Below are 144,179 nucleotides of genomic sequence, written 5' to 3' on the forward strand. Positions count from 1 at the left end.
TAACCCACAGAGCACAATCACATGAATAGAGTGACAACCAACCCTGGTGCTTATTTGTTTTGGGAGACTGTTTAATATTAAATAAGGCTGGGCTGATAAAACTCCCTGTGGTGTACCCTTTTAAATATTGTATATAGTCACCATAACTTTCCCAACTCTGACATTGCATGGTCCTTTACTCAAAAATTCCCTAATCCAGTCAGACAGTCATCCCCTTATCCCTAGTGCACCTGCTTTGTACAACAAGCCTTCCCTTGATAGCATGTCTTACACCTTTTCAATATCTAGAAAGCCAGCTGTCATGAAACCCTTGTGCCTCATATTTTTTGTATTTGTTTCTAATTTAACAATGTGACCAATGGTGCAACTTCTTCTCCTAGAACCACTCTGCACCTTATCTATAATTTCATTGTTTTCCAAGGAGGCAACCAATCTTTCATTTACCATTCTCTCCATAATTTTACCCAGACAGGACATCTATTGGTCTATAGGCATCCACTTTTGTGGATAATTTTCCTGGTTTTGGTATTGGAATTACTACTTCATGTTTCTATTGTACCGGTAATGCACCTCCTACCTATAGGAAGGAAGATGATCATTCTTCATTCCTTTAATGCACCTTTAAAGGTGATCATTCTTCATTCCTTCTTTATATATTTCCCAGTTGTATTTATTTACAATATCTGCTGTTATAATTCCCAGGTCTAAACCAGAAAAACTACCATTTACTGCATTAAAGCTAGTTGGGGTGCCATGGTTTAAAACCACTAGATTGTTTGTTTGTTTGTTTTCATAGCCTGTGGCATTTTTCTCAGTTATCTTACTTCCCCACAATTTATGACTATTTAGGTCACTGCATATAATATATGTTTTTAGCATTCTTCGCTATTTCTTGTAGCTCTGAACTTTTTAATTCCCCATGCAGGTTATAGATATAAATCCTTTCAAGAAATATTTCTCTTCTGCATTGGGATTTCAACAGCATTATACTCTAGGCTTACTTCTTCATTCTCTACTGCTTTGTAGTTTAATCTTTCCCTTTTGAAAGTAAAAATGACTCCTTCTCTTCCTAGTTTTTAAACTTTCCTAAAGGACACAAACCCTGGAATTTTAAAGACAGGCTTTTCAACCAGTGATGTTTCCTGAATATATATGATATCTGGTTTAGTTTTCATTTCCTGAATATTTTCTTTTAGTTCTTGTCTATGTGCCATCAAACTCTGAGCATTCCAACAAAAGATTGTGTTTCACATACTAGTCATATTTCAACGTTAACCTCATTCAAAATTGCATGAATGCAGTCTATTGACAAATTGCTAACAGACAAGTGTTTTCCACTGTGAATTTTAATTTCCTGATTTTTCCATTGGTTCTGTACAATTTGTCACTTCTGTAATAAATGCATTAAAATTTTTTCATTACTTTTTTCATTTTATCATCACCTATTCCTCCCACTGTTTATCATAGTTTGTATAGAATGAGGCTGTGTCCACTGTTCCCCTTTTCCTGTGCTGACTGTCTCTTCCTTCTCCACCTGATGCCTTGAGTCTCCTTACAGCTTCCACATAAGATACATTAACAGTATTTGTCTTTTGTATCTCTTTAGCTTGTCTTGCCACAACACATCCTCCCTGTGCCAGACTGAAATTACCACCGCAGTTAGTACATTTGACCTTTGTCTCTTCAATACAATTTTTCATAGGAATCCTCTCCCCAACATTTACCACGTCTTGTTTTCCCTTTATAAACAGTTGCTATGTGCCCATAGTGTTGGCACTTTACACCTTAGTGGAGGAGGATATATGGCTTGGTTTTGAAACTCTAGTGTTACTTTATCAGGTAGAGTCCCTCCCTTAACTGTAATTAGCAGTGCTGCTGAATGCTTGCTTTCTCTCCTCGTTTACTAACTAATAGCTTACTTGCTAACACTTTACCTTCTCCTATGCTTTTGATTATCTCATCATTGGTCAATTCTAAGAGCACTCCATATATTAACCCCTTCAGTTCAGTCAAATCCTTTGGTAGCTGGCAACTTATTTTATCTTTCTCCAGCATTTTAGTTTTTAGCACTTTATCAGCTTATTCTTAATTTTTACATTCAACTAAAAGATCCCCAGCTTGCAGCCTCTTGGCTCTTACAATACCTCTATGCTTGTTTTAATCCAGTCAGCTACTTTTCACAGGGTTAATGTTGCCTAATCTTATTTCTGTGGCTTACAATTATAACATTTTGGTTTATTTTCTTTCTCAGCTTTGCTTTTCTGCTGATTGTGCTTCTACTCTTTTCTTTTCCTACTTTGTATCCATTCTCCCACTCTAAGGGTATGTCTACGCTATGAAATTACTCCGATTTTACAGAAGTCAATTTTTGGGAACAGATTGTATAAAGTTGAGTGCATGCATCCACACGAAGCACATTAATTCGGCGGTGTGCATCCATAGTACCGTGGCAAGCGTCGACATTCCGAGCGGTGCACTGTGGTAACTATCCCACAGTTCCTGCAGTCCCCGCTGCCCATTGGAATTCTGGGCTGAACTCCCAATGCCTGATGGAGCCAAAAATTTGTCATGGGTGGTTATGGGTAAATGTTGTCAGTCACCCCTCCCGCCGTGAAAGCAACGGCAGACAATCATTTCGTGCCCTTATCCCTGGACTGCCCGAGCAGACACCATAGCATGGCAAGCATGGAGCCCATTCAGCTCACTGCAGCAGTTATGAGCATTGTAAACACCTCGCGCATTATCGGGCAGTTTATGCAGACCAGAAGCTGAAAAAAGAGGTGAGGAGGTGACGGCAGTGCGGTGATGAGGACATGGACACAGACTTCTCTCAAAGCGCGGGCCCCGGCAATGTGGACATCATGGTGTTAATGGGGCAGGTTCATGCCATGGAACGCCGATTCTGGGCCCGGGAAACAAGCACAGACTGGTGGGACCGCATAGTGTTGCAGGTCTGGGATGATTCCCAGTGGCTGCGGAACTTTCGCATGCGTAAGGCCACTTTCGTGGAACTTTGTGACTTGCTTTCCCCTGCCCTGAAGTGCAAGAATACCAAGATGAGAGCAGCCCTCACAGTTCACAAGGAAGTGGCAATAGCCCTCTGGAAGCTTGCAATGCCAGACAGCTACCAGTCAGTCGGGAATCAATTTGGAGTGGGCAAATCTACTGTGGGGGTTGCTGTCATGCAAGTAGCCAACGCAATCACTGAGCTGCTGCTATCAAAGGTAGTAACTCTGGGAAATGTGCAAGTCAGAGTAGATGGCTTTGCTGCAATGGGATTCCCTAACTGTGGTGGGGAGATAGACGGAACACATATCCCTATCTTGGGACTGGACTACCTTGGCAGCTAGTACATAAACCGCAAGGGGTACTTTTCAATGGTGCTGCAAGCACTGGTGGATCGCAAGGGATGTTTCACCAACATCAATGTGGGATGGCCGGGAAAGGTTCATGATGCTCGTGTCTTCAGGAACTCTGATCTGTTTAAAGGGATTTACTTCCCAGACCAGAAAATAATCATTGGGGGATGTTGAAATGCCTATAGTTATCCTTGGGGACCCAGCCTACCCCTTAATGCCCTGGCTCATGAAGCCGTACACAGGCACTCTGGACAGTAGAAGGAGCTGTTCAACTATAGGTTGAGCAAGTGCAGAATGGTGGTAGAGTGTGCAGTTGGACGTTTGAAGGGTCACTGGCGCAGTTTATTGACTTGCTCAGACCTCAGCGAAACCAATATCCCCATTGTTATTGCTGCTTGCTGTGTGCTCCACAATCTCTGTGAGAGTAAGGGGGAGACCTTTATGGCTGGGTGGGAGGTTGAGGCAAATTGCCTGGCCGCTGATTACCCGCAGCCAGACACCAGGGCGATTAGAAGAGAACATCAGGAAGTGCTGTGCATCAGAGAAGCTTTGAAAACCAGTTTCATGACTGGCCAGGGTACCATGTGACAGTTCTATTTGTTTCTCCTTGATGAAAACCCGCCCCCTTGGTTGACTCTAATTCCCTGTAAGCCAACTGCCCTCCCCCCTTCGATCACAGCTTGGAAATAAAGTCACTATCATTTAAAAACCATGTATTCTTTATTAATTGATTATAAAAATAGGGAAATAACTCACAAGGTAGCCCAGGTGCGCTGTGGGAGGAGGGAAGGAAAAGGCCACTTCAATACTTGTTGAATGACAGCCTTCTGTCCACTGGGGTGGAGTGTTTGGGTGCCTGGAGCCTCCCCGCCCTGCGTTCTTGGGCATTTGGGTGAGGAGACGGCTATGGAACTTGTGGAGGAGGGAGGGCGGTTAAACAGGGGCTGCAGTGGCAGTCTCTCCAGCTGACGTTCCTGAACCTCCACCAGACGCCGGATCATGTCCGTTTGCTCCCGCAGTAGCTCCAGCGTTGCATCCTGCCTCCTCTGATCTTCCTGCCGCCACCTCTCCTCATGTTCACTGGCCACTTTCCTGTCCTGTGCTATTGTGTCCCTTCACACTTTCTGCTGAGCTCTTTCAGTGCAGGATGCCTGCATGAGCTCAGAGAACATTTCATTGCGCATGTGGTTTTTTTTGCCACCTTATCTGAGATAGCCTTTAGGACGGAGAAGGGAGGCTTGAAACATTTGCAGCTGCGGGAGGGAAAAAAGGGAGAGAAGTATTTAAAAAGATACATTTTACAGAACAATGGGTATACTCTTTCACAGTGAACAACACTATTCACATTACATAGCACATGTGATTTTGGTACAAGGTCATTTTTTGCATCTTATATTGAGTGCCTGCGGCTTTGGTGTTAGAGATCAAACACGCTGGGCAACAGAATTTGGCTTGCAGGCAGCCATGGTAAGCCATAGTCTTTCAGCTTCTGCAACCTTCATAACAGCAGTGCCCTCCTTTCCCATACCAAGCAAAGCCCGTTGAGTTGTCCATTTAGGGCTGCGGTTTTCATGTTAACGTGCAGCAGCAGAAACCAAACTATCCCCCCGCCCTATCTTTTTCTCTGGGATGACTGCTTTAACCCTCCCCCCACCTTACTGCGTGGCTGATATCAGGGAAGATCCCTGCTAGCCAAACGCGAACAGCTCAGCGTGAAGCCCCCCCATCCTTTTCTCTGTGATGATCATTTTAACCCTTCCCCAGCCGTGTGGCTCGTATCAGGGAAGATCCCTCCTAGCCAAATGCAAACAGCTCAGCGTCAATGCCCCCCCTCGCCCCCACCACTTGGCTAACTGTGGGGAGGATTTCTTTTCAGCCACAGGCAAACAGCCCAGTAGGAACGGCCACCTATGAATGTCGTGGTAAAATGTCCTACCATGGAGGACGGAATAAGGCTGCTCTCCCTAGAAACCTTCTGCAAAGGTTTTTGAGTACTTCCAGGAGAGCTTCAGGAGATATCCCTGGAGGATTTCTGCTCCATCCCCAGACACGTTAACAGACTTTTCCAGTAGCTGTACTGGCCACAAATGCATCCCAAGTCCTCAGGGCAAGTGAATCATTAAAAAATGCTTGCTTTTAAACCATGTTTTATATTTACAAAAAGGTAGACTCACCAGAGGTCCCTTCTATGGCTTCATGGTCCAGGATACCGCCTTGGGAGGGTTGGGAGGGTATTTCAGTCAGGGTGAGAAAAAGATCCTGGCTGTCAGGAAGAATGGTGTGCTGTGTGCTCTCCTCAACCACCTCCTCCTCCTCATCTTCCCTGTCAGCAAAATCCTCAGGCATGGCAACTGAGAGTACCCCATCATCGGAGTCCACGGACAGGGGCGGGGTAGTGGTGGCAGCCGCCCCTAGAATTGCCTGCAGCTCAGTGTAGAAGCGGCATGTCTGCGGCTCTGTCCCGGAGCACCCGTTTGATTCTTTGGCTTTCTGGTATGCTTGTCTCAGCTCCTTAAGTTTCACACGGCACTGTGTTGAGTCCCTGTTGTGGCCTCTGTCCATCATGGCCTTGGAGATTTTTTCAAATGTTTTGGCATTCCGTCTTTTGGAACAGAGTTCTGATAGCACGGATTCATCTCCCCATACAGCAATCAGATCCAGTACCTCCCGTACGGTCCATGCTGGAGCTCTTTTGTGATTCTGGGACTGCATGGTCACCTGTACTGATGAGCTCTACATGGTCACCTGTGCTGATCAGCTCTCCACACTGGGCAAACAGGAAATGAAATTCAAAAGTTCGTGGGGCTTTTCCTATCTACCTGGCCAGTGCATCCAAGTTCAGATTGCTGTCCAGAACGGTCACAATGGTGCACTGTGGGATAGCTCCCGGAGGCCAATACCATCAAATTGCATCTACACTAACCCTAATTCGAACTGGAAATGTCGATTTCAGTGCTACTCCCCTCATCGGGGAGGAGTACAGAAATTGATTTTAAGAGCCCTTTATGTCGACAAAAATGGCTTCGTTGTGTGGACGGGTGCAGGGTTAATTCGATTTAACGCTGCTAAATTTGACCTAAACTCATAGTGTAGACCAGGCCTAATAGACTCATCTTCTTCCAGAATTATTTTACTTGGGATCAAAAAAATCTTCCATCTACCCCAGCTCTGCCAGCCCCAAGCATCTGGGTCCCTCTAATCTTGCCTTCTCCTTTTTAAATCTCTTCTTCCAAGATTGGCATGCCTCACAGGTGTGGCAGCATGGGGATACTTGAGTTCAAAGTTGCTCCTTTCCCCCTTTTTCACTGTTGCGGGGTTTGTACATCCTGTCACAACTTGCTTCCTTACTGACGCTTTGTCAGTCACTAATTATGGATTTTTAGCATCCACATCAATGTTGAAGGGGCTGATCCTGCCCAGGTTTTTGACCTGTATAAACTCATGAAGTTAAAACTGCTGAAAGAGTCACCATTCTGATCCAAGGTCAGAAGGGACCATTGTGATCATTTTGTGCGACCTTTAGTATAACAGCCATAGAACTTCCCCAAAACTATTCCTAGGACATATCTTTTAGGAAAATGTCCAAGCTTGATTTAAAAATGGCTAGTGATGGAAAATCCACCATAACGCTTGGTTAATTGTTCCAATGGTTAATTATTCACTGTTAAAAATGTATGCCTTATTTCCAGTCTGAATTTGTCTAGCTTGAATGTCCAACCACTGGATTGTTATACCTTTTCTCTATTAGATTGAAGAGCCTATTACTAAATATTTGTTCCTCATGTAGATATTTAGACTGTAATCAAGTCACCCCTTAATCTTCTCTTTGTTAAGATACACTCAAGGAGCTCAATCTATTCAACATAAAGCATGTTTTCTAATAGTTTAATCATTCTTGTGGTTCTTCTCTGAAACCTCTCCAATTTATCAATATCCTTCTATGAACAATCAATACCTCTCAAACACCCCAAGCCTATACTGCCCAAAATCTCTCTGGGTATTCAACTAAGTGCATGACTGTTTACTGCAACGGAAGCAGGAGTGGCTAGCATTTCCATTAGCTCTGAAGAGCCAACACAGCTAACTTTCTACTTATGTGTATTCAGAGGTCTGAGTCAGAAGACCACTTTCCAAGATAAAATGCTACAGAACTTTGTTTGGTTTGTTTTTTTTCTGTTTGATTTTTTTCTGCAAATAATTAAAATGTAAGAATTTCCCCCCATACTGTAGATATCGCAACCATTTAAAATTCCTGATGGTGGCGCCCTATCCCACAAATTGAACAAGAGACTTTACAAGTACTTCCAAGTTTATTTCTCAGTTTTACTGTCCTTTCTAGTGTAACTTTGGATGCCAAACAAACACCATAAAAATGGAACATAATATTTAAAAAAATATCCAGCTGGTGTCCACAATGATATTAAGTAATTTCAGCGGGTACCAACTTGCATTTCTGTAATAGATTAAGTTCTATCTATTGTACAAAACAGTTTAGATTGGCTTTTGCAAGACCAAAAGGGTTTTTTTAAGTGATAAGAAGCCATAAAAGGTAAAATCTCCACTGATTTTAATGAGGTTTTTCTTGAGCTAAGAGTGCAGAATTGTATACTGTAAAGTACAAATTTATTTTCTGCTTTAGGGAAAGGAAAAACATTCTTTGTCCAAGACAGTGCTTACTTCACTGGAAAATACTATATGCATCAAGAACTATTTCAGATGGTCTGTGCAGAATTTTAAGATGTCAGCTTGGAGAAATTATAACTGCAGATTTTTTAAGCAAATTTTGGACAATTTTTGAGAGCCCCTAGAAACAAAAATATATCTACAGATAGTATAGATTTTTATTTTATTAAGCAATCTTATGTCAAGAATCCACAAATCAAAAATTACGGGCCTTTCAGAGTTCCAGATACCAAAAAAAAAATAGTAGTTTTTGGCAGATTTCACCTTTCTTAGGGATCAAAGCATTTTAACCCAAAACACTATACATCAAGCAGCTTTTATAAGCCACACAAGTGTGTCAATTGTATGACATATGGTACGATTAGGAAGTTCTGTCTGTAACACTTCCAAAATGGTGGATGATGTGATTAAATTGAATCATGAAATTACTGTCACGGAAAGCATATGTGTATGTAGATCCACCGTGCATTCGCAGGGTTGTGTCATGTCTCTGCCAGGCCATAGACAAGGATGAGTGAACAGCACTTATTGTTCCTCTCTCCATTCAAAGTAAACACCTGGGGACAATGGGTTCACTCTAGATGGGAGAAGACACTTTCTCCTCTTGTCTGAAGGTGGGGGGAGGAGTAATGGAAAGTTACCTAGAGCAGAAGAAACGAAGCAGGTGACCCCAGCAGACTCTACAAAGGGACTCATAGGGAGGAACTGGGGAAGAGAGGCTTTTGCACCAGATTATGATGAGAGAGACTGCTGCAGTAGCAGGGTAGGAAAGGGGGGGGGAGGACTCTGCCTGCCTGGCTGATGGAACACAGAGGGTTCCCCCAAGGACTCCCAAGTGAAGGGTGAGCTGGTGAGGAACTTTATACTTAGGATGTTTTGTATAGCTTTGTGTGATCTTTAATTTCCTGTGCTTTACATGATTAAATACAACAGAGCATTAAGATGTTAGATGGGAAAAGTGCATGGGTGTTGATTGCTTCAGAACTACTGCATGCTTCAGGGAGCTAAACTGTAAGCCAGAAGTCTTACACTTTTGGGATAGTGTTCTGGTAGAGGGGTGTGTTTGTGTACTGGGGAATCTGAAGGGTTAGCACTGCGCCCAGTGGGGATATGCAGTTTGACAGCAGGCTCCAACACTCGGAGGATGGGGTTGCCAGAAAAAAGATCTGTGCAATGAGTATGTGCTGAGGGTCCCTGAGATTAGAGCAGTGCCTGGACTCTGTTCAGGCACCAGGAGCTTGAAACACCCAGAGCACAGAGGTTTGCATTTCCTTCATAGCAATCCTAGTGGGTTACCAGGAGGGGATGCTTACTAACATCTGTGATGTGTTAAAATTGAAATTTCATGTTCAATTAATCTAAAATGTATATTAGGTGACTTGTAGCACAGATAGCAAGACACAGGGTAATCCAAAGAGTTTACAATCTACATTTAGATACCACACATAAAATCATAGTGGAAAAAATGGGGAAAGGGTAGATGGGAGTTACAGCAAGACATAAAAGAATGAATCAGCTCAAACAATGGATCATCCCTCCCTCACAAAAACACACAGAAAAGGTCTTAGCAGGAAAGCATCACTGATTTGGAGTGCTAACTTTAGTCACTTCGAGAAGTGTGGAGCTGTAACTATGTAAGTGGGTCAGTGTAAAGTTACCTAGAACTGGCCAGGAAAGCCAAGATCAAAGAGAAAAGCACAGCTAAACCCAGGGGATCTCATGGAGTTTGGGTCTCCATGCTACTTCAGGCACTACTGCAGAACTGGAGGACTGCTGCTCATTTTGTCCTCTGTAGTGCATGTGCACTGCCTCTGGTTGATCACATGATGTACTGGGAACTTATTGCAACTTATGATGACATATTCAACAAGCTATACAGCTTTGAGAGTAAAGAGTCTTTGTGCATCTGCAGTACAACTCCTTCCTTCTCCGCCTGGGGAACTCATCCCAATGGCAACTGAAGGTGCAGGCAGCTCCCTCAGAAGGGGAACATAAGGTACAATTCACTTTCTCCTCTATGCCTCATAGAATCATAGAAATGTAGAACTGGAAGGGACCTTGATAAGTTATCTAGTCCAGCCACCTGCGCTTTTGTCCTTTAGTTATTGTTAATTCCTTGAATTGCCATGCCCCCAATTGCGCTAAGCAGTATGCACATCCATAGTAAGAATCAGTTCATGCCCCCAAAGAGCTCACAGCTTAAATAAACAGGACATACAGGAAGGAGAGAGGTAGCATTATCCCTATTTTACTGATGGCACAGAGAAATTCAGTGACTTGCCCAAAGTCACTCAGGCAGTCCATAGCAGAGTTGGGAATTGAACTTGAGACCCAGTCCAATGCCTTAACCACAAGCATATCCCTTCCTCTCCCTTTTCTATTCAGAATTAGTTTTGTTCCTTCACACATTATGTGCAAGGGAACACAGGGACCATATGTGATCACACTGATAATTATGCACATCAAAAAGTTATGTAAACATTATCCTATGGGCAAGTATTAGACCAAAAACACTCTCTCATCACCCAATGAAGACATTGGACACTTGTGGCCTATAAATGGGGTGGAGGGTATCTTCGCCACATCCTGGTTGCTGTGTTTATTTTATGTTAACAGAATAGTCTAACAAAAAACAGAAGATCCACCATGAGACCCTCTATCTTAGATTCCAGACTCTGTTTCTACGTCTTTTAGAGCTGCAGTTAGAAGGAAGAGATAGTCCAAAGCAGAGAATTATGCTTTCCAGCCATCTGAGCTACAGTCCTTAGTTGTGGATGCCTGGCTAGTCCCAGGTTACATGGTTACTCAGTGGCAGGTTAATAGGATCCATCTGCCAAACAAACCCTCTTGTTTACCGACTAGTAGTGGTCCTTGATAAAGGCCTATAAGAAAGGGTAAGTGGGTTTCTTTCCCCAGGATCCAGCACAGGGTGGCAGGAGCTGTTGACACAAAAGGGTTCCTCCTCTGAATCCCAAAGGCTCAGTCAGTGTACCCATCATAGTACCAGGACACAGAACGCACACAGACACACATGGGTTAGGTAGAAGGTGAAGATGTAATTCATTATTGGTACTTCAAAGTGAAGCAGAAGCTTTGAAGCCAACCCACACAGCAAATAACATCTCATATGCATTAAAAACAAAACAGCATTATATACCAGATTTAAAAATAGATTTATTTCACCGTAGTTAAACAATATTTAAATCGAATAGATTTGCATGTATTAAAATGTTTAACTCTAAAAAATTATTGTTTACTAAGACATGTACACCTTATTTTAAGTTTTCTACAGATACACACCCTATTATTTTAAAGGTTTACTCAAGGTTGCAAGACCCCAACTGGATGTACTTTTTTCTATCAATGTGTTTGCATAGTCTTTCATTGTGCATTTGTATTCAGCAAAAATAATTAAACCCCTTTTTTAGAAAATAATTAGTGCAGAGCACTTAGGAGTAACCTCAAAATAATGAGCTAGCACACATCTAACAAGTAAAACATTTTAGGAAAACAGATTTTATTTTCAAAATTTCCAGAGTGTATATCATGAGAAATGAAGCTTTCTAAAAAAAATATAACAAGAATATTTGACATCATCCTGTTGGATATTGTCTGAATTCAAATACTAAGGCACCCAGTTGAACAAACATTTATTAATTACAAGTTTGTTAGTTTTCCTATAATGAAAACTACTCTTTGCTTTTTTTCCCTACAAATATATTTAAGATTACAAAAAGTTATCACAATTTAAACTTTTAACCTAACTTGTTCAAAATAGATTGAGAAAACAGAAGTGCTTGGTTTTTTCTATTTGTTCCTACTCAAGAAACTATAGTATAAATAAATTTACATCAATCAAATCTTAAATGTTGTTTAGTAGCCCAAAACATTGATACATGTTATTCCTGCCAGTTTAAAGTAAACATTGACAGCTCCCTTTAATACACCCATTTACTATTTTGTTGTCCTAAAGTCTGTCTTCTTAAGGTGTACGGTTGCCTTTATAGGCAGTAACAATTATTCATGTTTTTTTGGTATTCCAGTTCGGCTTTTATGTCATCTTTCTTGTGTTCTACTGATAATATTGCAATTTGCTTAACTCAATGAATTACAAGACATTTCCTATATTTACAGTATTTTTGATTGGATATATAGAAAATTAAAAATAAAAGCGTTAATAACCCAATTTCTTTCCTATGATATCTAAAGGTACATTGTTGAAATATAAAATTTCCTGAGTTTGAATTAATGTTACACAAAATATCCACAAATATTTAAGATCATTTAAAGCTGTTTAAGAACTAAATCATGCTCAGATAATGCTGCACTTGCAACATGAAGCTGTCACACAGCTTATCTTTCAGTAGCTGTGTATATTCTTCTTGGTTTCTTTTAAAGTTCCTGGTTTTCTCATAACAGTTTTACATGTGAACAGCAGACACCATTTCAGCATCCTTTTGCAAAGTTGCAGAATTGTCCGGTGGGGGTTTATATAAGCAGAATGCAGTGATAATAAAAAGGATAGTGATGACTTTACAAGCTGCACCTTTATATGAAGAAAAGTGAACTTGTTTATTGTTGAAGATCAACTTTCAATACATATAGTTAATGTTAATTGCCAGAGTTTGTGAAAGCCTTACATTCAACTTGATGGCAACTCTCTGTCTGTCATGCCATAACTTTTAAACATCCCATTTGCTCAATTTCAAAATTATCTAGACATCTATGACTACAAAACTATTGATTTGGGGGGGGGGGGGAAACAGACAACCAAAAGGGGGGAAATGGGGAGACATATGGAGACCCTGTCATCTGTTTAGCACAGCCCCAGCTTCAAACACCTCTGCAACTGTCTACAGATCGAACACCTGGCCCGCAACACCCGTTAATTCCTATAACAATACCTGTCTCATCACGGTTCATCCTCCCAATAGAGTTTAACACTTGGATGACTTATCTCCCAAACAAATAATAATGGGGGATGAGTGGGATATAGAGCCTCTGACACAGAGGAATGTAAGGGGAAATTCAGGGATGTAATGATCTCTTGATGAGTGCAATGAGTTTGGCCTACAGAAACTATAAATGTGTGACCCCATAGTTCGTAAGAGTGCCACAAAGGTATAAAGCAAAGAACTAAAAATATTTACTTCTAAGTTAAAAGTCTTACTGTAAACTTGGCTCAAAACTATAGCTCCATACTATGGTACCCATTAATGGCAGAAAGCATGCTTATTCACAAAGCTAATCAAAAGTCCCCTAAAAACAGCAGGAGTCTTTCCATTGACTTCCAGGAGCCTTGGATCAGGTCCCTCATCTGCCCTTTGGTCCTCGTTTGCTGTGAGAACTTTAATACTCATTAGAATTCTGTTCTTCTCCTCCACTCCAGGCTGTTCAAGACAATAAAATAATCTTCCCTTCTTTCTTTAACTACAGTGCCCCTGATTATGTCCATTCATTGGCTTCCTGTCACCTGCTGCACTGTACTGAAACTCTTCATCCTCACTTAAGGTGTTCTAAATAATCTTCCTGAATACACATCCTTCTCTCAAGTACACTCTTCACAGTTCTTTTGACTTCCTGCTCACCATGTTTTCCAATTCTTAGCTTCATGTCCTCATTCATCAAGTGTCCTCTATATCCTCCCTCAATTCCCTCCTTAAAGGTGATGTGCAAAGGGAAAACTATTGCGTCTGTGCTCTTTTTCTTTCCTCACTCCTCCTGATGTACAATGTAATCCAGATCTCAATCCAAATCGTGAAGCAGAGAGCTTCAAATATTAGGAGAGTTATGGGTCACACAAAGTTGGCCAGCTATTCAGTAGAGAAACTTTTCTAACTTGTTTAGAGATCAAAACTAACTTTAACTGGCCCACTCTCCCCTGGTACCAGTACTGTCAAGTCAGGCTTTATGTTTCTCCACTTTTTAGAAAACCTGTTTTATACATAAAGCTAACTTTAGAAGCAATGGCATCTGATCAATTAGGGGAAAAAAATCTAATTTATATTAATCTTTGCAGACAACTTTTCTAACAAAAAAAAATCCACATATGACACATTGGAAAAAAGCACCTGGATAGGGAAATTATCCCAAAGGAATGAGGTTTGATCTGGAAAAGAGGACCAGCAACCTCAGTTTGTAGCACAAAAAAATAAAATTTCTTTAAAATACTGTTTCATGGTACCTCACACCAGTCAGGTTAAAAAATATAGATAGACTGAATAGGGATAAATGTCTAAGAAATTATGGCGAAAGAGATTTTATGCATCTATAGTGGGCATGTCCATTCATTAGAGAGTCCTGGGATACAATCCATAATCAAATATCAAACGTTGGATATTTATTACCAAATGATCTGTTAGTACTCTTCCTGGGGCTCTCTAGTGGGAATGGTCACACTAGAAGAAATGAAGAATTATTCTGCCATCTGCTAGTAGCTGGTTGGCTATTGGTATCATCTCATTGGAAAAGAAAAACAGTCGAACCATAGAGGAATGGCTTAAAGAAATGGGAGGTGGAAGTCATGGAAACACATACATTAACACACTAGTCATATACCCAGCAAAATAGACAGAGAACTGATAGATACTTAGATATTTGGTTACTTTTTATTCAATACTCAAAGTATATTCACCTGCCCCAAAAAAACCACATACCTTTTTATTTTTTACTTAACATTTGATAGATATGCCTGATCTAAATGTCATAATGATGGTAATACCTTGTTAAATAGAAAGATCTGATGTTTAAAGAGACATTATAAAGACAAGAGCTAGCTGTTGTAATTATTGTTTTGTTTCTGTTATTTATATGGCAAGGATTTGTAAACTTGATAAACTTCCTAAATAAAATCAATAGCTTAAAAAGATAATGCTTGAAAGGTATTTGTTAAAGCTGTTGGGGAGGGCTTGGTTGTTTTTTGGTTGTTTTGGGGGGTTGTTTTTGTTTTTTTGTTTTGTTTAATTTTCAAACATTGGTAGCTAAACTTAAACACCTAAATAGGTTGCCTCATTGCCAAAGGGGATGGTCACCTGCAGCTATCATTGAAGTCAAAAGGTACCTGAGTACCTTTAAAATAATCAGATGAAAAGCTTATTAATTGAGAGGGGAAATTATTTTTAGTCAGAATCTTCGAAGGTCTATTTTTGTTCTTCTTTGGAACTCTCATTCAACTGCAATGCTAAACTAACACTGGGGAGAAAATATGTATTTGTTAAAAGTTTAATTATAACTACAGGGTGAGAAAATGCCAATATTTATCTGAGACCTCTAAAAATCTTCCAGCCAAACTAGGGAAGTCAGCAAGAGGAACTCCCCTCCTGCCTCAAAAAAACAGGGGAAAGGTGGAGGGCAACCACACAAATCCCACTATATTTCAGGCTCTTGTTCATCTATAAGGAAGCTATAAAGGGCACAAGCCACCTAAGAAAAAAAGAAATTTCAGGTTACCTTTAAAAACCTAACTCTTCAAACGATCCCTCCTTGTTTCTTTCAATTGTCAAGAGTCCCCACACACTTCCTACCAAACTGTGGTCCTGTGTCTTGCCTGGTTTTTGACTGTCATGTCTTATTTAAATAGTAGTTCCTTCAGAAGAGGGAACTTATCTTATCTATTTGCAAAGTGCTGAGTACAATGTAAACTTATTAAATAGTCTTATTAGGCTATTTTCTTACTCCTCAATTGTCATCTGGCAGTGAAATTCAAAATAGCTATGCCTTTTGCTATTAAAGATTTTAACACTCATTTGTGTTATGTACATATCAAATATGCAGTCACTTACTTATACCAATCAGCATGTAGGCCATTTTTGAGTTGTCGTAGACCCAGCAGGCTCCTTTAATGTCACATTTATTAACATCCCACAGAGTACAGGTACTGTCTATTGCCACACCAAACAAAATTGGTCCAGGAATAGTGCCTAGAAGAGATACAAGTGTACAAAGATAATTGAAAGAGTCTTAACTGAATCAACAGAATTCATAGAGTGAGAGGCCAGGTGGGTCAGGTTCATGATTGAAGCATCAAGTTTTGTGTAGCTAGATTATAGAACCAGACATTCAAATCTCATCAGCTTGTTTTAGCCCTTTATCCTTCTGAGATACAGAGAGGACCATGCAACTTGCTGTATGTTGTTGCAAAGAACACTTTAAAAACTAAGGTGCCATCTGCTCCATATGAATGCTAAAGATACTATAGTACTTTTTATAGGAACAGGAGTTTGCCCTAGTGTCCTGGATCAATATTTACTCTCTTTCCCATTGCAGTATTGTGTGCTCATTTGTTGTCACCTCCCACCCACGAGGTGGCTATATGTTAGGAATCCAATATGTACAATTTTTAAGCCCTTTCAGGTATTTCAGTCATTATGTAAATTAGTATTTCAATTATACAATCAATCCTGACAGTGCTCATGTAGAAACATAAGCTATCCCCTTACACATGATAGAAAAATCTATTCCAAAACCCCTGTCCACCTCTAAGTGACGACAAACAGTACAATATGTAACTGAACACTGTGTCATCACACATGTACTGTCACTCCAGTTCCAAACGACCTGGTGTACTGATCTTAAGAAATGCAGCTCAGTAAACAGTTACCTGGTGGCCAGGGGGAAAAAAGCTCTCAATTCCTTGGTGCTATTTTTACCAGCCGTCTCAGTTCTACAACATCTTTTCACTCCCCTTTTCTCTGAGAGGCACAGGTTTTTTGGGGGGAAAAAACTTCCTTGGCTAACAGTCTATTAGATGGTATTAAAGATAATAATAATTGTCTTTTGGGGGGATGGGGGGGAAGAAAAGTTAGCTGAGCTGGGCTGGAGCTGTTGTTGTGGCTGTTAAATTCTTATTTTGTCTTATTCTAGGTACCATTTCGCATTTAGCTAGAGCTGGTAGCAGTAGTGATGTTATCTGGGGGGTGTTTTGGAAGGGGCTGGTCTGGTCAGAACATCTCTTGAGCCCAGAATGATGAAGGCCCTGGATCCTAGGAGACATTGGGCACGGCAGCCTGATGATGAAGCTTGCTCGAGTAGTCAGTTTTTCTCCCTAAAATCTCTCTCTCTCTCTTTTTTTAAAAGACTCCTCATTATTTTATCCATCAAATAGAACTAGTTTCCAACACACCAATTTTGGTTCATTAATTCCCAGTCCCACATTGTCTTGTTTACCCGGCATGATTTTAACACAGTCCTTGAATTATATTACTAGGTCTTTTTGTTTGCACTAATTTATTTTTTCCATCTCCCTTTTGAAACTTTTCCCATCAACATTAATTTGAAAGACTGTGACACTTTATGAACTTTCACTTACTTTTTACAGCTGAGCTTATAATTAAAGTAAATTTGTAGGCTCAATTATTACAACAGGCCCTGTGTACAACATCGCATGGTAAGAGGCTATGCCTCCATGTCTTGTGCAGGGTAGGGCTCCCCACATCTTATCTCTCCTACCTCCAGTGTGGATGAGGTAAATGGGTTGGGACATTAGCTTCCTGCCAGGGTCCCCATGCAAGCCTGGAGTGTAGGGGAGTAATGCACTCATACCCACCCTCAGCATTGTAGAACTTGAGGCCATTAGTTAACTTCCATACTGGAATGGCCTTGCTAGTACTTGGAGAGGTTCTTTGCTGTGTAATAGTTTTTAAAAGTTGCATCCTCCACATTTAACCATACTCTGGCATGTGTGTCTCACTGTTTCTGCATCCGCATCAATTACCCCCAAAAATAATTTAATAAAGAAAATAGAAAGTCAGCAAAAACTATTTAAAAGGGGTTTGGAAATGAATGACTAAATTATGCAGATTATCAGTCTGCCAGACTTCTAAAATGTACATTCGTACCCATTAGAAGTAAGGACACAAAACACTGCAGCAGGTTTCATATATTCATTACCATTTTATATGTAACGTCTAAAGTGCTGTCATTTTCATCAGTGTTAAATTATATAATAAAAATGTGGCTAAAGGAACTCAATATCATCAAGTGAAGTTGATGAACCACAGATTTTTGATTGGTGGAGTCTTAAAAGCCGTGACATTTTTCAAAGAATGGAGTTGCATTTTTTTGGGAGGAGGGGGGTTGCTTTTGTTAAGAGGATGCAAGTTTAAATATTCTTCTTCTGCAATTGGGATTTGTTTCCTTTGGCATACCCGTTTAGCCTCTTTGCACAACTATTTATAGAGAAGACAGCATTAATGCTAAAAACAAGTAAAGTACAACATTTGAATTCCTATAATGAATTCTAAGCTTTTTCGAGATTGAGTTTGGCCTAATCTTTCAGACAGAGAGACTGCAGCAAATTCATTCATACACATTTTCTTTAAAATTAATCAGTCTGGGTATTTGAAAAGGAAGTCTTCCAATTAGACATTTTATGCTGGGACAGGTATTTAAGCAAAAGATAATAAATGTCATACCTACTAATCGTAGAAACACTGACTGCACTCCCAGAGCAAATGAACGCTGTTTATCTGGCACACACCTGCAAACAAAATTGCAGTTTAAGGGCTTTATCAAATGTAAATTTAACTTAAACTGATGTTTTTCATCTTGTTTTTTTGGTAAGTTACACTTGGACTTTTGAAAAATGACATTATCTGTTAATACTTTGGTCTGTATATGGAGTCTAAGCAACCTAAAAAACTTTAAATGGAATTTACTTGACAGAAGAGACAAAAATCAACTTCCATAATATATCATTATGCATTATATACTATACTAGTTTTCTGCAATAAAGCACAGACAGCTTTGGCAGGAGAAATCATCATAGTCTTTTTCCCAATGTGTTTACACAAGATAATCAAAGTAAGGGATTCAGTTCAAGATCACGCACATTACTTATGTCTTGGTTAATCATTATGAAGTGGAGATGTGGTAGGGGACTATGCTTAAATACATAGTATAGGGTTTTTTTTTAATACTTTGGACCAAATGTATAATCAGCAGATATTGCACTTATTTGTAGATTTTGTCTTGCATCAGCATATTGCATTACATAAGGTAACACAGCAAGCATAATAAATAAACCATTTTGGTTGAACCTTACTGCTAACAGTCCAGCATCCCAGTAAAATCTATGCCACTGATAATTGAAAGGGATAGGCTTTGAGCAATCTCAAGTAATTTTTGAGAAGCATGATAACACAAACACAAAATATTGCTTTCCCATTATTCTCCCCAATCCAAACACAGCTGCCCTTTCTCTGCCTCCAGACTAACACAATCAAATTGTCAATGCAACTCCCATGTGTGGACTCACGCTGGAGCACCAAGAACAGAAGGTCAGTGCAATGAAGCATGATCATGCAGTACAGTGCAGTGTGTTAACCCACTATCTCAGCTTTACAATAGTACTTTTTCTGGTATATGAAGTTATTCTATAAATTAATGTGCTTTTCAAGTAACTTGTGAGCTTTAAATAGTAAAAATGTTAATGCACTGTTTCTAAATTTGGCCATGAGGCTTTACAAGTTGTAGAACAGGGATGCAATTATCATGCTCTGAATGTTATGACTTTTATTAACATCCATATTGTAGCTCTGCATGGGTGAACAGCTGCTTTAACAAGTTATTAATGAGTCTCATTTCAATGGGAAGGTAAGCCCCACACATTTCTAGGTCTACATATTAATTTGGAATCTAGTGAGTCTCTAGCAGAGTGTGTTCAGGATCAAAGACCATCAGAGTTTCAGAGACTGGCAAGACAACCAAGTTGTGGTTAACATGCACCTACCTTTCTTAGAATTTTATACTGCCACTCATCATCATAGAATCAGAGCAGCTTCCACATAAAAATCAATAGCAACAGCAAAGTCCTCAGAAGATTTCTAGGAATCTTTAGCACCTCTCCCTTTATGGGGTCAGGAGTCTGCTTGGAGTAGGGGAGGAAGAGTGTGTGTATGGCAGGGATTTGGGAACAAGAGGGATATTCAAATTGTGAGTGTCACTTATGGTGGAAGTCTTTCTCAAAAGAGGAAGGCTTTGAAATGTGGGCCCAATTTAGTTCAAAATCATACGCTCCATCACCTTATAGCTGGTGCTCATGAGGGAAATTGGCCTATAACTAGAAGAGTCATCTGCAGATTTTCCAGGCTTTAGGAGTGCTTCTCTCCACAAGCAGCAAATTTCACCAGTCTCCAGGATGTTGGTGAAATGTTGCGTCAGCCAATTCCATGCCACTGAACTCAGGAACTTGTGGTAGATGCCATCTTTTCCCTCTACTTTTCCCAGTTTCATGGCTGAAATGACCAGATCAATCTCCTTACTTGTGAATAGTCCAGACCATTGGGACAATGAAGCACATGTGAACAACACCTGCTAGAGTTGAGGACTTGTCTGCGATACTGTTTATCCACTGGCTGTTTTGATGTCCACAAAAGTTTAGCAGCAATGGCATTGACTTTCAACTGCGACTTAGTGACACGTGTGGGATTTGCAGCCCCCAGGTGTCTCAACAGATTCCAGGCATGTCTGCTTGAGCCACAGTTTCAGTCTTGCTACATCCAGTAATACCAGGAGAGATTTTCCAATTTCTGGGTCGCTACACTCATCATATTTGCAGAAGAGATCTTGGATCTCTGCAGTCCAGCAAGGAGTATATGAAAGTGTTTCTCAAACTTTTTGATATCAGGGACCAGCTTGCTGCCTTCCTAAACTATATCAGGGTAATCTAGGGGACCAGCACTGATCCAGGGACCAGTTGCTGAGAAACATTGGTGTACGATGACCTGTGTCCATGGGAGTTATTCTTCTTTGCAGGGGTGATTAGGTGCATAGTAAAATGGTCAAAAGTCTTCAGCATTGGGGGAATGTATCATCTTTAGAGATGAACATCAGGTCAGGGCAGGATCCTATGCTCCATCTTGCAGAGTGGAAAGTGACATACCATTTCACATCAAAAAGGTGGAGCATATCATTTGCCGATGCCCAATGTGTCAGTTCTTCGCCTGCAGTGTTTGCTGCATAGATCCTGTGCAGTTGGCAGAGCTGATGTATATATGTTAAGGACAGTAAGCTTACCAATGTACATAGAGATTCTAGTTGTTTCTTTGTACTCTGTAGGAGGTAGGACCAAATATTCATTGATCTCCTGCTTTATGTAGATTGCCAACCCATATTTTGGGTGGTAATTGCTGGCTATAAGTTTATACTGTTGATGTTATAGCAATGGGCTTTTTACTTCACTTGCAACATGGGTCTCCTGGAGGGTGAGGATGTTGGTGTTGCTCATCTTCAGCACTTTCTCCAGGAAGCCGCACATGGACCGTAAAAGGCCTTCAACATTCAATGGGCAGATCTCTCCCCCAGGTTCAATCTGCCTAGTACATTGGCCCTGAAGCGGTAGGTGTATTTTGTTCGTCTTTTGACTGGGAGGTTGACAATCAATGTTTGGTCACCAATTTGATGACATTAGTCATGGTTTCTCACTTAAAAGGGTGGACAGCATGAATATCATCATCTTCCACTCCATCTTATCAATGAAGTATTTTGGCAGCTCTTCGAAGTGGTTGATGCTTGGGTCTGGTGTCTGAGTTATGCAATCTGGGTTGATTAGCTGATTCAATATGAGAAATAGTTCTGCTGGCTCCAATTCTGCCCTGCTGATTGAAGAGGAGAAGGCTCATTTTGCCTCCTTTATGTCAGTGGTGAAGTTTGATACAGTTTGTGTGCTAGCAGAGGGCTTCAGAGTGTCTTTTGTACCACTGGTACTCTAACTTTCCACCTATGCACTTCACTGGCAGTAGTTAACCTTTGAAGCAGAGTATTCTTCTTGGTCAGTGTGGGAAGGAGGAGGAGAGGCCAAAGCATTGATGGTAAAGGACAACAGATGATCGTACTGTTGTAAAAACTCATCAGCACCTTGGCTTTGTATTTAGGTTACTTGTTCTAAGGAGATTTGAAAACTTAGGGAGTTCAGGAGTCTTTGGGGGCAAATCAGTTTTGATTGCTCTTTATCCAGATGGGAAGAAAGGAAGGCAGGCAGGCTTTGATCTCTGCCTGGAAGAGGTCATGATCAGCTCAGGAGAGTGGTATGTTGGTGATATCTCCAATTGCAGTCCTAGCTGGAAGACAGGATTCAACATACATACCGCATATGGCAACATATATAGGTCAGAGACTACCTGAAAGAATCTGATGGGTTCTGTATAGGTCATGAGATTAAGGTACTACCATATCATTGAGATTGTCCATGTGAAAGTTGAGATAATTGAAGACAAGTAATCTGGGGATTCCAATACCATCCTGGGCCACGTATCTGAGAGTTCATCAGGAAGTTGTTGAGGTTTTCACCTGGAGGTCTGTAAACCAATATAATTCCCAAATTCCTTTTGTCCTTTTGCCTCACAGACCACATGAATGCACTTTTTGTTTCTGGGTATGGAATGTCTTCAGTATCAGAGGCTGGAGGGTAACTGGATTGTTACTCCACTTTCGCTTATCTGGTGCATTCTGGATACTGTCTTGGCTTGTAACATCATACACATGAGAAGATTAGCTGTGTTAAGATAGGGTTGGGGTGGCACTGAACCATGTCTCAGTGATGCAGGCAAGGCCAGGTGCTTCATCAAAAATGAGATTATGGATGGTGTAAGGATAAACAGACTTTAGCTTTCCGCTCTCTTATTGATAGAGTGTGATCTGCCCCTTTAAAAAGGAATAGTGTGCTACAAGTAGTGCCACCAAGTGGAAAGGAAACTATTTCTATTTTTATAAAGGAAAAAGTGTTGTGAAACAGTAGAGAATCTACAGATGACAGTAATCTCTTCATCTAATGTTCAAAAGGCTTAGCCTGCTTAAAACTGGTTATACACTACACGGTGATTATTAGAGTCTAGGGAGTAGCAGACAGGGGTGCAAAGCACTCCTTACACATTTTGATTATAGAGCGGATCCTGTATAAAAAGAATAAAAACTATTTAAAATCTTTATTTTGCAAGTTGTCAGAATAGTTACTTTCCTTGCCACTGAGAGCAACAACGTAGGTAAGGTAATATCTTTTATTGGATCAACTTCTTTGGTGGAAGGTACAACCTTTTGAGCTACACAGAGCTCTTCTTCAGGTCTGGGGAAGGAAATATTCCATGCTAAGTTTATACTCTGCTGTGGAGCCAGGAATATGTTCTTGAAAAGTATAAAAACCAAATACCTGAAGATGGCCACAGTAGTTGGAGTAACAGCCATAAAAGTGAAAACAACAGCAAAAAAGAAAAAGCCCAGGAATAGAGGCAAGAACGTGCATTGTGTTCGGCATTTCCCAGCCAGAGCCTCAAAAGGGACCTCTTCTGAGTCAGGTAATCTTTTTGGCATCCCAATACAGGAACAGTTTTGGTAAGTCTACAAGTAATGCACACAGCAAACAGTGTTATTTCAAAATATGTAAAATTGTAAATTATAGTAATTGATAGAGATTAAGTAGTAATCAGACATTCACTCATTGACACATACTTACTTATTTCAAGGACAGTGTATGACTTAGTGAACCCTTAATTTATTTTGTGATATTTTCAGCCACACTATCCTGGTTATTCCACCTAATTTTGACAATAACTATACTCACTTACATGCCTCCAACTGTAAAGACTAACTCTCTCCTCCACTTATTACTTTGCTTTCCTCCTGGGCTGGCAAGCTACCAAAAGAGGTCTCCTATTACCCAAACAATAGTTACTCCTGAACGCTGTTTGGGATATTTTGTATTTAGACATTAAACCTTTTTTGCCAGACCAATTATTAGATTAGATTAATTTAAATTTAAATTTCCCCTTTATTATTAATTAGGCATTACTTCATTTTGCACTAAACATAACCTCAGGGAGAAAATAAGTAACTGAGAACATGAAAAGTTGAATATTTTGCTGGTGTCCCCTCAATTCATCGGTGGATAGTTTCAAGCACTTTACAGAAAAAAGTAAAGCTAAGAATAAACAACCCAAAACAGGACAGTCCTGTACTCTCACAAATATACCCTCTTGTTACAAGTTAGCAATATGAAGTTATTCAAAATTCTGAAACTATGAATGCTTTTTTGTCTGGACACCTTTTATGTACTAGTCCTAATTTCTAAATAACCTTTTTCATCACAGGCTAATAAAATTAACAGTTGCCTTAACAAACCCTTATTCCTAAATTGCAATTGTCTGTCTATAACCTGGAAGGTTTCCCACATACACACACTTTATCCAGCAAGATTCTCAAAGAGCCACTTGTTCTGTCAGCATTGGCTGATTTAGTATTAATATTTTCAATAAAATTCCTGGTCAAACCTCTCCTCTTCCACTAATATAATTCCCAAAGGTAAATTAGAGAAGATGGATGGCCTTTTATAGTTAAGGCACTGCAGTGGGACTCAGGATATCTGGGTTCACTTCCCAGCTCTGCCAAAAACTTCCCCCCATTTGTATTTTCTATTTGGACTGTAAATCAAAAACTGTCTCTTATCATCTGTTTATATAGTGGCTAGGGCAATGGGGCACTAATCTCAGTTGGCACCTCCAGGCTGTATTTTAAAGATAATGATATCATCACATATGGCACTTGAAGGATAGCATTATTGCAGTGGCTACCTCTTCTCCAGTGTTGTGCCTGTTCAGCTTTTGTCCTGTTTCAACTTAATCTAAATATCTTGTCTTTGTTCAAGTACAATACTCACTGGATTACTTTCATATTTCTCAGTCTCGACTTCCATATTCTCCACTCATTAGCAACACAAAGGGTTAGAAACTGTAGAATGCTCTTTCTCATATAGCTTCCTATTCTTCAGAAGGATGTTGGTACATTCCAGTGAGGTCAATCATGTATTATACCTTATTTATATTGCACTATTATTGGGCATAGTGCATGACTTAAATGAAGGAAGGCAAAGCCTCTGAAAAACTTGCAATCTAAATACACGAAGTGTCTGTGTGTTGGGGGTTAGGGGGGATAGTGAGGAAAAGGTAAGATACAGAAGCAAACATACTGGGCATGTGTGTTTGGCACACACTATTTTAAGGCATTTCCCCTTCTTCCCTTTTCTATTTTGTGGGGAGAGGAGGGTGGGGTGAGTGGTGTTTGTTTTAAATATGTTTATATTGCAAATAGAAGCTAAATTGAAGGATCTGAGGGAAGCAGGGGAATTTAGTGATGCCCTTGGCACAGAAATGGATGGAGCTACTAGGAGATACAGTTATGGCTTCCTGGCTCACAAGCTGTATTTGCTCCAGCATAAGTTACAGCAGCCTAGAGATGGAAGAAGTAGTTGACAGAATGTGAAAATTATAATAAAACACACTGTGGTAACTGCAAAGTATCAGAGGGGTAGCCATGTTAGTCTGGATCTGTAAAAAGCAACAGAGGGTCATGTGGCACCTTTAAGACTAAAGGTCTGACGAAGTGGGCATTCACCCACGAAAGCCTATGCTCTAATACATCTGTTAGTCTTAAAGGTGCCACAGGACCCTCTGTTGCTTGCGGTAACTGCATAACTCTAAAACACAGAAAACATATAATCTACAAAGAATTGTACACTCTTCTTTTGGAACAAAATGGAGAACAGATATAGAAAAGAAAAGAGAATTTGTACTTTATGAAGATGAGATTAGATCCAGCCTTGTCATCACCATGGTCTTCCAGCCTCAAGGCTTGTCACTTACTCTGGCCCAAAGAGCAGTTTGAATTAACCTTTCCAGCCAAACAAGTGCTTCATCTGTCATATAAACTTTAATCGAAACATAATGCTCTTTTCCCTCATGACAGTTCTTGTCTACTTGCTTTATACAAGAGTAAAAAATAATAACTTGAAGGCATACCTCCAGTAAAAACACTCACACAGCTTTCCAATATTAGCGAGAATGAGTATATCACTACTACAATATCAAATAAAAAGCTGGAAGGCTGCCCTACTACAAAAGATATCACTACATTAGCCAACCTTTCCACTACCACTAGAGCAGCTTTATCATTGCTAGCCCTACTGTAAGTAGGGTACTGGTGATCAGGGCTAGAGGACTGGCAGTATCACAATAGCATCCTTTGCCTATGCTAGCACACACCATTGTTATCTCCAGTGGAGTAGCACCATTTGCAGGAAGAGGTACAAGATTTCAACCTTCCTTCCTACACCCCTGCAAAAAACAAAACAATAAAAACAGATAAAGACAATGTGTCCCGGCACTGCCTAACTAAGAAGAATTAGATATATCCCACACCGCTACTTTAGTGATGCTATGACAAACTGGTTTGTTCATGTCTGACAGCACTCCAACTCAGGCATAATACCCTGAAAAGAGAATCAAATAACCTTGAACTGGTATCAAAGAGGTAATATGATTAACTTTCATGTGGGCTCAATTAACTCATTCACTTTGAAGTCAGCTAACTATACACATCAACCTTCCTGCTTTGGTAAGCACATTCTAATGTTTAATGAAGTAATGGGAGAATGAGATGTCATTAACAGTAAACTATCAGAGGTTTTTAGAATCAAGTGAACACATGGAGTGGTTTTTAGTTGTATTTTAGTTTAATAGAGCCTCCAGATTTTTTTCCAAAGCCTTTCTACAAAAAAAAAAAAAAAAAAGGAGAGAGATTAATATTCCTTCAACAAGGAATAGCCACAACCTCACACAGATGCCTGTGTATAATGAGGTTATATGGCTGTGCAAATTCCTGTCTAATTTACCTTTTTACTCAGATTCTACATGGTCTCTGTGTGGTACCTAAAGCCATGAAAGAGGCCATTTTCTTGCCATCTTCTAGCTTACCTTGACTGGCTGCTATTCTGCCTGCCTTCTCCCACTGTGCACTTTTCAGAATTTTTCACAGCAGGGGAATCTAAGAGTTTACTGTGCCTGAGGACATGGCAAGATGATGATACTTCTCAATTCAGGACAGCATGGACAAGAATGATCAGCTTCAGATTTAGGTGCAGGAGGGTCTGAAGCACTGGTTTGGGGAGATCAGGAGGAAGCAACTGCCAACCAGAGTTTATAAACCAAACATGAGCAGGTCTCCATATGTATTGGTCTTAAAAGTTCCACACAGCAGCTTCCTTCCTTCTCTTGTGGTCAGGGCCGGCTCTAACTTTTTTGCTGCCCCAAGCAGGAAAAAAAAGCACCACCCCCCGAACCCCTCCCCCGCTGAGCGCCACGCCGCTGGAACCTCCCCCAAGCGCCGCGCCCCGCGCCGCCGGAGCCCGCCCTCCCCCACCGAGCGCCGCCGGACCCCCCCCCCGAGCGCCGCGCCCCCCGCTGCCCCCCCGCCGAGCGCCGCACCGCCAGAGCCTGCCCCACCCCCGCCGAGCACCGTGCCGCCGGAGCGCCCCCCCCCGCGGAATGCCACGCCGCGCTCCCCCCGCCGCCCCTTACCAGGTGCCGCCCCAAGCATGTGCTTGGTTGCCTGGAGCTGGCCCTGCTTGTGGTTCAGTTCTTATACTTGTACATGGCTAAGTGTAGTTGCCATCTTCTGCAGGCATCCTTTTGGTACAGAAGGAACTGAAGCACTGTATTCTCCCTGTTCCCCAAGCTGCACCCACCTACAGAACTAAGTCCTGCATGAATTTAGTGAAAGAAATTCAGCATTGCAGGACTTAACTCTCAGAACCAGAACTGCTTTGGAGCAAGAGCAGCATGCGCTAGCACAACTCCCTCTCCCCTAAAATTCACCTTTTCTGGCTGTAACCATAGCATTATCCTTGACTCCGAATTCTCCTCTACTTGCATGTCTGTAAACCTGCTCACTAGCACTTCTGCAACACTGCCTATTAAAGGAAACAACTTTAATGCCACCTCTGCTGAAATCCCAAGTTCCTTCCTCTCATCTCATCTTGACATTTGAAAGGCTATTCTCTAGGGGGTCCCAAAATAATTACTCTTAAGACTCCAGCACAAGCAAAATGTTTTTGTCCCAACCTTCCCAGACTGCTCTGGCACCCTTGCACAGAAAGCCAGCAGCTTTTGGAATTATTTTGATCTTAACAAACCTGTATAAACTGATAATGCATCTGGGGCCTTATTGTATAATAATGGATACAGATCCATTTATCAATTTAACACTGACTGGAGGCACATGATTTTTTTAGCCAAGCATCTGAGTCCTATCATCATCTGAGCCCCAAATAAAGGAGTTTAGATAATTTCAGATAAATTAATCCATCCTGTTCAAAGTTCACAATTTTATTTTATTGGACTATATTACAGGGATGAAGTTTGTTAAAACAGCAGTAATTTATATTAAGGTATATGGGTCAATATCAAGTAATCCTGAGCTGGAATTCATCTCTCAGTGATGGCATTTAGAGCCTGATTCAGAGACCAAAAAAAAAGAAAAAAAATTCTGACATAATGTCAGCAAAGAAAACTCAAAATAATTTCTAGATACATAAGTAAATCCCCAAATCCAGGAGTTCATTTAAAGCCACTGGCTGTTTTGGACACTAATAATTACCAATAGTAGCATCTTCTGTTTAGTCCATTTATCGTTTTACAGAATGAGTACAATGCTGGAATTGTCACAGAGAACTACATTTGCAACAAAACACTGCAGACATGTAACAACTATGAGACACTAGATCGCTCATTCATTTATAGGTTCAGAGAGGGGGTTTTGTTTGGGTTTTCTTTTCTTTTTCTTATTTTAGTTAACAATTATGTATTATAAAGCTAATGTTGATTCACTGTTTTGTTGTAATGGAAACAATTCTCTTACTTTTAATAATAATTGAAAATGGCATACAAATTTTGCTAAGAAACAAGATACAGGATAAACTGTGCATTTTTTTTCCTGTTAAAGACAGCATAAAAAATACCTTTTTCCTTTTTTGAACAGTAAAAGATGTACATCCTGCAAAACAGGGAGAAAAATACTGGACTTCATCTCTGCCACAAACTGGGTAATAAAAGGAGCGTAAGCAGTTGCAGTTAGCATTACATGGTGCAGTCAAGTTCTGTAATTTGCCTGTTCTGTAAGGTAAAGATTAAACATGCAATGAGTAAACAATATATTTCATTAACTCAGTTTAAGAATAATTTACAATAGAGAATAGAGAGACATGAGTCAGTAATAGAACGCTCATATGCTCACTAATCTACAGTTCTACACAAACATACATTACTACCATAATAAAGTTCAAACTAATTACAAACGTAAAGATCACACTTCTCTTTGAAAATTTTATACTTATTGTAATACCTAAAATTATTATACCTAAATATTAAGGGGAAAATTCTAGTTTGTATACTCAGTGCATCTGACAGCACTTTGTCTAGTGATTTTTATTATATACTCTGTATATTCAGCTTCCCTAGCTGTTTTTGTGGATCATTAACACAGCTACAGACAAGAGAAAAAACACATTTGAAAGATAATGTGGAAAATGATATTGTAAAATATAAGCCATTTTTACTGCTTTTATTGATCAAGTATTATGTTGATTTTATTCCTTTAACTCAGTCTGACTCATGATCCATCTCTCAGATATCTGCTGCTTTATTAGTCCCTTAGCCAGATGACATCTCGATTGTTCAAACACCAAGAAGGCTACATGTGCTAACTGCATAGTGGCAAGACAACACCTAAGCTCTGTCCCAGAGCTGCACAGCTGCTCTGGGAATTGGTAACATAGATAAAGGAATTCTTTAACTCCTGTGTACTACAGCTGCATATTCTAGGTTTAGTCTTCTCACTTCCAGAGCGGTAAATTTACTATAGATCTATAGCTGAAGTAACCTTCATGCACAGCCTTATAACATTAAACTGTTAATGAGAAGTAAATTAGAAAGATTTTCCCCTAATGCACAAGGATGGGACAGGATGACAATGATTTTGAATTTCCTGATGGTAATAGCGCATTAAACAACTTTGCATTATAAGCTGTTTCACAGCTAGTTCTACTGAAACAGTAGTTTAAAAATCAAGCTATATTCTAAAGTGAGTGGTACTATGTTCATGTCCAAACTATCACTTAAACACCCTCCAATTTCAATTGGGAAAAAATTGGGTCAGTTTATAAACTTCTATTTTTATTATGTGCTTCTAGAAGTAGGCTCTTTAAAGATATAAATGAATCTTTAAAAGGGAAATTCACTTCTCCTGCCAGTGAGAGTTCAGTTAGCTATAAAACGAAGTTATTATGCACAGCATTCAAACTGCATGTGGAATGCTATATCAAAGTTATATGTCTAGAAGCATTCAGTCATTTTACTGAATGGTAACATGTCTTTGTTCTTTATAGTTATACAAAAAGAATTTTCTGCAGACATCTTCAATTTTTCAAAAATATACTGAAAACTGAGTTAGCAATGCTCCTATCAAAGAGAAAATCCAGGCACATAGGGAAAAGACTATTGTGTTTATTTGGTGCACATGGACTCTAATGCAACTGAAGCAAGAGGGGGAAGCTTTTACTCCACCACTTTTCCAGGAAAACTTGACTGGTGGAACCAGCTGATTGACCCTAACAATCCTCATAGGAATGTGTAGTTTTTGCCAAACAGAGACTGGCATTCAGCGTGCCATCAGTACAGCAGTGATTTCACCACATTCATTCTCTTCAAGAGCTCAAGGAGGTGAAGGGGATGTTGGTGGGGCAGGTTTTTCTCCTGAGATATTACCATAATAGAGTTGAGAATGCACAATGCATTATTTCCATCCATGGTCTCAAGTGAACCATTTTGACATTTCAACTGTACAAAAATCACCACGACTGCTAATTAAGTTTTCTTGGTGAGAATCAGAGCACAAAATGATATCAGCACCGTGTCAAGGATTGTTTCTGTGTGTCTTAACTCAAAATTTTTACAATGAATTATTTTCAGCATTAATAGGTGTAGAAAGATTGGTATTACACTGATACAAAGGAAAAGGACATAAAAGTATCTTTATCTTCTACAAAGAGGTAATGTTTGTTATGATTGCTGCCTTCAAAATTTCCAAACAAAACAATAAACACCCACCTACTTCCCAACTTCATGGGACTATATTCAATTTCAACTCAAGCATCAGTCAAAACACTCTTGTAAAGAGAGATTCGCAGAGGAATGAGTCATCAGTTCAGTACCTAGGGATTTAGCCACACCACATTCAAATTGGGTGTCAGTCATGTGATTAAATTCCCACAAGCTCATAGAATCTCTACTAGTTACCATGTCTACAGATTTAGCTGTGTATTGTTCTAAAGTTTCCCGAAGAACCTATGAAGAAGTGCTATTAAATCCCCTTTTCTTTCCCAATCATTTTATATGTCATTTATCAGACCAAGCCCTCTGACAGGTAACATGATTGACAGCATAAAAATTAACTGTTGCCAATAGATGCCAGAAAAGAGTGCAGCTGAAATGGTGCTGATAAGTTTAGCTGTGAGGGTTGAGACAGACAAAAAGTCTTCGACATCATTGCAACAACTATGCAGGATTCAATTACGGTTGCTGAAATGATGCTGAAGAGAGAATGGCTTTTTATAGACCTGCTGCTAATCATCGGCAATGGCTCAGCTGCACCTGTCCACAGCAGTTCACTATTTTAGTACAAAGATACTGTAGAGTTATGGATACAAAAGATTTTGCAGTATAGTTCTGTTTTACACATTCAGAGTTTTCAACAAAATTCTCTTTTCCTTTTGGGCTAGAGTTTTCCATGTATAATCTCTTCCCATAGTTAAATGTGCACTTTCCAAATCCAGGTTTCTTATGTTACATGTTCAAAATTTTAAAACTTCTGTACTAATTTTCCTTGAAGTTGGCTTCACTTTAGATCTTAGCAAGACTAGCAAAATGCCTTATTTGAAGAAAAAGTTTAAAGTTGGCTCACTGAAGTGGTTTTCTTTACTTTAAATCTATGTGAATATAAAAAGATTTAAAAATGAATATTCAAAAGAACTATTAACTTCAAATCTACTGTAAATTGATGCAGCATTAAGATTCTATAATTAGGAATCGAAAAGTCAGAAGATGTGAGTTTTTAGAACAGCCTTGCAGTGGACAGGACACTAGTCTGGGGCTGGGGAGAGCTAGCTTCAATCCCTTGCTCCTTCACAGACGTCCCGTGTGTTCTTGGGCAAGTCTCTCTCTGCCTCAGTTTCCCATCTGTAAAATGGGGATAGTAGTACTTCCCTACCTAACAGGGTGTTGAGGATTAAAGATTGTGGAGTACTCAGATACTCTGGTGATATGTGCAAGGAAGCAGGTTGTGTGAAATTTAAGGTTGTTTAACCTTAAAACCCTAAAAGACACTTCATGACTTTTAAGCCAGTGATTTTCAATGTAGTAAGATGGAGTTGGGTGTCCAACTCTTTTGAATTTCATTAGCAATTGGGCAACTAACTCCCTTCAGCTCCTTTGAAAATCCGGCCTTAAGTGTGTAACCTTAAATTTGCATTATTGTGTTTTTGCATTTAACCATGTAAGACACACGAAAATGTTTTGCTCTTATTCTCACATTTTTCTTTAGTAGTTTGTGGGCAGTCACCATTTCATGATGTGTGTGTCTTATTTCATGTTTTAATAGATTAAAAAAACATAAGAATATTTCACTAGACTACTGTATCCTGAAAGTATCTGATTTATTCAGTTATGAATCTAGTTACTGTTTCTATTATAAGTTGTATAAGCCTACAGGTGGAACTCTGTTTTGTGTCATTTTCCTATTATATGTGTGAGCGAAAGAGTTTTGACTTTAATTCATGAATATTAATACAGACAGATTCATAGATTCCAAGGCCAGAAGGGACCATTGTGATCATTAGGTCTGACTTCATGTATGCCATAGGCCAAAGAACTGCCCCAAAATAATTCACATAAAGTGAACTCCATCTGATAATGCACATAAAGCGAATGAGGCATATTTGTCCTAGGTTAATGTATCTGAGTTTCTCTGTTTCCAACTTATGCTACAATTTTTGATGTTCTTCACTATTCACTTTTTGCAGTTACATGACATTGTTCCTGGGTATTCCTCAGCACATCAGAAGTGGCTAAATCTGATATCTAGGATCCCGGCTCTCCCAGACCATTTAGGACACAAACACCTCTTTCATGCACATTGTAGGGAGCACATGGGTTCACTTGCTTGTACTTGGTTTAGAGCCACTTGGGACCACCAAAGAGTTCAATTTATGGCAGAAAGAGCAAAAGGCAGAAAAGATAGAACAGCACTTTCTTAATTATTAATCAAAATAAAGGTCCTATTTTTGTCACCATATTGTTCTGACAACATATTAAGCCCTTTTCTAAAATTAAAGATGGGAAATGGGAACGAAATATTGAGAAGTAATTTACCCAGTTGCATTGCATATCACTCATGTTTATGCTTATCTTTAAATGGAAGCTAGAATCCCTAGGTACCAGAGCATGGAATTTATTTTCCACAACACCATCTGGCTGTTTGGCAGACCCTCAAACAATTGGAGTTGCCTCTAGCTCTGTCACTCCATGACAGAATAACTGGCTGCTGATGAGTTTGTCTGAGTTTCAGGATAGCTGATATTTTCTTTTTTTATTCTGCTTGATTCACAGCAATGTGTGTCCTTTTATCTGTTTATGAAACAGGAGTAATTTAAATCTCTTCAGAGACTCTGTGTGACAGAAATGAGTGTTTTTACTACCACTTGAGCTTTCTGTGAAAGCCTGCACATTTAAAAGGTCCCTTTGCTGGTACCGTCTTTAATCAAATAGGATTTTTTTGGCTAATCATCAGTACAATATGCAGATTGCCACAAACATTTGTACAAGCTGTTTCTTCCTACATCGGGTCCTCAACTACTCTCTTAAAACATGTATCAATTCCAAATATTTTAAGAACTATCAAAAAAAATTATAAAGAGTATTTATGTTCAAAGCAGCATTTCAAACTGAAAATATGTTTATCATATTTAAACTGTAGTATCGAACATTGAATATCTGAATGTTGACAAGTGCAAAATAATGCACTGGGCAGCACAGTATGGGGAGGAGGTGACCAGCCCTCTGCGGAGAAAGAAGTGGTTCAGGACTATTTAGAAAAGCTGGATAAGCACAAATCCATGAGGCCAGATGCACTGCATCCAAGGGTGCTAAAGGAGTTGGCGGATGTGATTGCAGAGCCATTGGCCATTATCTTTGAAAACTCATGGCGATTGGGCGAGGTCCTGGATGACTGGAAAAAGGCTAATGTAGTCCCCATCTTTAAAGAAGGGAAGAAGGAGGATCCGGGGAACTATAGGCCAATCAGCCTCACCTCAGTCCCTGGAAAAATCATGGAGCAGGTCCTCAAGGAATCAATTTTGAAGCACTTTGAGGACAGGAAAGTGATCAGGAACAGTCAGCATGGATTCACCAAGGGCAAGTCATGCCTGACTAACCTAATTGCCTTCTATGATGAGATAACTGGCTCTGTGGATGAGGGGAAAGCAGTGGACGTGTTATTCCATGACTTTAGCAAAGCTTTTGATATGGTCTCCCACAGTATTCTTGCCAGCAAGTTAAAGTAAGGGCTGGATGAATGGACTATAAGGTGGATAGAAAGCTGGCTAGATCATTGGGCTCAACAGGTATTGATCAATGGCTCCATGTCTAGTTGGCAGCCGATATCAAGCGGAGTGCCCCAAGGGTCAGTCCTGGGGCCAGTTTTGTTCAATATCTTCATTAATGATCTGGAGGATGGCGTGGATTGAACCCTCAGCAAGTTTTCAGAGGACACTAAATTAGGAGGAGTGGTAGATACACTGGAGGGTAGGGATAGGATAGAGAGGGACCTAGACAAATTAGAGGATTGGGCCAAAAGAAAATCTGATGAGATTCAACAAGGACAATTGTCGAGTCCTGCATTTAGGAAGGAAGAATCCCATTCACTGCTACAGACTAGGGACCAAGCGGCTAGGCAGCAGTTCTGCAGAGAAGGACCTAGGGGTTATGGTGGACGAGAAGCTGGATATGAGTCAACAGTGTGCCCTTGTTGCCACGAAGGGTAACAGCATTTTGGGCTGTATAAGTAGGCGCATTGCCAGCAGATTGAGGGATGTGATCATTCCCCTCTACTCGACATTGGTGAGGCCTCATCTGGAGTACTGTGTTCAGTTTTAGGCCTCACACTACAAGAAGGATGTGGCAAAATTGGAAAGAGTCCAACGGAGGGCAACAAAAATTATTAGGGGGCTGGAGCACATGATTTATGAGGAAAGGCTGAGGAAACTGGGATTATTTAATCTGCAGAAGAGAATAATGAGGGGGGATTTGATAGCTGCTTTCAATTACCTGAAAGGGGGTTCCAAAGAGGATGGATCTAGACTATTCTCAGTGGTACCAGATGATAGAACAAGGAGTAATGATCTGAAGTTGGAGTGGGGGAGGTTTAGATTGGATATTAGGAAAAACTTTTTCACTAGGAGGGTGGTGAAGCAATGGAATGGGTTACCTAGGGAGGCAGTGGAATCTCCTTCCTTAGAGGTTTTTAAGGTCAGGCTTGACAAAGCCCTGGCTGGGATGATTTAGTTGGGGATTAGGTCCTGCTTTGAGCAGGGAGTTGGACTAGATGACCTCCTAAGGTCCCTTCCAATCCTGATTTTCTATGATTCTATGAATGCACACTGGAAAACATAATCCCAACTATACATACAAAATGATGGGTTATAAATTAGCTGTTACTCAAGAAAGAGATCTTGGAGTCATCATGGATAGTTCTCTAAAATCATCTGCTCAATGTTCAGTGGCAGTCAAAAAAGCTAATGGAATGTTAGGAATGATTAGGAAAGGGATAGATAATAAGATAGTAAATATCATAATGCCACTATATAAATCCATGATACAGCCACATCTGGAGTACTGTGTGAAGTTCTGGTCATCCCATCCCAAAAAAGATATATTAGAATTGGGAAAAGTACAGAGATGGCCAACAGAAATGAGGAGGGGTATGGAACAGCTTCCATCTGAGGAGAGATTTAAAAGACTGGCACTGTTCAGTTTAAAAAAGAGATGATGAAGTGGGGGAGATATGATAGAGGTCTATACATTCATGAATGGTGTGGTAAAAGTGAATAAGGAAGTGTTATTTACTCCTTCACATAAGAACCAGGGGTCACCCAATGAAAATAATAGGCAACAATTTTAAAACAAAGTATTTATTTGCACAATACACACTCAACATGTAAAACTCATGGCTAGGGAATGTTGTGAAGGCCAAAATTATAACTTGGTTCACAAAATAAAATGGATAAGTTCATGGAGGGCAGATCAATCAATGGCTATTAGCCAAGATGGTCAAGGACATAACTGGTGCTCTCAATGCCAGAAGATGGGACTGGATGACAAGAGATGGATCACTCAATAATTGCCCTGTTCTGTTCATTCCATCTGAAGCATTTGGCACCGGCCACTGTCAGAAGACAGGATACTGGGCTAGATGGACCATTGGTCTGACGCAGTATGGCCATTCTCATGTTCTCATCTCCTATTTGTGCCTTTGAAAATCTCTCATTAAATGGATAGCTTTTTGATCTAATAACTGCATTTTTAAAAGGGCCTTCTGAATAGAAAATTAAAATAATAACAATACTAAAAGTATTCTTCTGAAGCATCATATGTTATACTTTTATAAAGACCAACAGTGTTAGAATATAAAGTTAGAAGGCTATTGAAACACCAAGTAATTTTCAAGTACAACAATGTAAACTGTAACTTTTGCCTCCCTTATCCTATGTTAGAATTTATTAAACTTGTTCACATTCTAATGCATCAATGACAAGATGGATAACGTAGATATCATCAACGATGACCATTTTGAGGTGTTTTGCTTAGCACCGAAGTAGTCCAGCACACTAGGACACACCACTTGCTTTCTCTTCGCTTCATGCAGCCACCTGCACATAATAATGTTTATATATATATATATATATATATATATATATATATATATATATATATATATATATATATATATATATATATATATATACACACACACACACACACACAGGTATTCTGGAATGAAACAAAATTTCTTATACATTAAAGGCAAACTGATTATCCTTATAGAAGGGTAGCGAGACTGGTTGTCAAATGGAAATGCTGAAGTTGCTCAAGAAGTCAAAATCCATTAACAGAAAGAGACCAGAATCCTTATAGATATAAGCATAGAATCAGACTAATTGAAAGTTTCAAATACAGCTAGTGTAGTCCAGTAGATAGGACACTTGAGTGGGACTCTACTTAGACAAGTCACTCCACCTCTATTCCACTCCCCCACCCCAACCCACACATACAGATTCAGTCTGGTCTACTCAGTATAGAAGTTCTTTGGGTCAGGAGCTATCACTTCCTATTGTGTTTGTAATATAATGGGGCCCCATCCCAGCTGCATTATCTAAGCACTATTGTAATAATAAAGAACAAAAATTCTCTACCTATTTGCGAACACACTCCCCAAGCACAATTAAAAAGTGAACTAAAATACTGCTAATCACTATCTACCCGTGTAGATTTACTTACCCACTGGAATTTAAAACAATTCCTATAAGTACACTCTCTGGAACCCGTTGTTCTGAAAATAAGGTTAAAATATAACTTTATGTATTTTTTAGTGTTTAACACTGTTCTGACTGATCCTTTTTCCTCCATATTTTTTTTTCAGAAGAAGCCACATTAAGACTAGAATTCTATCCCATGCAGGTGAGATATTTGCCTAATTTGGATAGGAAAAAGGTAGCTCTCATTTGATTTGAATACAATTTAGCATTCTATTACCTGGAATTTTTATTGACCATACTACAGGACAGTATCCATTAGAGGATATAGAAGACTAAAAGAAGGGAAGAATAAGTCAAGAGGAGCATCTGACCCAAGAGACCATGTTACACTGATGCACCCGTCCCAAACTAAAGAAAAACAGTTGATAAAATTAGAAGCAAAATGTTAAGCTGCACAGGAGGTATGGACACTTCAGAAAAATGAAAGAATTCCTAAATCAGGGCTAAGAAGGCTTAATCAAGCTCTGTCTCCAGAAAGCAGTCCAGACAACTAAGGGAGATGCACAGAGGGAGTGACACCATCTACACAGCTCTTATGAGCAACACTACCTGCCAGGGTTAACAGAGTTGAGCTAGCAGGGCTTGTAAAATAGCTGTGAAGACAGCACTTTTAAGTTGCAGTTCAGGCTGATGCTCAGGCTCTGAAGCTAAGGAAGGGGGGATGGACTTTGGAGCCCAAGCTCCAGCCCAAGCCACAAGTTCAAAGTGCTGTCTACACACATATTTTTATAGCACTAACGTGAGCCATGTTACCCCAAGTCTGTCGACCCAGGTTAGAAGGCTTGCTCCTATGGGCAGTGTAGATATACCCCAAGTGAGCAAAACCACCCTTGTCTAGATTTCAGCAGCTAGGGTTGCCCTGCTGGTCATGTTCTTTATCCAGGAAGGCCAGAGCCCTGGCCCTTTGCATGACTTGGCATAAATGACTGACACAATGGTACCTGGTCTCAAATGAGAAAAAAAGATCAATTTACCAGTTAAATTGCTGCGCTCAAAATGCCTTTCAGCTATGAAGCAGGTGTGCATGGAAAGGTAAAACTACAAAGCTAAGTCTCTCTCTACTCTGAGAGCTGAAGCCTACCAGTCTTTAAGAAACAATGGTACACAACAGAACTGGAGGGCCACTGATTGCTACTTTGACAGCGAATGGTCTACAAAGTTAGGATTTCAACCTCTGTGCCATCCTTCAATGTACTTCAGTGAAAGAGCAGGGGATGGGAATCTCTCTCAAGAAAGAAACCTGCATAAATTAACCAACCTCTGACAGAAATAGAGGAGGGTTGAGGGAAAACATTCTCCAAAGAAACACAGACATCTAACCTAAGCAACCACAACAGCTGCCCACATCTGCAAGAGACAGAGAAATAATAGCTGAGCAGAGTCAGCCTGCCAGACCCTTTTACTGGACATATAACATCACAAGAACTTTGCATTTTTCCTGTTTTCATCTACTGCTAGCAGGACTCAACTATGGAGAGAATTCTTAACTTTCTCAAAGTATGTTTTTCAGACATTAAAAAAAATTAAACAAGACCATTTGAAAAGTGTATTTATGCAATGTAAAACAGTTTACTCATTTTAAACATTGTTACCAAGCCCAAGAGTACATTAAAACATATTTACCCATTATATGTTTCAGAGACACCTGCGAATGGTTCATTCCCACATTTAGAAAACATAAACACTGTGTTCAATAGTAGAGCCACTGAGCAAGTGCCTAATATGAACTTGATTATGTTTTTGCAATCCAGTTTGTACTTGGAAACCAAGATGCCACTTATGACTTGGCCTAGTGCTGCTCCTGGAATTAATATAATCCCTAGAGGAAAATGAGACACCAGCAATTACACAAAAATGCAAGACATAATTAAGCAATTTAGGATAATTTCATATTTGAAAAATCAAAATTTATCAGAGTGTATCCTGAGTTTTTGTCATTTTCAAACTATATTACTGGACTTTCAAAAGACATGATTAAACTTTTATAACAGTTCTCACAAAAATAACGTAAATGATTCTCTTTAGATTTATATGCATGCATCTGTGGCCTCTCATTATTTAGCTGTTGTTTCAAACTTCTTATTGCCAAAGGCACAGCCCAATCTTAGATTTTGTGGTAGATACATCAGATTAATATAGCACTCCCTCACACACTCAAAGTCTGCACCTTTTTAGTGCACCCTTCAGTCATCTGGAACCTTCCTCCATGCAGTTTACTGCTATTTTAAGCACAAGATTTTCCATAATGAGTTCTAAGGATGTGCAGATATTGGGCTTTTTGGTCCTCTAAACCCCTTGTCAAACAATCTCCCTACCCCATTTTCTGAGGAATTTCTGGGGTTAAAAAAAAAACAAGAAGAAATAAAAGGATGAGACCTGCCAGGAAGGCAAGGAAGCAGTAGAAGTAAGTACCTTCAGCAGTGATAGCTAAATGGGATACGTGGAATCACAGCAACAACTGAGATAACAACTCCTGCAGGGTACTCCTTCACTATGGTCAAAGAAGCAACAGATTGAAAGGTTCCAAGGGCAGTAATTGTGGTGTGGGGTAGCTCACTGATAACCAAAAGGGTCCAATTCCCCTCTGCTCAGCCCCTGATGCCAGCCACCATCACACACTTATTAAATTTTCAAACAAGCACCTTTGTGCTTTCTCCCATTCTGCCCCTCATGTTTTATAAGAGCTTCCCATCAACATCTGCAAAACTCTCTTATTAACCTCCTTAAAACTCTGCTTTTCCGTAATGCCCACAAAATCTTAACAATTAGGCAGTGGACTCAGCACACCAGAAGCCTAATTGTCTTTTTTAACCACATTGCTTTTCAGATTGCTCCATGCAATTGAACCATAAATGGTATTCACCAGAGGTAGCAAAGGTGGAAACTGTTATGTCAACAGGACTCAAGACATTTTTATTTATATATTGTCTGTTGAATTAATTTAGATGGAATATATGGAGCCAAAGAATCCAAGGTGTTAATATAGCCACTGTTCAACATTAGTTTTAAACAAGGTTCAGGGTTTGGTATATGGAGACTTCAGCCTACTTAATATGGAGGGGCATGAACCAGCGTTCACGTCGCACTCCCCATCAGTACCCAGCATGGGCCAGGGAAGCTAATGATCTAACCAGTGGACCACATTTGGAGATAAATCCTGGTCACGTGCCAACTGTAGGGTTACCATATTTCAACAATCAAAAAAGAAGACGGGAGGAGCCCCGCCCCTGTCCTGCCCTAGCCCACGCCCCTGCCCCTTCCACTCCCTCCCACTTCCTGCCCCCTCAGAATCCCCAACCCTCCCCCCCACGCCTTGTCCCCTGACTGCCCCCTCCTGGGACCCCTGCCCCTAACTGCCCCCCAGGACTCCACCCCCTATTTATGTACAGGCGTGACTACCTGCCCTTTCCTGGTTACTATACGCGGCCAGTCCGCATCCACATCCAATAGTTAAAAAAAAATAAACTAATAATTTAAATTGGAATTTCATCCATTAATAAGTATTTATTATATAATTAAAACCATTCTATTGAAGGACAGATATTAAATAACACTAAATATGTTAATGTTCAAAACAATATTAAAAATTTGAAAATTTAGAGCATGGAAACCAAAATAGCTAAAATTTAGTTTTGGCAAGATACACGGAATGGAAACTCCGGGATCTTTACCTGTCACTGAATATAGCCATCATACCAATAGTGGAATATAAAACAAGTCTACATATACTCTCCTTAAAATTTTTACTTCTGTCCATACCCAATAATTGTAACAAATCATTATTCCCTTCACTCCACTTGCCACGCGCCCCAAGCACAAAACCAAAGAAGTGGATATTTTTACCTCCCGTTAAGTTTTTAATTTCTTCCTCTAACTCAAGATAATAAGCCACCTTCTCACTGTGGGCTTGTTCCAAACTTCTGGCATTATCCTCCCATCGCACTGTAACATCAACCACCACTGCTGTATCTCCTTTTATAAATATAATATCCGGCTTTCTTAACTCACCCTTACTATTTCTCAAATGGGGCTCTATTATTGCCTTCCACCCTAATTTACCAACCTTATCTACAACTGCAGACACTACTCTATTATGCCTTTTTATCCTAGCATTCTTAGTCTTATAACATTGTCCTGAGATATGGGGAACAGTCTCCCGCACTTTACCGCACCATCTACAAAGAGCATTCACACCTCCTCTTCCTCTTGCTAATGTCTCCCTAGTAGGATAAATATTTGCCCTTAGCTGCAATGCTGCGATATACGCTGACGATTTAACTTTACTAGAGTTTCTAAAAATCGAATTACTAATTAAATCATTTTTAAAATATTTTATCCCTATTCCCTGACATCTCAGTTCCGACCATCTTAAAAATTCCTCTTCCCTCCATTTCTTGGGATGAGATGTTACTGCACTAAATAACAATATTTTATCCACAAGATTTTCTCCTGCATATAGATAAGATAGGTCCATCCAATCATCTCTCGAGACAATATGTCTCCTCCATTTACGAATTAACATATTTGGGATTTGCACACTAAACTTAGTGAGAGCTAAACCACCATCCCTACCTCTAGAATAAAATATCCCATCTGTGGTACACTGAGGTAAATGTAAAATCTCTTTAACTATTTTTCTAACTAACACATCAAGATCATCTAAAAGATTAAAAGGGGGTTCTATTAAAAGAAGATTATAAAATAGCTTCGGTAAGATGTATGTCTGTAAAATTAATATTTTTGGGGCCGGTTTTAATGGGGCCTTAATTAAATTCTCACTCCAATCTTTCAATTTTTCTTTAAGTACCGGTCCCCCTACACCTATCCAGGGATCTATTCTAGCTCCTAAATATTTTTCAAAATCCCCTGGTTGAACATATTCAATCTCCTCTGACCCTATCTGCCAATTATCCTTAGGATTAACTACATAGGTTTTATGTTTAGTTAAAATATGAAAGCCTTTCGTTTTCTTCACATTAACAGAGAGATTAGTATTTTTACAAAACTCCTCTAAGATACCCAAATTTTTGATCATTCCTTTATATGAGCTACTTAAAATTGCCACATCATCGGCAAAAGCCAATGACGTGACACTATTACCCTTAACATAAAAACCACTTCCTTCTACTTCTAATCTAGTTAAAAGGGGATCCATAGCAATATTAAACAAAATTGGGGACAACGGGTCACCCTGCTTGACCCCCCTCCTAATTAAAATAGACTCAGTAGCTTCATCACCCACCCATACCCTAGTTGTGCAATTATCATAAAGGTCCCTAATAATATCTATAAAATGTTCATCTATACCAAATCTTCTCAACCCGGCTATTATATGTCCGTGTCCCACAGAATCAAATGCTTTAGCCAGATCTACAAACACTATTGCAATTTCATTCCCATTTCGTTTAGCCCCTTTAATCAAATTATCTAATATGGCAATATTTTCCTCACACCCAGGGGCGGATATAAACCCTTTTTGTCTACTACATATCTTAACTGTTTCCACCAGTCTTTTTGCTAATATTTTGGTATAGATTCTAATCCAAACTGACCCAATTGTCAATGGTCTCCAAGATGTTAACTTCTTCATTTCCTCCTCATCTTGTGTCTTTGGTATTAAAATCGTTCTATTTTTCTTAAATTCATCTGGTACCTGTCTATTTAGAAACCATATATTAAAAATTTTTGTAAGTATTAAGGAGTCTAAATTAAAAATATCCCACAAATTGCTCACTTTTACTTTATCTGGGCCAGGAGCACTATCTTTTCTTATTTCTCTTAAAGCTATTCTAATCTCATCCACAGAGATCGGACTCATTAATATATCATTATCCGCATTCTCTGTGGATGATGGCCACCCTATCATATTACCATGTCCAATTGTTCCCAAAATATTTACATAGTATTCCTCAATTTCTTTCATAGGGATAGCACACTTAGCCTTATCTGGCTCTCCCATTATAATGCGAGTCAATCTTCTTCTATCCTTATCAAATAATTGTTGATAGAATTTATACTTAGCTTTCTTTGTAGCATATCTCCTACTTGTATTAAATTGCTTCCTTCTCCCCTCCTTTCTCATCTTCCCTTTTCCTTTATTCCTCAACTCTATTTGACTTTCATTTCTAGGGTCCTTTCCCTCTACTAATGAATAACATAATTTTTCCAACATTGCCCATCCGAGAGCTTTTGTTAAATCCTCCTTTAATAATCCTTCAATTTCCCCTAAACTATTTATTATTTCTCTTCCCTACCTACTTTGTTTTCCCCGTTTACATATTTTCTCCACTAAATCCACTTCTGGATGTCCTTTTAGTGGGAAAATCCTCTCTCTTGGGGGCGGAATTTCTAATATATTTACTCTAATGTCCTCTACCTCAGTCACTTCCTCCCTATCTCCTGTTACCACTAACTTCTTCTTTGCTAATTCTCGTCTTTTATCTGATATTTGTTTATTCGTTTTGGTCCTCATCTCGCTCTCAATACATTTATTTATATTCCTTTTCCCAATATATTTCCTTTCCAACTGTATAAGCTGCGCAACCTCATCTTTGGTCCATATACGAGATCTAATCGATCCCTCTTTGATCTTACTTTTAGCAGCCATATCTTCTTTTCTTTGCTCATTCCTCACAGCAGGGTGTCTATGTCTACAGTGTTGGCTCAATCCAGATCTAGTATGAAAACCAAGCCCACAGACCGAGCACGTATGGCTCTTCATTGAGGTATCCGCCTTCTTGGGTATGCACTTGGGGTAGTGGCAAGCTATATTACGATATTAAGAAGATTTTCCACATTTACTACATACAACTCGTATGGCTTTACTTTTATGAACCACATTAATGTGTTTGGCCCATTTACCAAATGTTGGTAATATCTGGGGACATATTGGACAATTAAAACTATCAACGGGATACTCTAAATAAAAACCCCATCCTTCCACGAACTACTTTCTAATATATTTATATTACTACCAGTACTGTTAAGATCCTTATTACGATCCCTATTAAAATCAGTACTTGGTCTAAAACTATTTAATAAACTAGACCCATTAACTAAATGAGCATTAAGATATCCCGATTCCCTAACATATGGATCATCAAATGTACTTAAATACTTAAAATCTGGATTAAAACTGTCCATAGTTAAATCATTAAAAGTGTCCCTTGTAAAAACCATCGGTAAGATAGATAAAATCTCCTCACCATGATCATCACAAACATTCTCCTCTACCTCCTCTCCATGCTCCACTGGGAGGACTTGATTCTCACTCTCATTCTCATGAGACTTCATTATAGTCCACACCATTTTATCCATTGGTCCAGCGACCCCGATCACACCCCTAATATATTTAACACTGTCGGCCGGGGCATCAAAGCCAACAGCGGGGGCGTTATTAACCCGGTCCAGCGCCAATCCGGTATAAAAATATAAATTACTTTTTTCCATAGCTAAAAGATTTACCTTTCTCAGGGGGAAACTAACCCTTTCCAGGGGGAAACTAACCCGTACCTGGGGGAAACTTACCCTTTCCAGGGGGAAACTTACCCTTTCCAGGGGGAGACTACCCTTACCAGGGGGAATCTAACCCTTACTGGGGGGAGTCAACCCGTACCTGGGAGAGGCTACCCTTACCAGGGGGGCATCCATGTGGCACCATATGGGGCTGCCCAACCCCTAAGCCTCCCTGCTCCTTGTCCCCTGACTGCCCCCTCCTGAGACCTTCCCCACATCCTAACTGGCCCCCTAGAACTCTACCCCCTACCTGTCCCCTGACTGCCCCAACCCTTATCCACACCCCCACCCCCACACAGACCCCTGGGACTCCCACGCCCCATCCAACCATTCTCCACCCCCTGACAGCCCCCCCCCCCCAGAACTCCCGACCCATCTAAACCAGTGTTGCCAAATATGCAGTGTTGGCCAGCTAAGCCAGATTCTAATTAGACAGAAGTAAAAAGGAGAGAGATTGGAAAGAGAAGAAATAAGGTAGAAAAGGAAAAAGAATACATTTGGGGAGAAGTGGGAGAGACAAAGTCTCACATCCCAGGTGGTGTTTAGGATTCAGCCAGAACTGCTGGAGATAGCAGTGTCATCTGACTCCCTCCCTCCAGTCTGATCTGCTCAGGACATCATTCAGCATTAGGATGAAGATGATCCAGGGTCACTGGAGACGGTGGGGGTGGCAACTATGCTGGTGAAGTTCATGCCAGTGGCCAATTTTTCTTCCCAAAGTCTTCCTCGAAGGAAGTGGTGGTTGGAATAGACAATCCCCCCATTATTTTGGCCACCAAAAGGTTTAATTTCCAACATACCAGTTTTGATTCACTGATTTCTGGTTCCACACCTTTCTTGTTCATCAAGCATGATCTTAACATGGTACTTGAGGATCAGCAGGCCTTTTTGTTTTGACTAATTCAGTCTGTCTCTGTTTTGCACCACTTCCCATCAACATTTGTTGTTACAGGTTATTGTGACATTTATGAATTTACACTCATTTTTTACAGTTGAGCTCACAATTAGGGTAAATTTGTAGGCCAAATTATCACAACACCGTCTATCCCTACAATGAGTGATAAAAATGCCTGGAGTTCTGTTGATGCTACAGCTTCTTCTGGTAGAGTTGCACCACTAGTGAACTACAGGTGATAGATGTCCTAGTGTAGGCAAGGGCACTGAGTGGAACGGTGTGAGAAAGAGTCCACTGCTGCTCTGAAGTTGGCATTTTGTAATAAAAAGACCAATTTTTGCTAAAAATATTTATATATTAAAGGTTACAGAAACTCTACAATTGCAAGTACATACCAATCCCAAATTAATTTCTCTCCTCTGCCAGCTAATGAACATAGGCAGTACAATATATATAGCACAAGATATTTTTATTTAAAGAGTTTAAAAAATTGAAAAGCCACTTTACCTCCTAGTGTAGCTGAATAACTGGATGACTGTCCAAACTGATTTTCTATAAATTTTGGCAGAAATGTGGCAAAGCCAGTGGCAACTAAAGCTTCTGTAGAAGCAGCTACTATTAAACACATCAATACAGGATTCTTCAGCAGTATCTGGGAGAGAAAAGTTTATTTAGTATTCTGTACATTCCTTCACTATAGTATTACTATTACTGAATGTGTTTAAAAATAACATTTTAAATGTGTGCTGATACCCAAGACTTTTAAACCAAAGTATTACAAGCCCTGAAATTCTGAATATGATTTTCTACTCTTCCACAACTGAAATAGATTTATCATAAATTAGTCTCAAAGGATTATTTTTCTCCAGTACACATGAATTGTTGATTCTAGTTTAAGATGTTTGAGTGATACGATTTCCACGTATTAGACTGTGCTAAAGCCTCCCAAAGGAAGAGATCATATTGCCAGGAAGGCTAAATAACAAGAGAAAGCAAACTTTCACCTTTATTTTGCATCCTCTTATTTCTAACTATATTCTCTTGGGGGGAGGTGGGGGGGATTTTGGGGCCAAAAGTTTATGAGTGATTAGGGAGAAGCAAGGAGATAGGCTATATCTACTCTGCACTTTTGTCGTTAAAACTTTTGTCGGTCAGGGTGTGAAAAACCAAACACCCCTAACCGACAAAAGTTTTAACAACAAAAAGCATCGGTGTGGACAGCGCTTTGTTGGTAGGAGAATGTCTCCCACTGACAAAATTGCCTCTCCTCATTGTAGGTGGTTTTATTTTGCCAGCATGAGAACTCTGGCATATACAGGATGCCATCCAAGAAGAAATTATCTGGCTGGAAACTGATTGTCCTCCTATTCTGTCTGCCACTGCTATGAACAGCTGGGAGTATTTACAGAAGCGCCTGTCGACGTAGAACATTAGAGTTCTTCTGACATCCAAGGTGTGCAAATGTTCTTCCTCCCTGCTTGTATGAAGCTTCAAATGGAATACGAGCAAATAAATTGGGTGGTTTATATGGTAAGATGAAACCACCTTTAGGACGAACTTTGGATGAAGACACAGGTAAATCTTTTCCTTAAAAAAGATTGGATATGGAGGCCCCAGCATTAAGGCATGCAAGTTCCCTACTCTTTTGCCAAGGTAATGGCCATCAAAAATTCCACCTTCATTGACAGATGCAGTAGAGAGCAGGTAGCCAGCAGTTCAAATGGGGAACCATAAGTCTTGACCATAGAATGGAGAATCAGTGTTGACAGGACTATGCTGGGGCTATAAGTATGACTCTAGCCTAGTCCTTTCTCATCTTTAGTAATAACCTGTGAATGAGCAGGATTGGTGACAAACTGTAGATGAGTCTGCCTGACCACAGCTGTTAAAAAGGCAATTGTCACAGAACACAGGCTGTGACCCCATAGATAGCACAACTGCTGACAGTTTCTGTTAGACTTTGTCATAAATATGTCTACTTGTGGAAACCGCCACAGCTGGAAGATGTATCTGGCTACATCTGGTTGAAAAGACCACTCATGGTAACTCATAAACAATCAGCTCAGGTGGTCTGCTAGGTTGTTTTGTACACCCAGCCGATAAGCTACTTCTAGATCTATTGAGCTGTCAATACAGAGCTCCCAACATTGCCTCTTGACAGAGTGAAGAAGAGTGGGCTCCCCCTGCATGCTGAGTTAGAACATTGCTGTCTTGTTGTCTGTAAGGACTAATAGACTGCTTCCCCTGATCTGCAATAGAAATACTTGGCATGCCACTCTGGCAGCATTCAGTTCTCTGACACTAATGTGCAAAGCAGGCCTGCACAACATATGGCCCCCGGGCCGCATGTGGCCCACGTGGGCTCACTGGGCGGCCCGCAGGGGGGTGAATAGGTGGGCTCACTGGGCGAGTCCCTCCCCCCTCCCCCCGCAGCCCTGGAACACCCTGCCAGAATGAAAGCTGCGCGCGGCTCTTTCAGCTGCTGCCGCCTATGGCAACAAGAGATGCCAGCAGCAGGCTGAGGCAGCCGGCTGCTGCACATCAAGGGGTGGGGGAGGAGGCGCACACGTGCTTCGCAGCCCTCTCCTCCTCCAGCACCCACCTGGAGGAGATGCCGAGGGGGCTTCCAGTGGGAGACAGGATCATCTGCAGTGGACCTCACTCATCTGAGCAGCTGCTGGACCTTCAGTGAGTGTTTGACCCTGTGATCCGCCTCCCCATCCCCCGCCACCACTCCTGTAAAAACTGGGCAAGGGGCAGCTGCGTCCCCCAGCCCCAGTGAGCCTATCGCGAGGGGCAGCATGGGAGGAAAGAAGCCACATGTAATGGCAGTCCCCTCCCCCCAGCACCCACCACCCCCCTCCCAGAGTCCATATCCCCTCTCCGGCCCCCAAACTCTGTCCCAGAGCCTGCACCCTGCCCTCCACACTCCCTCCCAGAGCCTGCACCCCTCCACCCATCCTGCACCCCACCCCATGCCCCAGCCCAGAGCCTGCACCCCTCACCCCCTCCTGCACCCAGAGGTCCTGCCCCAGCCCAGAACCTGCATCCAGCACCCAAACTCCATCCCAGAGCCTGCACCCCCACCTCTTCCCACATACCCTCTCCTGTCCCCAAACTCCCGCCCAGAGCCTGCACCCAGCCCTCTGCACTCCCTCCCAGAGCCTGCACCCCTCGACCCATCCTGCACCCCCACCCTGTGCCCCAGCCCGGAGCCTGCACCCAGCACCCAAACTCCATCCCAGAGCCCGCACCCCACTCATCCCACAGCCCAATCTCTCAACCGTCCTTCACCCCAATCCCCTACCCCAACCCAGAGCCTGCACCCCAGACCTCCTCCCCCCCACCCAAACTCCCTCATAGAGCCTTAGGTAGGTGGGGGGCAGAGTTCTGGGGGAGGGGGCAGGCTCTGAGCGTTCTGGGCACCACCAAAATTTCTACAAACCTGCCGCCCCTGATACTTGGGGGGGCGGTGAGGAAGCAAGCGGAGAGTCGGTGGATGGAGGGGGGCATCCATTTTCAGTATTTTAATTTTTGGTACTGCAATGACTGACTGCTGTGTGCATTAATATAGTGACCCCCTGGGTCTTTGAATGAGGCTTTATACATGGGCGGGGTGGGGTGGGGTGAGGGATGAAATTAAATGAATAATTTTATTTCCTGCGACTACGCTTGTGTTCATGAATTCCCCTGCACATCTATGTAAGGGTAAATGTGGATTCCTTGGCTGAGTAGATGGGCTGGTACTACTGATAGACACTTTGTGAATACCCTCTCAGTGCCAATAAAATTCCAACACTCTCATTTGGTAATGACTCTCCAGAGCCAGAAAATGTAGGTGCTTTCTGTGAGGAGGGGAGTATATTGACACATGAAAATAAGCATCCTGTAAGTTGAGGGCAATGAACCAATCCATGGGATCTACAGCAGGGATAACAAGAAATGAAAGTTACCATATGGAATTTGGCACATTGAATGTATTAATTGAGATTCCTGAGATCTAGAATCAGGCACAAACTTCCTTTCTTTTTCAGTATGAGGAAATAAAGAGAATAGAAGCATCTCCCAATATATTCCTGAAGCACTAACTCTATTGCCCCTAACTTAATTAGTGCTGTACTCTCACACTCACGAAGGGTCTAGAAAGAGAGACAGACTGCTGCACAGATTTCAGGATGCTTGCAAAGATGATTTAGAATCTTTGGAATCTCTGTTGATGATTTGGAAAGAAGGGCAGAATGCTGCTGTGGTTGGCAGAGTCCACTTGTAAATAGAGCGAGGCACTGCGAGGTGTACTGGATCAAGCTTTGTGATGACTGGCATCAGAGGAGGAAAGAATATGCTGCTTGGATTCAGAGCATTGCTAGTGCTAGTGCATGGGTGTGCCCTACCTGTGGACTGTCACTTGTGCATCGGACCCAACAGCCATCAAAGAAGTCATTGGTGCATATAGCATGATCAGTAAAGAGTGACGGTGCCACCGAATTAGTTCATCTATCTCCTGGAACAAAACTCTCATGAGAGTGGCCCTGAAAAGGGACTAGAATGGTGGGATGAAGGGATTAAAAATGAATGACATAACCATCATTGATGACCAGGACCCATTGATCTGTGATGACCATCACCCAAGGCTCCTGGAAATCAGAAGGATGGAAACCAAATGCTGGAGTAAAAGGGTAAAGATCCTTGTAGACTAGCCCAAGATCCTTAACCAATGCATCAAATGTGTTGTTTGATGTGCCTGACTCAGCTGATCAGTTATAGAAGAAGAAAGTGGAACTAATTTCTTTTTCTGATATCTGTCTCCTTCTGAGTTGCTCAGAAGGCCTCTGGTGAGAAGGAGGAGAAGATGATTCTACATGTTTCTACATCTAGAGACTGAAGACTGAGGATGAAACTGTTTCTTTTTAAACATAGTAGTATATAAACCAAGTGATCTGAATGTGGATCTCGAGTCTTGTAATGAATGCAGAGACTCAAACTCAAATAACTGAGCCTGGGAGTCATCTGACCCCATCTTGGCTCAGGGATAGGTTGCTGCCTCATGCTAGAGGGCTAAGTCACTGCAGGCTCTGTTGGAAGGGTAAGTCAGTGAAGCTGGATTGTTCCTGCATGCCTGAACGGTTACTCACCAGCGCTCCAGTACTACTAAATAAGGTAGATGATCTTCTTCCCTAAAGATCTCCTTGCCAAAGACATAGAGAAGGTGTCTGCACTAGCCTTCTGTTACTGTGTGGCACCACTTCCCAGGTCCTGCTTTTTTCTCTCACTGGCTGCAAGGGCTCCTCAGAAGACCACCTCTGTACTCCTGAGTCCTGACCCCAGAGACAGGGCTCAGTACCAGGAAAAGAACAGAGTCAGAGCCACAAGCTTTCAGGTGTCACTCACCAACAGAAGTTGGTTCAATAAAAAGTATTACCTCACCCACCCAGTCTTTCTAATATACTGGGACCAACACAGCTACAACAACTCTGTATAAAGTCAGAGTCACTCAGTCCTCAGGCAGCAAGGATCCCTGACTGCTTTGATGGATTTTTCTGAATTCCTTTTGTCTTCTTAACTGCTCCTGAATCAGATGTCACATCTCTGGTCATAGGAGAGCTGGAAGGAGGAGTTATGAAAAAAGAAGCCTCTGTTATCATGGACCTTTCTATAAGAAAAAGTGTCAGTCCAGTCTGCTTCTCCTTTGGTTTGTGCTTCTTGAAGGACTTGCAAATCGCACACTTAGCAATGATATATTCCTTACCCAGGCAGTAAAGATATTTGTTGTGGCTGTTAGAAGAAAAATCCCCCCAGAGAAGAGACATGGCTTGAAACCCAGAAATATATGTTCTGCTTTAAACTGTGTGCTTCTCTCTCTCTATTTTTAATCAACTACCGACAAGCTAAAAGAAACAATAACCAGAACACTTACTCCTATTTATTTAAAAAAAAGAATAATCAACAATCAGTTTAATCACTAAGTAACAAGGTTCCTACAGACTAACACTATGTTGTTCCAACTCACTGCCTATGGCAGTTCAAAGGAACTGAATGGTGGTTGGGGTCACTGTGCCCTTTATGACTTCAAATGGTGGAAAGCAGGGGGACCTGCAGCAGAAGCAGAAGCATGCGCAATCCCTACTAGATACTGCTGGAGTCAACATTCCAAACTGCTGTGCTGGGCACAATGGACACAATAAGTGGGATCCACATGTGCAGTAACTCAAAGAACAATTCAAGTTTTTTCACTAAATGAATTTTTTAAATAAACTTTTTAATTGAAATGAAACCTCCTCTAAGGCATACCTTTTTTGTTAAAGAAAACACATCACTAAAGGTAACTAGACAACAGCATTATCTATGGTATTTTTTTAAAAATCCACCATCTTGTCAAATAATGCAATATTGAGACATGCTCTATGAAATTGTCTTTAAAAATTCATTTTTGAATTATAGAAGAAAAGGTGTCTAACTAGTTCCATTTCTTATTTAACCTCTTAGAACTCATTAACATGTTTCCCCTCCCAGGATGCAAGAATGAGATTGTAAAACGTAGGTAGTAGTCTCAGGAAGGAGAAATTACATATCTAATGTTGTTGTCTAATCTGCAAAAGAATTACAGATTTGGGATTATGCTTGGCTCAAGGGCGGTGAGAACTCAGATAACATTATTTTTACAAGATGCTTAAATCCCACTCTTACCACACACTATCCTTGCTCTACTCTGTCAGTTCCTATTCTGAGCAAAAGGGGGAAAGCATTAAAAACATTTTAAAGCTGTACCCACACCTCTGCACTGAAAGTGCGTGGGAGAGTGTGGATCCATTACACCTTTCATCCTCAGAGAACAAGTTATTAATAGTTGTCTGTTTCCAAAAACAGACTAGTTGCAGTCTTCACTCTTGAGGACAAAAGATTCAGGCATGAGTCTCTAATGTGGTCAAGAATTAGCCAAAGATCAGTTAAATGCAAAGATTCCTCATGATACAGAAGTAACAGAAGTGAACAGTAACAACACTCTTTTGGAAACTCCAAAGCATAGTACATCCAAAATACATATGTTGTATTTAGAGAGAGATCCCATAATTTAAGGTTTATAGGTTTCTGTACATCTGTAACAGAAAGGTCAAACCTGGATTCATGCCCAATGTATGATGGAAGAGTAATGCTTTGAAAAAGTATAGTCAGTCTAACCTTAGAAGTCACGTCTTGTTAAAATTAGTCTCCTGAAGTAACTAGAGATATACAGGGATGGTTCATATAAGCCTGACTCCTGACGGAAAAAAAATACTATTCCAGCTCTTTTAACCCACTTTAGATAAAAGAGCCTTTGCACTACAGAGGAGTTTGCTATCTGTGTTGTGAAAGTCTTTGCATGGATTATCATGAGACATCTGATTCTCCCATGAGAAGGAGGTATGTCATAGTTCATACAAGCTCTGTTGTATCCAACATCTGAAGTTTGATTTTCTTTTAAACTGTTGACTGCCCCTCCTTCCCGAAAAATTCTTTTGACTGGAAGAAAGTTTTCAGGGTGAGGTTTTCTAAACATGACTCAAAGATTCCAATCTTCTCCCAGAGTAAACAAGATACTTTGGTTACATGGCTCAGTGACAGACTTGGAAGCTCATTCAAAACTCCATGTTTTGAAGGGGTGGAAGTTTCCTGAACACCACTTGACTGTGGTTAAAATTATACTCTATGCTACAAATAGAAGATCACAATGTAACATGTATATGTTTGCCACTGTCCAGTATCTATTCCTACAGTCTTGTCCCAAAACAGTACTGGAATATTTCCCGTGCAAGCCTCTGTGTAAAAGGAAGTGAGTTTTCTACATGTTTATGAAGCTGTTCGCTCATTTGTGAGTAGGTCAAAGTATCTCAAAATTATGTAAACTACCGTAATATGCAAAGAACAGCTAAAAATCTTGCATTGACTTTATTGTTTACCTTACCAAAAGAGCCACTGGAAAATCTTTAAAATTTTTCCCAATATTCCTGTCTTCAACAAATGCCTCACTTCCATCATCATGAGCTTCAGAAATTTTTTCAGATTGTACTTTTGCTGTACCTACAGAAAAACAAGTTTATTTTATACAATGAAAATAATGAGTAACATAGTGCTTGTAACAAATTTATTTTTAATTAAAGTGCAGTATTACAACAAATGCTCCATTTCCCAAAAAAGGAAACATCATGTAGATTTTGCTACATGATTTTGCTACATGATGCTACAACAATGCAGAATGAAAAGCAGATCTATAATGCATTCCTATGGAAAGTAGAGCTCTGCTGAGAGTATCACTGTAAAAACATCAACGGCAAGCATGAGAGTTGTTGGTGTTATCAGGCCCATCAAAAGAAATTTCAGACTTATTGAACCCTGTCCTGGCCATTTTACCCCATCCATATCACCTTTCTGCACCCATACTTATAACTCTCCTCTTCCTTCTCTCCTTTTTTCTGTCATTCCCCACACAGACAGAATGTTTTTTAAAAAATATTTTGGGAAGAGCTTGTCCTCTTTGTTATACTAGCTGTACTAACAGAAAAGGCTTTATAAAGCTCCTGAGATCTATAACCCTGTCCTAGGATACTTGGATCCATGCCGCACTGCTCCACCTATACAGCAAGGCAGGAGGTTGAATCTGAATCAAAGGCTGCAATGCAAGACTAATTGAGTCAGTAGGAGTTGTTGGGTGCTCAGCACTCAAAGTCAGGTCATTTATTTAAACACCTAATATGGACTTGGGAGCCTAATGTGACACACATTTTCTTTTGAAAACTTTAGCCACCACATCATTGAGCATTGGCCTGCTAAACCCAGGGTTGTGAGTTCAATCCTTGAGGGGACCATTTAACGATCTGGGACAAAAATCTGTCAGGGATGGTACTTGGTCCTACTGTGAAGGCAGGAGACTGGACTCTATGACCTTTCAAGGTCCCTTCCAGTTCTATGAGATAGGTATAGCTCCATATAATTACATCCCCTACTTCCCTTGCCCTCAGCCTATTTCAACTAGACCCTCAATCCTCCCCCAGTCCTATTTCCCATTAAACCTTTCAAAAACCCTCCCACAGTCAATTGTCTTCCTCCGGCCCAACAAGCCTTCTAGGATTTCACTGCTTATCTGTTACACAAGGCTTAATTAATACCCTAACTACAAGGCATTTTGCCTGTTTTACAAATGGTACACTGAAAGCACAGAGCAATTAAATTATTTGCTCAACATCACACAGTAAGCCAAGTGAATGGAACAGAACCTCAGAGTGCCCATTCCCAGTCCATTGCTCTAGCCACAAGCCCAATCTCCCTCCTAATAGTTGGTTGATTAATAATTAACATTTACCTGGTAAGTGCTTTGGAAAACACGAAAAAGGTATTATCAAAAGCCATGTTCCAAAACAGCACAAGAGAAATGCTATCCACCAAGCCCCAAGCCACCGGGGGTCATCTGGATCAATCTCTGTGCTAGAAAATATATTAATTTGGAAAATGCAGATTTAATAATGACATAAACATCTTACTAGTCACACAGTATATTGCCACAAATTATTATGGCTTTAAAAGCTATGCATTCAGTTTCTCCCATGGCACTAGGAGAAAGCCTCCCAGTACCATCCTTTTTCCTCATTGTTTTTGGGACCTATTAAATTCTATTGTTTTACTTTTTTGTATAATAAAGCACTCAGCACATTATAAATATAATCAAGTCAAAATGGAGACTCTTGAACCAAAATGTACTGGACTGACTAATAAGGGAGCAATGAAAAAACAGATCTTGGTAAAGTGCAATGTCACCACCACATCACTGATCACTAAATATACGTTTAATACTATTCAAAACAATTCTGAATATCTTTACCATCAGTGGATTTTTACACAAGGCAAATGTGAATTAGATACTAGTCTCATCATGTTGAAGTTGCACAACTTAAGTCACAAAAGTCAGGAAAATGCAAAAGCAAACAGTAACTATAACTCAGCCAAATCAGGATTGTAAGAATTGCTATATTGGATTAGTCCAATGATCATCTACTCCTGTATCCTACTGCATTTCAGTAATAGATTCTTCAAAGAAATCCCCCCATAATGGAAAATTATGCAATTACATGCCCATGGGAGAGGTTTCTTCCTAATCCCAAGAAGTTAGTGGTTTATGTCCTAAATCATTGAGGAATGATACCCCATACAGATTTTTTTTAATCTAATGTTACTGTGGAAATCCTGCAACATAATCCCTGAAATGAAAGACGTGAGATCCCACTCCTCATATCACCACTAAAGGAAGTCTCTGGACAGAAAATGTTCATGTGCGGAGAATGCAGGTTTGGGCTTATTTTAAGGTTGATAAACAAAAGAAGTAGTAATCACCATCTCCAAAAGCTGGAATCAGGAGCTAAACTCATGCTCCTGATTATCAAGGAGTAACTTTTCTCTATAGAAAAGGTTAGAGTTTAGGTCTCTTTTCTTGGAAGTCATTAGGGAAGACTAGATTGTTGCCTAACAGGTCAGAGGGTTTTTCAAAAAAGTCCACAAGAACAACAATCTTATGTTCTCTGAAGGAAAGAGCTATTATATGGAGCGGAGCTCAGCTATTTCCCCTCTCATGGCAAAATCCATAATCCTCAATGAAGCCATAGGAAGTACCCAAATATTTTAGTAGATTACCATTAGGAACAAGGGATTAATAAAAATAGAACTCTGTTGGCTGAACAGAAGAAATCTAGAACACTGCCTTGCCTTGTTTGAAGAGGGACATCAATATAGATATTAAGCAGCTGCCCTCCCAATACATAGCCAAGGGCAGGACCCAGCAATGACATGGCATAGCCAATTCCTAAAGAGAAAGAAAAAGAAGAAATGTTTTCCATTTCATGTCTCAGCAGGACATACAGTTCTAAAATGTAAGGTTAAAGAAAAAATTAAGCCTGTAGATAACAGTAAAAGTTCATAGACACACAATAAAATACAAAATATAAATTCCATGGCATTTTCAGGGGAGGGACCAATCACAGTTACACTTTCAGTGTAATGATTTATAGAAATCAAAGATCTGTAGAAATCAAAATATACACTTGTCAATTATATTATTAATATCTTTAACATGATCTTTTACAACTCTTATTTATGAGACAAGGTGGGTGAAGTAATAGCTTTTATTGGATCAACTTCTGGATATTTGGGTGGCCCGTTCCATGATGCAATCTATTTCTCTGGTGGAGTGTCCTTGTTTGGTGAAGGCGGTTTTAAGTGTGTTAAGGTGAGTATCCCAGACTTTCTCCTCAGAGCATATGCTGTGCTTTGCTGTAGATAACAGATATTTTTCTGTGTTTGGGGTGGTTATTGGATCGATGAAGGTAGGTGTGGTGACCTGTGGGATTATTGTATATGATAGTCAGTAGGTTCCACTGTTGAAACTGATTGTGGTGTCCAGGAAGTTGATGCTAGTGTGGGAGTGTTCTAGAGAAAGTCTGATGAATGGATGGTGGTAGTTGAAGTTGTGGTGGAAATCTATGGGGGATTTTAAACCGTCTGTCCAGAGGATAAAAATATCATTGATATATCTCAGGTAGATCACTGGTTTCATGGTGCATTTATCCAGAAATTCTTCGTGAAAGTGGTCCATGAAGAGGTTGGTATATTTGGGAGCCATCCTGTACCCATGGCTATTCCCATGGTTTGGGTAAAGTATTTGTTAGTGAATGTAAAATGGTTAGGAGTGAGGATAAAATGGATGAGTTTGGTGATGTGTTTGGGATGATATCTGAGGGCTGTCCATTATCTTGTAAATATTTGAGCCAGACAGCTATGCCATGATTGTGAGACATGTTGGTGTAAAGGGAAGTGGCATCCATGCTGGCAAGGATGGTGTTCTGAGGGAGGCTGTTAATATTGCATTTTGTGGAGGAAGACAGTTGTGTCCTGGAGGAAACTGGCCCTTGTGTGATGAGTAGTTTGAGAATGGTTTCTAGGAGTCCCAATATTCCTTCAGTAAGAGTGCCACAGCCAGATATGATCGGTCTGCCTGGGTTCCCTTGTTTGTGTATGCTGGGAAGCATGTAGAAGGTCCCTGGGGTGCGTCATGGGAGATGAGTTTGTATAGTTTCTCTTGGAGTTGGTTGGGGAAGGAGTTGATGATATCCTTAAGTTCCTGGGTAAACTGTGGTGTGGGAGTCATCTTTGAGTTCTTTAGAGTAGGTAGTATCGAAGAGTAGTCTTTTGACCTCACTAATGTAGTCATCACTGTTGAGGACTACAATGAGGCCCCCATTGTAACTTACTAACTTTCTCTTTTTGTTCTAGGACTGCAGAGATGTTAATGGGCCATTCTCCTTGAATTGTCCCTTACAATATGAGATAGCTATTTATGCTAAACAATCTGTTTCACCTTGCCTTTTTGCTGTGATGTTTAGGGTACCTTTCCCAGACCTGAAGAATAGCTCTGTGTGGCTTGAAAGCTTGTCTTCCTCACCAACAGAAGTTGATCCAGTAAAAGATATTTCCTCATCCACCTTGTCTCTCTAAAATCCTGGGACTGATACAGCTACAACTACACTATACTGCACACACCTATTATTTAAGGCTTTCTTCTTCCTCAAAATAGTTTCAAATCTGTAAAAGTAGTTTTGCCTTTACACAATGCCAGATTTATATTACTGCATGCATTTTGCCTGCAAAGATATTTGTGTTATATGGAATAGAAAGCTTGCATCCCTACTGTGTGAAAGAATTGCAGAGCAAATAGCTAAGTGCTTGAATTATATGGCTACTTCTCTCTATGTGTTTCAAAGCACTTGAACCTTGCCATGTTAGGTAGCATGTCTATTATTTTTAGCCTTAAACATAAATGTTTTAAAGTAAAAAAATACCAGTCTGTTTGAGTGCTTAAATTATTAAGAGAACATACATGTAGCCTGGAAATTCTAAATAAAAGCATAATAGAAGTAAAATGAAAATGTACTTTATTTTTTTAAATCTACCATGACCAGAAGTCAGGTGTCTGTGTTAGCAGCTCTGGTAGCAGTAATATCCCTAACACTTGAAGCACAGTAAAGTCTACAGCTCCCTGTTTCCTTTAGGTCTGATTGATTCAAGAGCAATGGCACTGTATGCTTTCAACACATCTTGCTAAATCATTGAAGAGGGAGGAGGTAGAGGCAGGGGTAGCTAGTCTCACTGAAGAGAGCTCTTTTGTCCACCCAGAGAAGCAACACAGACAGTTCTCTTTCCCTGCAAAGCTAGAGAGGAGAAGAACAAGCAGCATGCTTTCTTGATTTTGCCTTAGGGCAGGTCTACACTGTAAAGAGATGCTTTCTAACTCAGGTTAGCTAACCCATATCAGTCAACTTGATTAAAATAGTAGTGAAGACACGACAACTCTTCTTTTAACTTGTATCAGCAGCTCGAGTTCATCCCTATATACTTTAACTTGAGCTGTTATGATGTCTCCAAGTTACTATGTCTTCACTGATATTTTAACCCAAGTTAACTAATCTGAGTTAACACACTTTTTTCTCTACTCAGTATAAGCATACCCTTAGGCTACATCTACACTATAGGGGGGAGTCGATTTAAGATACGCAAATTCAGCTACGTGAATAGCGTAGCTGAATTCGACGTATCGCAGCCGACTTACCCCGCTGTGAGGACGGCGGCAAAATCGACCTCTGTGGCTTCCCGTCGACGGCACTTACTCCCACCTCCGCTGGTGGAGTAAGAGCGTCGATTTGGGGATCGATTGTCGCGTCCCAACGGGACGCGATAAATCAATCCCCGGGAGGTCGATCTCTACCCGCCGATTCAGGCGGGTAGTGTAGACCCAGACTTAGTCTTTTTAGGCCTAATAGCCACAATATCAGAGTATCATAGGCACAGATGAGTACAGAGACACACATTAACTTTCAACCAAATATTCCTGGCTGATTATATAGAAAGGATTTTTGCTAAAATTCTTTATAATTTTTTCAATTTTGCTGCATCAGTGAGCTGGCCCAGCTGTGCAACTTCCTTGTAGACTGAAATTTCTGGACTGAATTTGTTAGGGATAGGACTGGGTTTCTTAGCTATTCAACAGTATCTGAGTATCCCCTTAGATAACAAGGGTGAAATATTGGCCCTACTAAAGTCGGCTGCAAAACTTCCATTGACTTCAGTTGGGCCAGGATTTCTCCCCAAGTTGGTAGGTCCCTTAGATCCAGGAGACTTAGGATAAGATTTTAAGGACCTATGATCATGAATGGGAACTCATTCTAAACTCTGAGCATGTGGAGTGGGGAGTTTTACCTGCCTAATAACTGCTGGACTACATCCTAAAATATCAGCAGAAATCAAGTTACTTTCCTTTTCATACCAGATAGAACTTTGGTTTTGCTGTTTTGAAATGCACTTAAATGTGCAAATGGAAAAGAAAGAATGTAACTTAACTCTTAAAATAAATTTGGTAAATACCTAAAAAATCATGCTTGAGTGCCTTTTTGTGCCTAACAAAGATTTAACTAAAAACAGATGCCTTAATTCAAAATCAAACACAATACATAATAAAACATACACTAAATCTGTCAGGAAAAGCAAAAATATCCTGTAGGCATCCTGTAATAAATTAATGCATCCCTGTGTACAGTAATAAATTATCAGCTCAAACATGGAACGATTAACCTAGTTACTTAGCCATTTGTTATATTTCCCTTCTAGTTTTGTTGTGTTATTAAAATAGACTGCTTTTTAAGCTGACACTACTTTTTTCTTCTACAAGTTCACATGTTAATCTGAAGTCTAGACACGTGTCACCAACTCTTCACACACACTGTTGGCACTTTAGATTTGGTTTTAAAGCTAGCGATGAGATTTAACAAGCAGGTACGTTTTGTTTTGATTTCAAAATAAACTACTCTGGAATATTTTTGCCACACTTTCCTGCCCTACAGAGACTTGTTAAATATTCTAGTGTGGGTCTCATTTTTTCCCCCTTAATCACATGAGCAGCCCAATAGACTTTAACAGGTCTGACAAAAAATAAAGAGACCAGATTAGAATACTCAGAACCACTCTTTAGAATAATTATGTAATCATAAACAATTTTGAACAACTTTCACTTTAAAGTTCAAGGTACAGTACAAGTTTAATTGACTGACTGATTAGTTTTGAGGAAATCTTGCAAAGACTTGCCTAGAGCCAGTGGAATAGGGGTTATAGATTTAAGTATTCTGGATGGAAGTTTGGAGACAGAACTGAAACCTTAATTATATCTAACTATAGAGTTAGTTACATGAACTGTCTTGTAGCAGATTAAGAGAACCTTGGGCAATTTTTCAACACAATTAATGTACTCCTTTTTTAACCTGAGGAAAGAAGTGACTGCTGAATGCACAAGTAAAATATGGTGAATGAAGAAATTCTTTGGGAAAGTGTGGAGGAAGGCTTGAACCAGTGTGAAGTAGAGAGGGAAAAATATGTGAGTTGCCTTGTCATAGAGTACAGTCTGGAGCAGAGGTAGTCTCTTGATTCAAAGGCTGCATTACACTAAGCTGCTGAGGAGGCACCAACCACCCACAGAAGCACCCCTCATCCTGGCACCACAACCCTAATCCCATCATGATGAAGAGGAAAAATGAGGGGCCTGGAGGTGAGCCTACCATGCATTCACCCTGCAGCAGCAGCTCCTGTTCCACAGGGCTGGTCCCAGCTCCCTGCTCTGGGCATTGCAACCCTGCATATGGGGTCATAGCACCACTCAGGTTTGCTCCAACCACCCCTCCAGCATGACGGAATTGTGGCTGGGCCAAATTTGAGCAAGTGGTATTACGGCCTTGTGTACAGGTCGTAGCACCACTCAGGTTTGTCCTGGCCATTCCTCGATCATAACGGGGGGAAGTCAGGCTAATCCTGAGTGGTGCTACAACTCAGTGCACCAAGTCACAGCACCCAGAGAAGGGAGCTAGGCCCAGCCCCATGGAACAGGAGCCACTGCAGGGTGAATGCAGGGCAGTCTCGCTCTCCAGTCTCCTTCCCTATCCTGGGCTTCACCTCCAGACTGGGCTGGGAAAAATGTATGTTTGCTCCCTTGGTTTCATGATTTCTGTGGGTGCAGCTGAAACCACGAACCCATGCTAAAGCTGCCCTTGATCTGGAGAAAGACTAAAAACAGTAAAACCAGTAGCTGCATAAGAAATGCTATACAGAACACTAGACATGAGATAGTTTTAAGGGAGGATGGTGAATACTGAAAGTGTGCGTAAACCATCTCTTTGTTCTATGCCTGAAGTAAAGGCCTGCTCTGCCATAATCCCCACATAGAACCTTCACCTGAATACACAATTGTAGAATGTGTTATGTTCATGTGAAGCACTTCTTCTCACACTGACCAAATACTCACAAGGGAACATGATACAGCCATTAAATGATACGGTAGGATGGGGCTGCTGAATTGACAGTTTTAGCTCCTGACTCTTTTAATTTGAGAGCAGATGCCAACTTTAGCTACAGATTGTATTAAACTGCTTAAGTTTAAACTATGTTAAAACCTCAGTTTCTCATCTCATCAAGTTGGTTACATATGAAAATAAGAGGCTGGGTGAAGTGTTCAAGATACTGTGGGGTTCATCCTGACCCACCCTATTAAACAAATAAAATAGCCAGTCAGCAAATTTCCAACCTGCCGAGACAATAAGCATAGCCTTGTCTGTTTCCAAAACATCTACATGCCAACCATTACAGCAATCACTGCAGAAACAATTTCTATATAAAAAAGTTGTCAGCAAGCAAATCTGTTACTTCAGCTCCTTAATGAGAAGTGTTGTGTTTACAACATTTATGATCACTTTCTACTAGCAGATTTTTTTAATTACAATATTTATAAAGTGTTCATTCAGCAATCATTTGCTACCAATTTAATTTTTAAAACAATATTACCTATGTAGAGAGAAGATTTGTGTTTTGGGACACTATCATCAATGAAGGCTGTGCCCAAAGTGTACAGGGGAGTTCCTCCGACTCCCAGTAGCAGCTGCGCCAGGATGAAGACATAGAGGTAGTTGGAGAGTGAAGACTCTTTGCTGGTATTGCACGTGAAGTTAGCATTGCTAGTTCCTGATACTTGACAGGTATCTAAAAAACACATTTATAGAGACATTAATAAAGTACAGTTGACTGATTCATCATATAGTTTGTGCTTATAAAGGTAAGGAAGCACCATGTAATGTGCTGTAGTTAATAGCACAGGATTGCTCAACTCCTAGTCTTCTAATCCCAGCTCTCTTACAGATTTCTTGTGAGACATCAGACATGTCACGGAGCATCTCTGTGCCACAATATTCCATATGAAAAATGAGGCTATTTCTCTACTAGAAAAATGTATAGTTTAAAACAGAGATTATTGTTTATTAATCAGTGCTCCAGCTGATATGGAGCAATACTGATAGGTACTAAGACACCCTCTAGCCCTCCACTGCTTAACTAAAAGTCTTAGAGATTGAGGGTAGGGGATATAAGAAAAATCTGTTTTAAAAGATTCAACCACCCACTCTTCCTCCCCTGAATAGGGCAGGGAGAAGAATTAGGTTTGTAAGAAAGTGTTCCTATTTAATAGGTTACGCCCTAGCAATCTCCCCATGACAACAAATGTCATTGATTTAACTCCTAGAATTTGGAAACTACATTACTGGGATTTCTCTGACACATGCACACAGGGCAGAAGGAGGAATTGTGTTAATGCACAACTTTTTTCAGGTACCTAAAAGTTAGTTATATGTAATAGTTAGCTTTTCCTTGCTTAAATGCATTCTCTCCCCTTTTCCTTCCCTCTGGAGTATTACTGCTTTTCCACAGACATCGAACAGCCTTAATCTTATTTGACAGAATAGAACAAAAGTATGTGCAGCATTCTTTGCAAATGTCTGTATATACACATGTGCAATCCTGAAGAGGAAAAATCCCACTCATTTGACAGAATTGCTGTACTGGGTAATTCTCAGCTATTGTAAAAAATACTTACTTTACTTACAGTAAAAAGAAAGTGATATAAGTAGGTTATGTTTATCCACAGAATACAGAACAAACTTTCAGAATCATCCCTCCAGAAGCATGACTAAATACCAATTTCTACAGTGGAGTTTTATGAATTAAGCCCAAGGGTACTTTTTGACCCTACCAGTGCTAGCAAAGGAGCAATGTAGCTGGCACAGTATTTCTCTAACAAGCAAGCCATACATTCAGCATCAGAAGAGAAGAGAATTTATCTAGTGATCATTCAGAACCTAACATGAATTCTTGAAGAGTTAGGCAGAAAAAGCTACTACAATGAAGTCTGTCATGTTTTCCATTACAAACTCCTTTCTTCAAAAAAAAAAAAGGGAGTTTAAGATGCCATATAAATTCATTTTAGATTGAAACTTCATACACTAGTCTGGTCAATGAGCAGTATTTTCCTACTAAATTGTCCATTAAGTCAGGTGAAGCAATTTTTCAGTTTTTAAAGAATTTGTTGACAAGAAAAAAAACCTACACAGACTTTGTGCCCAATGATCTTTTCAATTTACACTGTAGGAGAGGGGCAGGAGCTCTTGGGGCATGGCAGGTTTCTGAGCAGAAACCCATGCAGAAGTTAACATTAATAAAAATGGCATGGGTATTACCATCCCTGTCTCCTTAGGATAGAAGTAAGGTAGCTGTAGAGGCATGGTGGAAGGATGTAGAGTACTCAATGGCAGTAAGGCTCTTAAGGAAGCTGCCATAGGGGGACGGTCCCTCAAAGCATGCTGTAAAAAGGAAGGCAACCTCAGGGGCAGCTGGGAATAACTGGCTCTTCCCTCTTTGAAGTGGCAAATCCTTGCGCTTGGAGGAAATAATTCAGCACTAATTCCTCTAATGGTTTGTCTACATGGACCAGGAGATCGATGCGTGGCAATCAATGCATCGGCAGTCAATTTAGCGGGTCTAGTAAAGACCCGCTAAATCGACTGCAGATTGCTCTCCCATTGATTCCTGTGCTCCACCTGAATGGGGAGTCAACAGGATAGGATCTCCCGTCGACGTAGCATAGTGTGGACCCCGTGGTAAATAGATCTAAGTACGTTGACTTCAGCTACATTATTCACAAAGCTGAAGTTGCATAACTTAGATTGATCTCCCCCCGTAGTGTAGACCAGGCCTCAGTGAGCATCCATATTTTAGCAAAAAGAACAGGAGTACTTGTGGCACCTTAGAGACTAACAAATGTATTTGAGCACAAGCTTTCGTGGGCTAAAACCCACTTTATCGGATGCATGCTCAATGGTTTGAGCATTGACCTGCTAAACCCAGGGTTGTGAGTTCAGTCCTTGAGGGGGCCATTTAGGGATCTGGGGCAAAAATCTGTCTGGGGTTGGTCCTGCTTTGAGCAGGGGGTTGGATTAGATGACCTCCTGAGATCCCTTCCAACCCTGATATTCTATGATTCTATGAAAATACAGTAGGAAGATATATATATACACACAGAGAACATGAAACAATGGGTGTTACCATACACACTATAATGAGAGTGATGTGTCAAGGTGAGCTATTACCAACAGGAGAGAAAAAAACTTTTTGTAGTGGTAATCAAAATGGCACATTTCCAGTAGTTGACAAGAAGGTGTGAAGAGCAGTAGGGGGGAAAAATAAACACGGGGAAATAGTTTTACTTTGTGTAATGACCCATCCACTTCCAGTCTTTATTCAAGCCTAATTTAATGGTGTCAAGTTTGCAAATTAATTCCAGTTCAGCAGTCTCTCGTTGGAGTCTGTTTTTGAAGTTTTTTTTTTGTAATATTGTGACTTTTAGGTCTGTAATCGAGTGACCAGGGAGATTGAAGTGTTCTCCAACTGGTTTTTGAATGTTATAATTCTTGACATCTGATTTGTGTCCATTTATTCTTTTACGTAGAGACGGTTTGGCCAAAAACATACTCCAACGAGAGACTGATGAATTGGAATTAATTTGCAAACTGGACACCATTAAATTAGGCTTGAATAAAGACTGGAAGTGGATGGGTCATTACACAAAGTAAAACTATTTCCCCATGTTTATTCCCCCCACACACACACACACACACACACTGCTCCTCACACCTTCTTGTCAACTGCTGGAAATGGGCCATTTTGATTACCACTACAAAAAGTTTTTTCTCTCTCCTGCTGGTAATAGCTCACCTTAACACATCACTCTTGTTATAGTGTGTATGGTAACACCCATTGTTTCATGTTCTCTGTGTGTTTTTATATATATCTCTTCCTACTGTATTTTCCACTGCATGCATCCAATGAAGTGGGTTTTAGCCCACGAAAGCTTATGCTCAAATAAATTTGTTGGTCTCAAAGGTGCCACAAGTACTCCTGTTCTTTTTGCTGATACAGACTAACACGGTTGCTACTCTGAAATCAATATTTTAGGTTATTGTTCTCCTCCAGTAGTATTTTGAACAGGAATAGAGCATTAGAAACATTTTTAGCCCTTTTAATTAATGCAAAATAACCCAGGTTTTTAAGCAATAAATCTTGTGTTCTTTACTATGAAAAAATATCTTTTGGCATTTGAAAAGATATTAGAAACAGCACATGAATACAATTCAATACGTTTCAAAGCCTTTTTTATGGAAGTGTATGTAGTTTTTCAATCTAAAGTCAATTGACTTCAGGCTAACTTTAGACAAAATGAATACATACAATGTCTCTAAAACTACATTCTGTAGTACATGAAGTGTTATTTTTATAGCAGGATACATTGTAAAGATTTTACTTTTACAGTATGCATTAACATCTCATAAGTACTGCAATATCTCCTCATATGTGATGACCCAGAATATATTTGTAATTATACATTAATGCTAGATAAACACAGCAAATAGATAAAGTTTATCCAAGTTCTAGCGAATTGAAAGATAATCTCACTGGTATACCAATTGAATTATTTTATATATATGAACAGCAGATAGTGTCTGGCATTACTCAAGACCAATAATCAAGACAGTCCTTGACTCAGAGAGAGCTAATAATCTAGAAGACAGACCTAAGAGACACAAGATGTCCTCAGAGATCCAAAAGAACAAACTACTTAAGATACTTATGTTAAAAAAAATTGGCCTATTTTTCACTCCTCCTTTCCCCAACCTCCACCATCCATGTGTGACTGTCATGGAGAAGTAGGTTCTCATGGAAGACTAATGAAAAAAATGGGGCTTGAGACAGACTAGATCATTCCACACACAAAGGCAAGATAGGAGAAAACCACAATGACAGGAGTGGGCAAAGGACACAAAGGGATGTTGGTATCATTGTTGGATATAGTTATATTAACATCCAAAAAGTAAATTAAACACAAAAGAGAGGATACTAAAATCATTAAATTTAGATTTTTGGAAGGCACATTAGAGTGCACAATACTTATAGCTGTGCACAAGAGAGATAAATGAAAGACTGCAGATCATATGCGGTTTCCCATTACGTGCATATAAATTTTGGCCGAGAAAACTTAAACGGAACTTTTATTACACCATGAACTAGCATTTGGAGACAAATTCTTCCCTTTCGAAGATTCACATGCCTAAAGTTCCTAGCATCAGAATATTTCTATGTGAACAGGGCAAAGGAATGTATACCACATCTGTCCTTTGCTTTCTTTACTTTTGGGAGAACTGTCTATGTAGTCAGTTTAGCCCAAACCCAGCCAAACAGGGATATCTAAATGCAATTTTCTGTCTTAAGTACATTGTTTTGTTTGTCCTTTACAGATGCTGTTTTGTGGTCAATTCTTTAAAGAACATCATCATAAGCTGTGATCTTCATTACAGTAAGAACAATTTCCATTTGAATTTCCAGGATTCCAATAGCTTAAGCAATATATACATTTCACTATTTGGTAATGCACAATAATTGCCTCTAAATATATCCAATTAACTATTGCAATCAAAATATTTAATCTATCAATAAAACCTAAATTGATATTTATTAAAACATTTACAAAAGGGGAGCCAAGGTCCTGGGCTTTTTTAGGAAAATATTTGGATTACTCTGCTTATATCAAAAACTGTGTTTTTATTTGCAACCATCTGCCATACAATGACACACATTTTTTATTTATGGGATATTGCTAAAAAAATATATAGTTTTGTGCCAAGCACATCCTGAAAATTTACCCAAATGAACATCAAGATGTTCACCGTAGTTATTTGGTTTTAAATAAATTTACCCTCAAGTCACTTTTTTTTTAAAAATGGAACTATTTTACAGAAAATTTGCAGCTTTTTTAATATCTTAAGGCACATTAACCATTTTCATAGGTTACTAACTCCTACACTTATTTCACACAATGAGGCTTACATAATGTTTAGCAATTTGACACTAAATCTAATTGCATTTAGAAACTTGTCTTTAGGAGCAGGAATGTGCCATTCCTATTGAGGGAGAATGAAGACTGGGAAAAAGAGGGGTGTGATTGGGAGGAAAGCAGGGAGTCATTTTCACTAACATTTGGTTTTGTTTTTTTTCTTTTTGTAAAAAACTTAATGATTCTCAACATTGAGAGACCTAGAGAATGAAGCCCTCCCTTTCACACACAGCTTTGAGTAGGCAAAGCTAGTGCAAGCTTCTCCACAATGCTCAATCAATAGGATTCATCCCTTTTCTAGAAAGGCCATCATGAAGCTAAGAGGGTGTTCTTTCTCCTGCTTCTATGAATTTGTGATTTTTCTAATGACACTGCTGAGAAATGGAGAGGAGGCAGAAATGAGCGAAGGGGTTTAAAACCATGTAGTAGCAGTTTTGTTTACTTACTAAACTGATTTCACATAGGCCACTAAACAATCCAAAAATGAATTTTCACCCAGATCAGATTGGCAGGGACCTTCATGGGGGTTTACCTTTTTCTGCAGTATGGGACATGGCATAAATGGGCCACTTGCTGGTTTTAACTAGAGTAAATGGTGGATGCTCTGTATATTTTGTCCCAAGTAATTCTGTTGCTTCATAATATGAAAAAGCTATAGAATATTTAAGGCTATGGATAGATGTTCAACCAACCATGTTCAATCAAGTACTACTCTATATACTTTTTTTTCTAGTGCTTAGATGTAAAGCTCACATCTTTTAGGCTATGGATAGATGTTCAACCAACCACGTTCAACTAAGTACTACTCTATATACTTTTTTTCTAGTGCTTAGAAGTAAAGCTCACATCTTTAAACCCATGGCCTTCAGCTTCAAATGATTCCTTAGTAGGAAGCTGATGAAGCACAGTAGGACACAAAAAAGTCCATCAGCTGAGAGGATAAGTAGAGATCAGGAGATATTCAAACAGTGTGGATGGCTGGAAGGTACTTAATGTAAACAAAATCAATAAGTATTTTGCCACTATATGACAAGCTATTACTAGCAATTTTTTTAGTAGCCTTCATCCTTTAACAAACCTCACTGAATCACCTGCATAATTACAGAATGCATATATTATTGTATAATAATCAAGGATTGTATTTTAAATTGTGATTCTGAGCTCTTCATAGGACTGAGTTCTGCATGTAAGTTTCTTTTTCCATCTCCATCCTTGATAAGTAAAAATGCTGCAATCTAATGACATATGGTCTGTGTCATTGATTGTGAACTCACTAGGAACATATCTCCTTCACAGTCGGTTGGCTCTTCTGAACTTGCATGCCCCCAGGATGCTTTATCTTGACTGTTAGTCTTAGTGCTCCAGTTTTGTATCTTCAGAACCACAGGAGTAGACTACGTTATAATCATATTATTTACACCTTCATAGTTAAGGTTATCAGCATTTCTAATAGGAGTCATTTTTCAGGAATTTGTGACTCAACCATCAAAGTTTCACTCAGCTCGCTGGCAAGTATGTATGTACTAAAAATCTGCAAGAGGGTATGTGTGCTGGAAGTGCTTTTATATTTATTCAGTCAGGAATGTCACATGGCACTCCTTATCAGTAAATCACTGAGTTAACACACTCACACACCTTGAATAGTTAATGAGTACAGATTATAGATTATATTCTGAAGAGAGAATTTAAAATTGAGACTAAACCAAGATAAATTACTTATTTTAAGTAATCAGCCAACCTTTGTGAAAATCCTACAGCTAGTTTTATTTGCCAGTTTTTACTGCCTTTTCTCCATAAAATCTCTTTTTCTCCCTCATAATTCAAAAGCAGCACCATCATCACTGCACTACACCTACATCTTGAAGAGACTCTTGAGATTACAGTGCTGCCCCATGGAATAGTTCAATATACGCTTTCTTTATGTTTAAACCCATGATATCCCCTTGGAAGGTCATCCAGAGTTCTAAATTGCTTACAGATGCAAAATGCAATGTCTGATAACAGAGCTATCATAACATTTCATTACAAAACTAAACAAAAAATGAAAAAAAAACAATTAAGACTACAGAGCACCTGCCACAATATGTTCCAAGTAATTTCTTATATATAAAATACTGATTAGAAAGAAGAGTTGAAATCATCCCTCCTCAGTCCCATCTTTTATTTGGTAGATTTGTTACGTTTTTCTTTTTACACATCTGTGAATTTAGTGCTTTTGAAAGGTATTTATAATATAGAGCACAGAAATTTGAAGTCCCACAGCCATAGAAAAGATACACCACTCCAAAGTATCCCAGCTGTAAACTGCAGCTAACATGGTATCTGGGGTAAGAAAAGGTCAGGGGCAAGAGAATAGTTCATTCTCTATTCCCCTTCAGTTCCTGGTGTCCTTTTTGAGTATTCTAAAAAGGTAATCAATTGATGCTAGTTTTGGAAGTAGTTTTTGGAATGAAGACATTTGTCCACTAAGAAGAGATCTGAGAAATTTGACTTAAGCCACATACAATATTAATATTAATTAAATACTATTTTAAATAATTGGCCATGCTGAAGATGGGTAACTTAGTTCATTTGAATTTATACTCTTTGATTCAACATGCACATATTTAATAACAAAGACAAGAAAAGCCATCCTAGAATTTCCTAGTTTCAATTATAAGCATTTTAAAGCAGTGGTTCTCAAACTAAGGCCGCTGCTTGTTTAGGGAAAGCCCCTGGCAGGCCGGGCTGGTTTGTTTACCTGCCGTGTCCACAGGTTTGGCCAATCGCAGCTCCCAGTGGCCGCGGACCGGGAGGCGTACTGGCGCCGCTTCCTGCAGCCCCCATTGGCCTGGAGTGGCAAACCGCAGCCACTGGGAGCTGCGATCGGCTGAACCTGCGGACGTGGCAGGTAAACAAACCAGCCCAGGCTGCCAGGGGCTTTCCCTGAACAAGCAGCGGCCCGAGTTTGAGAACCACTGTTCTGAAGTACTTATATTGCCCTTATCACCACAGTGTCTGAGTATCTCAATTTTTTTTAAGTTTAGCTATCATCACAACACTCCTATGAAGTAGGGGAGCATTATTGTCCATTTTACAGATGGAGAACTAATGCACAGAGAGGCTAACTGACTTGCCCATGGTCACAGAGGAAGTCTGTGGCAGAGCTGGAACATGACCCCTCATCTCCCATGGTCCTAGCTAGTACCCTCACCATTGAACACCTCCATCACACTAAGTACACACATAATTAATTGGGAAGGGTAGAGATTGGGAAGATTGGCATCAATGATTGTTTTTAAACTAACTGACCAGAACAGACCTTTAAATACATTATATCTAAAATTCCAATATTTTAAATTTCTCAGATGACAAAGGAGACATCTGACATGGAGTTTTAGAAGGATATTTAATCCTGTATTTAAATTTATGTATAGTTTATATTGCAATGTTTACATTAAGCAGGGAATGACATGATGCAAATCACTGGAATCTATTTAACTGTAAAATAAAACAACTTACAATAAGAAGACAGGCCACTAGAGGGAGGTCCTAACTTAGTCTATCAATACCTGTAACACTGTTCCAGGTACTTCGGCTCTATCCCCCACACTCCCCACTCCCCCTTTTTTTTTTTTTTGGCATGCTTCAGACCCAGGTAACTTTAACCCGCTATTCCAATAAAAAAGCAATTACCCTAGACCATTTTAAAGTTTACTTGTTTGAAAACTTCTAAACAAGGTCACAGATTCTGGATTTTATCTAGAAATTCTTTTCTTGTGCTATTTATAGAAAGCTGAAATTTATAATTTTTGTTTCACTTTGAGTTAAGAAATTGTTTTAATCCATTTCCATATACAATATGTAGGTATGAAGGACAGAATATCCAATGGATCGTATTAGCTTTATATTCTCTCACACACACACACACACACACACACACACACTCCCTCTGCAAGGAGCACTCAAACTTCTGATTGTCTAATATCAACTCTGAGGTAGTTTGCAAACTTAGCAACAGGAGTTTTAGCCTGGGTGTTGGATTCTTGTTTTAGCTACTTTTCTAAATAGATTGTTTCCTGATTCCTAGAATTCCACTTAAACTGTATCAAGTGTTTACTTAAGCAAAGTATATTATGTATTTTATTTCTCTTTAGCTTTATATCAGTAGTATAAACATTATTGCTATTGCAAAAGAAAGCATAAGAATTATTGATAAGCCAATTAGAGGAGCTGTGTTTTGCTACGGTAACAACATATTACCTTAAAAAGTCCTCTAATGTGTTCTGCAGTTGGCTGAAATATGCCCAGATTTAATTTCAGTGTGAAGATTAATTCAGCATACAAATGCAAATATGATATACAGATATTTAAAGAAATAAATCAAAAATTTGCTGTAAGTATTAGAAGCCTTTTTAAATAAATAAATCCTCACATTGTCTGGGGATATAAGTTTGAAGAAGTGTCTCATGGGGCTTGTATATCTCTCAGATCCAAAATTCACTGAAATTGATGGAAATACACTCAGCCCCAATGAGCTTTGCATCAGGTCTTCAGCAAAGGAAACTGAAGAAGTCCAACAAATGTTCCACCACCAACCAGGAGGAGGAGAAGTGTTTTATTAGAACAGTGGATCTCCAGCTTTCTGAGATTAAAGAGCTGTCTTTCATTTTTTAAATAAGATAAAATTGAAATTCACCACAAAATACTCTCATACAGGGAAAAATCCAAACACTTTTTGGACCCTTTGTCCCAAACAACAGATCTTCACATACTCAGCAAGTGCCAAAGAGCCCAATTTCAGGAAGGCTGCATAAGCACGCTTCCTTTATTGCAAACCATGGGATTTGAGATAAAGTGAATATTCTCAGGGATCCAAGCAGTATTAACAATGATGTTTCTCATTTTGCAGCATCTTTGATTTTAGATGCCCCCATGCTTTTACATTTGTGCAAAGTCTCATTACATAGAATATATATAATTTTTTACTTGAAAATACAGGTAGTCCTCGACTTTACAACGTTTAACTTATGACGAACGGCACTTATGACATTTCTGAATTGACACTCTGATTCAACTTAGGACAATTGGTTTAGACTTTATGATGCTTGGTCCCACAATGAAGTGGATTACGGTTACGAGTTATGATGTTTCGACTTACGATGCAATTTTCAGGAACCAATTGTGTCGTAAGTCCGAGGACTGCCTGTAAAACATATTATGTTTGTGGCCATGGCCATTATTACTAGCCACTTAAGATTAACACATACACACACACTTCAAGTCAGCTTATACACTGCACTACCATCAAGATCAGAATTTGAACTGATCATCAATCTTTTGACTCTGCTAGCCTAAAGAAGTAGGAAGAATCCCAGACGTGATATTATCAGCCCACCTGACAGAATGTTTTGTTGCTACCAGGGTATCCCTTCTGGCTAATTTAGAGTAGGTAAAAACAATTTCCAGTTCCTGAAAGGGAGTTTGTTCCTAATTTTGGCTGGAAGATAGCAATAAAACATAAGCTTACAGCAAGAGAAAGGAATGCTTTTAATGGAAGTCTGGTGATGTGATCCTGTATCAGATTGGGGAGGAAAGAGTTTAAATGAACTCCATTTACCTGCCCCCTAAAATTCCAGAAGAACTCCCAGTGATGTTATTTTCTTAGTGTTAGAGGTAGGGAGGAAAGAGGCCTAGTTGTCTGTAGGGGTACTTTATTTTAGGAGTTTGTCAGCATTTGATTATTTACATAAAATGGTGAATTATATATCAAATTCAGAAGTTGGGAAGCACCAACAGACTGGTGTGATATGTTCATGGTGGCAGATTTCAGTTCTGGGGCAAAAAGTCAGTACTTGGTCCTGCTAGTGAAGGCAGGGGGCTGGACTCAATGACCTTTCAGGGTCCCTTCCAGTTCTATGAGATAGGTATATCTCCATATATATTATATTATATTATTTAGCATGACTTGGAAAGAACAGAAAATTTGTTTGATTTTTTGTTTCAGACATCTGCTTCCTCCTGTGCTGCAGCAGGTAGACTAGGCTATTAGATGGTCAGAAGAATTTGTGGTTCAGGTTTCATAATCCAATAATTTTTAAATTGAGACACCTTGTGCAGAACATGGGAGAAAGTGTGTCTGTGTTGGGGAGTGTCACATTTTTGGAATCTTCAGGGAATCAGCCGGGGGATTTGCTCAGAGGATGAATAATACACTGGTGGGAGGGAATGGGGAAGAGATTTTCCCAGAATATTCCATGTTGGCCTAACTTTGCTCCCATTAAAGTCAATAGGCATTTTCCCATTGATTTTAATACTAACAAAATTAGGTCAATGCTAAATGCTTCTGGAAATACCACCCTGTATATACCACACAACAATTTGCATTTCTACTGTGAGATACTGTGTTAATAGCGCTGTTTTGCAAGTCAAAATAACCACAGATGGAGAAACTAAGGGCTTTCTCTTCCAAGGTATTCTGGGCACCAGCTGCTCCATTCTCTTTATTTGGAGTTGCTAGTACTCATCATTTGGGGGGGGGGGGGGGTAGGGAAAAATGGAGACCCAAATTATGTGCACAAGATCAGTGAAAGACTGGGACCAAGCTGGAAATAGAGTCCAAATCTTCCAACTCTTTTGCTTTAAACATTAGATGACAATGTTTCCTGTTACTAAGCCCAAAATAACATCTTCCCAAGGTGTTACAGGATTGCAGTCATTAAAAATACCATTTGTAAAGTGCATATTTGAACAGCCTATGAGACCACTGTAAACATGGACTATTCCTTCTTCCCTCCCCAACTCCTTGTGGTAAAGAAAAATGGGATTGTATTTGCTTTTTCCAGAACCACTAAGAATAAGAAGCTTCACTTTTAATAAGAACTGACAGATGGAGAAAGGAATGAGAGTTAAGACCCTATTTGGATCTCAGGGCACATCTTCACTACCCGCCGGATCGGCGGGTAGCAATCGATCTATTGGGGATCGACTTATCGCGTCTAGTGAAGACGCGATAAAATCGATCCCTGATCACTCTGCCGTCGACTCCGGAAATCCAACGCGGCAAGAGGCGGAAGCGGAGTCGACGGCGGAAGCAGAGTCGACGGCAGAAGCGGTAGCGGTCAACTCGCTGCCGTCCTCACAGCCAGGTAAGTCGACCTAAAATACGCAACTTCTGCTACACTATTCACGTAGCTGAAGTTGCTTATCTTAGGTCCAACCCCCTCCCCCATAGTGTAGACCTAGCCTCACACTCTGCATATACAATTTCAATGCATTTGAAAATAGAATTGAGAGTCTCATTTACACAAGTAGCTTCAGGTGATTTGGTTGGGTTGTTTTTTTGTCAGCTATTAGATATGCACCATATTACATTACATTTTAGTAACCTCTGCTTTACAAGATTTTATATAAGAATCCTATTTTCTTATAAGAACATAAGAATACTGGGTCAGACCAATGGTCCATCTAGCCCAGTGTCCTGTCTTCTGACAATGGCCACTGCCAGATGCTTCAGAGGGAGTGAACAAAACAGGGCAATTACTTAGGGTATGTCTACACTATGAAATTAGATCAATTTTATAGAAGTCAATTTTTAGAAATAAATTTTATACAGTCGATTGTGTACGTCCCCACTAAGCGCATTAAGTCGGCGGAGTGCATCCTCACGACCATGGCTAGCATCAACTCACAGAGCGGTGCACTGTGGGAAGCTATTCCACAGTTCCCGCAGTCTCCACTGCCCATTGGAATTCTGGGTTAAACTCCCAGTGCCTGATGGGGCAAAAACATTGTCGCAGGTGGTTTTGGGTACATGTTGTCAGTCTCCCCTCCCTCCCTCCCTGAAAGCAATTGCAGACAATCATTTTGCACCTTTTTCCTGGGTTTCCCATGCAGACACCATAGCACAGCAAGCATGGAGCCCGCTCAGCTCACCGCTGCTGTTACGAGCATTGTAAACACCTCGCGCATTATACTGCAGTATGTGCAGAACCTGGCAAAGAGACGGCAGCACGAGGACGATTGTGAGGAGGACATGGACACAGACATTCCTGAAAGCACGGGTGTGGCAGTTGGGACATCATGGAGGCAGTGGGTCTGGTTGATACAGTAGATCACCGATTCTGGGTCCGGCAAACAAGCACAGACTGGTGGGACCACTTAGTGTTATAGGTATGGGATGATTCCCAGTGGCTGCGAAACTTTCGCATGTGTAAGGCCACTTTCCTGGAACTCTGAGTTGCTTTCCCCTGCCCTGAAGTGCAGAAATACCAAGATGAGAGCTGCCCTGACAGTTGAGAAGCGAGTGGTGATAGCCCTGTGGAAGCTTGCAATGCCTGACTGCTACCGGTCAGTCGGGAATTAATTTGGAGTGGGCAAAACTACTGTGGGGACTGCTGTGATTCAAGTAGCCAATGCATTCACTGATGTTCTATTATCAAGGGTAGTGACTATGGGAAATGTGCAGGTCATAGTGGATGGCTTTGCTGCAATGGGACTCCCTAACTGTGGTGCGGCGATAGACGGAACGCACATCCCTATCATGGCACCGGACCACCTTGCCAACCAGTACATAAACCTCAAGGGGTACTTCTCAATGGTACTGCAAGCACTGGTGGATCACAAGGGACGTTTCACCGACATCAACATGGGATAGCCGGGAAAGGTGCATGACACTCGCATATTTAGGAACTCTGGGCTGTTTGAGCAGCTGCAAGAAGGGACTTACTTCCCAGACCAGAAAACTTACTGTTGGGGATGTTGAAATGCCAATAGTTATCCTTGGAGACCCAGTCTACCCCTTGCTCCCATGGCTCATGAAGCCATACACAGGCATCCTGGACAGTAGCTGGAAGCAGCGTCCAGTACGTCCCTCAGCCCACGCCACTTCCAGCAACTCCCATTGGCCTTGAGCAGCAAAGCGCGGCCAGTGGGAGCCGCGATCGGCCGAACCTGCGGACGGGGCAGGTAAACAAACCGCCTGGCCCACCAGGGGCTTTCCCTACACAAGCGGCATCCCAAGTTTGGGAAACACCATTAGATATTCAATTCAATAATTCCATAGAACTTAAATCATCAAATTTTGGTGTAGACCTATTAATAAGCCGACCCCCGCTCTCTGATGCTTCTCTTTTTTACCAAAAATATTTGGCTTATGAACAAGTATATACGGTACATTATGGTGGCTATTACCAAGTGGTTCAGTTATATTTATCTCTTGGACCAGATCTTGTGTATCACTTAGGACTAAACTAAGAATTGCCTCTCCCATAGTGGGTTCTAGGACTAGCTGCTCCAAGAAGCAATTAATGGTGTCTAGAAATTTTACCTCAGAACAGGAGGCAGAGATGACTTATACCACTCAATATGGGGATAGTTGAAGGGTCAAGTAGTGACTCCTCTTTCATCTGGAGAACTACCTCTCAAAACTCCCGTTACAATTTCTCTAGCATCATTCAAAATTTCTCTGTTCTTTATTTTGGGATAGGGAGCATAGTATGGGTTTACTTCATGAGGCAGCATTAGGTATATTTATTAGTAGGTATATCAAACACATACGATTTGGAAATGCATACAATATAGTATTCTGACACATGCAAGCAACTAAAAAAAAGAAATACATTCTATACTTATTTGAACATGTAAGTTTAGTTCATTGTAAATACATCAGCATGACTAGTATTTTGAAAGCACAAGGGTAGGAAATTCTAGTTTCCCCACTGTTAGTGTATGTTGTGGTCTGGATTGGACTAAGAATATAAGTAAGAATGGATATTGCCTGTTCAAGGGTGAGAGATGTGTCAGACATAACATCTTATGGATGTGGGTGTTTAGACACACAGCTACATTCTTTCTGGTTGGTTTCAAAGCTAAGAAATGTTTAAAAAAGTATATCTTATATATAAGATAATAGGTTATATGCTTAGTTTTTGTCTGACCATCTTTAATGCTCCCTTAATTTTTTGCACTGCCATCTCTTCATTGTTTAGTCTTCACTTTTCCATTCCTTTCCTATGCCAGTTTCTCAGGAAAGTTACAGTCACAAAAATCAGTAGCTCTGGAAGAAACATGTAGAGATTTCACTCGGGTCACTTAAGGGTTTTTTAAAAGGTCTCCATTTTTTTTTAAAGGGTCTTTTTTAAAAGGGATCCATCTTCACAGTTGGTATATTCTCCCATTTTCTTATAGACTAGAGTCAGCAGATCTACTTTGAAATAATTTTGAACCTAACCACTGGATATAGTCACACAAATACATGTTCTGCAAATAAAAATGCGGGTGGATTCTAAACAAAATTCTTTTGATAATTTGGGTTTTGTATTTACTTCTCTGAATTAGAAAACCCATGAAAAGATTACTATTTTTAAAATTTTATTAAAATTAAAACTAATTAAAATTTTGCATAATGCTGCATACTCTAACTTCAATGCTTTCCTGACTACATTTCCTCATTAACCCTTACTGTGAAATGAAACACTGAGCAGGTGAAAGGCTTTCATGGAGATGGAGTAACCTCCAAATGCATATATATCATTTCAAAACTAATTATATTTCTTCACTCTCTGAAAGCCCACCAGAACTGGGCAAGTACCAGGGAAAGTTATTCATTAACAGTTCGATTTGGCATGTTCACACACCTTTTTTGTATAAGGCTTCACATGACTGCATCCTTCACAGCTAGGGCCACACAAAATCCCTGCCTCTGTGTCAATTCAATAAATCAAAAACAGATTTACACAACACCTGTATGCACTGTAGGAACTGGAATGGTTAAAGGTCCCAAAAATTGAGCACCTCTTCTCTTATCTCCCCACAACATGTGCAGAATCTGGGGAGGACTTTCTGAGATGGGGGAAAGAGTTATTTGACAACTATTGCAGCGTAACAAGAAAATTGACCTTAAGAAGGAAGAGGGTAGGCATAGAGATAAGAAAGGTCAATTGTTCTCCTCTCAGAATCTGGTGTAGAAGCTTCCTCTCCTGAACCCCATAATAGGCTCATTTTTAAAAAATACCCATTACTGGCTTATTAGAATATTTTTCTCTCACTATATAGCTCTTTTACAATAAACTGGAGTTTCAGTTCAAAAGCAGAATTCACTGACTTCAAATAATTGACCAGAATTGACCAAATTACCTCACCCCTATCATCACTAAGAAAAGTAAAAGCTGGCATATAGTGAAAGCCATTCAAATACACAGAGACCAATGACCACAGAGACCAATGTTCACAAAAGCTTTCAAGCAGATCTCATTGAACACAAAGTTTACTAATCAAACTTCCTCATGGCAGCTAAATGCCATCCCCCAGAGAGAACAGGTACCTTCAGCCATTCAAATACATTCCCACAGAGACCAATGTTCACAAAAGCTTTCAAGCAGATCTCATTGAACACAAAGTTTACTAATCATAAACTTCCTCATGGCAGCTAAATGCCATCCCCCAGAGAGAACAGGTACCTTTAACTGCAAGTACTAACTCATGTAGTACTGAGAACATATTTTACTGTAGTATAACAAGAGCTCCCTGGGGTTAAAATAACTCACCACAAATGGGTGTGGGAACGGATTCAGTAAAAATCTGAGGTCCTAACCTCATCCTCCAAATCCAGGGATAGTGCAAATACAATTCATTACCCAAAAACTTCATTAACATAGAGTTAAAGTTGACAGTCGGTGCCTTGTATCCTTTGGAATCTCAAATGTACCTGTATTCAATTTTCTGAAAACTAAGAAATAGAGCTAAGGTAATGTTCATTCTACATCCCCAGAAAATCTTAACTCTGACTTCTCTGAGTGAAGCCCTGATCCCATGAGAGACATCTGTACCCTCAAGGAATTGGAGGGCAGTGTGAAAATTGTACAAGAGTGCCTACACACATCCACTACTCTTAGGCCTTGTCTTTACTAGAATAAAGGTAGAATTGACATCAGCCATAGCAAACAGGATTTAGCTACGCACAACCTACACACAACCACTTTATCTACAGTAGACAGGCCAAAGAGTTGCTAGATACTAACACAGGGGTGGGCAAACTATGGCCCGCGGGCCAGATCCAAAGCCCTGAGCCCCCAGGCATTGCCCTTGCCTCCAGGCACCACCCGCCACAGCTCCCATTGCCCAGGAATGGGGAACCGCGGCCAGTGGGAGCTTCGGGGGAGGTACCTGGAAGCGCGGCAAGGGCAGTGTACGCAGAGCCCTCCACAAGGGGCCGCAGCACTTCCTAGAGCAGTGCAGGGCCGGGGACAGGGCAGGCGTGCAGGGAGTCTGCCCTGGCCCCGGTGCGCACTGCTGCCACCCCAGAGCCTCTTGAGGTAAGCGGGGCTGCAGCCCGAACCCCTCCTATACCCTGCCCCCCAACTCCCTGCCCTAAGCCCCTGCCTGCACCTCACACCCCAACTCCCAGTCCTGAGCCCCTTGTACACCCCCACACCCCTGCCCTGAGCTCCCTGCTGCATCCTGCACCCCTCTGCACCCCAACCCCCTGCCTTGAGCCCCCTCCCACAGTCCTCACTCCTCCTGCACCCCAACCCCCTGCCCCGAGCCCCCTCCTGCACTCCACACCCCTCCTGCACCCCAACTCCCTGCCCTGAGCCCCCTCCTGCACCCCACACCCCTCCTGCACCCCAACCCCCTTCCCTGAGCCCCCTCGTACACCCCACACCCCTCCTCTGCCCCAATCCCTTGCCCTGAGCCCCTTCCTGCACACCGCACCCCCTCCCACACCCCAACCCTCTGCCCAGCCCTGCATACTATTTCCCCACCCAGATGTGGCCCTTGGCCCAAAAAGTTTGCCCACCCCTGTACTAACATCTATTCACATCCATGTCCTAAGAATTTCCTCTGGGGTGTCACCTTCTGTTAGCCCCAACTTAGCCTTCGTTGCACAGCGATGTGTGGCACCACACTAATAGAACTCATCAGGGCAGTGGTTCAACCCAGCAGATAGAGGGTACATAGCACTGTGTGTATGCTGGTGCAGAGGAGTTCTGAAGGACACTGAGATTATGCAAATGTTAGGAGAGGATGAAACGTGTATTTTCCCATCTTCCTGACATACCTAGTGGAATGTCTGGCTGCTATTTCCAGAGGCTTTCTAGCAGGCTTAAAACTCCACAGGCATTTTGAAAAGCCTTTCATACTTCTGGATTTTGGAGTCAAGAAGGCCACTGTGATCATTTACTTGGAGCTCCTGCCTGTCATAGCCCAGAGAGATCTCTAAATCTTCTATTTAAAGCTGCATGTCTCATCAGATGACATTGCAAGCTCTAGCATCTTGCTGCAGCTAACCCCATGATCAATGTAGCTTCTCCTGATACAGACAGGGTCAATAAGCATGTATGAAGCAGAAACATGGTGTAGCATTTTGCTTGTCACACCACAGAAGATGGTAGATTTTGTTACTGATAAATCAAGATTGATTTTGCCCCAGCCTACTATTAATTGCAGTTGGGGAGGTACACCAAGGGTAAATGCATTTGACATTTTGGAAGGATACAAAGCACGGTCAGCAAACTTTAACTCTATTAATAGAGTCAAGTATCAGAGGGGTAGCCGTGTTAGTCTGGATCTGTAAAAAGCGACAAAGAATCCTGTGGCACCTTACAGACTAACAGACGTATTGGAGCGTATTCACCCACAAAAACTTATGCTCCAATATGTCTGTTAGTCTATAAGGTGCCACAGGACTCTTTGTCTCTATTAATGGAGTTCGGTATAGTGAATTTCCCTTTTCTTTTTGCTTTATTTTTTGTTTTTTAGGATATGGTGGTAGTGATTGAGCATGATTGAGGGAATATTCTTGTGAAGATCCCAATGCCACTCTATTATGACCTTTGCCCTCCTCCTGACCCTTGATAACCCCAGTAGGGCTGCAGCAGCCATGGGGAAAAAAAAGAGGTAAAGTGATAACAGGAGTGCTCCTCACAATCAGCTTGAGGCACCCAGGGGCAGGACAGGGAAACCTTAGGGCATGTCTACACTGGGAAAGTTACAGCGCCAGCAGTTAGAGTGCTGCTCAGAGAGCGCCAAAAGAAACCCGCTGTTGTGTGTTCACACTGCGCAATAGCATGTTCACACTTGCGGCGCTATTCAGAGTGGTGCACTCTGGGCAGCTATCCCATAGAGCACCTCTTTCTCTTTTGCCAGTAAAACTTGTGGGAAGACGGAAGGGGTCGTGGGGCATCCTGGGTCCTGTCCCAATGCCCTGTGATGCATTGCTTTGCATCCCAACAATCCCTGTGCTTCCATCTGCATTTGGCGCCATCTTTCAATGATTTGTGTACTGTGTGCCCTGCCCTGCCTCTTTCTGGCTACAGCAAGGAATGGTTTAAATACAGGCTGAGCAAGTGCAGAATGACTGTGACGTATGCATTCAGCTGTTTAAAAGCCTGCTAGCGATGCCTGTATGGGAAGCTGGACGTATATTCCTATGCTTATAGCCGCGTGCTGTACGCTCCATAATATTTGTGAAGGGAAGGGTGAAATCTTCACTCAGGGCTGGACCACAGAGGCTCGGCGCCTGGAGGCTAAGTTTGAACAGCCGGAGACCAGGGCTATTAGAGAGGCACAGTGCAGGGCCAGAAGGATCAGGGATGCTTTAAGGCAACAATTTCAAGCTGAAAGCCAGTAATATTTGTTGCTATGCTTGTGATTGCAGTGCTTGTAATGCTAGGAGGTGATTGGTGCACATGATGCAAGAAGGGGCCTTAACATAATTATATGTTGCTTTGCAGTGTTCCTTTTGCTTTCACTTAATAGAATAAAGATTGCTTTCAAAGAAACAATTTTTTTATTGAAAGACAACCACCAGAGAAGAGAGTCAAACAAAAAAATTCATCAGCAGAGAGGGGAATGGGGGAATGGAAGGTCTCAAGAGGAGGAGGGGTCCCAGGATGGCTACAGGTTTGTGTATGTCCAGGGATCATACCCAATCTTCTCCTCTGGAGTACGATGCAGCGGATGCTATACTTCAGCAGGGCCAAACTGCAGATGGATGGGTGTTGAGTGCAGTGGGTATTGGGAGTCCACAGTGCTGGAATGTGAGGACGGAGGAGTGGAATGCTGCGGGTAGAGAGTGGAGCCAAGAGGCTGATAAGAGTGTATTGGCGATGGGGGAGGAGCGCATGGGAAAGAGTTTTGCGACAGTGGCTTCAGGGGAGGGCGGACGCAGAGCTGCTCGGTTTGAAGAGCTAGTATTGCCTGGAGAGTGTCCGCTTGGCACTCCATAACTATTAAAAGCCACTCCATGGCTTCTTTCTGGTGTGCCGTGTTCTCCTTTCGTTCCCTCTTCTCACTGTCCCGCCACTGCTTCAATTCCTTTTTCTCAGCGGCGGGGTGCATCATAACCTCACGCATAAAGTCCTCCTTAGTTCTTCTTGGACGCTTTCTAATTCTTCGAAACTGTTCTGCCACCGATAACAAGGAGGGAGGCTGTGCTTCCAAGGTCATCTCTTTGAAGTTTAAGTGCAACATTTTACAGAAGCAGTATTGTTTGCAACACAGACAACATTGTTTCAATGCTTTAAAACACAGCCAGTACTCACACACCTGTCACTAACTGGCTGAATAAGCCACAAGACCCCCAAAATGGTGCGTAGCCACAGGGGCAGGGTAAATCATTCTTTCCGGACCCTGCTGTACACTGGGCATGTGGCTCTTGGGCACTTGGGGAGAGCCAGCACTGTAGGGGGTGCCTGATAATCATTCCTATCCCCACACTTTCCACAGGTGGTGATCATTATGGAAGAGATCTCGCTGCTGAGGGTGAGCAGGGAATCAAGGGAGGGTCTTCTCCAAGCCTGCAGCTTCCACCCTGGCCCCTATGCAGCTAGTCTGTGTGCAGCTATGGTCTTGCCCCCTCTCCCCCCATGACAGCACAGTGGCGTAGGAAAGTTACCGTTAATGGGGCAAGAAACAAAGCAGCTCTGCTGAGGAACCTGCGGGAGCGGATTTCCCTGTATTTCCACAAGAGTTTCCTGGAGATCTCTGAGGGAGATTCACATGAAGTGAGGGAGTGTATGAACAGCCTGTTCTGCCGCTCAAACTAGGCATGAGGTGAGAGACAAGCCTGCTTTCTACAATCCTGCTGCCCCCAACAACTCGCTTCAGCAATTCCCAAAAATCAGATCCACTTACCAGGGGCCTCCTCTCCTGTTTGTGCTTTGCCAAGATCCAATTGCTGTGACTGGTTAGGCTCCACTGGGGTAGAAAAGAGCTCCTGGCTGCATGCATCTCTGGCCTCCGAGTCATCCTCTGCCTCTGGTTTCCCCTCCCCCTCTTCATCCAAGATTGCCTCCTCCTGGCTCGGTGCACTCTCGACTGGCAATGAAGCCAACAAAGTATCCACAGGGGACTTCACAGTGGAGGTGGGTTCACCACCAAGTATCGCATCCAGCTCTTTGTAGAACCGGCAGCTCGTGGATGCAGCACCGGAGTGGTGGTTTGCTGCCCATGCCTTGTGGTAGGCATTCCGCAGCTCCTTCACTTTGACCCTGCACTGCAATGTGTCCCGGTCGTGGCCCTTTTCTATCATGCATCTAGAAATCTGTCCATAGGTATCATAATTCTGATGGCTGGAGTGCAGCTGTGACTGCACTGCCTCCTCTCCCCAAATGCCGATGAGGTCCAGCAGCTCGACATTGCTCCAAGCAGGGGATCACCTGGTGCGTGGAACAAGCATGGCCACCTGGAAAGATGCATTGAGACCACTGCATGCATCACTGAGCAAACAGTAAGGGAACTTTCAAATCTGCAAAGGAATGTACGGGGTAGGGGTGACGGTTGGTCAACTGAGGGCAGAGCAGTAGAGTTCGAACCGATGGCCAGAGAGGTGAGAACAGGTATTGTGGGACACCTCCTGGAGGCCAATCGCAGTGCTGTAATCACCATGGTGTCTACACTGGCACTGCAGCACTGTAGCCACGGCGCAGAAAACTCTACGCCTATTGTCGAGGTGGGTTTTTTTAGAGCGCTACATCTGTGCAGTTTCTGCGCACTAAGTGGCTTGGTAATGCGTACACCTCAGGAGTTACAGCACTCAAAGCTACTTTACTGGGCACAAACTTGCCAGTTGTGGTGTTTAGATGCTGCTTGTAATTATTAGAACTGGGAGCACTGGCTGTTGGGAGTCTGAAAGGACAGGAAACAGGAAGGAGGGGGAAGGAGTTGAGGAGGCTGGGAGAGTTACAGAGTGTGCAGCTACAGCTTGGAGAAGAGAGACTTGCACTGTAAATAAAGTTCTGTTGAAGTTGTTAATACTTTGCCTGGTGGATACAACATTTTGGCGACGAGGATGGATCTTCTGCCTCTGAATCCACCTGCACCCTTTCTGCAAAGCCCAGGTGAGCCTCCAATTGCTTTTACTGCCTGGATCCGTATGTTTGAGACTTATCTGCTTGCAATCAGTGCTACAGAGATTTCTGAAGTAAGAAAGCGTGCTCTGCTAATCCACTGCCTTTAAAAAGACAGTATATTTTACACTTTTCCCCTTGTAGATGATAAATATGAGACTGCACTCACTGCATTAAAGAACTTTTTTGTGCCAAAAGTGAATGCAGTAGCTAATCACTACAGATTTCGCCAGCATGAGCAGAAACCAGGGGAGACTATAATGCAGTATATGGCTTCCCTGAGGAGTCTGATTGTAACTTGTGACTTTGGGAATATGGCAGATGAGATGATTAGAGAACAGCTCATTGAGAAAACAACAATGCTTCATGTAAGAGAACGCTTACTTCTAGAACCACAACTTACACTAGAAAAAGCAATAACCATTGCTACTCAGATTGAGTCAGCTACAGCTGAAGCCAAAATAATGAGCCAGGGTACAAGAGGCTCAGTCCAGGCTGTGACTCCTTTGCAGAAAAGTTCACTATCACTGCAGACAAACAATTGCAAAAGGAAAACTAATGAAAAGCCACTGAATCAGCAAATGCAAAATACAGTAAAAGCATGCTTTCACTGTGGATCCCCACAACATCTTGCAAGCCACACAGGATGTCCAGCAAAAGTAGCTCAGTGCAATCATTGCAAAAAGATTGGGCATTTTGCTAAAGTATGTCGCAGTAGCCAGTTCAATCAACAGGTGCATGCAGTTACAATACCAGATGTTACTGTGCTGAGTGCAGACAAAATCACTACTGCACATATTCCAGAACAGATAAAGTGCACTGTAAATGTTTCTGCCATACCCTCAGGCAACTCACACTCTATTCAGCTAATGTTGGACACTGGCTCAGCAGTATCTATACTACCTGAATCCATCTATTTGCATTACTTTAAAGATGTGCCTCTTACTGAACCCAAACTTCACTTGGTATGCTATTTGAAAAAACATATTCCAGTACATGGCTGCCTGCCAGCAATAGTTACTTTTGGTGATCGCTGTGTAACTGCGGAGTTCTACATTGTCCACAAAGGCACTGCTATCCTTGGCAGAGATTTATTAGCTGCTTTAAATCTCAGGGTAGTTAATGGACGAATTGATCTTCCTCAGCAAAGCACTCTTGCGGTACATACCCCAGTTTCAGCTGGGACCCTGTGACGTTGTGCAGTCTATATGGTTTTATAAAAACATGATAATAAGTGAATATAATGTAACTGGGATAGTTTTAGAAAAATATGGTAAAAAGTGTATATAACGTAACTGGGATATGCTTCATGCAAAAGCTCTCTTGTAAGGTATCATTACAAAGCTTATAATCTACTGAGTGTGATCATCCGATTTGTATAAATGTACCACTCTTGTATCTAAAACTAGAAATATAAAATATAACTCTGAGGCCCTATTGTAATTATGTAAAGTGTGGGCCATTAATGATGGTTTGGAATCTTGATGACTCCCATTGTCTGCAGATGGCTGTGTTTACCTGTGAGTCTTCCTGTATGTGTGTGTGCTGGCAAGTGAGTAATGAAGTCTTGCAGTGACATGTGATCATGTCACCTGAACTGGAATCCATCTTTAACCTGGTGCTTTTCCAGTGAGGGGGGGTGGAAACCCAGAGGGACAAAGGGTTCCCGCCTTATACAAAAGATATATAAAGGGGTGGAAGAGAACAAAGGAGAGAGAGGAGCCATCATGAAGAATCCCCTAGCTAACACCTAAGCTGGAACAAGAGCTGTACCAGGGGAAAGAATTGTGCCCAGGCTTGGAAGGTATCCAGTCTGAGAAAAAAACTTACTGAAGCATCTTTGAGGGTGAGATGATCTGTATTCAGTTTGATTAGGCATAGATTTGCACATTTTATTTTATTTTGCTTGGTGACTTACTTTGTTCTGTCTGTTACTACTTGGAACCACTTAAATCCTATTTTCGGTATTTAATAAAATCACTTTTTATTTAGTAATTTACTCAGAGTATGTATTAATACCTGGGGGAGCAAACAACTGTGCATCTCTCTCTATCATTGTTATAGAGGGCGAACAATTTATGAGTTTGCCCTGCATAAGCTTTATGCAGGGTAAAACGGATTTATTTGGGTTTAGACCCCATTGGGAGTTGAGCATATGAGTGCTAGAGACAAGCACACTTCTGTGAGCTGTTTTCAGGTAAACTTGCAGCTTTGGGGCAAGTGATTCAGACCCTGGGTCTTTGTTGGAGCATACGGGAGTGTCTAGCCCAGCAAGACAGGGTGCTGGAGTCCTGAGCTGGCAGGGAAAACAGGAGCAGAGGTAGTCTTTGCACATCAGGCGGCAGCTCCCAAGGGGGTTTCTGTGATCCAACCCGTCACAGACCCAACTCCAGGTTGAGGAGAAACTCGGCTGTGCTTATGGGTTTCTGCATAAAGTTAAAATGCGGAATAATGTGTTGCCTGTACGACAGAAATTACGGTGCTTACCATTTTCAGTCAGGGAAGCTGTTTCAGAGGAACTTAGAAAACTTGTTCAAAAGGACATTATTGAAGAGATTAACTCCTCGGAATGGGTTTCACCTATAGTAGTGACGCAGAAGAAGGGTGGAGACATTGGCCTTTGTGTGGACTTAAGGGAGCCAAATAAAGCTATTGTGATTGACAGCCATCCTCTTCTTCACATAGAGAAAGTATTTGCAGAACTCCGTGGGGCAAAGATGTTTTCTACTCTTGATTTGCAGAGCGCATACCACCAGGTTATGTTGCATGAAGATAGCAGAGACCTCACAGCATTTATTACACATGAGGGACTATTTCGTTTTAAACATGTTCCATACTGTCTCGCATCAGCCCCAAGTGCCTTTCAAAAAATGATGTCATTGATTCTGAAGAATCAACATGGAGTTCAGTGCTATTTGGATGATATTATTGTGTTTGGAAATAGTACTGAGGAGCATGAGAATAACCTGCAGTCTGTACTAAATTGCATCAGCAAAGCAGGCCTCAAGCTCAATAGGTCCAAATGCAAATTTAGACAAACTGAACTCTCCTTTCTGGGGCATACAATTTCACAGGCTGGACTAAAACCTGATCCAGATCATATCCTGGCAATTTCAAATGCTCCTCCTCCAACAGATTTGCAAACCTTACGTTCCTTCTTGGGTCTTACCTCCTGGTATGCAAAATTCATTCCCAATTATGCTTCTGTCATTGAACCGTTACGAGAATTACTACGGAGAAGTTCAACCTTAGTGTGGACAATGGATGCACAAGTTAGTTTCGAAAGGGTGAAAGACTTGATTGTACATAGTCCAGTACTTGCACTATTCAGTCCCGCATTGCCCACAATTGTAACTACTGATGCTTCTGATTATGGACTTGGGGCTGTCCTCACACAACTTCATGAGGACAACACTGAGAGGACTGTTGCATTTGCTTCAAGGACACTAAGTAATGCTGAGAGAAAATATTCCTCAGTTGAAAAAGAAGCACTTGCTTGTGTCTGGGCTACTGAAAAATGGAGAACTTACCTGTGGGGCCGCACGTTCAAGTTGCGCACAGACCACAGCCCTTTGATGACGTTGCTCACCACGAAAGGGCTGGGAAGAGCAGGATATCATATTGTTAGACGGTCTGCAAGACTACTGTCTTTCAATTATGAACTGGAATATAAGCCTGGAAACGAAAATGTGGTAGCTGATTGCCTCTCTCACCTGCCTTTGCCTTCACCAGATGGTCCACCAGAGGATGAGGATATAGTAGTTGCGCTTATTACAAGCACTCTTACTGCAGTTACAAGAGAACAATTTCAAGCTGCTTGTTCAGCGTGTCCAATTCAACGAAAACTATGGTAATTTCTGACAAAGAGATGGCCCAGTAACCCTAAAAACCTTGACCCAGTTTTGCTGCCTTATTTTAGAGTTTGGGATGAACTTTCTTTGCTCGATGGCTGTGTGCTATGAGGTACACACCAGCTACTTGTGCCAGAATAATTACAGTCAAAACTCATACACCTGGCACACGATACTCATCAAGGAATTGTCAGAACCAAACAACGACTACGGGGTCTGTATTGGTGGCCAGGGATGGACTCTTAAACTGAAGCACTCATAAAATCCTGTGTCACTTGCCAAATGCTTGATAAGACAGCAGTGACATGTAACCCTCCATTACAGCCTGTTCCTCTTCCTGAATCTGCATGGGAAAAAGTGGCAATTGACATTGTAGGACCCTTTGACACTGCTCCAATTGACTGTCGTTATACCATCACTTAATAGACTATTTCAGCAAATGGCCTGAGGTAGCGTTTACACCGCAAATTTCTTCTGCTACAGTAATTAAGTTTCTCTCTTCAGTTTTTAGCCGGGAAGGTAACCCCAAAGAACTGGTTTCAGATAATGATAGTCAATTTACTTTCCTGGAGTTTGAAACTTTTCTAGCAGAGAGGAACATTTTACACAGGAGGTCATCCCTATATTACCCTCAAGCCAATGAAGAAATCAAACGGTTTAACAGAAGTTTGAAAGAGAGTTCGGAAACAGCTAAACTGGAAGGGTGATTGTGGATACCCTTCACTACTGATTTCTTGCAAGCATACCAGGCTACACGACATGCCACAACGCAAAGATCACCCGCAGAGTTACTTCATGGGAAACAAATGACTACTAAACTGAACATTGCTGGATTGTTAAAGGCACGACCTGATGCTCCAAACAAGGATGATGTGAGAAAGACAGTTGAACAGAGCCAAGCAAAGTCTAAGGCTTTCACAGACAAACGGCGGGGTGCTAACGAACCAAAGTTTGAGTGTGGTTCCTTTGTTAGAATACGAAAACCTGGAATCTTACGCAAAGGGGACCATAAATTCACAGCTCCTCTTAAAATCATAGAGAAGAAGGGACCTTACACCTATTGACTTTCTGATGGGCAGGTATGGAATGCCTCTTATCTTGCACCTGCCTATGCACCAAGAGGAGATTATGCCAATACCCAGTCTGCATTGGATGACTTCACTGTAGAACCAACACAACAAGACATTGCACTGAAACCGGGGCTTGAGAGACGGCCTGTCAGACTCAGACGACCACCTGCCTGGACTAAAGACTATGTTATGTAGTATCTACAGTGTTTTCAGTGTAATATTCCTGCCAACAGTATAGTGTCTTGTTTCATATTTGTTCCTGGGGTTAGAACAATGTTTATTTTAATTTGGAAAGTTTCTTAAGAGAGGAGGGAATGTGATGTTTAGATGCTGCTTGTAATTATTAGAACTGGGAGCACTGGCTGTTGGGAGTCTGAAAGGACAGGAAACAGGAAGGAGGGGGAGGAGTTGAGGAGGCTGAGAGTTACAGAGTGTGCAGCTACAGCTTGGAGAAGAGACTTGCACTGTAAATAAAGTTCTGTTGAAGTTGTTAATACTTTGCCTGGTGGATACAACACCAGTGTAGGGGCCCTAGACTCCCCACTCCACTTTAGGAAAAGGATCTGCATAGGAGGATCAGAGAGGTGTTCATTACCCCATTCATCAATGAGTGTTCTCACCCAAATCTACAGAAATCTTGTTGTGGCACCCCAATTTTCAGGACAAACTCCCAATACAGATGGATTTTAGATCACTTTTAAAGTTAAAGTTAAAAGCAGTTCCTTGGTGGTACACAGTTGAGGTCCTATAATCAATAGGTTTCTTAGCTACAGACCCAGTAACTATCAGTGGCCCTGATATGGCATAGAAATTTGAGACAATTCAAATATTCAGATGCATAGTGGAGCCCTTTCAAATATTATTCCTTAAAGAAAAAGCTCTGCCGTTGGGGCAAAACTTCCAGATGGAGCCCCTTTGCATTCTGCTTCAGGACAGAGGCTGAAGGCAGAGAGTAATGTGCACAATAGACCCTCAAAAGTCTACCAAGGGTGTGAAAGTACTCATGATCAGTATGGATACAGCACATGTCAGACAGCAAGAAGACACCTATCTTTGCTTAGCAATCCACAAATAAGAACTCATCTCCTGGAGTCAAGTGGCTTAGGTACCTAAGGTGTTTCTTACAGGAATGAGGGCTTGTCTACACTTAAAGCACTACAGCAGCACCTCTGTAGCACTTCAGTGTAAACACTAAATATGCAAATAGGAGGGATTTTCCCAACAGTATAGATAATCTACCTCCCCAAGAGGCAGTAGCGAGGTTGACAGAAGAATTCTTTTATCGACCTAGCACTGTCTACACCGGGGATTAGGTCAGTATGGCTATATCTCACAAGGGTATCGATTTTTCACACCCCTGAAAGATGTACCTATGCTGAAGTAAATTCCTAGTGCAGACCAGGCCTGAAATTAGGTATGCCTTGCACCACACAAAACAGCTAGAGGTAAACTAGCTGGTATAGCTGCCTCCTTACAGCACTTAGCCTGGTGGTTAGCACACACACTTGGGATGTGGAAGACATTGAGTTCAATTCCCCTAGCTACAATGGGAAGGATTTGAACAATGACCTCCCATTTCTCAGGAGCATGCTCTAACCACTAAGTTATCATATAGTCTGATGCAGAGTTCCTGCAATCATCGAATGACTATTAAATATTCATAGTTAGAGAGAAAGACTGACTCAATAGCCCAGTGGTTTAGAGACCTAGGGTCCAGTCCCCTTGCTCCAATCCACTCTTCTGCTAGTTATCCTCAGTGGAACAGCTTCAATAGGAGAGACTAAGGGAGCATCATATCAGACTATCCCATAGCCCAGTGAACACTACCTTCTCCTCTGGACTGATTTTGAATAGGATCTGCTCCAGTAGGCAACCTCTGAGCATGCCTATCTAATTGGCCCTACCCATGATTTAGGCAGACTAACACCTATCTTCCCCTGGTTCATGAAATCATCCAGGGGCTTAGGCTGAAAATGATATCTAGAGGCAGTAGTGCACATGCCCAGAGGCAAAAACTTAGGCACAGCAGCTACTTTTATCCTGAAAATTTAGGTGTTCAGTGAATCTAGGTGCTTATGTAACCCACACACCTCCTGGCTGTGGTATTCTGTCCCATCTTGTGGCTGGCAGGGGGGAGGGACGGGAAGAGAGAGCGAGCGAGCATGTGTGTGTGTGTGTGTGTGTGTGTACGCGCTCTGCTCTACAGCCTTAGCTAACAGCCAGTTGACTTTTAGCTCATGCGGTAGAAGCAAAGGGAAAATTACTTTTCACCCTGCTGATAATCACACCTTTTTGTCAACTATTGGAAATGGCCGATGTCCACCTTGATTGCATTGGCCTCGTTAGCACTACAAAAGTAATTTTCTCTCTTGCTATTTACCCCTTCTTGTCAACTTTTGAAAATAGGCCACTTCCACCATAATTGAATTGGCCTCACTGCCCCCTCCTCCCCCCCCCCGGTAAGGCAACCCCCATCTTTTCATGTGCTGTATATATACATACACACACGCACACACTGCTTACTGTATTTTTCACTCCATGCATCTGATGAAGTGGGTTTTAGCTCATGAAAGCTTATGCCCAAATAAATAAGTTAGTTTCGAAGGCACCACAAGGACTCCTCGTTGTTTTTGCTGATACAAACTAACACAGCTACCACTCTGAAACCTGACAGAATGAAAGGTAACTGTTCCACTCTATTTGGCCCTGGTGAGGCCTCAGCTGGAATACTGTGTCCAGTTCTGGAGAGTCCAAAGGAAAGCAACAAAAATGATAAAAGGTTTAGAACACCTGACCTAGGAGGAAAGGTCAAAAGAACTAGGTATGTTTAGTCTTGAGAAAAAGAGGAACTGAGGGGGTCTTAATTATTAAGAGCTGTTACAAAGAGGATTGTGATCAATTGTTCTCCCCTCTGATGTGGGGGGCGGGAGGAGGACAAAAAGCAATAGGCTTAATCTGCAGCAAGGGAGTTTAGGAAAAACTTTCTAACTGAAAAGGTAGTTAAGATCTGGAAAAGGGGTCCAGGGAAAGTTGTGCAACCCCCATCATTGGTGGCTTTTAAAAACAGATCAGACAAACAGCCTGTAAGGGATGGTCTAAGTTTACTTAGTCCTGCCTCAGTACAGGGGGCTGGACTTGATAACTTCATGAGGTCCCCGCCAGCCCTACATTTCTATGATTCTATGTCAGCACCTAAGTGTTTGTGCTCATAGTCCCCACAAGTCCATTAAAACCCGAAGTGCAGTTACAATCACTCTGAAAGTGTAAGGGTAAATGTAAGTAGGACTATAGCACAATAAGCAGTATTCTTTGTATATAGGTATGCATACATGAAGAATACTTAAAAATTATGCAAATTAATTAATCCATTTTCTTTTTATTTTTCATATCAGACCGATGTGCTCTGGGCAGTATGTGAATTACACATGCAAAAAAGCTACATTAAGAAATCATTACAGTTGCAAAGTCAAACACTCAAAAGTTAGGAAATGCAAGACCAGTTTTAGTTTGGCTCCTTTTTCAATATGCATTATGCTACAGTCTTTAATTACATGATCATCACAGGAGCCTCTGCTTCATTCAGTGCACAGGCTCACCCTGCTCTGGGGTGAAATCAGACTTGTGTAATAAGGGAGGCTATTGGCTGAAGGACCACTACCTCATTTGTTGCAGAAGTTAGAAGGTCTTCAGTGAATAGGCAGGGGAGTACAGGAAAAGAAATAATGTCTCACGAGCAGGGCAGATAAATGCACCTCTGAAGACCAGAAGAAATCGTCCATTCCTCATTTTCAAGTTAGTGACTATTATGATAGCACATCTTCAAATGAGACTGTAGGGTGAGCTGCACCTGAAGTCAATGGAAGTTGTGATTTGAACATATAAAGTGCTATATAATGCTAGCCATTTCAGATTGGGCACTGTGAGAATTAGTTGATACTTCTGCTTTTAATCTCAAGCCTCGCTTCCCCATCTGTAAAAGAGAGGTAATACATCCTCATGTCACAAGGATGTTACAAAAGTTAGTTCGTACTACGGGGAGGAGCCCAGAAAACCCCATAAAGAAGTTAATATTGTAGTCAGAGCAGGGTTTGAATAGTGTGCTGTAAATTAGGTATGGGACCAAACACTGAACCAGAAGAAAACAAGGAGTGAGCACCATTCATCCCATATACTGAAAAGTTCAGGGGGAAGAGGACCCCAGTGTTATCACGTGTATACCTTATGAAACAGCCTTTAAGCACAAGGTAACTGAATTAGGTTGCCCAAGCAAGCGCATATTAGTATTTTTCAACTTTGTGTTTTACTTTTCAGCCTTAATGTTCTTTAGATATATTTTGTGTGTGTGTGATTTCCTAGTTGTTTTTAAAAAGGAGCAAACAAATTCCATCATAGGGTATACTGACACTCACATGGTTCATTGGCAGTGTAGGAACGTTTTGTATCTACTACCACCTCTGGCACTTGAGGTAATAAAGCAAATTAGCGCAGTAGTAGCCTTGCTGTAGACCAGAAGGGGGATGACACTTTGCCACATGATTTCACAACTATTTGCTGACCAAGGAATGGTGACTCCACTATGCACACATATAATACCCAGAAAGCTCCTCTTATGCAAGTTATCCCTATATTACACAAAGTTTGCTTCCTTAGAGTGATGTCCTTTCTTTCAAGTAGTATTTCTTCTTGTCACAAACCCAATAGCCTGGAGCATCCTCAAAGTTTTGTATGCATTCCAATTATCCCTTTTTCTGCATTAAACACTTTAGAACACTGAGGCAAGGCTTAACATGTTCATTCTTCTGGGCATCCCATCTGACTTCCAACTTCAAGAGCAAATTTTTTCAGGTAAATATTGACTAACAAAAACCTGAAAATTTGTCACACTAACTACAAAAACAATATCACATTTGAATGAGTCATTTTTGTTAGTCTTCTGCATTAGACCATCTGTGTTAAGCAGTGTACAAAGTAGATTTAACTTGCCTGTAAAACTTGGGTCCAGGTGTTGCTGTATGAAGTTTTACACTGACAGGTAATCTGACACTGACAGGGATGGAGAGGGAAGCAAGTATCTGCCCCCATTTTAGTATGCAACTTTAACTACTGTGTGCTATCAGGTGCCCCCATTGTAAGGTCATTATAGATGTATACATGGTTGTGACAATGACATTCAAGTATTATGGAAGAGGTGGAAACTACCTCAACATGTCATCTGTTCCTCCCAGCCCCAGTACCTTATTTTTTCTATTCCAAGTAGGACACTTGAGGAAATCTGACAAATTGCTGGAAAAAAATGCTGCTGTGTATCTATAGCTGCAAAGCAAATTGTACTCATGCTTTTCAGCAAGTTAGATCTGACTGAGTGATTTCTGAAGCACTCCTAAAAATTCAGCTTTTCAGATGCTTTATCCTCCTGCCTTGACCTCCCTCTTCACTCCCTTATATTTCTAAAAGCAGCATGATCTAGTGAGCTCAGGGGGCAATTAATAGTCTAGTCCAAACTTTGGCACTGCCTTGCTCTTTGGCCTTGGCAATTCACTTAATTTGTCTCAGATTCCCCACATGGTAAGTGGGGATAACATCTTAGCAAAGATATTTAAGGATTAGTCAGTGTCTCTACCATGCTTTGAAAAATGTTACGTGATCAATATTGTAATGCAAGCCATTATATTGTGAGACGCTCCTACTGAGTCCAGGGGGATTAGGAATGTTTCAAATTGCTTTTAGCTAATAATTTAGGTTTTAGAGAAGTCATTTAATATGCTCACTTTAAGGCAACAACCTATTTATCCATACTTGATGTGACATTGCACTCCCTATTTTTATAAAAATATGTTTATAAGCGTGGAGATGATGTAACTGGAATATGCTTTATGCAAAAGGTCTTTTGTAAGGTATCATTACAAAGCTTATAATCTACTGAGTGTGGTAATCCGCTTTGCATGAATGTATCATTCTTGTATCTGAAACTAGGAATATGAAATATAACCGAGGTCCCATTGTAATTATGCAAATTGTGGGCAGTTAATGGTGGTTTGGAATCTTGATGGCTCCCATTAACCAAGACAACTGGCTGTAAATGGCTGTTTACTTGTAAGACTTCCTGTATACATATGTACGCCAGCAAGTGGGTAATGAAGTCTCACAGGACATGTGACCATGTCACCTGAACTGGAATCCATCTTTAACCTGGTGCTTTTCCATTTAGAAGGAGGGGTGGGAACCCAGAGAGAGACAAAGGATTCCCGCCTTGTGCCAAAGCTATTAAAGGGGGGGTGGAACAGAACAATGGGGACTGCAGTCATGAGAAATCCCCTAGTTGCCACCTCAGCTGGAACTAACAAGAACTGTACCAGAGGAAAGGATTGGGCCCAGACTAAGGAGGAGTCTAGGCTGTGAAAAATCTCTGAAGGTGAGATTTACCTGTATTCAATTTCTTAATGTAATTAAGACGGCTTAGACGTGTGTGGTTTTGCTTTCTTTCACTTGGTGACTTACTTTATTCTGTCTATTATTACTTAGAACCACTTAAATCCTACTTTTTATTCTTAATAAAATCACTTATTAGTGAACCCAGAGTAAGTGATTAATATCTGGGGGAGCAAACAGCTGTGCATATTTCTCGATCAGTGTTACAGAGGGCAGACAATTTATGAGTTTACCCTGTATAAGCTTTATATAGATTAAAATGGATTTATTTGGGGTTTGGATCCGATTGGGAGCTAGGTGTCTGGGTGCTGGATACAGGAGCACTTGCTAAGCTGTTTTCAGTTAAGTCTGCAGCTTTGCGGGGTGGGGGGGTTTCAGACCCTGGGTCTGTGTTGCAGCAGGCATGCGTGTCTGGCTCAACAATGCAGGGTTCTGGGGGCCCAAACTGGCAGAGAAAACAGGCTCAGAGGTAGTCTCAGCACACCACATGAGAGTCCCAAGGGGGTCTCTGTGACCCAACCCATCACACCTGACATATGTATGGTTTATGAAATACTGTAATAAAAGCTAAGATGGCCCTCAAAGATCAAACAGTTTGACAGACAGTTGTATTCATGGCCTTACAACTAACTACACATCACACTGCATATTGTAAGTATTCACTGTAAGTATAGTGGTTAGAAAGGGCATATGCAGGAATTTAAATGTGGCTCCTCCCCCAAGAAGCTCGCTGCCCCCCCCCCCCACCTAACCTGGGAAGAAGCTTGCTGCCCCCTCCCCTCCCCTGCCCCAGCAGGAGGTTTCCCTTCCCTGCCTGTGACCCCAGGGCCAGAGAAGCTCTATGCCCCTACTTGCCCCCCTCCACCTCCAAGTGGTTAGCCTTGTGCTTCATACTGAAGAGCACCAAGTTAAATGCTGACAGAGCTAAATACTCACTTTGAGAGTTCTTAGCACCGCGTACTCTAAGAAAGAAGAAGTTATGTTTCCTCTTTGTACAAACCACATTTCTAATCAACATTTCAGAGGAACTTAATGAAACTTCTAAAGGTTATTAAGTAATTCATTAACAATGTTCACTCAACCTGGTATGAATAATTAGCAGTAGTATAGATATACAAATTAATGTCAGTACTCTACAGTAAAAATTCCAAATGATTAATAAAACAAATATATAACAACTGAATTATTAGAAACAAACATTGAATTTTTTCCTTGAAACAAAAAGGCCATCAGGACGTCAACAGTTCTGGTGCACACAAGTGAAGGCATGCATAGGAAAAAAGGCTTAGAAAGATGGAAAACAAAAGATTTTTCAAGGAAAAATAAATACCACTTTTCTACTATCTTTCTCCCTTCCAAAATATCAATAGGAGACGGTATAAGTCAGCAGTAAGTGTGCACAGACTATTGATGAACAACTATTTCTGGGGCTGATCTACCCACAGAGGTAGTTGACTTTTGGCTTCAGGGTCCTCATATTCTAGGTTCTCTAGCTTTGAGTAGGGCACACCAAAGACGGAGGCGGGTTACTAGAAATGTAGCATGGGGGGGAAAAAAAAACAGTCAAGTCAGAGAGGAGAGGTGCTGTGCTTATATTTTTGGCAACAAGATCTTCTAAATACAGTTGTTTAAAAATAGGTCTACAATTTCATGCTAGTGTGATTGCAGTCTTAGATTTCTTCCTAATGTGCAATAGCCTCTAGTCTTACCTATGAATCATGATGAATGCCACCATCAGTGAAAGTTTTTCAACAACTTTGCATAACCACACTTTGATGTTAATCTCACTTATGTTTACCTTAGTACTTCGCTTTCCTGAGTCAAATCATTTAGAGTAAAGCCATGCCAGCACATGTCCCTTCAAACATCTCTCTCAAAGCCAATAGATGAGGGGGACACTGTGGAGGAAGCATGCTCAGCCCTGAAGGCAAGAAGCATCATTTGCTACTACACAGAACATTTTTGCCTGATAAGTATCGGCTTAGATGTGCTTAAGCCGTGTTTCCAGAGTACTAGGCAAATAATGGGGGACTTCAGCCCTTTGTTACTAACGGGGGGTGTAGAGTTTTTAAGGACACATGCACCATGAAATAGAAATACAGAATTTGCAAAACATTTGCTTATCCTGAATTAAGAAATTCTTCATAGCCTGTGCACAGCATCTGCAGCCATTTCACCTTGCAAGATATGACATGCTAGACAACAGCACGGAATTATAAATGGTAACTTAGTATAGAAATTTTTTTCAGTGAAAAAACTAGGCCTACAGCATATTTTAAAGGAAGCACCAGTATAGTCCAGCAAGCCCACTAGACCCCACTACAAAGAAGTAAGAATTGAAGGAAGTTGGAATTCAGCCAAATCAGTTTTATGATGGAGAATACATGATAGGATGTGGTGGTTGGAAAGATTTAATCACTTTGTTGGATATGTTCACTTTATTAAAAAAAAAAAATGGCAGAGCCACAATGCATGTCAGCCTAGAAACATGACATGAAGGTTTTCCTGACACTTCACAGTGCTAGGTATTCTGACAAAGTGTCATGTGTATATCCAGCAAGCACTGAGAAAGCATCAAGTGTAGAATCTTGATTTAATGAAGTGACAGAAGTGTATCACATATACACAGAACAGGAACTTCAACACTGATGGACACTTTGAAAGAAGTTTCCCCAGCATTACCTGCTAGAAGCAAAGAGCAGAGTTTCTGAAGGGATAAAAATCACACACAGAAAAGATCAATACCATCTCCAGTGCAGTAGTGTCAGAGGTAGATCCAATTACAAATCCACACATGCACAAAACACTTTGCCTTTTTCCCTCCTCAACATTGTACGGTCAACCCACATCAGAAGTCCATTTCCAATACTTTGTTAGAAGCCAAATTTTCCTAGACTTTGGTTCTATTAACACAGCACCTGGCCACGGTCCAGGACCCTGTTGTGCTAGGTGCTGTAAAGACACAGAACAGAGATAGTCCTGCCCCAGAGAGATTGCAATTTAAGTACTCCCAAACAGGCTGAATAAGTGTTGCATATCTGGCACAAATACCTTGCAATGCCAGCTCCAAAAGTGCCATGCGAACGCCTGTTCTCACTGTCTGGTGACGTTTTAAATAAGAAGCAGGCAGCATTATCTCACATAAATGTAAACAAACTTGTTTCTCTTTGTGATTGGCTGAACAAGAAGTAGGACTGAGTGGACTTGTAGGCTCAAGTTTTGCATTGTTTTGGAGTGCAGTTATGTAACAAAAAAATAAATCTATATTTGTAAGTTGCATTTTCACAATAAAGAGATTGCACTATAGTACTTGTCTGAGGTGAACTGAAAAATACTATCTCATCAAAAATATAAAAGCGAGCAATGTACGCTTTGTATTCTGTGTTGTAACTGAAATCAATACCTTTGAAAATTTAGAAGAACATCCAAAAATATTTAAAAGTTTCAGTTGGTATTCTATTGTTTAACAGTGCAATTAATTGCAATTACTTAATAGTGATTAATTTTTTTAGTTAATCGCACGAGTTAACTGCAATTAATCAACAACCCTACTAAAGACAGAAAATTGAGATAAGGTAGCAGTTAGTGAAGTTTAACATCAAGATTTAACCTTAATGGAGAAGACACCACCAGTAATTTAATAGTGCCTGGTACTTTGCAGCACATAAAGAAGGCATTGCTCTACATCAGTAGGGAGCCCAGTCTGCCCAGAGACCTTAATAAGCCACACAAAAAACTATGAGATGGGTACAACTGTAAGCACACCCAAAGCCTCAGTAAGCAATACTATGTGGATACAAAACAAAAAAAGGGAACATATCCCACATGTTCCTCTGCACTTGATACCCTAATCTAGATATACACTTTCCTATCCAAATATATAGGGATCTATTCAACACAACTCTGTGCATATTCAGTTATCCTATTCATTGTTAGAAAAATTCCAAAAATACAAAAATGAGCTTACCTTCAAGTTTAGATCCATATTGGTATATTCCAGCAGCAAAGTGTGGCAAGGCAAACACAAGTGATCCCAATCCTATCATAAATGATGAAAAGGCGAGCCATCTTGGTTTGTGCCCTCTTTCTCCAAAGAAAGCTACAAACAGCGACAATACACAAAAAGCAATGTCATAGCTTGCAGAGATGACACCAGTGAGGGAACTGTTCAGCTCAAAACGTTTTTCAATAGTGGAAATACTAACATTTACTAGGCCATTCACCACAATACCTATTAAAAAAAAAAGAAAGAGAGAGACAGACAGACAATTAGACAAACCAAATAAGTATTATTTTCTTGAAAAACTACTGTGTAATCTTATCACTGGATCACGTGCAAGTTCAAATTCAATCTTGCCATTCAATCGCTCAGCTCTTTTGAAAGAGAGTTTAGTGATCATGACAGCAAAGAACTTAATTCAGACCTTAGCACTGGGCAATTTTTTTTTCCAGATGAACAGTTTACAGAAAGGTTTTGATTGACCTGAAACTATTAGTGAGAGGAGATTTTGCCACCCTCCATCTAGCGTTTAGCCTAGTTGTTAGGGCACTCATCCAGGATGTGGGAGATCCAGATTCAGGTTCAAGGCACCATTGGGCCCTCTTGATCTGGAGCTGCAGAGACTCTCAGGACCGCTTAAAGTCTTGTCTCTACTTGCAGCAGCACATAATTATGTGTAGCTACATGTTTCAGTGAAAGGCAGGCTGCATCCCCACTGTGTTGTGTAGCTACACATGGCAGTGAAGGGCTCCAGCAGGACAGTAACACTGCTAAAAATAGCAGCATAGACAGGAGGTACTGCTCTGGTGTGTAGAGAGCCATACAGTGTATATGTCCTAAGGTTACATCTATAGTGCACACCTCTTGCGATGGCATATATTGTTTGAAAAGCAGGCTGAATCCACACTGTTGTGTGTAGCTACACAAGTCAGTGAAAGGCTCTGGCAGGGGAGAGGCAGCAGGGAAAGGCTGGGCAGCAGGGAGCTGCCAGAGCCTTTCCCCACTGCAGGGAGCTACAGAAGCCTTTCCCTGTGGCAGGGAAAAACTCCTGTAGCAGGATACTACACTGCTAAAAATAGCAGGATACTGCAGTGTAGGTGAGGAGATACTGCTTCGGTGATTATATACCCATGGTATTTACCCAGTATGTACCCACAAGGTTCAGGAGTGCTTGTACTCTACTTGCCTAAACAGTGCTTCACCTTCTACATGCGATATATACCTGTACTAGCTAGACATGCAGTGTCTGTACTTTACACACAGCTATAAGCATAGACACAAACTTATATAGCAGCCTCTCAAGGATGCCCTATAGGCAGAAACACTACTCAGACCATCTGCAGCATACCCTTCTTGCTGCTAGCCCCACGCCCAGCATAACCGTTTCTGCAAGGCTTCTGAGGGGTCCTCAGTCAGTCTTACAGCTTGCCTCCATAGTTTCTGCACTGAGGGAAATCCTTAAAGCCCAGTACTGGGCCAGGGAGAATGACTTAATTGCCACACCTAGCATAAAAGGACTGGAGAAGGGCTCACCCTATGAACTGTAATATCCAAGCTACTACTACTTAATTCATATGTTGGAGTACGGGGGGGGAGAGGGGAGAGGAATTCCAGTATTCAAGGCCACTATGACAGACTGTTGGTGTGATGGGTTGTTTTTTTACTGGGGGGGGGAGGGGAAGAGAGGAGTACACCAAACACAGTGGTGACTAGAGGCCTTAATGACCTAAAGGAATGAGCAAATATCAAGCTGGTTTTCTGCTTCTGTCATTTTTTTTGGCATATGTATAGCACTTCAAACATCTACTTAGGTCCCTGAGCACTCATATGAAGTAGGTAAGCGTCTTTATATTGTAAAGATGGGAAACTGGCTCACAAGAGTTAAATACCTGTACACCATAAAAGTGAAGTAGGTCAGTAACTGATTACAAAAAACTGTTAAACGTTCTTATTGTAATTGGTCATTGGTTTAGTTACCTATGTTCAATCACAGACTAAAATAACAAGCAAATTCATTTATAAGAGTTTAGATAATAATTTAGTGCTAAATGTAATTGCTGGTAAAATAATGGTTAATGGCTCCTCATTACTAAAGGAGCAAAACAGTTGCTTTAGCAGAGATGGAAGCCTGTTGATCCAGACACTATACTGTTGGTAACTCCCAGGTCTTACTCTAAGAGTTCTTAGCACCCGAGTAAATATTAGCTAAAGAACAGTGTTTCAACTACTTGCATTTCTACAGTATGTGAAGGCTAGTCCACAGTGTGGTCCACAAGAGGTACTGCACCAAAGAACTAGGATGTTAATTGCAAGTCATTAATCTTTGACTTACTTTATTAAAACTAGTCATTACTATTTTAACTTTTTACTAGGACTGTCGATTAATCACAGTTAACTCATGCAATTAATCGCAATGTTAAACAATAGCATACCACTTGAAATTTATTATATTTTTGGATGTTTTCAAATATATTGATTTCAATTACAACATAGAATACAAAGTGTACAGTGCTCACTTTATATTTTTTTACAAATATTTGCACTGTAAAAATGATCAAAGTAGTAGTATTTTTCAATTTACCTCCTACAAGTACTGTAGTGCAATCTGTCATGAAAGTGCAACTTACAAATGTAGTTTTGTTACTTAACAGCACTCCAAAACAAAACAATGCAAAACTTGAGCCTACAAGTCCACTCAGTCCTACTTCTTGTTCAGCCAATCGCAAAGAGAAACAAGTTTGTTTACATTTATGTGAGATAATGCTGCCTGCTTCTTATTTACAAGATCACCAGAAAGTAAGAATAGGCATTCACATGGCACTTTTGGAGCTGGCATTGCAAGGTATTTATGTGCCAGATTTGCTAAACATTCATAAGCCCCTTCATGCTTCGGCCATCATTCCAGAGGACATGCTTCCATGCTGATGATGTTAGTTAAAAACATAATGCGTTAATTAAATTTGTGACTGAACTCCTTGGGGGAGAATTCTATGTTTCCTGCTCTGTTTTACCAACATTCTGCCATATATTTCATGTTATAGTTGTCTCGGATGATGACCCAGCACACGTTGTTCATTTTAAGAACACTTTCACTACAAATTTGACAAAATAAAAAGATATACTAATGGAAAATTTCTAAAGATAGCTACAGCACTCGACCCAAGATTGAAGAATCTGAAATGCCTTCCAAAATCTGACAGGGATGAGGTATGGATCATACTTTCAGAAGTCTTAAAAGAGCAACACTGATACTGAAACTACAGAACCCAAACCACACGCAAAAAAAAACACACCAACCACACACCAACCTTCTGCTGGTGGCATCTGACTTGGATGATGAAAATGAACATGCGTCAGTCTGCACTGCTTTGGATAGTTATTGAGCAGAACCTGTCATCTGCAAGGACACATGTCCTCTGGAATGGTGGTTGAAGCATCAAGGGATATATGAATTTTTAGCGCATCTGGCATGCAAATATCTTGCAACGCCAGCTACAACAATGCCATACAAATGCCTGTTCTCACTTTCAGGTGACATTGTAAACAAGAAGCAGGCAGCATTATAGGGTCCAGAGTGACCTAGACAAACTGGAGGATTGGGCCAAAAGAAATCTGGTGCGGTTCAACAAGTGCAGAGTCCTGCACTTAGGAAGGAAGAATCCCTACAGGCTGAGGACCCTGACTGGCTAAGCAGCAGTTCTGCAGAAAAGGACCTAGAGATTACAGTGGACAAGAAGCTGGATATGAGTCAGCAGTGTGCCCTTGTTGACAAGAAGGCCAACGGCATATTGGGCTATATTAGTAGGAGCATTGCCAGCAGATCCAGGGAAGTGATTATTGCCCTCTCTTCGGCACTGGTGAGGCCACACCTGGAGTAGTGTGTCCATTTTTGGTCCCCCCCCCACTATGGAAGGGATGTGGACAAATTGGAGAGAGTCCAGTGGAGGGCAACAAAAATGATTAGGAGGCTGGGAAACATGACTTACAAGGAGAGGCTGAGGGAAATGGGGTTATTTAGTCTGAAGAAGAGAAGAGCGAGAGGGGATTTGATAGCAGCCTTCAACTACCTGAAGGGGGGTTCCAAAGAGGATGGAGCTAGGCTGTTCTCAGTGGTGGCAGATGACAGAACAAGAAGCAATGGTCTCAAGTTGCAGTGGGGGAGGTCTAGGTTGGATATTAGGAAACACTATTTCACTAAGAGGGTGGTGAAGCACTGGAATGGGTTATCTAGGGAGGTGGTGGAATCTCCATTCTCAGAGGTTTTTCAGCCTTGGCTTGACAAAGCCCTGTCTGGGATGACTTAGATGGTGTTTGTCCTGCTTTGAGCAGGGGAATGGGATAGATGACCTCCTGAGGTCTTCCAGCCCTAATATTCTATGATTATCTTCTGCAAATGTAGACAAACTTGTTTTTCTGAGAAATTGGCTGAACAAGAAGTAGGACTGAGTGGACTTGTAGGCTCTAAAGTTTTACATTGTTTTATTTTTGAATGCAGGGTTTTTTGTACATCATTCTACATTTGTAAGTTCAACTTTCATAATAAAAAGATTGCTCTACGGTACTTATATTAGGTTAACTGAAAAATATTTCTTTTGTTTTTTACCTTGCAAATATTTCTAAAATCAAAAATATAAAGTGAGCACTGTATACTTTGTATTCTGTGTTGTAATTGAAATCAATACATATGAAAATGTAGAAAACATCCAAAAATGTTTAAACAAATTAATTGCGCAATTTTTTTTTTTTAAATCGCGCAACGGCCCTACTTTTTACCCATTTGTATAACTAAGTGGCCAAAGGTTGTTTTTTTTCCTTCCTCTTTCCCACTACTAAGTGTTTCAGATGTGCATTGGTGTCATGTCACTGTCTGCTTGAACCTTTACAATTGGTATGTGGCTTTGACAATTTTTGTGACCAGCCATAGTTTAAATTTCAGGATAATAGTTTTATTAATCACTCATCCAAGTACCGGAAAACAATTTACAAACAACTTAATAAAAATATTATACTGCGTTATGTCTGGTCACAAAGCTTGTCGAAGCCACATGTGGATTGGCTGTATCGATTTTATTCTTCTCAGCTTACTCCTGGTGTCAATAATAGTCCTACCCAAAATGTGAAAATAGCCCTCCCTCCATTTGTCCAGGGAAAGAAGTGACTCCAGAGTGGCAGCAGTTTATTTGGAAACAATAATGAAGACATTGTTTTCACATTCTGTCACTCACTTTGAAGAGCTATTACTAGTCCCTCCCACAGTTGTGAACTGCAGCATCTTTTGTGGTTATAATTTATGGTGACTCAGACATGCATCCTAGGATGCAATTATGCACTTTTATATTGATCAAAGGCCACATAAATCAGATATTAAGTTAATCATTATGTATAGTATATAGTTAAATTACTATACTATAGAAATATAGGCCTCATCTGAACTTGAAATGACAGCAGGTAAAAAAAAAATTGTCCATTTTTCTATCCATTGCTAACTATTGCAATATCATCTTTTTAAGACCAGCTATTTGACTACAAAATCTTTGTAAGTTGGAGTCCTAAGTGTGCCCAACGTTGCCTTCAGTTAAAGCAGTGATACATATGCACACCAGTCCTTTACAAATTGCTATTTATTTTTGGTTTTATTCTTTATGTAAAAATGTTATATGCTTAGATGAGATGAAAGTTGAGGATTACTGTATCTAGAAGGTTTAGAGCAGCAATGCTCATCACCAATTAGTCACAAGTTCCACAGAAGATATAAAACTATGTTGAATGATTAGGCAGGTACTTTAGTATTTGGGGGGGGGGGGGAAGGGGTGGCATGTCTACAATGAATTACCTTCTTTGAGGTTTCTGAAATTTGAAAACTGAAATACTTAACTGTAACTACATTAAAGTAATTGTTCCCATAGTAGAATGGGGCAAAGTAGAGTTACAGTAGTTTGGACTGCCATAACTCAGCATCTACATAGTCCTAATCTGTGGGGGAGTATTATTTGTTAAATACAATCTGCATTTTAATTTCCTGGCTCTGATACTCCTTAGAACTACAGTATTCTTGGAAGTGTGGGCCATTCCTTCCCCGACACACAAACATTCATATCAAACAATAACTTTACAATCTAACTTTCAAGATACACCTTTTATCTAGATTAGTCTCCTCTTCCCTCCCTTTCCACCCTCATCCAATTTCAAAGAGGACATCATGACCTTCCTGCCTTTGACAGGTCATTAACAGCTGAAGATAGAAGGAGACCTATTCTAATTAAGACATTTAGCATCCCACTACTATAAAAAAGAGGGAACCATTCAAAATGCAGTCTAAGTCTCATTGAGATACTATATCTGATTATGCATAATTTATTTGATTTACTATGAAAGTCACTGTAGTACCTAAGCATTTCACAGATATTAATGGGTGTATCCTCACAATACCCCTGTAAAGATAGGGAAATGTTATCCCTATTTTACATATGGGGGTCCAAGCCACATAATTTTGTCTACATAAGGGAAGTTTTCTAAAGAGCTTCCATTTGTGTTAGCTACATTGTTTACACGAGGGATCCCAAGGTTTCATATTGCAGAAATTCACATAGTCATTTACTTGTGCAGTCAAATGGATACAAGATTAAAGAACTACTGAGAACACAGAAAAACTTATCTACATCAGTATTCCCAGCCTGCAATATTGGCAAATTTAGGTGCTTCTCCTAGTGTAACCATAGCCTGCAAGATAAAGGCCCAATCATGCAGTCAGATTGGTGTAGGCAAGCTTCAAAACAGCTCTGCACCCTTCCACCAATCTGGACCTCTGATACCAAGATCAAGACCTTAATGAATTACCCAAGGTGGTCTGTTGCAAAGCCAGAAAACTTCTGAGTCCTAGTCCAGTGCCTTCGTTATAGAACTACCTCAGGCCCCAACAAGCAACACTTAAATATATGCTTAATTTTAAATATGCGCTTAAATTATTTGATAGAGCATGACCTCAGTTCACAGGATACAAGTTTAATATATAATTAGAAATTGTTGAAATGTTCCTCCCTGTTATTCTGTATTTACATGTTTATTTTCTGATGTTCAGCCAAACATATCCATTGCCAATTTTCATTTGAAAGACCCACTATCAACTTAAGTTTGGCCTGATTTAGAAAATGTTAAGCCTTTGTGAACAGAAACTTTTTCTACTCTTTACAATTCAAATGGAAGATATTTTATGCATACCTTTGCAGTGTTTAAAAATAAATAAAAACAAACCATAAAAGCAGTATGAAATGGATTATGAACACATGCCACTGAATTCATAGTCCAAGATGAGAGAAATGCAAGTAAACAAATACCATAGTGATACATTTAGTAAGACGTGTTAAAATCTAGTGTAAAGTGTTTGTACTAAAACCTCCTTATCTATTACTGTATTTGTGAACCTTGACTATTCTTTTATCAAAAACAAACTATTTTGAGCAGTGGGGGTTGGATTCATAGAGGGCACTAAGGCTCAGCATTGTAGTGCTGAACTTTCAGGTGCCATGCTGCCAAGCGACATTCACAATCCTCAAGTTCAGCACCTAGACCAGTGGTTCTTAAACTTTTTTTTTTTTTTTACACTGGTGACTCCTTTCATACAGCAAGCCTCTGAGTGCAACCCCCCCCCCCTTATAAATTAAAAACTCTTTTTTATATATTTAGCACCATTATAAATGCTAGAGGTAAAGCGGGACTTGGGGTGGAGGTTGATTGCTTCCCCCTCCCCCCGTAATAACCTCGTGACCCCCTGGGGGTCCCAACCCCCAATTTGAGAACCCCTGGCCTAGACACACTGTACAATGCATAGGGAGAGCTGGACACCTAAAAAAGGAATTCACTGATGCCAGCACACTGAGGGGGTCCTGCTGAAGCTAGCCAGTAGGAAATGTTGAGAAGAGGAAGTTAAGTGCCCAAGTCCACCTCCCTCCACTCAGGATTCAGGCAGAAACCCTCTCCTAGAGTTAGAACCACTGCGCTTAGATGCCTTTTTACCCAGAAGCCCAGTGACTAAAGCACTCACAGAAGATGTAGGAGTATTTTGGAGTGGGTTTCTCTTGACTGCTCCTGTTGAAGCTGTTCCACTTTGTATAAAATAATTGATAATTCATCAGGCCAGAAAGAGACTCTATAGCCCAGTGTTTAGGGCACTCACCTGGGATATGAAAGACCTATTCCACATTATGAAGACCATAGATTTTAACCCAGGCCTTTCATATCCCTCATGACAGTGGTTTTCCAACCTTTTTTCCCATTTGCAGACCCCTAAAAAATTCTGAGTGGAAGTGCAGACCCCTTTGGAAATCTTTGACATTGTCTGCGGCCCCCAAGGAGTCTGCAGACCACAGGTGGAAAACCACCGTCCTATGAGTGTTCTGACCCAATGGTTCTCAACCTTTCCAGCCTACTGTACCCCTTTCAGGAGGGTAATTTGTCTTGCATAACCCCAAGTTTCACCTCACTTAAAAACTACTTTCTTACAAAATCAGACGTAAAAATATGAAGTGTCACAGCACACTATTACTGAAAAATTGCTTACTTTCTCATGTTTACCATACAAGTCTAAAATAAGTCATGAGCCCCAGGGTTGAAAAACACTGCTTTAGTATATAGAGTCTACTACTACTAAAGTATATAGAGTATACGTGTCATTGTCTGTATGAAATTTTAGTTGGTACTGACTTTGCTAGTGCTTTTCACGTAGCCTGTTATAAAAGTAGGCAAATATCTAGATTAGTTGCCGTATCCCCTGGAAGACCTCTGCGTACCAGTTGAGAACCACTGCTGTAACCACTGAAATATTGGGCAAGAGACTAGTGTCCCCTCCTGCTTTCTTTTTGGTGGACAGGGGAGTGTGCAATCTGGTAAGCATGCCAATGAAGTGAAAGGGGCTTTATTAAGGCAGCTACCTGGCATGGCTCTTTGCAGGATCAAGGTGAAATTATCATTAATTCCACAAATGTGTTTTAAGGAAATGTAATACTGACTGAAAATATCTGTCCTGGCCAAAGGTCCAAAATTACACAGAAGTAAGGGTGGCATGGTATGGTATTGCTACCCTTACTTATGCGCTGCTGCTGGTGGCAGAGAATTGCAGAAGTAAGGGTGACCAGTGCCCACAAGATGTATTGCACGCACACCAATTTCCTGGCTATCCCTCCTCAGCCCCCTCACCCCAATTAGGAAGAGGCTGGTGCCACCCCCAAAGGTGATTCTTGATCTCTAGAACTGCACTGAACATTACAAGCAAAATAAGCTTGCATGTTGCAAGTTTTTCAGCTATTTCTTTGTTTTATGATTTAGTCCTAGAACTCAGTGATTACTAGACTCAAGCATTTGACTCAAGCACCAGGAAAAATTGTTCCACTGGAATCAGTGACACCTAGAAAACATTTGTTTAAAAAAAAAAAAAAAAAAAGTTAAGTTATCCTGACTATGGTCCCAACTCTGCAGAAATTTACACATATGCGTAACTTCGATGCATAAAGGTAAGTACGTGCTTAAGAGTTTCCAGGATCAGGGCCTGTGTGTAGTCATGACTGCACACCCACTGATGCACTGGACTCTCAGGTTTGACTGCTGGAGGTTTTCAGTACTAAGGCATTGTTGGAACAACAAATAGGAGGGTCTGAAAATATACTTTAATTTTGTAGATAAACTAACCAATCTGATGAAAAACAGTGGCTGACTTGCTTGGAACACAGCTAGTCACATTATCCATGGCCTAACCAACACATGCTTATTGTTGTGTTAACATTTGATTTCTTTGTAAAGTCATATAAAGTAAAAGTTATACCCCTTTTATATGCCATGTTTAAAAAAATGGTGGGAGCATTTTCCCTATATTATAAGTAGCACAAGAAAGGGTGTGAAACCGATTGACCAGAGAGGTACTCAGGGATTCAGACAAGTTTAAGAAGAAGTAAAGAAAAGGGTGGGAGGGGTAGAAGGAAAGCAGTCTAGCATTATCTAGGTCACTTTAGTTAGGAGCCTGAATATGCATAACATGGAGCCTGACGAAGTCACAAGATTGCCACATTTTAGGCTGACACTAACCCTGCTTGAGCTCACACCCCGGTTGTTCCTCTCTTATCCCAAGAGTCAAAGTCCCCGCCACAGCCTCCCTGGCCCATCCCACCCTTCTCCTCCACCTTCCCCACAAGGGGCACGGTAGGGCTGCCCTTTCCCCAGGGATCGCCCCCCTCATGCGAGAGTTACCTTGGAAGACGGCCAGCAGGCTGTAGGCGCTCAGGTAGCCCTCGGGGTTGTTGCACAGCTGCAGAGCCCTAGGGGTGAAGCTGCCCCATCCGCACGGCCCCTCCTCACACTCCGGCGGGGGGCGGCCGGGGGACGAGCGTGGGCGGCTGACGCTGGCCCTGGGCTTGAGACGGAGGTCGGGGCTGGAGGGCTCGAAAGCCGGGTTCGCGATGCCTCCCCGCTTCATAGCGATACAGTCCGCGCTCAGCTCCTGCCCGAGGCAGCCTCAGCCGGGACCGGCCCCTCTAAATACTCGGGGTAGGTGGCTGCTGCCTCCCTTGGGGCCGCCTCCGCGCCTCCCTGCGCCTGGGGAGCCGGCTCGGGCGGTTTCGAAGAGCGGGGGCGGCTACGGCTGCTGCCTGGCACCTGCCGCTGTGCCCAGCACAGCCCTGGCTGAGGGGAGGCTGCGGCCGCTACAGGGGAGGGGCCTCGTGCACCTCTGCCTCCTGCCCCAGCCCGGGCCGATCGCCAGCAGCCCTCTCGCCTTCGAAAGAAAACTTTTTAAAGCTGCCTTTTCTCGGTCTGCCTTCTGCCCCCCGCCCCTCTTCTGCACGGGGGCTTTTCGCCCAAGGAACCTGCAAAATGACACCGCACCACCACTGGAAGCGTTTTGCAAATTCATGGTTATGCCTCAATACCCAGTTCTCCTTTATGTTACCAGAGTCATAATGGTTTACGTAATTAAGCATGTCAGGGTGTATGAAGTCAGGAAAAAACAGCCGGTGGAGATGGGACTAGCCTGGACTCCCAGCTAGGATGACTGCTGTAGGCTCTACAACCACTGATAAGCTCCGGCGGGTGTGGATGTGAGCGACTGGCATTGTTGCCAAGAGCTATGAAATCAGACTGTAGTTGGATAGACAGAAACCCCATTGTATTTTTAAAAAAAAAAAAAAAAAAAAAAAAAAAAAATCAAGTACCTGAAAGAATTCCCTCCTGAAAGTCTCTCGCTGGAATTGAAACTTTCAGAACATCAAATGCTGCCGACAGAAAAAGCTAGAGGGTAGTTATTCCGGGTGCTGTCCTTCCTCATGCCCCAAAAGTTAGATCGGATGAAACCCATTCTGAATCACTAATCCAATTTCTGACCAAAAAACATTTTCCAACTGTTGTTTCTGAGAACAGTTTTTCCAGTGTTCACTCACAGAGACTGGTTGTGTGGTGGATATGATAGATACTTGCATCTCATAAGCCTATAAATATATTCCTGACACAGAACAAGGAAGAAGTATTACAACTTTTGTGGAGGCATCAAGTGTGGGTGTTCATCAAGTGTTTAGTGGTAGTACCAGTTTGTTTACAAAGAATAGGAATTAATCATTTTACCCCTCTGAACAAGAACACTTGGAAGGAGTCCAGGGATGATTTAATATCAATACCAGCAGGTGCTCATCACCGGGCAGTACAAATTTGTCCTAGGGGATCCTCCATCCCCTTTCATGAGTCCAAAACAGTTTAGACTCACAGAAAAGAATAAAATCGAGACAGCAGGTGTTAGAAAAGGCCTTGGTTAAGTCTCAGCGCATATGTCTGACTCCCCAACCAGGATTTCTTTCCCTTAAGCAAGCAGCCTGGAGTTTCAAGTACTCCCAGCAACTCAAGGGAGCACATAGCAAGAGGACAGACAATTTAAAATAGAGAAGGTTTGTGACAATTCAAAGCAGTAAAAGAACAATCCTTTTTGCTTTAAAATACAACCTAACATTTAGAGCAGTGGATTGTGAAACAGAAGGAAAATACTTTTTTAGAGCAAGGGCCGTTTTTAGAAGTCAGATGGAACGTTGGAGTCAAACTGTTCCATAGCAGTTGAGATTGACAGTTGGTGGATGATGTCACCATAACATTACCAGACCAAGGCAGAGTATGATACTATGAAAGTAAATCCCTTCACCTGCCTCACACAGACTCAGCTAAACATTCCTCTGCATTTATGCCTGTTTGTTAAATATCACTTAAGGCCCGATTCTGCTATCCTTAGTCACTGAATAGTTTCTCTGATTTCAGTTGGACTGACTGAAACCTATGTGACTACTTGAGAGCTGGTTGACTATTGAGTAGTACAGGGAGTAGTTAAGGGAAACAAGACAACTGCAGAGAAGCTACACCACTACTTTGTATTGGCCTTTAGCAAGTAGGATTTTGGGGAAGACACCTACCCTTTTTAGATGAGATCCTGTCAGACTGAACAAACACTCTTCTTTATACCACTCTCTCATCCCTCTAGAGTCAAATGGAATACTGATCTCAATCTCACCCTACCCTGAAGCTGACTAAGCATTTGGCACAATTTATTATTAACACCATCTTCATCCACTACAAAATAAGATCCTGAAAAGATATTACTGGATTCCTGCAAGACACTTTTCAGGCAGCCTTTCAATTTCTGCTGGGTTTCAAATGTCAACATTCCTCTATGTATTTATCTCTTATACTTTGGCACTATGATAAAATCGCTTCTCTGCCGATAGAGATGTTCTATGTAATCTTATATCTACTGCAGTAGATTTCTCTACATCATTTTCAGTTTCTGGATTGAGATGTGCATACACCCATTCCAAATTATCTTTCAAAGCCATTTTTAACAGTGCTACCTCTTTTAAAAAGAATCCTCCTTTGTCACTGCTCTTCTCACAGTGAATGGAAATATTGGATCACATAATGTTTACAATAGAAAAAGTTACATCAGCTAGAAATGATATCCTGAATTTATTCTATTTTACCTGGAATCTCGTACAAGATATTACACAGCTACTGCTGCCTCTTCCAAAGTACTGCCTGATCTTGCAAATGGAACTGGATGTCTACACTCGCATGTGTGGGGAGTCCCATTGGTTTCAATAGAACTCCTCACGGGAGCAGACATTGGTCTGCCTGGATTGCTTTGCAGTACTGGCAACTTAGTGAGATTACCTCACCCACCTTGTGTCTCTTATCCTGGGACCAACAGGACTACAACAGCACTGCATTCAACTTAGTAACGTCAGTCATGCCTTCGCTTTACTCCCATATTCTTCCACTTATCCTGTCACAATTATTCTCTTCCTTCTCGGTTTCCTTTCTTTTCCTCTGCTTAGTTCTTCATATCATTTGTTTGTTTTTGTTTGTTTTGTTTTATTAGTTATATTTTGAATTGTTTCACATTTTTGATAAATCTTTAAATTTATTTATGTACTTTTAAATTTTTCATAGAGGAAACACAACAAAGCTTGTAACACTGACTTTCTGTCGTGTTTTGAGTAATAAGTTTCTTGTGGATAGCTTTCCAGGAATTCTACACAGGAATGAATTGTTGTTGCTTGTTTTCGTAAATGTTTTTCCTGGGTTTTAGAATATAAAAAAAAAAGGTTAATTTACTTTTTTTAAAAGCCATATAACTTTACATATAAATGGATGCTGTCTGTAGTTATAGGATGCTACATCTGTGTATCTAAGACTAGAAAAAAAAAATCTATTTGAGAAATAGTATGGGATTGTGTAATGTGACAAAGTTCCTCCTCTATCTTGGTGGGTCTTGCACTTACCGGTGGATTTTCTTGCCTCAGAGATTCACCAGGTGGGTTGGGGAACAACCCAGAGACCTTCCCTTCTGGAAGAACCCACAATTCAGGTCAATTGGGAGGTTTGGGGGGAATCCAGGCCCACCCTCTACTCCAGGTTCTAGCCCAGGGCCCTGTGGACTGCAGCTGTCTATAGTGCCTCCTGTAACAGCTGCATGACAGCTACAACTCCCTGGGCTACTTCCCCCTGGCCTTCTCCAAACACCTTCCTTATTCTCACCACAGGACCTGCCTTTTGGTGTCTGATAACGCTTGTGCTCCTCAGTCCTCCAGCAGTGCACCCGCTCCCTCTCAGCTCCTTACACCTCTTGCTCCCAGCGCCTCACACTCACACCACACACTGAAGTGAGCTCCTTTTAAAACCCAGGTGCCCTGATTAGCCTGCCTTAATTGATTCTAGCAGCTTCTTCTTAATTGGCTCCAGGTGTTCTAATTAGCCTGCCTGCCTTAACTGGTTCTAGCAGGTTCCTGATTACTCTAGTGCAACCCCTTCTCTGGTCACTCAGGGAACAGAAAACTACTCATCTAGTGACCAGTATATTTGCCCTTTACCAGACTCCTGTACCCCACTGGTCTGGGTCTGTCACAGTAATTAAAAACTGTCAGTCAAACTGCACTAAGTCAAAGACTGAGGACAGGTATCTTGTGCGTCCCCTTTTTAAGTCCTGCTGGGGACCAGATGGATCTCGTGGCAGCAGGGGATCACCAGGTATGAGGGTTCCAGACATGCCTCCTCCCTTCTCTATCCTTCCCACCTCAGAACAATCCCTGCACCAGGTGCACAGAGATGGCTGCATGTCTAGTGTAGAGATCTCCTGTACCCAGGCTATTCACCAGGGTTGTGAGGGCCTTACACTGCCCTGCAACCTAATTGTGCTAGCTATGCTGATCCGAAGCAGCGGTGCTGAATCTGGCTCTGTATGCACAGTAGGGTAAATTTTATGTTTTTTCAATGGTTAACCAGGCCGATGTAATTATTTTTAGTTTATCCTTCTATTTCAAGATAGTAGTGGTGAATACTCTCTTCTTTCTTTTTATGTGCTCTTCCCATCTGTGTAGGAAACATTGGTTGCTCTTCAAAATAGCATACTTTCTGCTACCACAACATTTACTTGTTTGCTTTTTGTGTGTGAAATGTAGTACTTACAAAAGGTGCCACGTTGGCACCCCTGAAAAATGAAGTCTTGCATTTATTCACAGAACAGGTACAGCATGAGTAGTGGGTGTACAAGCTTCCTCACAAATGTGCCTCACTCTGACCTTGAGCACAGCCCCATGCTCATTCAGCTTTTAGCTTCTCAGCTGAGTCTGCCAGCATTTTCATTTATGGAAAGTATGGTGGTCTTTTCTGTGATCTATATGCCAGTTCATTGCTAACTACACAGAACCAAATTCATTTAATATAGTCCTTGATTTTTTCATTTATAAAAAAAGTTCAACAGCATATTTGTCTTTGAGATTGTGAATCTATTAAACAAGTCTGTAGAGAAGAGCTAATTACCTTCACTTCTTCTTGAAGGTGCTAGTTACTCCGATACACACTCACTCTCTTCACTAGAGGTGGGGAGTATTTATTATTTTGTTTATTTCTTTCTGTTCATAGTCTGACCAAACAGTAACTGATGATTGAGGGCAATAGTAATTTGTTTCACCTGCAGATACCTGACATCTAGTGGTTGACTGTGAAACAGCTGTAGAATTCTATGCTATGGAGCATTCCAATCCTCATTAGACAGAAGCATGGACCTAAGAATGTGGCTATATTATAATTGCTACCTTCAGAATTACAGGACCTATGAATAGGTTTCTTTTAATTTACAGACCTGGGCCCTGCAAAGCAGAGCATTGGCTTGGTGAGTTTGGAAAAAAATTAATTTCAAAATAGAAGAAAAGCAGCACTTTTTTTTTTTTTTTTTGGTTGGAGTGATTATACAGCCCTGTTTGACTCCTGTGTGAACTTTAAAAGGTTCACTCTGGGAGCCAGTGCTGCTCAGAACAGTCACTTTCATGTTATCACGAAGCAATAATAATAATAATATTAATATTGACATTGACACTTGGGAGACACTTGCCCAGGATCGCTTAAAATGGAGAGAAGTCCTATGTAATGGTTCCCTGCATTTTGAACTTGCTCGCCGACAAGCTGAAGAGGACAAGAGGCGCAGGAGGAAGGAGAGACTGGCTTCCAGTCATGGTCAACAGCCTCCTGCTGACCCTGAAAACATCTGCCCTCATTGTAATAGAACTTGTGGTTCAAGGATGGGCCTTATTAGCCACCCAAGGACCCATAACTCCCATGGAAGATGATCATACTCGGTAACAAGTGATCACCTATCATCACAGCAGCATAGCTACAGCTCTGTAGCTGTGCGGCTGTATCACCATCATATAGATACTTTCTACAGCAACAGAATGGATTTTTCCATTGCTGTAGGTAGTGAGATCGATGGAAGCATGCTTCCATCAACCTTGCTGTGTCTACACCAGCGGTTAAGTCAGCTTAACTATGGCATTCAGGAGCATGAATTTTTCACACTCCTGAATGACACAACTAGGTTGATGTAAATGTTAAGTGTAGACCAAATCTAAGAATGCAAAGATTATATGGTGATTTCTGAACCAATCCTGCAAGTTACCTGGCTTCTTATTTCCTTAGCATGCTCCAGGATATTCTGGATAGTTGCATATATTCACATTTATAGCTGTCATATGCTGAATGTTTAGTGTACATGGAAATTTATTCCGATAAAATTGAAAAAACTGAATTTATTGCTGGGTTTGTGCTGGGTTTCTTTGAGAAGATGTATCATTTGACCAGTTCCAACTGCAACTTCATTCCCATATTAGATGTTTTTCACTCAAAATGTTCAGGCTTTTAGAGTTAATTTGCTGCACTATAGCTAACTAATAAGATGAAATTCACAACGGTTCTTACTTTTCATCATTGTAGGAGTAACTGGGATTTGAGGGGTTTTCCAGCTTTCCTAATACATGCAAATCTAGTATTTTTCTAGGTGAAGTAAGTCTGACTTTAACTAACTGTTACCCTCCCTGTCCAAAAAAATCATTTGCTTCCACTTAAGTTCCTTGGATAACTTTTGCTCCTGCTGAGTCATGGTGCTGCATGTGTGTGAAACAAAATCAGTTAGAAACGCCATGTTTGTATGGGAGAATTTTGGCTTCCAGAAACCTGTCAAAGACAGAGAAAACCATATGCACTACAGCTATCAACATTGCTTAAACTGGTGTAGGTGAACTATGTTAGCAACAATGGGAATTTTTTGGAAGAGTCCTTAATGTTTAAGGAGATGTTTATAAGGTAGGTAAAGAAACAGATTGTTTATAACCTAGAGTCTACCTTTAATAAGAAACTATGAAGAAAATTACCCTAGCAGGAGACCTAGAATGTATGAATTTATATAACTCTTATTTAATGCACAGTATCACAAAATAAAGGGCTTGATATATGAGAAAGTTGCATGGGCATTTCTTATTTTTTGAATGATTGACTTTGCAACATTAATAATGTTTTTAAAGTTATGTAGTTTCATTTATGGTTTGGATTTGTGTTGTTTAGATTCTTGTTTTGCACTAGGAGGGAAGGACTTCTGCTTTGTTTAGGAGGCCAAAGCACTGGGATTATCCTGTTAACCTAAGGAAGATGCCTCCAATGTGGAAACAGAGGTCCTGATGCAGCAGAAATGAGCCAAACCTGATGGTCTTCTATAGAGGACATTGCATCCATATTTTTCACAGTGAAGTTAAGATATTACAGATCTGAATAATTATCAATATTACAAAAAAATTTATATGTGGCAAAACTTCATGTCATTATAGTAGATGCTAGATACGTGTGTCCAAACTCTGCTAGTGACTTCTACAGGCTTACTATTTGGCTCTGTCAGATGAGGACCTGGCCCTTAAAGAATGTTGGGGCTCACCTGCACTTGTGCCACACTTATTTTCTCCACATGGGGTGGTGAGCTAAGAGGAGCATGTGTGTAAGGTGTTGTCACAGGGTAGCTGGTCCCTGTGAACAGACTAAGCCCAGCTCCTCTGGACCACTGCAGGTGAGCCCAATCCAGCCAACAAAAGAGGGCTAGGCTGAACATAGGCCTATACTGGGCTGTTAATGGACAGTTAAGAGGAGGACTGAGACAGGTGGTGCCCTGGGGAGGAAAGGCCCACACTGGAGTGGAGCTAGCTCCCATGGTGGGTTCCTTGAACAAGGGATCATGGAAGCAGCCTTGGGGCTGTTGCTCCAGGAAGGGAGCAAAGATGACTGGGAAACTGCCATGAGCAGGAGAGTCCTAGGACAGGTGGCCTGACCCCTGAGAATAAGGAACAAGTTAAATAGCTGTTTTCTGTTTGTTTATTAACCTCTGTTAAGAAAATAAACCTCCATGCAAAAGACTGGAAATAGCAGTGATACTTTGGAGCTGGGGAGACGCTCATGCTGGTGACATGGGGTACCAGAAGTAGGATTCTGAACTTCCAGAATAAGGGGAAGGATGGAGGAGATGATGTGCCTGTTAGTAGCAGGACAGCACCAGCAGGTGGCTGCTATACAGCACCAACAAGAGCACCAGCAGCAGATCCAGACCCACTTGATGGAAAATCAACAAAAACATCAGGAGGCCCCATTGTTGCACAACAGAAATAGCAAGAAGTCCACTCCAAACAGGAGTGGATACAGAAGCAGTTGAGCCGAGCCGTGCCTGGTAATGTGATTGGTGACCGGATTGGAGGCCGGTTGGCTCCAGGCCTGGCGAAGCTTTGACCAGAAGATGATCCCATGGCCTTCCTCCATACATTTGAGAGGGTGGCAAAGGCAGCAGACTGGGAGGAGTCAACTTGGACAGTTCGCATTGCACTGTTGGGCGAGGCGCAGACAACTTACTAGAAAGTAAGTAATGAACAGACACCTCTTATCCAGTATAAAGGCCACCATTCTGGCCTTTTAGGGCTGATTCCTGAGTCATATAGACACAGATTTCAGGTAGAACCATTCCTGTGAGAGGCCCAAGCGTGGGTAGTGGCCCAGAAATTATGTGACTTTGCCTGGCAGTGGCTCTGCCCAGAGACCAGTTCAATCGAGAAAGTCCTGTATCAAGCCATCCTGGAGTAGTGCCTGAAGATTCTACCCAGAGGGGTGCAGAGCTAGGTAAGCTGCTTTTAGACAGCCTCAGTGGGAGAAGCTATGGAATTGGATGAAGACTTCTTTGAGGCTGAAGGACATGAGCAGCCAGGGCAGTACAGTTAACAGAGAGGAGCTCCCCAGGGCGTAACCCAGGGAAGCTCTCAAGGGGGAAAGACCTTGAATGGCCAAAACTCGGGGGATACACAGGACCTACAAGGGTCCTGGATAGTCCTGCAGTTCAGTGGAGATATTGGTGGTAGGCAATCAAGGGCCTTGTGGTTTGCTTCATAATTTTGGTATGGCCAGTCCAGACATATTAAAAGGATTTCCCAGGTTATGGAATGGGATTACCTAATCTGTTACTACAGTGGGATCAGGCAATTGGGGCCAACTCCAAAAGTCGGGGGTGTCCTGTTGTTGGTAGTAGCAGTTAGGGTGGGCAGAACATAGTTCAGGCTCTTGTAGACTCAGGCTGTGGGTGCACTCCAGTTCAGGAAGCTCAGGTGAGGGAAATAGCGTAACATCTTCCAGTACATCTCCTGTATCCAAGGTCGGACCCAAGTCTACCCATTGCAGAAGTTGAGCTGGAGGTTCAGGGTCGAAGAGCTCGACTGTAGTCGGGGTGGTCAACGGTCTGCCTTGGCCCATAATTCTGGGGAGAAATTGGGGTGGGTTTCTCAGCCCTCATACAAAAGGGGCTAGAATAACAACCCAAAACTCTCACAGATCTTGGGAGAGTGACCAGTCCTCGCTTACAGACAGCCCCCCAACCTGAAGCAAATACTCACCAGCAACCGCACACCATACAACATAAACACTAACCCAGGAACCCATCCTTGCAACAAAGCCCGATGCCAACTCTGTCCACATATCTATTCAAGTGACACCATCATAGGACCTAATCAAATCAGCCACGCCATCAGCGGCTCGTTCATCCGCACATCTACCAATGTGATATATGCCATCATGTGCCAGCAATGCCCCTCTGCCAAGTACATTGGCCAAACTGGACAGTCTCTACGCAAAAGAATAAATGGACACAAATCTGACATCAGGAATCATAACATTCAAAAACCAGTAGACCACTTCAACCTCTCTAACCACTCAGTGACAGACTTGAAGGTGGCAATTTTGCAACAGAAAAGCTTCAAAAAGACTCCAAAGAGAGATTGCTGAACTTGAATTAATATGCAAATTAGATACCATTAACTTAGGTTTGAACAGAGACTGGGAATGGTTGGGTCATTACACTAATTTAATCTATTTTCCCATGTTAAGTATCCTCACACCTTCTATGGGCCACCTTTATTACCACTTCAAAACTTTTTTTTTCCTCCTGCTGATAATAGCGCATCTCAATTGATTGGCCTCTTACAGTTGGTACAGCTACTTCCACCTTTTCATGTTCTCTGTACGTATAAATATCTTCTTGCTGTATGTTCCAGTCTATGCATCCGATGAAGTGGGCTGTAGCCCGTGAAAGCTTATGCTCAAATAAATTTGTTAGTCTCTAAGGTGCCACAAGTACTCCTGTTCTTTTTGTGGATACAGATTAACACGGCTGCTACTCTGAAACCCAAAACCAGAGGCGGTCTGGGACTGACTAGGAAAGGAAGTGAGAGGGGTAGAGACCAGAGTAAGGATGGCAAAGGGATGCCAAGAGGGAAATTACAATCTTTCACAAGGACTGAAGGTTGAACAAGAGTTGGACAACGTAACCATTTCACAGGGGGAAATCATCAAGCAGTTGGTCATGGTAGAACAAGAGTTGGCCTGGGTTCAGGGGAGGGCTGGGGGTGGGGGGTGGGGAGAAACAACAATACTTGTCCCTACAGGAAGAATTGGCCCAGCCCCAGATAGGAGAAAACTCAACAGGGTACCCAGGGCTGGCCCCAGAGTTTTTGCTGCTCCAAGCAGCCAAAAAAAAAAAAAAAAAAAAAAAAAAGCCGGGATCGCGATCTGCGGTACTTTGGCAGCAGCTCTACCACCGCCGCTTTATTCTTGGACGGCAATTCAGAGGCAGGTCCTTCGCTCCGAGAGGGAGTGAGGGACCCGCCGCTGAAGAGCCGGACGTGCCGCCCTCTCCGTTGGCTGCCCCAAGCACCTGCTTGCTGAGCTGGTGCTGGCCCTGAGGGTACTATAGAGACCCAGATGGAGTCCCTGACTTGGTGGGACACTGGGCAGGCTGAAATGAAATCTCAAGCTCCACAGGATATGATGGGGACCCAAACAGAATCCCAAATTCAAAAGGGTAACATGGGAACCCAGGTGGAACTACCTGTTAAACTAGCATGGGGACTCAGGAAGGACCCCTCCAGCAAGCAGAGGCCCAAATAGGGGGTCAGGGCTGGAAACAGGACCCAGTGCAGCAAAAGGGATACCATGAACCTGTTTTATCCTCTCCCCTCCCCCCCCCCCCACTCCTCCCCACGGGCTGATGAATTTATGGAACCACTGGATTTAGCAGAAAGCAAATTGCAGAACCTCAGTTTCCAGAAAGAACTGGTCACAGATCTCCAGTTCATGGACCAGGAAAGAGATAATTTATTCCTCATGGTTCAAAAACTTGAAACTGAAGTAGAGACTCAGCATGCAGTGACAGAAAAGCATAGCTGTGCAGCGAACCTGAAGTCCAGAAGATGGCAATAAGACTATGCAGGGACTGTATCTGTTGTGCCTGACTCCTGAGTGTGTGACCCTGGCCCCCACTGCATAAAATGACTGGGACCAAGAGTTTGCACTTGAGGGGACCCTGGCTATGGTCTCTAGGACTCAGAGAATTGGGTGACTGGGTGGGACTTGTGGAAAATGATGTTATTATGTTTTACACCGAGGGGGGGTGAGTGTAGCCTTGGGAGGCACCTCATAAAAGTGAGGTAGAGAGTATGTGAGAGGAGAGTATGTCACAGGATAATTGGTCCCTGTGGATACACTGAACCCAGCTCTTCTGGATCAGAGCAGGTGAATCCAATCCAGCCAATTAAAGAACTGTTAATGGGCAGTTGAGGGAGGGGCTGACATAGGCTGTGCCGTGGGGAGGGATAACTACAGAGGAGTGGCGCTAGCTCCTGTGGTGGGTCTCTGGAGCAAGGGGCTCAGGGAAGCAGTCCTGGGGCTATTGCTCCAAGAAGGGAAGCAGAGCTGACTGAGACTAGGAGCTGTAGTGCCAGAGATTCTGGGAGGGGTGGCCCAGAAGCCTGAGGCTAAGGAATGAGTTAAGACTGTTTTGCTTTTTGTATGCTTACCTCAGTCAAGGAAACAAGCCTCCTTGTAAAGACTGGGCATGGCAGCACAGCTTTGGAGCTAGGGAGAAGCCCCACATGGTGCTAGGTGTTGAACAGGCTCAACTTTCTCTCTGTGAGGGAACACAGCTACCCAGAAAACAAGGAGAAGCCAAAGACTGATCAGAGTCCAGGGGAAGAGTTGTGTCCAGTTTAAGACTGGGACAGAAGACTTTTGTCCTAGCCCTCTGAACAAGGGTGTATTTAAGCCTAAATGGAAAGATTTTCCGTAGTATTAGGTCCCTAGACAGAAGAAATGAAAAATCAATTCCAGCCAGAGTATATTTCCCATGGAAAATTACTAGTCATTCTGAGGGAAAGTTTGAAAAGGAACTAAACAGAACAGAAAGCATTCTAAATAAGTGGAAGAAGCTTGGAAAGGGATCCAAGATACACAACATCTCATAAAATGGGCTTGTCACTAATGGGATGCAAGAAATGTGAAGGTCAGTTTAAATCCCACAGGTCAATCTTCTGCTTTGCAAAGACAACATGACTGGCTGAGGAAATTATTAACAAACGTTCCAGGGTTATTTTATGCTTCCTTGCTGTGAGCTCATGAATTTGGCCGCTGATATTAAGTGACAATTTCAAAAATGTTTATACATTTCAACTTCAACTGCCATTTGGAATAATGTGGCAACACAAATTTTCCATAGACCATTCATCCAACTTTTTGAAGGCGTCAGAGAAATTTAAATCAAATTCTGCTGCATATAGATGATGTGTCTGGGAAGCCATGTATATATGAAGCAAAAGAAAAAAAATCAAAATCCACTTCTCGTCAGAGTCCTGAATCTGAAAATGTACAGTTATATTTACTTAAGACTTAGGACATACTGTGCTCCCAGAGCAGGGTTGAAATGAGACAATCCAAATATGCAAAAACAAGAGGGTGAAGAGGGCTATCTAGGTTCTTGGGTACAATTACGAACAGTGATCCTCACTTTAAATAAGGCAGAACTAAATACCATTGAAGGAACTTATTTAAAAAGACAGGGAATTAAAACAAAGCTTAGAACGTACTTAGGGTGCAATCCTAGCCCTACTGATATTATTGGCAGTTCTGCCATTGACATTACCGAGCCAGGATTTCACTCTTAAACAAACAATCTTTGAGCACAATGACTCTGAGCTCAGATAGTTTCATACTTTTCAATAGAACTATCCAGGTTAGGGCTCAATGGTCTGGCTCAAAAGGAATATCACCAACAGTATACGCCTGAAAAGCAATAACAGGCAGGAGAGATATATAGATGACTATACAGAGAAGATTAGGGAAGCAGAAACAGATTACAATAGAGCCAGTGGAAATATTTTAACATTTTTTCATCCAAAAATTCCAGCATATCAAAAACAAAACTTTGTGGAAATCTATTTGTTTTGATGGTCCGGGATGGAATTTCTCGTCAAATCCAGGGAGAGGGGCCCATACCAAAGTAGTTAGGGCCTGAGATGTGGGAGATGCAGCTTCAAGTCCCTTTTCCTGATTTAGAACAGGGACTGGAACCTGGGTCTCCCACCTTCAAGGTGAGAGGCTATTTTGAAATAGGTTGATTTCATGAAAATTTTTGAAAGGTTCTAGTTTTGTTCTGATGTGGATTGAAAACAAATATCAAAACTGCAATTTTTTTGCAAACTGGAATTCTTGCTTTCCTCCCAGACCTAATTACAACATTAGTCAAGATACTTCTAGTCACCATCAAGAATGTACAAATTCTTGCATTTAAAAAGTATTCCATAAATGTGGAGTATAAACCTGCTAAAAATATATAGTTTTGAAACATTGTCACCACTTTCCCACCACTTTCTGTATACAGATGTAGAAATACATGCTGACAAACTTACCAAATGCAAATAAGAACTGAAACATCCATAATGAATTGCAAGTATAGAAAGATTCTTTTTAAAGGAGTTGAAATCATAATGTTGAGTTCTGAGATTAGAAAACCCTAGTTATCTTGGAATGGAGACAAGGAAGTCTCAAGCAAGCTTTGTATTATAAACTAGTCAAGAGGATTGGAAAATAAGAACAGTTCTGAAAGATGAGAAGGAAGTGATGTATTAATGAATAGTCTATAGGAGCAGGTGGGTGAGGTTCTGTGGCCTGCAATGTGCAGGCGCTCAAACTAGATGATCATGATGGTTCCTTCTGGCCTTAAAGTCTCTGAGTCTTAAAAATCACCATTTAAAATGTCTAAACAAAGAATAAGGTAAATGCCAGGTATTAATTTTTCAGAAATTAAAGTGTTTTGTGGTTCAAAAAGAATAGCTAATGGCCTTGAATTTGGCTCAGTTTCACAACAAAATCAGTTTTGATATTTTGTTCTGTTCTGATGTGGAACAAAACCCAAACCTTTAAAAAAATTCATGAAAAAGCAGACACACACCTTTTCAGCCCAGAATAGCCAATAGCTCAGTGATTAGGTCACTCGTGGGATTTGGCAGACCCAGGCTCAAGTCTGCTTTTTCTTATGAATTTAGACTACAATATTAAATCCATGGAATTGTTATACAACTAGTTAGTAAGACATTGGTCATTCGAAATGGTCAGATGCAGAGTGACCCAGGTTGTGAGGGAGTGAAATAAAGTACAGAAAAGAAAGAAATATTGCTACCTGGTAAGGGCTGAGTTGGTAGTATGACCTTAAAATACATGGTGTGTAACTAACAAACCTGAGGATTTAGAAAACCAACCATGAACATCTTGCTTGAACAAAGTTGATTGAAGGCCAGATTCTGAGAAGTGCTGAGCACCCACACCTCACATTGATGCCAATGTAAATTGCAGATGCTCAGAATCTCTTGGGATCAGGCCCTTAATTTGAAAGCAAAGCAGATAGTGATTAAGCAATATTGTCAGGTGACTTTGTCTAATCTGTCTAAGGGTATGTCTACACTACGAAATTAGTTCGAATTTATAGAAGCCGGTTTTATTGAAATCGGTTGTATACAGCCGATTGTGTGTGTCCACACAATAAAATGCTCTAGGTGCTCTAGTCGGCGGACCGCGTCCACAGTACAAGGCTAGCGTCGACTTCCGGAGCATTGCACTATGGGTAGCTATCCCACAGCTATCCCACAGTTCCCACAGTCTCCGCCGCCCCTTTGAATTCTGGGTTGAGATCCCAATGCCTGGATGATGCAAAACAGTGTCGCGGGCGGTTCTGGGTACATGTCGTCAGGCCCCTCCCTCCCCCGTCACAGCAACGGCAGACAATAGATTCGCGCCTCTTTACCTGGGTTACCTGGGTTACCTGTGCAGACAACATGGAGCCCGCTCAGCTCAGCTGAGCTCACCGTCACCATATGTCCTCTGGGTGCCGGCAGACGTGGGACTGCATTGCTACACAGCAGCAGCTGCTAACTGCCTTTTGGCGGTAGACGGTGCAGTAGACTGGTAGCCTTCATCGGCGATCTGGGTGCTGGCAGCCGTGGGGCTTGCCTTTTGGCAGTAAATGGTGTATTACGACTATTAGCCGTCCTATTACAAGTCGGGTCATCGCACGTTAGCAGAGTCTTCCCCGAGCAGCCGATTGTGCAATAGGCCTGAAGACCATCGTCATACGCCGCCCCGTATTTGCTGCCAAGCACCCAGAAAGATGCCGAGGGCTATCAGTCACGCTGCACCGTCGTCTTAAGATGTAAAAAATAGATTTGCTCTGTATTCATTTGCTTCCCCCTCCCTCCGTCAAATCAACGGCCTGCTAAGCCCAGGGTTTTCAGTTTAATCTTTGGTGGGGACCATTCTGTGTGACAGTTGTCTGTGTCTCTCCCTGATGCACAGCCACCGTTCTTGATTTTAATTCCCTGTGCCTGTACGCCATGTCGTCACTCGGCCCGCCCTCCCTCCTTCCCCTAGTCCGTCAGATACTACGTTTGCGCCACAGCTCAGAGAGCCGAGAAGCGGTTCGCGCCTTTTCTTTGAATTCTGGGTTGAGATCCCAATGCCCGGATGATGCAAAACAGTGTCGCAGGCGGTTCTGGGTACATGTCGTCAGGCCCCTCCCCCCTCGTCACAGCAACGCAGACAATAGATTTGCGCCTTTTTACCTGGGTTACCTGTGCAGACAGCATACCACGGCAAGCATGGAGCCCGCTCAGCTCAGCTGAGCTCACCGTCACCATATGTCCTCTGGGTGCCGGCAGACGTGGGACTGCATTGCTACACAGCAGCAGCTGCTAACTGCCTTTTGGCGGTAGACGGTGTAGCATGAGTGATAGTCGTGGGGTTGGCAGCCGTAGGGCTGCATTGCACCAGCCCCTTGCCAGGCGATGGTATATTATGACTGGTACCCATCGTCGTCGTACTGGTGTGGCTGTCAATCATGGCCACCTGGGCAGACATGCTACTGTTTCGATGATGATGGCTACCAGTCGTAATATACTATTTTCTGCCAATTGCCCAGTATTGTCTGCTAAGCACCCAGAAGAGGCCGAGGGCGATGCTGGGTGCTGGCGGACGTGGGGCTGGCAGACGTGGGGCTGCATTGCTACACAGCAGCAGCCCCTTGCCTTTTGGCAGATGATGGTATTTTATGATTGGTAACCGTCATCATCGTACTGGAGAGGCTATCACTCATGCTGCACCGTCGGCTGCCAGCTTAAGATGTAAAAAATAGATTTGTTCTGTATTCATTTGCTTCCCCTTCCTCCATGAAATCAATGGCCTGCTAAGCCCAGGGTTTTCAGTTTAATCTTTGTGGGGACCATTCTGTGTGACAGTTGTTTGTGTTTCTCCCTGTTCCTGTACCTGTATGCCATGTCGTCACTCGGCCCTCCCTCCCTCTCCTGGTCCATCAGATACTACTTTCGCGCCTTTTTTCTGACCAGGCGCCATAGCTAGCACTGGGATCATGGAGCCCGCTCAGATCACCGCTGCAATTATGAGCACTATGAACACCACGCGCATTGTCCTGGAGTATATGTAGAGCCAGGACATGCCAAGGCGAAACCCGGACCAGGCGAGGAGGCGATTGCAGCGCGGCGACGAGAGTGATGAGGAAATTGACATTGACATAGACCTCTCACAAGACACAGGCCCCAGCAATGTGGAAATCATGGTGTCACTGGGGCAGGTTCATGCCGTGGAACGCCGATTCTGGGCCCGGGAAACAAGCACAGACTGGTGGGACCGCATCGTGCTGCAGGTATGGGACGATTCCCAGTGGCTGCGAAACTTTCGCATGCGTAAGGGCACTTTCATGGAACTTTGTGACTTGCTTTCCCCTGCCCTGAAACGCCAGGATACCAAGATGAGAGCAGCCCTCACAGTTGAGAAGCGAGTGGCGATAGCCCTGTGGAAGCTTGCAACGCCAGACAGCTACCGGTCAGTCGGGAATCAATTTGGAGTGGGCAAATCTACGGTGGGGGCTGCTGTGATCCAATTTGCCACGGCAATGAAAGACCTGGTGATAGCAAGGGTAGTGACTCTGGGCAACGTGCAGTCAATAGTGGATGGTTTTGCTGAAATGGGATTCCCAAACTGTGGCGGGGCCATAGACGGAACCCATATCCCTATCTTGTCACCGGAGCACCAAGCCACCGACTACATAAACCGCAAGGGGTACTTTTCAATCCTGCTGCAAGCCCTGGTGGATCACAAGGGACGTTTCACCAACATCAACGTGGGATGGCCGGGAAAGGTACATGATGCTCGCGTCTTCAGGAACTCTGCTCTGTTTCGAAAGCTGGAGGAAGGGACTTTCTTCCCGGACCAGAAAGTGACCATTGGGGATGTTGAAATGCCTATCGTGATCCTTGGGGACCCAGCCTACCCCTTAATGCCATGGCTCATGAAGCCGTACACAGGCAGCCTGGACAGGAGTCAGGACCTGTTCAACTACAGGCTGAGCAAGTGCCGAATGGTGGTGGAATGTGCATTTGGACGTTTAAAAGCGCGCTGGCGCAGCTTACTGACTCGCTCAGACCTCAGCGAAAAGAATATCCCCATTGTTATTGCTGCTTGCTGTGCGCTCCACAATATCTGTGAGAGTAAGGGGGAGACCTTTATGGCGGGGTGGGAGGTTGAGGCAACTCGCCTGGCCGCTGATTACGCGCAGCCAGACACCAGGGCGGTTAGAGGAGCACAGCAGGGCGCGGTGCGCATCAGAGAAGCTTTGAAAACGAGTTTTGTGACTGGCCAGGCTACTGTGTGAAACTTCTGTTTGTTTCTCCTTGATGAACCCTCCAAACCCCCCCCCAACCCAGTTCACTCTACTTCCCTGTAAACCAACCACCCCACCCCACCCTCCCCTCCCGCTTGCAGAGGCAATAAAGTCATTGTTTTTTCACATTCATGCATTCTTTATTAGTTCCTCACAGAAGTAGGGGGATAATTGCCAAATTAGCCTGGGATGGGTGGGGGAGGAGGGATGGAAAAGGACACACTGCATTTTAAAACTTTAACTCTTATTGAAGGCCAGCCTTCTGATGCTTGGGCGATCATCTGGGGTGGAGTGACTGGGTGGACGGAGGCCCCCCCACCGTGTTCTTGGGCGTCTTGGTGAGGAGGCTATGGAACTTGGGGAGGAGGGCTGTTGGTTACACAGGGGCTGTAGCGGCGGTCTCTGCTCCTGCTGCCTTTCCTGCAACTCAACCATACGCTCGAGCATATCAGTTTGATGCTCCAGCAGACGGAGCATTGCCTCTTGCCGTCTGTCTGCAAGCTGACGCCACCTATCGTCTTCAGCCCGCCACTTGCTCTGTTCATCCCGCGATTCAGCCCGCCACCTCTCCTCTCGTTCATATTGGGCTTTTCTCATGTCCGACATTGACTGCCTCCACGCATTCTGCTGTGCTCTATCAGCGTGGGAGGACATCTGCAGCTCCGTGAACATATTGTCCCTCGTCCTACATTTTCTCTTTCTAATGTTCACGAGCCTCTGCGAAGGAGAAACATTTGCAGCTGGTGGAGGAGAAGGGAGAGGTGGTTAAAAAAGACACGTTTTTAGAGAACAATGGGTACACTCTTTCATTACAAGGTCGCATATTTCGGCTTGCAGGCAGCCATGGTAGGCCACAGTGTTTTGGCTTTTTTAACCTTCTTAACATGCGGGAAAGGTTGCAAACAGCAGCGCATTTCCCATATCAAGGATGAATTGGGTTGTCCATTTAAAATGGGGTTTCAATGTAAAAGGAGGGGGCTGCGGTTTCCCGGTTAACATGCGGCACAAACACAAGTAAACCACCCCCCCACACACACACACACGATTCTCTGGGATGATCACTTCACCCCTCCCCCCACCGCGTGGTTAACAGCGGGGAACATTTCTGGTCAGAAGAGCAGGAACGGGCGCCTCTGAATGTCCCCTTAATAAAATCACCCCATTTCAACCAGGAGAGCTTTCTGGAGATGTCCCTGGAGGATTTCCGCTCCATCCCCATACACGTTAACAGACTTTTCCAGTAGATGTACTGGCCGCGATTGCCAGGGCAAAGTAATCATTAAACACGCTTGCTTTTAAACCATGTGTAATGTTTACAAATATTTACAAAGTTACACTCACCAGAGGTCTCCTGTGTGCCCTGAGGGTCTTGGGTGAGTTCGGGGGTTACTGGTTCCAGGTCCAGGGTCACAAACATATCCTGGCTGTTGGGGAAACCGGTTTCTCCGCTTCCTTGCTGCTGTGAGCTACCTACAGTACCTCCATCCTCATCTTCCTCGTTCCCCGAACCATCTTCCCTGTGTGTTTCTCCAGTGAGAGAGTCATAGCACACGGTTGGGGTAGTGGTGGCTGCACCCCCTAGGATCGCATGCAGCTCCGCGTAGTAGCGGCAAGTTTGCGGCTCTGCCCCGGACCTTCCGTTTGCTTCTCTGGCTTTGTGGTAAGCTTGCCGTAGCTCCTTAATTTTCACGCGGCACTGCTGTGTGTCCCTGTTATGGCCTCGGTCCTTCATGGCCTTGGAGATCTTTTCTAACACTTTTCCATTTCTTTTACTGCTACGGAGTTCAGCTATCACTGCTTCATCTCCCCATATGGCGAGCAGATCTCATACCTCCCGTTCGGTCCATGCTGGAGCTCTTTTGCGATCCTGGGACTCCATCACGGTTACCTGTGCTGATGAGCTCTGCGTGGTCACCTGTGCTCTCCACGCTGGGCAAACAGGAAATGAAATTCAAACATTCGCGGGTCTTTTCCTGTCTACCTGGTCAGTGCATCTGAGTTGAGAGTGCTGTCCAGAGCGGTCACAATGAAGCACTGTGGGATAGCTCCCGGAGGCCAATAACATCGAATTCCGTCCACACTACCCCAATTCCGACCCACAAAGGCCAGTTTTATCGCTAATCCTCTCGTCGGAGGTGGTGTAAAGAAACCGGTTTAAAGGACCCTTTAAGTCGAAAGAAAGGGCTTCGTTGTGTGGACGTGTCCAGGCTTAATTCGGTTTAACGCTGCTAAAGTCGACCTAAACCCGTAGTGTAGACCAGGCCTTAAGCTTCAACTACAAGTGACATTTTTAAAAGGTAATAAGGTGTTGGCACTATTGGATGATGCACGTCAAGGACAGAATTTAAATCCTATATCCAACCAATGCTCATATATGCACCAAAAAGTGCATTTTCATTTGCAAAGTTCTGTCAGCCAACTGTCATAATCTAACAGATCACCAGCAGTATTATGAATGCCAAGAGTTTTAAAAAATCATGTGATTGGGTCAAATCAGAGCATTTTTTATCTCTCTTCTGCTTTTTGAATTCCCCCTGTGTGTGGAGTTCCAAAATTAGAACACAGATCAAAGCTCATACCTTCCAACCTCTTGTGACACAAAATATACATAAAGTGCTCCCTAATGGTGCAGAGGTCTCTCAGCTTCTCCCAAAATGCCAATTAATGATGTGCCACCAAAGACCAACCTCTTCCTGTCTCACAGACCCACATAAGTTATCTATGAAACATGCTAGTAGCCCCATGTTAACTCTGCACCCCAGCTCCAAATCAATTAATCTTTTGCAGTCCAGCTCCATATCAATGCTGACCATTAAGCCAAGCATCAGTTCTGCACTCCTGCAGTCCCACCACTACCCCTTGACTCCCAGCACACCTCTGCTCCTCCTGCAGTTGTGGAGGTCCTTCATCCTTCTTTCAGGATTGTGGGGTGCACGTTCAGGGCCTCCTCACCCTTCTGTACCAGGTCTGGTGAGGTGGGACTCCAGGAATTCTTCACCATCCACTCTTTCACACTTAGCAGAAGGGGGCAATTCTCCTCCTTCCTTGACCTGGTGTTACATAGATAGAGAGGAGTTGACCCATTTTTCAATGGAGGGACCGACTGCTCTGAGCTGATGGGCTCTTTCTGCTTCCTCCTCTCTGTGAAAATGACATTGGATACTCCTTCTCCCTTACCCAAAAACCTCCCTCAGCTCTTGAGGTGAGAGAGAACTCTGCCCACCATCTGCTACAAATGGGAGTGGCTGTTCTTCCCCAGGTGCCAAGAAAATGAGGTAGGCAGCCAATCACAGGAGATTTCCCTGGAGCAGGTCTGAACTTTGTGAAGGCCTGGGATTTTCCATGATTCTCCATGATCCTATTACTGGAGAGAGTTAACAACACAGCACCAGCAGCAGCAAATGAATTTTTGGAAACCATTTTGGAGTGAAACTGACCAAATAGAGCTATCTTTGATTCTCAAGCTACTGTAGACCTAGCATTGGGGTAAGTTAGAATAACTCTTAGTCCAGCTAGCTGTCATCCCTAAAGAAGCACATCAGCTGATAATTACCAAGGTGGAGCTCCATTCCATCTCCATATTCCCTTTAACTTCCCTGATGCATCTTCTATGCTGATGGCAGGGAGAAAGTACATGTGTGGATGGGTGGGGTGGGAGTGGTTTGTGTAGGAGCTAGCTCCACCACCTTTAAGCCACTTGAGAAGTCCCCTCTGCTGGGGATTTCATTTGCCATTGCACTGCAGTGTAAAGGGAATGGAAATAGGAATGAGTCTATGACCAAGAAAATATATTCCTGAGAATCTGTTCCAGGTCTACAATGCTTACTCTCCCACTGCTCAAGCAAGAAGTCCCATTCAAGGAGTAAATGCCACTCAATATAAGGGTTGCAGTAAAAGTAAATAATAAAAATAATTCACAAAATAGTTTAATTCTGAACAAATTAATAGTTTAAAATCTTTTGCATGTTGAATTTGAAGCCATTTAAAGCTTAAATATTTAGCTATTCATATTTAACTCCTTCCCACAACAGAGAGAGGAAAAACAAAGGAATAGGCCTATTTCAGATCCCATCTAAATCAATGGCACAACTCCCATTCACTTCAGTGAGAGTTGGACCGGCCCAATATTTTTGTGTTTAGGTTCAATCTGTTCAAACATTTGGTGTCATGCAATTTTTTCAAGACCATCACAAAGCATTTCATTAACAAAATGCAAGCATATATCGCACGACAATCTATTTCCATGCAATACATCACATTTCTGATATATCAGAAATTATGAGAATCTGAAAAGAGGGCTGTTCTGCTGTTTTTTCCATGAAAATATTTCAGGCAGAAAAATAACAAAATTAAAATTTAGATAAATGTTGGCACTAAGAGCACAAATGTCAGGATATATAAAATAACAGGAAATCTCTAATAAGCAATTTTGTCTTATTAGAAACATGTTTTTTAAAAACTGGGCCTCTGTGGTCTTTTTCCAGCTGCCTTTCTTAGCAAGCTGTTGTGAATATTGCTGTGCATTGGAGATGGGAGAGCCACAATAGAAATATAGTTGGCAAGGATAAAGGAAGAAAGTGAAACTAACTGATTTACTACTGTATTTTGACAGAGTGCAAGGGCATTATGTTGCCCCCATTACACAAGAGCTAACTGCAGCTTCCCTTGTTCTTCCCAATATACAAGGGATCAGGGGAAGGGCTGTAACAAAGGGTTGGTGGGAAAAGGAAAATGCTGTGGGAAGGCAGGGCTTCCTACTCAAGCTCCGAGTGTTAGGGTGACTCCCAGGTTTAAAAATCTTTTTATTCCTTTTGATTCTATATAACCTTGGTTTATGTTTATAAAGATTCTATCCACACAGACCCGACACTCTGTTGCTGTGTTTTGTTTCTGCACCTGATTACAAGACTCCATTTGATTATCTACTTGAAGGAAGATGGACTACATCAAATGAGGTTACAAAAAATCATTAATAAACTGTTTTTCTAAACAATATACTTATTCTCTCAAAACTGATGTATTCTCTCTTACTTCTTGAAATAAGTGACAAGTTTTTCTTTTAAAAAAAGTTAGTAATTAAATTCAGGTAAAATAGATAACCAGAAGATCTATCTGGATTAAACTATATTAACCCACTGAGTTCCTCTTATTTTTAGATGGCCCAGGAAAAGCAGGTAAGAAAGAATGCAGTGCTTTCACATCTTACTCTGCATTCTTTTTTTTTATACAGGCAAACTCAAATTGAAATAAAGGACTGCAGAATTAAGCCATATAAGGTGCAATGTCATAATTTAGTAATGAAAGGCTTAGTTTAGTATCTCTGGTTCAATCAGCTTTGAACATAAGAACGGCCATAGAGGGTCAGACTAAAGGTCCATCTAGCCCCGTATCCTGGCTTCCGACAGTGGCCAATGCCAGGTGCCCCAAAGGGAATGAACAGAACAGGTAATCATCAAGTGATCCATCCCCTTTCGCCCATTCCCAGCTTCTGTCAAACAGAGGCTAGGGAAACGATCCCTGCCCATCATGGATAATAGCCACTGATGGACCTATCCTCCATGAACTTATCTAGTTCTTTTTTTGAACCCTGGTATTGTCTCGGCCTTCACAACATCCTCTGGCAAGGCATTCCATAGGTTGACTGTGCGTTGTGTGAAAAAATACTTCCTTTTGTTTGTTTTAAACCTGCTGCCTATTAATTTCATTTGGTGACCCCTAGTTCTTGTGATATGAGAAGGAGTAAATAACACTTCCTTATTTACCTTCTCCTCACCAGTAATGATTGTATAGACCTCTATCATATCCCTCCTTAGTCATCTCTTTTCCAAGCTGAAAAGTCCCAGTCTTATTAATCTCTCCTCATATGGCAGCTGTTCCATACCCTTAATCATTTTGTTGCCCTTTTCTGAACCTTTTCCAATTCCAATATATCTTTTTTGAGATGGGGCGACCACATCTGCACACAGTATTTAAGATGTGGACGTACCATGGATTTATATAGAGGCAATATGAAATTTTCTGTCTTCTTATTTAGCCTTTTCTTAATGATTCCCAACATTCTGTTTGCTTTTTTGACTGCCGCTGCACAAGTGAATTTTTTTCAGAGAACTATCCACAATGACTCCAAGATCTCTTTCTTGAGTGGTAACTGCTAATTTAGACCCAATTATTTTATATGTATAATTGGGATTGTTTTCCAGTATGCATTACTTTGCATTTATCAACATTGAATTTCATCTGCCATTTTGTTGCCCAGTCACCCTGGTTTGAGAGATCCTTTTTTAGCTCTTTGCAGTCTGCCTGGGACTTAACTATCTTGAGTAGTTTTGTATCATCTGCAGATTTTGCCACCTCACTGTTTACCCCTTTTTCCATGTTGGAGCAGCCATGCCACAGATCATCAGCAGTGCTGTGAAAGCTGGTCCTGTCTCCAGAGCCCAGATTGGCAGGGCGATGAGCAAACAAGAGAAACTGCTTTGTACACCACCACCAATCTCTGGTTGGGCTGAGATATAGTTTAGCATGTCGTTAAGGAAGGAGACCATGTTTGGTGAGTGATGCTGAGGAGGCACTGCTTGTTGGCTGGTCAAAGTAACTGTTGCTAATAAAGCTAGGTGTTTGTTACTGATGATGTTGGGATGATTTCTTTTCTTCCCAAAGGCAGTAGGAGTGATCTCCCCCTCCAGGTAAGGGGTGGGAATTTGGAATTCTCTGTGGCCAATTTCTGCTTAACCACTTTGTCAATATAGCACATGTAGTTCAGTAGTATAAATAGTGAATTTATGAAAATTGCTCTGTTTGTAAAATGTAGCTCCGCTTCTCAGCCATCAGAAGTAAAATATTAAGCCCTCAGTAACAGAAGATAGATTTTTTTTTAAACTTATTTCTCACTGCTGGCAATATTACATAGAAGACTGTGCTGCATATCTCCAGAAAAATCAATTCATATGGGAAGTTCTTTTGGAAAGGGAAGTGTCAGATTAAACTCCTTCAAGGAGCTGATTATCAGGAAAGAAACACCTCTTCTGCTCCTTTCCTGACACTGTCTTTTTCTGGTAGATTTCCTGCTTAGGGGTGCCATGTCCCAATTACAGTTTCAGAAGACACTGTGCCTTGGGAAATAACAATGTTTCCCAGATTTCTCTGGAGAATAGACAGTGTAATGTCCTTGGTTTGGTATTGGACACAGGCAGCATACACAGAGACATAACCAATGAGGTTTCAACAGCCCTCTACTGGAGTTATTTTAGAGTATATTGCATGCACCACACCCAGCTGCAGCCAACTGTACTTCCTGGTATAGGCCTCTATCGCGCCTCTTGAAAGCATAGTCCATAGACTCCCTGGAATGACTGCTGCATTCCCGCTTTCTAAGTAGGCAGAATCTTGCTCCCTTGTTTGCTTAGCAAGCTGCACTGGTAAATAAGGAAAAGGAAGGGCAATGGCCTCACCCTTTACCCATCATTCCATGCCCTGTAGGAGAAGCTGTGGACTAGGGGACACAAGGATGGCCATTTCATCAGGGTTCAGGTTCAGGTGCAGGTGTGCTGTGAGGGGAGCCTCATTGCACCCTTTTCTTCACTATTCTGCCACTCCTCAATCCCCTGGTAGGTCCAGACAGAATCTTGGTCTTAGTCAGTTTTCAGATATGACGGTGGCAACTTTTGTCTTAAGAGCTGCTTTGGGAAAGGACTACAGTTTATTGTAAAGCAGAGAACAGCAGCCACCTAAAGACAAATTTCTTCAACGTTTTACACAATGCCATAACTTTTACTTTATAAACATCTAAGTTCATGTTCCTGGTTGTTTATCTATGCTCTTTTAGTAACACTTCAGAAACACTCTGAAATGTGCTATTTTTATTTTCATAGTAATGTAATTCTAATAGCGTTTATAAGTTTCAATGTTAATAAATTTTGTTATAGAAAATATCATGGGTTTATTAAATAAAAATGACATTTTTAATGGCACTATAAAATATAAATTCAGTTTCCCTAACATGAAATCTTCAACAACTATCTCTCATACTATATTTTTTGAAGATAGAATATTTATTCTAGATTTTTGAAATTTACCAAACAGCAAACTGTGAAGTGTTTACTACTGTTTCTCCCATTATTCTGGATTTGGCTCACGTTAAATCCTCTAGAGCCCAAGCAAGTCACTTGCTTCTCCTCCTCCTAAATTCCCCAGCTGCTCTCAGAGACATCTTCTGGTTTATTGTGGCTTTAAACTACAGGTAATGCTGTATATCTGTGCTCCAATTTACGCAATGCTACTTCACGGAAACCTACTTGGATAGTAGCCAGAAACAGAGCCAGTAAATATCAAAAATTCAATACCACTGTTTAGACTGTTTTAAAACTAAGTTATTGATGATTGGTAAACACTTAAAATAATTATTTTAAGATTTAAAAGGTAATGAACTGGATACTCTGACATATGCCTTGATTGAACTATGCTGGTTTAATATTTACATCAGCTGTTTATCTGCCCCATGATGTTCTAAAAACATAGACAATAAGTCCAACTCCTCAATTCACACGGCTGGAAAATATATTTTTTTTAAAGTGTGTTTATTGTGACATCTGTTTTCTTAATGATACACAAACTAGGTACTACATCAACTGAGTTCTTTAAAGAGTGTGCTTAAAACCTACAAGAAACTGCTTATCATTATATGATGTTATTGCCGTGAATATATTAAACTGCCCTATAAACTAAATTAAGGGTCAAATAAAGTTTAACTAGTAAAATAAAGTGCAGCAGCTTAATGTAACCATTTCCATGTTATCTACCACATACGGTAACTCCTCACTTAACGTTGTAGTTATGTTCCTGAAAAATGCGACTTTAAGTGAAATGATTTTAAGCGAATCCAATGTCCCCATAAGAATGAACGTAAATGGGGGGGGGGGGAAGGGTCAGGGTTCCCTCCCCACTCTGAACTTTGGGGTACAGATGTGGGGACCCGCATGAAAGACCCCCTAAGCTTATTTCTACCATCTTAGGTTAAAAACTTCCCCAAGGCGCAAATCCTTCCTTGTCTTTGGATGAGTTCTGCTGCCACCACCAAGTGAGACAAAGATTCAAGGAAAAGAATCACTTGGAGTTTCTGTTCCCCCAAAATCCCCCCAAACCCCTTCACCCCCTTTCCTGGGGAGGCTTGAGAATAATATACCAACCAAATAGGTTAACAAAGTGGGCACATACCAGCCCTTGGGTTTTTAGGACACTAAAAACCAATCAGGTTCTTAAAAGCAGAACTTTATTATAAAGAAAAAGTAAAAGAAGCACCTCTGTAAAATCAGGATGGAAGGTAATTTGACAGGGTAAGCAGATTCAAAACCCAGAGGATTCCCCTCTAGGCAAAACTTTAAAGTTACGAAAAAAAAAAAAAAAAAACAGGAATAAACCTCCCTCATAGCACAGGGACAATTCACAAGCTAAAACAAAAGATAATCTAACGCATTTTCTTCCTATTACTTACAATCTTAGATGCTTAGTTCAGGTATGGCTTTGGGAGATGTATTTTCCCTGCCCTGATTCCTCGCTGACCTTGAGAGAGCACACAAAGAGACAAACAAAAACCTTCCCCCACAGATTTGAAAGTATCTTTTCCCCTCATTGGTCCTTTTGGTAAGGTGCCAACCAGGTTATTTGAGCTTCTTAACCCTTTACAGGTAAAGAAGGGATTTTATGCTACCCTTAGCTGTATGTTTATGACAGGGGGTTAGGTTCCAGGGAATTTTTTTTGCCATACAGTACAGTACAATAGTTTGGAGGTGCCCCCGCCTTACCCCACACAGGCACAGCCCACTGGCACTGGAGACAATGAGGAAGGCAAGGAGGCTGAAGGTGCTGTAGGCTAGGAGAAGCACATTGCGCAGCAACAGCGGCAGCTTCCCCTACTCTGCAAGCACCAGGGGCGGGGGCCTTAACCTTCAGCCCCCCCATGCCCCCCTTTCCCCTAAGCCCCCACCCTTATCCCACCTCTTCTTCCCCCGCCCACCTTCCCCTTTACTCCGCACGCCGGGTCCTTGTTCTCCCCCCCTTCCTTCTGCCAGCGGCAATTAGCTGGCTTGCAGTGTTCAGGAGGGAGGGGGGAGGAGAGAGGACACAGCACGCAGGCTCCCCCTCCCTCCTGAACACTACAAGCCAGCTGATTGCCACGGGCAGGAGGCAGGGGAGGTGTGCTGCATCCTCGCTACTCCTCCCTCCCTCCTGCCCTCGGCAATCAGCTGGCTTGCGACATTCAGGAGGGAGGAGCAAGGACTCAGCGCACAGGCTCCCCCCCTCCCTCCCCTGCCTCCTGCCAACGGCAATCAGTTGGTTTGTGGCGTTTGGGAGGCAGGGGAGGGAGGGGGAGCCTGCATGCCGAGTCCTCGCTCCTCCCCACTCCCTCCTGAATGCCGCAAGCCAGCTGATTGCTGAGGGTAGGAGGCGGGGGGAGGAGGGAGAAGGCGCTCATTCACAGGGTCTGCCAGCGGGCAGGAGGCACTGTGGGAGGGGGCATAGGGGAGCTTATAGGGGGGCTGCTAGCTGTGGACAAAGCAGGCAGCCAAACAACATTATAGCAAAGTACTGAACAACTTTAAATGAAGCATGTTCTGTAATTGAGCAGGGACGTAAGATCAAAACAACGTTAAGCAAGAGGACGTTAAGTGGGGAGTTACTGTCCCTTCTTTTATTTTAAGTAAATTTATTGCTGACAAAAGATTCCAGTGACAACTCTAAAGAACAGGATTCTGTATCCACAGAAAAGATACAGTAGAGGTAGAATCAGTGAAAGCTAGCTGCCAATATGCCTCAACCCTGACTTAAAAAAGCCACTTCCCGAGGTGAGAGGGCAAATTAGTTGCTATGACTACTCAGTTGTTAGCCTCTCCTTTGAGATGATTAACTAGTGCCAGCTGTGGCCATTGATGTACATGGTTGAAATGAGACATCAACTCCTTCACATAGACTGCTAACCTGAGATAGAACTGAACCACTGGCATAAAGGTGGAACTCTATTTCCTGTTACCTGTCCTTTATAATATCATACAAATTCAGAAGAACAAATACATCAATTCTTAGAGCCAAATAACTAGGGAAAACTTACTTTCTATCCTGACATTTGGTAAAGTTGGAGTTTCCACTCAAACTCCTACAGTGGGAACTGGGTGGAGGAAGATGGAAATAGAATGTAAAATCAGCAGCAATGTAGGCAGTGAAAAAACATTCACACATTTCACAATCTGAACTCTTCCATCTAGCTACTACTTCCTAAAATAAAAAGTGAAAAATATTAATGTTTTGCTAGTTAATGACTCATCAAGGAAGTTTTCTTGACATCACAAACTGCTTGTTTTTTGGTTTTTGCTAGGAGGATTATGTCTGAAGCAATTCAATCTACTGTAAAATAAAGGTTTCAGAGTAGCAGCCGTCTTAGTCTGTATCCGCAAAAAGAAGAACAGGAGTACTTGTGGCACCTTAGAGACTAACAAATTTATTAGAGCATAAGCTTTCGTATATATATATATATCCTCAATATATGTTCCATTCTATATGCATCCGAAGAAGTGGGCTGTAGTCCACAAAAGCTTATGCGCTAATAAATTTGTTAGTCTCTAAGGTGCCACAAGTACTCCTGTTCTTCTTTTTGTAAAATAGTTATTCCCAAGTAAAAACAAGCATTACAGGCCCAAACAGGTTACACCTTAAACAACATTTTATCTTCAGAATTAAAAAACAATATTCCATTCCTGCATTTCAACCAAAATCAAACTTCTTGTCTTCCTTCCCAAACCCTCTCTTCTTCTCTTATTTCTGGTTACTGATAACTCCACCATCCACCCAGTCATTCAGGTCTGTGACCAGAAGGTCATTTTTGTTTCTGGATGTTTCCAAATCCTTTCAGTTCTTCCAAGATCAGTCTGAATCCCTCTAACCCTACAACTCAAACTTTCAGTCAGGCCTTTATTCCCATTACAATTATTAAAACTTCCTCCTGACCCCACTGACCTCCAGTACTTACCAAATGCTGTCACCGGGATCACCGTACTTACCTGTCAGTCTCATCACATCACCCTTCTTTTAATCTCTCCACTGGTTCCCTCTTCTTTACCCCATCATGTTCCAGCTCTTTATTATGCTTTCATCTTTGCCCCTCTATGTATTTATCCTGGTCTCTTATCCAGTCACCCCCAGTCATCTGTCAATGACCCCAGTCTCACTGAGCCATATTTTAACCAACATACACATTTTATTAAGTATACATGGTGCTTTCTATCTATAAAATATAAAGTTCCATGTATCTTCAATATATTTTGTACATTTCAACATAAAAGGAGAAACATAAAATTGTAACTAATTTGTTTATATTTTTTAATAGTTGTTCACTTTTAAAAGATTGCGGATATTGTGTTTGTAAGGGCCAGCAGGTCTCAGACCCGGGCCTACAGAGCTGCTACCCAGCGTCAGTTGTAACTAGCTTGTGCACTCCTACCCATGACCTGCTGTGGACATAGACCATTGGGAAGTCCCTCCTCAAGAGGTCTGACAGAAAGCAGCCTCCTGGCTCATGATTGGTTCCCTGCCCTATATAAACCCAAGGGGCATTCCAGAAATTGTCAAGACAACAGTGTGAATCTCCTATAACTACCATGACCATTCCTGCTCTTGACTTCCTGGCTTTGTCCTTGGCTTAATCTGGACTTCACCTCCTGACCCAGACCCTGAAACCTGACTCTGACCCTTGGTATCAGCCTTGACCTGGAACCTGACTAAAAAAATCCTCTGCTATTCCCAGCCTCAGGTTTGACCCTGCTCTGACCTTTGGTTCTGATGGCCCTTGTCAAGATCCTGCCAGTGTTCCTACAAAACATCATTTAAATCAAGCTAAATGTGGAAATGTTAACTATGTGATCAGTAAAGAAATGAATATTATTGGCCAATAGAATAGTTTTACACAATCTTAGAATTAAAAATCAGTAATACATAATCTGTTACATCCATGCTCCGTCAGTACATTTCTGCTGTCCTACTCGTAGTATTGATTTGTATTTAACTTATGCAACTAGAAAACAGTTTGTGATGGGAAAAGAAGTGTCCCCCACAGATACCACTGCAGTATAATTTCTCCTTTGGCATTCCATGTCTTGAAGGATAGACAGGGTCACTTCTTACAAAGGCCACCAATATTAGCATTTCAGGATATGAACTTTGCAAAGATATTTTTGCTGTTGTTGAAACCAGCAAAGAAAGTCATCATACTTGATGATTCATTGAAAAAATTACTTTTTTTTTCAGTTTTACTGTCCAGTTTTTGATAAATGAAGAGGCAGCGTTAGAGGTTCAAATGAATCATTAGGTACAAAAATATCTTTTTGCTTTGAAAAAAATATAGAGATTGCCCTGTTCTAGAAGATTTATTGAACATCAGTCAGAGAAGAGAACACTTAAATAGGAAATAGCACTGCTGAAATAGTGGTGATCATTGCTGTAGAGCTTGACTTCCAAAGTAAAGGTTTTATTATGCTTAAGAAGATTATGTGCTTAAACTTGTGTGTTTAAGTAATGCTAGCCATTGAGGTTTGTTAATGTTTTAATTACCTCAACAATGTAGGGGTACGTACTAATGTTAGTAAGGCTTTGTAAGTTCCAGTCTTTGCCTTTATTACATTTAAAGCTATATTCTTTCTGGCTGGTCAAGGCTAGTGGGTGAGCATTGGGTCTACTGTTACTGGAGAGGAAAATGCCAGAAGTCCCCCAGAAGTCACCAATGAAGGTCTTAGCTAAAGATATCACCTCTTCATGTGGATGTTCTTATCAACTATCACCCATATCAATTTTTCATCTTTCCAAGAAATGGAAGGAGGAAGTTGTGGTGAAGCAAGTCTGGAAATATCTGGAGACAGCAGACTTAGAATCATAGGACTGGAAGGGACCTCGAGAGGTCATCTAGTCCAGTCCTCTGCACACATGGCAGGACTAAGTAATATCTAGACAATCCCTGACAGGTGTTTGTCTAACCTGCTCGTAAAAATCTCCAGTGATAGAGATTCCATAACCTCCCTTGGCAATTTATTCCAGTGCTTAACCACCCTGTCAGTTAGGAAGTTTTTCCTGATGTCCAACCTAAATGTCCCTTGCTGCAATTCAAGCCCATTGCTTCTTGTCCTATCCTCAGAGGTTAAGAACAATTTTTCTCCTTCCTTGTAACAACCTTTTATGTACTAGAAAACTGTCATGTCCCCTCTCAGTCTTCTCTTTTCCAGACTAAACTAACCCAACTTTTTTAATCTTCCCTCATAGGTCATGTTTTCTAGACCTTAAATCATTTTTTATTGCTCTTCTCTGGACCTTCTCCAATTTGTCCACATCTTTCCTGAAATGTGGTGCCCAGAACTGGACACTGTATTCCAGTTGAGGCTTAATCAGTGCAGAGTAAATTGGAAGAATTACTTCTCATGTCTTGCTTACAATACTCCTGCTAATACATCTCCAAATGATGTTCACTTTTTTTTGCAACTGTGTTGACTCATTTAGTTTCTGGTCCACTGTGACCCCCAGATCCCTTTCCACAGTACTCCTTCCAACGCAGTCATTTCCCATTTTGTATGTGTGCAACTGATTGTTCCTTCCTAAGTAGAGTACTTTAAATCCTTATTGAATTTCATCCTATTTATTTCAGACCAGCTCTCCAATTTGTCCAGATCATTTTGAATTTTAATCCTACCCTCCAAAGCAGTTGCAACCCCTCCCAGATTGGTATTGTCCGCAAACTTTATAAGTGTACTCTCTATGCCATTATCTAAATCATTGATGAAGATATTGAACAGAACTGGACCTAGAA

The 144,179-nt window shown here is 41.6% G+C and overlaps 2 protein-coding genes across 3 annotated transcripts; both read right to left on the minus strand.

Annotated features, from left to right (window-relative positions):
* Positions 1–11,196: 11,196 nt before the first annotated feature.
* On the minus strand, positions 11,197–111,763 carry SLCO4C1 (solute carrier organic anion transporter family member 4C1). Of its 2 annotated transcripts, XM_065550249.1 has the most exons (13): positions 111,157–111,763; positions 100,888–101,151; positions 62,813–63,007; positions 56,645–56,741; positions 55,251–55,372; positions 53,856–53,971; positions 46,424–46,568; positions 39,130–39,325; positions 28,822–28,975; positions 23,185–23,372; positions 18,455–18,519; positions 15,824–15,961; positions 11,197–12,588 (listed from the first exon to the last, which is right to left on the minus strand). In XM_065550249.1, exons 1-13 carry the CDS (start codon positions 111,380–111,382, stop codon positions 12,464–12,466), a joined length of 2,031 nt encoding a protein of 676 aa, XP_065406321.1. In that variant the 5' UTR covers positions 111,383–111,763; the 3' UTR covers positions 11,197–12,463. The 2 variants fall into 2 exon arrangements, with proteins under 2 accessions (XP_065406321.1, XP_065406322.1); XM_065550250.1 differs by lacking the exon at positions 100,888–101,151 and having other exon boundaries at positions 111,157–111,590.
* A 17,713-nt stretch (positions 111,764–129,476) lies between these two features.
* Positions 129,477–131,430, minus strand: LOC135984313 (mediator of RNA polymerase II transcription subunit 15-like). The gene is made up of 2 exons (XM_065599230.1): positions 130,682–131,430; positions 129,477–130,080 (listed from the first exon to the last, which is right to left on the minus strand). The coding sequence occupies exons 1-2, from the start codon at positions 131,070–131,072 to the stop codon at positions 129,578–129,580; spliced, it is 894 nt and encodes a 297-aa protein (XP_065455302.1). The 5' UTR covers positions 131,073–131,430; the 3' UTR covers positions 129,477–129,577.
* Positions 131,431–144,179: the final 12,749 nt, after the last annotated feature.

The sequence above is a fragment of the Chrysemys picta genome, chromosome 6 (genome assembly GCF_011386835.1).
Source record: "Chrysemys picta bellii isolate R12L10 chromosome 6, ASM1138683v2, whole genome shotgun sequence".
Taxonomy (NCBI): Eukaryota; Metazoa; Chordata; order Testudines; family Emydidae; genus Chrysemys; species Chrysemys picta.

Excerpts from the sequence above, each read along its gene's own strand:
- SLCO4C1 (XM_065550249.1), bottom strand. The coding sequence starts at position 111,382 with ATGAAGCGGGGAGGCATCGCGAACCCGGCTTTCGAGCCCTCCAGCCCC. Across the intron at positions 101,152-111,156 it reads CCTGCTGGCCGTCTTCCAAG|GTATTGTGGTGAATGGCCTA; the intron begins GTAACTCTCGCA and ends TTTTTTTAATAG. Across the intron at positions 28,976-39,129 it reads GTCTCTGAAACATATAATGG|AACAGGCAAATTACAGAACT; the intron begins GTAAATATGTTT and ends TTTACCTTACAG.
- LOC135984313 (XM_065599230.1), bottom strand. The coding sequence starts at position 131,072 with ATGAAGGACCGAGGCCATAACAGGGACACACAGCAGTGCCGCGTGAAA. Across the intron at positions 130,081-130,681 it reads GGGCACACAGGAGACCTCTG|CTGCAAATGTTTCTCCTTCG; the intron begins GTGAGTGTAACT and ends CTCCTCCACCAG.